This window comes from Neoarius graeffei, chromosome 14 (assembly GCF_027579695.1).
Source record: "Neoarius graeffei isolate fNeoGra1 chromosome 14, fNeoGra1.pri, whole genome shotgun sequence".
In the NCBI taxonomy this organism is placed as follows: domain Eukaryota; kingdom Metazoa; phylum Chordata; class Actinopteri; order Siluriformes; family Ariidae; genus Neoarius; species Neoarius graeffei.
Window position 1 is genome coordinate 45247200 of NC_083582.1, and position 144179 is coordinate 45391378.

At 41.6% G+C, this 144179-nt stretch overlaps 2 protein-coding genes across 3 annotated transcripts; one reads left to right on the forward strand and one right to left on the reverse strand.

Annotated features, from left to right (window-relative positions):
* Positions 1-50655: 50655 nt before the first annotated feature.
* znf281b (zinc finger protein 281b) lies at positions 50656-61053 on the reverse strand. Of its 2 annotated transcripts, XM_060939776.1 has the most exons (7): positions 60940-61053; positions 58734-59156; positions 58414-58530; positions 58155-58278; positions 57949-58032; positions 55512-55630; positions 50656-55370 (listed from the first exon to the last, which is right to left on the reverse strand). In XM_060939776.1, exons 2-7 carry the CDS (start codon positions 59103-59105, stop codon positions 53736-53738), a joined length of 2451 nt encoding a protein of 816 aa, XP_060795759.1. In that variant the 5' UTR covers positions 59106-59156; positions 60940-61053; the 3' UTR covers positions 50656-53735. The 2 variants fall into 2 exon arrangements, with proteins under 2 accessions (XP_060795759.1, XP_060795758.1); XM_060939775.1 differs by lacking the exon at positions 60940-61053 and having other exon boundaries at positions 58734-60932.
* A 14224-nt stretch (positions 61054-75277) lies between these two features.
* On the forward strand, positions 75278-111952 carry kcnj19b (potassium inwardly rectifying channel subfamily J member 19b). The gene is made up of 3 exons (XM_060939777.1): positions 75278-75943; positions 110780-110996; positions 111227-111952. Exons 1-3 carry the CDS (start codon positions 75278-75280, stop codon positions 111823-111825), a joined length of 1482 nt encoding a protein of 493 aa, XP_060795760.1. The 3' UTR covers positions 111826-111952.
* The last annotated feature ends 32227 nt before the right edge of the window (positions 111953-144179 follow it).

Here is a 144179-nt window from a genome sequence, read left to right on the forward strand (position 1 = left end):
GCATTTTTGCACTTTGCTTTTCTTTTGGATTATACTCTTTGGTTTTTTTTTGTCTTTTGTTTTGCCCTGTATATAGTGTATATAGTTTAAATAAACCTTTTGATTCTTTTTCTACTTCTGCCTCACGCCTCTGCATTTGAGTCATCCCCCTGGTGGCCTAGTGGGGGTTTGCTGGATTATCACACCAACGAACCAGGTTCGAATCCCAGCAAAACCCTAACAGTAAATGAGTGTATGATGGACTGGTGTATTCCCAACTTCAGTCTAGTGTTCCAGGAAATAGGCTCCAGGGGGACAAAAATGACATCCTACTGAAGATGAATTAATAAATAAATCATTGGGCTATTTAACAATTATTCCAGAAAATCGGGTCATACATGAGCTGATAGCTGACGAGGCGCATAGTGCCGAGTAGGCTATAAGCTATGTACAACAAGATTGAGTGGAATATCTGTTTTATTCTATTCACATTCACTGGATTTTGAGAAACAGAGCATTTTTATTTTTATTTTGTGCAAATTTGATAAATAAAAACTTTATACAAAATGTCTGACAAAATAATTTCCACTTAGAATGTAAACAAACTGGCAAAATGACTAGCAATTTGTGAAAATGCTGTAAAAATATTATTGAAAAATAAAAAAGAGAAGTTCTTACCATCAAATACTTTTATTCCATATTTTGTTGCTTTTTCATGTATTTTTTGGGGTTTTGTTTTCAAATAGAGTTTTTATTTCGTCCTCGGTTGGTTCAGCAACACACTCCACCATTTTGTCTTTCTCTACTCATGGTATATGAGCTGATAGTCTAGTAGTAGAGTAGCCAATTAGAGCGTGCAATTGCTCATATCCAGTGAATGTGGATAGAATAAAAGGTGTTAGAAGGTTATATGGCCTAATATTACTGTATGTCTTGTACACACTCTCAACTAAAACAATACATTTCAGCATAATACATTCAACTTCAATAACTGCTTTAAGTCCAGAGCCTGTCCTGGCAACACTGGGTGCAAAGCAGGAGCACACCCTGGACAGGATATCAATTCATGTAAATGTATGTCATAAAGAGATTGGGCACAATGAGATATCAGCATGTTTACACCACACAGTGACATAACCTTAACAGGTGTTGTGTACATTGCTGAGGTTTGCATACTAACTTTGTGAAGTTTTGCATGTTCTCCCTAATGTCTATGTAAGTTTCATCCAGGTTCTTTGGTTTCATACTACTGTCCACAAATATGCCAGTAAATTGGCTAATCTAAACTGGCCCTAGGTGTGTTTGCATGGCACCTTATTTCCAATCCAAGGTACAGTACCAGTCAAAAGTTTGGACACAACTTCATTCAGTGGTTGTTTTTTTGTTTTGTTTTGTTTTTTTGTCTTTGGGGACAGGCACGACCTGAAAGTTAGCAAAGCAGCCTTGGGCTCAAAGGGTCACCGGTTTGATTCCCAGGACTGGTAGGAAAAATGTGAGGGGAGTTGAGTGAATGAACAGCACTTTCCTCTCTCTCTGTATCATGGCTGAAGTGCCCTTGAGCAAGGTACCTAACCCCCAAATAGGTGCTGTAGCTTAGCTGCCCACTGCTCTGTGTGTGTGTGTGTGTGTGTGTGTGTGTGTGTGCTCATTGCTCACATGTATGTGGTCACTGCTTCAGATGGGTTAAATGCAGAGGAAAAATTTCACTGTGCATGAGTGTACATGTGACAAATAAAGGCTTCTTCTTCTTTATTTAAAAGACACTTCATGTCTTAAAGTAATGATGGCTGTCGTTTCTCTTTACTTACTTGAGCGGTTTCTTGAGATAATATGGATTACTACAGTTGTGGAATAGGGCTGTTTACTGTAGTTTTATTATTTACTGTTTACTGTTTGATCTCAAACGCATTAAAAAGGCAAGAAATTGCACTAATTTCCTTTTGACGAGGCACACCTCTTAACTGAAAAGTATCCCAGGTGACAACCTCATGAAGCTGGTTAAAATAATGCCAATAGTCTGCAAAGTGTCAAGGTAAACGGTGGCTACTTTAAAGAATCAAAAAATATGAAACATATTTTGTTTTTAACACTTATTTATTTACCACATTAATTCCACATATGTTCCATATGTTATTTCATAGTTTCGATGTCTTCAGTATTGTTCTACAATAATCAAAATACAGAAAAACCTATGAAGGAGTAGGGGTGTCCAAACTTTTGGCTGGTACTGTATATTCCAACCTTGCGACTGATGTTTCTCAGATAGGCTCTGGATCTCCCATCTCTTTTATTTGAAACATAAACCTTTGTTCATTCTTGCCACAATGTTATTTAGCATTGGGATACAGGGCACTTTTCATCAGCAGCCAACATGAGCTCAGATTTCTTTTTTTAACCTTGCCAACTTTGTTGGAGGAGGTTATGTTTTTGGCTCAGTTTGTTTGCCTGCTTGCTTGCTTGCTTTTCCCAACATAACTCAAAAAGTAGTGAAGATATTTTGATGAAATTTGGAATAAAGTTGGGCCATGGGCCAAGGAACAAGTCATTAGATTTTGATGTAAGTCCGGATATGTATGCTGATCCAGGCTTTTATTTTTTATTTTTGTCTTTTCCCAATGTAACTCAAAAAGTAGTGAATGGATTTTGATGAAATTTGGTGTACAGCTTTAGTATTATACTAGTTTCAAGTGATTTGATTTTGATGTTGATAATACGTGGCTCGTCAGGGGTATGCACTCTACCCTGCACCCTTATAGTTTTAAAAGGAAATTGAAAAAAAGGACACTGATGAAAGCACACTGTGATGGCAATAAAGTGATTGAATAAAGCATCACTGTCACATGGGATGCTTTTGATAAATGGATGAAGTTCCATTTGAGCTCACACTTTGATTAAAAGTTTCTAATAACATTACATAAACTACAGCCAGTAAAATCTCATCTCATTATCTCTATTTTATCCTGTTCTACAGGGTTGCAGGCAAGCTGGAGCCTATCCCAGCTGACTATGGGTGAAAGGCGGGGTACACCCTGGACAAGTCACCAGGTCATCACAGGGCCGACACATAGACACAGACAACCATTCACACTCACACCTACGGTCAATTTAGAGGCACCAGTTAACCTAACCTGCGTTTCGTTGGACTGTGGGGGAAACCGGAGCACCCGGAGGAAACCCACGTGGACACGGGGAGAACATGCAAACTTCGCACAGAAAGGCTCTCGCCGGCCACAGGGCTCGAACCCAGACCTTCTTGCTGTGAGGCGACAGCGCTAACCACTACACCACCGTGCCGCCCCCAGCCAGTAAAATGTGGAAAAAATATGTAAATTATTACTTTGGTCCTAGCTGCCATCCAGAGCGTGGGCAGTCTCATGATTGGAAATTAGAAAACTGGAAACATTTCAAGAGTGTAAGCCATGCATCGCCAAATGTCTCCTGGAAGTTTGGGCTGTTTATTCGTGTTTAGTGGATAATGTCAGAATGCAACTAAGACCTTGGACTAAGCCTTACCCTGACAGACTGTGTCTGATTACCTACAGAGTCACACGACTGCCCACACTCCTGCTTCTGCTTGCCTGCCGATATGTACTTTACGACATAATGCCCTTCAAAACAGCAAGGAAGAAAGTGTCCTTAAATATTGTACTGTTAAAAAAAAAAAACTATTTTAGCTTTTAGTTATTTTCACTTCCATATGACTCATCAGAAGATGTGTGAAGTGAAACAGTCAGTGTGTTGGATGAAAATGACTTCTTTTTCAACAAAGAATGATTCTATTCCATGCAAAATATCTCTACATTAATTAATTTTGTACACATGACTGGTATGAGGGAAGGATTAATATCAAAGCTCAGGCTGTCCTTTTATTTGGAAATAAAATACAGGATCATAGTCAGTCACATTTTATTTGGATCAAATTATCATCCTTCACAGTATGACTGAGGACATTAACCTAATTATACACAGATGACTAGACTGTGAAGATCCAAGAGCTAATATTTTGTACCATGCATGTATGTAAAACAGATTTGTGTATTCCATATGGGACACACTTATTTAGGATGAACAATGGCTGCATGTGGTTCAGTGATACAGCGGAGTGGACTTTTTAGCTTTTTACAGCTAAAACAACTATGTAGCTCTGAAAAACTCCAAAATTGCTGTTTCCACATCATATAAAGAACAGAATATCTAAATCCAGTGTCTCCAAACCTTTTCCAGGCATAGACCCTTTTATCTTTAAAATAAATTTCATAGACCTCCAGTGTAAACATTAAGCTACGGTATTAGGCCATACTGTAGTTATGAAACATGGCTATTAAAAGCTGAGGATGTTCAGAGACTTCATCGTAATGAAATGGCCATGATACATTGGATGTGTGGCTCCTCTTAGAAGGAGACGAAATCTTGTGATGAACTGAGGAGTCTTGTCAGCATTGAATCTATTTAAAATGAGATGCAATGCTGTCGATTACGTTGGTTTGGCCACATAGAGAGATGTGATGAAAGCAACTGGTTGAAACGTGCCCAGTGCCTGGAGGCGAATGGTTCCAAGGGTCATGGCTGCCCTCGGAAAACCTGTCATCAAGTTGTTGATCAGGATCTATGAGCCAAAGGAATATCCAGTTGCCTTGTACAAGATCAAATCGAATGGAGGAAAAGCATCAGATGACAGTTCAACCCATGCTTGCATGGAATAATAAGGGACTATAAAGATGATGATGATTAGTCAAATTACATCAACCATTATGGCCTCATCATAACAGCATGTAAGATGTAGGATCAAATCATAAAAGCTATTTTTATTGCAATAGGAACCTTTTAATAGTCCTTCAATAAACAACTGAATGAATAGAACTCATATAGAGGTTCTGTTAAATATGTTACATGAACCTAAGTCTAAAATCTTCACTATTCTACTATTTCAGTTGCTCTTAGTGTCCAATAAGCTGTAGCTGTTTGTCTATCATCAGTTATTAGATCAGCATTGCTGTGGTGCTGATTTAATCTGTCACAGACCTGCTGAGGAGCTTTTTGCAAGCATTTGGCCTTTCGTTACAGTAATTATTATATTTCAAGAACCAACCATTTTATGCTTTCAGTTCGTGGCAGAGATTTTTTTTCTGTTTGAAATCAGTATGCTCAATGTGTTTCAGTGTATTAAATGATACGCTGTCATTAAGCCTTGTATGGTTCATCCCTGCTGTTACCCACAGAACAACAGAGGCATACAGTACTTTTAATGCTGTTCTAGCCCCTCTGTACTGGCTCACTACTGCAAAAATAGAAATGGGATCAAGTGAGTAATGCAGTCACTTTTATGACAGCCTTTATTTCTCATGATGAATGGCAAGACTCTGAGTCAGGTTTGCCAGGATCCAGGAAGAGCCCAGTACACTAATGCTATGGTTCAATATGGACTTATCATCAACACTCACCAACAACTTTATTAGGAACCCCTGTACACCTGGTCATTCATGCAATCAGCCAATCAGCACTGCAGTGAATAAAAGCATAAAAAATAAAATCATGCAACAAAGCATTTCTGATAGGTTTTGATCTGTCTGTACTGAAGAAGGTTGAATCAACAAAGTATGATCTAGAAATATAGACCTCTGCCACCTACTGTAGGACATTCTACCTCATTGATCCAGGAGCAAACAGTCACTGATAGAGACACAGCTGTTCAAAGATGTTTCTCAGTTTATTGAAAGACAAACGTGAGTATATATCCACATTCAAGGGTGTGTTGTAGCTAAATGATTAGAAGATCGGATTTATGGGGCTGAGTTATCAGTGTATGACAGGATGACATCAATGGGTGATGAAGTATTACGGTACATCACTGGTCAGGATAACCTTATGGAAACAGACAGCAGATGTGCGAACAAAGATAAGTTTCAAAGATTTAACTAGAGCTAGCTAAAAACAAGTACAGTGTCTTGCAAAAATATTCATCCCCCTTGATGTTTATCCTGTTTTGTTGCATTACAAGCTGGAATTAAAATGGATTTTTGGGGGGTTAGCACCATTTGATTTACACAACATGCCCACAGCTTTAAAGGTGAAAATTGTTGTTTTATTGTGACACAAACATTAATTAAGATGAAAAAACAAAAATCTGGAGTGTGCATAGGTATTCCCCCCAAAAAAAAAGTCAATACTTTGTAGAGCCACCTTTTGCTGCAATTACAGCTGCAAGTCTCTTGGGGTATGTCTCTATTAGCTTAGCACATCTAGCCACTGGGATTTTTGCCCATTCCTCAAGACGAAACTGCTCCAACTCCTTCAAGTTAGATGGGTTGTGTTGGTGTACAGCAATCTTCAAGTTATGCCACAGATTCTCAATTGGATTGAGGTCTGGGCTTTGACTAGGCCATTCCAAGACATATAATGTTTCCCTTTAAACCATTCCACTGTAGCTTTAGTAGTATGTTTAGGGTCATTGTCCTGCTGGAATGTGAACCTTCATCCCAGTCTCAAACCTCTGGCTGACTCAAACAGGTTTTCTTCCAGAATTGCCCTGTATTTATTGTCATACATCTTTCCTTCAGTCCTGACCAGCTTTCCTGTCCCTGCAGATGAAAAATATCCCCACAGCATGATGCTGCCACCCCCATGCTTCACTGTAGGAATGATGTTCTCAGGGTGTTGGATTTGCGCCACACATGGCATTTCCTATGATGGCCAAAAAGATCAATTTTAGCCTCATCTGACCAGAGAATCTTCTTCCATGTGTTTGGGGAGTCTGCCACATGCTGTTGGGCAAACTCCAAATGTGATTTTTTTTTAAGCAATGACTTTGTTCTGGCCACTTTTCCATAAAGCCCCACTCTGTGAAGTGTATGGCTTAAAGTGGTCCTATGGACAGATACTCCCATCTCCTCTGTGGATCTTTGCAGCTCCTTCAGTGTTATCTTTGGTGTCTTTGTTGCATCTCTAATTAATGCCCTCCCTGCCTGGTCTGTGAGTTTTGGTAAGCGGCCTTCTCTTGTCAGGTTTGTAGTGGTGCCATATTCTTTCCATTTTGCTATAATGGATTTAATGGTGCTCCGTGGGATAGTCAAAGTTTGGGATATTTTTAATAACCCAACCCTGATCTATACTTCTCCACAACTTTGTCTCTGACGTGTTTGGAGGCTCCTTGGTTTTCATGTTGCTTGCTTAGTAGTGTTGCAGAGTCAGAGTCTTTTCAGAACAGGTTGATTTATACAGACATCATATGACAGATCACGTGACACTTTGATTGCACACAGGTGGATCTTAATCAACTAATTATGTGACTTATGAATTGAATTGGTTGGATCAGCTCTTACTTAGGGGTTTCATACAAAAGGGGGTGAATACCTATGCACACTCCAGACTTCTGTTTTTTCATCTTAATTATTGTTTGTGTCACAATAAAACAACAATTTCCACCTTTAAAGTTGTAGGCATGTTGTGTAAATCAGATGATGCTAACCCCCCCAAACCATTTTAATTCCAGCTTGTAATACAATAAACAGGACAAACACCAAGGGGGATGAATACTTTTGCAAGACACTGTAGCAATCAAACCACCCTGTACTAGTTGCAAGCATGCCAAACAGATATCTCTATCAATTTCCAGTCACTGAACTGCCACTCATTTGATGTTTTTTTTGTTTTCTGTACCATTTGGTATAAACTCTAGATATCATTCCATATGTAATTCCCAGGAAGTCAGCAGTTTCTGAACTATTCAAACCAGCCCTTCTGGAACTGACAACCATGACACGGTAAAAGGCACTGAGATTAACATTTTTCCTCATTCTGATGTTACACATGTTCAGTGCAGCCATGGCCTAAAGGTTAGAGAAGCAGCCCTGGGCCTAAAGGGTCACTGGTTTGATTCCCAGGAGCAGCAGGAAAATGCATGGCTGAAGTGCCCTTGAGCAAGGCATCTAATCCTTAACTGCTCCCTAGATGCCGTGTGTGTTTGCTCGTTGTATGTCACTCTGGATAAAAGCATCTGCTCAATGCCTGTAATGTAATGATCTAAACTTTAACTGAAGCTCTTGACCTGTACCTGCATGCTTTTATGCATTGCACTGCTGCCACGTGATTGGCTGACTGGACAACTGCATGAATGAATGAACAAGCGTTCCTAATAAAATGTTCAACTTATTTAAACATATCCTTGTCTCATAGAGAAAATCCTAATTTGGGTATAAATAAAATGCAGCACATCAACTAGATTGCTCATATTTATTTACAGTTCCTTTAGATTTTGCAGATATACAGTAGTACACAATTTACATCATGCTACAGTTATTTTCACTGTAAAGTCACTGAATGACCATTCATGCTTGTTTTGAAATGGCTGTACTGAAGATTGATTCTTGGCAACATTAAATCATAAAACACAAAAATGTGAACAGCATAAGAAACAATTAAAATGGTTGGTACAAACAGCAAAAGCCCTTTCGGAGTCAGTGATTTATAGAAGGAATAAACACAAACTGCAGGAAAAAGTGACATCTGCTGGATCAGAACTCTGTGAACAAGATGGAGCATTATTTTAGCTCTCAATAATTTAATCTTAGACATAAATTACTTTATTTTTAATTTTGCTATAAGTGTGATTTTTAAAGCTTTGCTAACAGCAAATCTAAAAAATATGTATATAAAAATTAGATAAAGTTAAATTAATTTGATCACATGGCACTGAGCACATCATAGATATGTACATGCGGATGCACATGCCATCTCTGTCTCGTGCTCTTTTAAACACACACACACACACACACACACACACACACACACACACACACACAAAAAAAAACTGCATTGTTCATTCATTTTTTCCCAGTATACAGTTCAGTGAAAGACTTTCTTTAATGCTTTGCTTCATATCAACTAATAATTCAAACGTTAAGGCTTAACACTTTAAAAATGTGGCCTATTTGTACGGATGTTTTCATAGCATCTTTCTATAATGTCAACCTTCTTATAAGACAAATCATTTCTACTGAAGAAATCAATAGATGGAGCCCATTGTTCTAAAATTAGTATCTGCGTGATCTGTCATCATATGCATCATAGTAGGGGTTCCTTGTGGCCTTGGAGCCGTTATTTCCTCCTGCAGCTCCATATCCTGTTCTAGAGGACATCTGGCTCTTATAGCTCCTTGTGTCATCATAGTCCCACATCTGGAACAGACCATTAAGTCATTTAAGCCTTTCACCAAATCAGAATACACGGTGTTGGATCAACAAAATGCATTTCTAATACGTCAAGTAAATCCCATTTTCGGCCTGGCTGAATGAAATGACCTGAAGACTGTTCTTACCGATGTGTTCTCTGTGCGATCTTTTGTCACCAAGGCATGCCTGCTTCCACTGTCCGTCATCTCCAGGTTGGCTGGTTGCCAGCCAGAATTAGGGTTAGCTCGTGGGATCCTGGGAAGTCCTACAGGTTTGTTGAACTCCAGCGTGCTCTTCATGGTGTTTTTTTCTGAAGATTTAGTCGTTTTCTTTGACCTTTAATAAAGACACACACACAGGAATAACATATGATTTGTCTCATATCACTTTGTCTCTAAGGTCATAGGCATAGCTAAAGGGTGGCTGAGAGCAACAGCGTAGTTATTATTATTATTATTATTATTATTATTATTATTGTTGTTGTTGTTGTTGGTTATTATCTCATTTGGCCAACAGGCGATGAGCTTATGCCATCATATGTTGTCTGTCGTCCGTCTGGCATTGCTCACATTTCCCAAAAATTGCTTCTTCTCTCTCAATTCTTCACTGATTTTTATTCTTTTTGGCAGGAAGGCAGGTCTGCCTGGGGTGCATATACAGTATGTAGCTTCTACCCAGATTTGCATAATTGCAATTAATAATGAAGATATGGAGTAATTAAGCCCTAATGAGCAGTTTCCTCACAAATTGCTTCTTCTCCATCAGTTCTTCACTGATTTTGATGCTTTCTGGCATGAAGGTAGGGATACCTAGGGTGCACATAACTTCTACCCAGATATGCTTAATTACAATTATTAATGAAGTTATGGATTAATTAAGCCTTAATGAGCAGTTCAACAAAAATTGCTTCTTCTCGGTCAATTCCTTGGCTGTTTTGGATTCTTTCTGGCAAATAGGTCGGTATTCCGGGCGGCACGGTGGTGTAGTGGTTAGCACTGTTGCCTCACAGCAAGAAGGTCTGGGTTCAAGCCCCATGGCTGGCGAGGGCCTTTCTGTGCGGAGTTTGCATGTTCTCCCTGTGTCTGCGTGGGTTTCCTCCGGGTGCTCCGGTTTCCTCCACAGTCCAAAGACATGCAGGTTAGGTTAACTGGTGACTCTAAATTGACCGTAGGTGTGAATGTGAGTGTGAATGGTTGTCTGTGTCTATGTGTCGGCCGTGATGACCTGGCGACTTGTCCAGGGTGTACCCCGCCTTTCACCCGTAGTCAGCTGGGATAGGCTCCAGCTTGCCTGCGACCCTGTAGAACAGGATAAAGCAGCTAGAGATAATGAGATGAGATGAGATGAGATGAGATGAGATGAGATGAGATGAGATGAGATGAGGTCGGTATTCCTAGGGTGTATATAGCTTGTATATAGTGTATATACAGTGCCTTGAAAAAGTATTCATACCCCTTGAACTTTTTCACATTTTTCCACCTTACAACCATGAACTTAAAAGTTTTTTATTGAGATTTTATGTGATAGACCAACACAGAGTAGCACATAATTGTGAAGTGAAACGAAAATGATAAATGGTCTTCAAAATTTTAAACAAATAAAAATCTGAAAAATGTGGTGTGCATTAGTATTCAGCCCCCTGTACTCTGATACCTCTAAATACAATCCAGTGCAATCAATTGCCTTCAGAAGTCATCTAATTAGTTAATAGAGTCCTACTGTGTGTAATTTACTCTCAGCATAAATACACTTGTTCTGTGAAGGCCTCAGTGGTTTGTTAGAGAACACTGAAAAACAAACAGCATCATGAAGACCAAAGAACTCACCAGACAGGTCAGGGATAAAGTTCTGGAGAAGTTTAAAGCAGGGTTAGGTTATAAAAAAATATCCCAAGCTCTGAGCATCTCAAGAAGCACTATTCAATCCATCATTCAAAAATGGAAAAAGTATGGCACAACTGCAAACCTACCAAGACATGGCCGTCCACCTAAACTGACAGAGGAGAGCACTGGTCAGAGAATGATCACTCTGGAGGAGCTGCAGAAATCCACAGCTCAGGTGGGAGAATCTGCGCACAGGACAACTACGGTATAAGTCGTACACTCCACAAATCTGGCCTTTTTGGAAGAGTGGTAAGAAGAAAGCCATTGTTGAAAGACAGGCATAAGAAGTCCCATTTGCAGTTTGCCAGAAGCCATGTAGGGGACACAGCAAACATGTGGAAGAAGGTGCTTTGGTCAGATGAGACCAAAGTTGAACTTTTTGGCCTAAATGCAAAGCACTATGTGTGGCGGAAAACTAACACTGCTCATCACCCTGCACACACCATCCCCACTGTGAAACATGGTGGTGGCAGCATCATGCTATGGGGATGCTTTTCTTCAGCAGGGACAGGGAAGCTGGTCAGAGTTGATGGGAAGATGGACGGAGCTAAATACAGGGCAATCCTGGAAGAAAACCTGTTGGAGGCTGCAAAAGACTTGAGACTGGAAAGGAGATTCACCTTCCAGCAAGACAATGACCCTAAACATGCAGCCAGAGCTACAATGGAATGGTTTAGATCAAAGAATATTCATGTGTTAGAATGGCCCAATCAAAGTCCAGACCTAAATCCCACTGAGCATCTGTGGCAAGACTTGAAAATTGCTTTTCCCAGATGCTCTCCATCCAATCTGGCTGAGCTTGAGCTATTTTGCAAAGAAGAATGGGTAAAAATTTCAGTCTCTAGATGTGCAAAGCACCAAAGATCATCATAAAAATGGTACCTACTACCATCTGGCAAGGCATACTGCAATACAGATGCGAGTGGGGAGTTAAACTCTCGTGGTTACCAGAGGACTAGCCCCCCACTGTAACCCTAGCTATGTAATAGGCAAGAGGCCGAGGGCTGCAGAAACGGAGATCGGCGCCGCCCGATGCGCCACATGGCACGGGAAGGACTTTAACTTTTTAAGATGTGCAAAGGTGGTAGAGACATACCACAAAAGACTTGCAGCTGTAGTTGCAGCAAAAGGTGGCTCTATAAAGTATTGACGCAGGGGGGCTGAATACTCATGCACATCACATTTTTCGGATTTTTATTTGTTTAAAATTTGAAGATCATTTTCATTTCACTTCACAATTATCTGCTACTCTGTGTTGGTCTATCACATAAAATCTCAATAAAAAACTTTTAAGTTCGTGGTTGTAAGGTGGAAAAATGTGAAAAAGTTCAAGGGGTATAAATACTTTTTCAAGGCACTGTAGCTTGCAACATTTATTGAACAAGGTGGCCCACTTTAGATCGTTCCTTCTGGATGAGACGGGGCCAGAGAGAGCTACATCATTGACAGCATTATTATTATTATTATTATTATTATTATTATTATTATTGCCAGTGCAGTTACCAATATGATACGATGTCACATGATGCTAGACAGAACAGCTTGGTAACTCTTGCTGTGAGAGGCTAGTTTGAATAATAAAGATTGCCCATTCCAACATCTCTGGGAAATCTGAAAGTTCATTTCATCATTATCCAACAAAGAATGTCAATAAATTTAATGTGGTGCAGAAACAAACAGGCTTAGCTATCTAACAAAGCAAACTATTCCCTAATCACAACAAACTAGGTGAGCAAATATTAGTCAAACATTTTTATATTAACAACAGTTACTATTTGGAGGCGTAACACTGTATTTTTCAATTCATTATTAACTACTGTTAGCTAATGCTATTGAGTTTCATATGCTAGTGTACTTCATAGGACATAGCTTATTGTTTCACTAGTTTTATTTTTTGTAGTCTGCTAGATAACAATCAAATGTTGCCATTTACCATATGTCCAAATGGGGTCCTATTCAGGCCATACACATATTGCCACATTATAATTTTTTTATGGATGACTGATTAGTAGTTTGCCCCATCATAGATTGCCACCCCAATAAAATCATAACCTGGCCACCCAACTGTAAAAAAGCTTGGCTAAGCTTCTGTCTAGGATGAATTACATCAAAAGCTAGAAGAGCACTTGGTAGAAGCATATCTCCACCAAACCACATACTCAGATTTGCATCAAAATCTAATCAATTGTTCCTTGGCCCACAGCACACCTTTCCTCAAAATTTCAACAAAATCTTTTCACTACTTTTTGAGTTACATTGGGAACAAACAAACAAACGGAGGAGAAAACATAACCTCCTCCAACAAAGTTGGCAGAGTTATCAATATAGAATACAGTGGTGCTTGAAAGTTTGTAAGCCCTTTAAAATTTTCTATATTTCTGCATAAATATGACCTAAAACATCATCAGATTTTCACAGAAGCCCTAAAAGTAGATAAAGAGAACCCAGTTAAACAAATTAGACAAAAATATTATACTTGGTCATTTATTTATTGAGGAAAATGATCCAGTATTACATATCTGTGAGTGGCAAAAGTATGTGAACCTTTGTTTTCAGTATCTGGTGTGACCCCCTTGTGCAGCAATAACTGCGACTAAACATTTCCGGTAACTATTGATCAGTCCTGCACACCGGCTTAGAGGAATTTTAGCCCATTCCTCCGTATAGAACAGCTTCAACTCTGGGATGTTGATGGGTTTCCTCACATGAACTGCTCGCTTCAGGTCCAACCACAACATTTCGATTAGATTAAGGTCAGGACTTTGACTTGGCCATTCCAAAAAATTAACTTTATTGTTCTTTCACCATTCTTTGGAATGGCTTGTGTGCTTAGGGTTGTTGTCTTGCTGCATGACCCACCTTCTCTTGAGATTCAGTTCATGGACAGATGTCCTGACATTTTCCTTTAGAATTCGCTGGTATAATTCAGAATTCATTGTTCCATCAATGATGGCAAGCTGTCCTGGCCCAGATGCAGCAAAACAGGCCCAAACCATGATACTACCACCACCATGTTTTACAGATGGGATAAGGTTCTTATGCTGGAATGCAGTGTTTTCCTTTCTCCAAGCATAACGCTTCTCATTTAAACCAAAAAGTTCTATTTTGGCCTCATTCGTCCAGAAAGCATTTTTCCAATTGCCTTCTGGCTTGTCCATGTGATCATTAGCAAACTGCAGATGAGCAGCAATGTTCTTTTAGGAGAGCAGTGGCTTTCTCTTTGCAACCCTGCCATGCACACCATTGTTGTTCAGTGTTCTCCTGATGGTGGACTCATGAACATTAACATTAGCCAATGTGAGAGAAGCCTTCAGTTGCTTAGAAGTTACCCTGGGGTCCTTTGTGACCTTGCAGACTATTACACGCCTTGCTCTTGGAGTGATCTTTGTTGGTCCACCACTCCTGGGGAGGGTAACAATGGTCTTGAATTTCCTCCATTTGTTCACAATCTGTCTGACTGTGGGTTGGTGGAGTCCAAACTCTTTAGAGATGGTTTTATAACCTTTTCCAGCCTGATGAGCATCAACAATTTTTTTTCTGAGGTCCTCAGAAATCTCCTTTGTTCATGCCATGATACACTTCCACAAACATGTGTTGCGAAGATCAGACTTTGATAGATCCCTGTTCTTTAAATAATACAGGGTGCCCACTCACACCTGATTGTCATCCCATTGATTGAAAACACCTGATTCTAATTTTACCTTCAAATTAACTGCTAATCCTAGAGGTTCACATACTTTTGCCACTCACAGATATGTAATATTGGATCATTTTCCTCAATAAATAAATGATCAAGTATAATATTTTTGTCTCATTTGTTTAACTGGGTTCTCTTTATCTACTTTTAGGACTTGTGTGAAAATCTGACGATGTTTTAGGTCATATTTATGCAGAAATATAGAAAATTCTAAAGGGCTCACAAACTTTCAAGCACCACCGTATGTAGAGTGGCTTGTGTTTTTGTATACTTAAACTATGGATCCTTACCTCAAGTGCAAGACCATAGCGCCTATGGAGGTGCCGAGAAGAAGTACACCCAAAACACAGCTGACCACAACCAGAGCTAAGAGGTACGCTGAAATGGTAGAGATTTATGATTCACATTGGGACTGTCCACACCACTCTTATTAACAATGCATATATGCAATTTTAAAACATATTCTGTATATAATATAGTCTGTTTTAGTCATTTGCCATTTTTTTATGTACAGTACCAAAAGTTTGGACACACCTACACATTCATAGATTTTTCTGTAGTTTGACTATTTTCTACATTGGAGAACAACACTGAAGACATCAAAACTATGAAATAACATATGGGACATATATGAAATTATGTGGTAAGCAAAAAGTGTTTAAACCCCCCCCCCCCATGTTTCATTTTATAGATTCTTCAAACTGTACTTTACTTCATGTGAACTTACATTCCTTACAGTTGAAACCAGATTTTCCAAAAGGACATCTGAAAAAAGTTTTATACATGTTGCATAAATTATCTTGATAATAAAAATGCTTTAGAAAATTCAAACTCTAAAGACACAATGCACAGAAAAATCTGACACTGTACAGGTGGCATTTATTAGAAATCCTGCATTTGAGTTCAGTTTATATTCCACAATTTGTACATGAAGGCCAAAACTTACTTTTTACAGCTCTCAGAATTCACTGCTTTCTCACCACTGGGACAGGCTGTGGTGAAAATGACATGTGATCAAGAGTTATGGAAATGTAATGTCCTGAATTACTTCAAGTCTGTAAAATTAGCTTGAGGCCAACATGAAATGTAACTTACCAATGCATTCCTTTTGTGTTACTGTCGACTTTATGTATCCTTCTTTGCAAACACATGTAGCTAGACCACTATCTCCTCCTTTACATGTTGTGCTTCTACTGTCACAGTATGTTGAGCATATGCTCTTTGCTGAAGAGAGGGTCAAAATTTCTGAGACTTAGAGCAAAGCTGTACTCTCACAAACAAGAGAATACATGAAATTATTTGTATTATTGGTGGTATACACAGAGAGACATACATGTGACTTCTGCTCCTTCGAAAATCCCACCTTCGTTCTTCATCGCTTTCACTAAATCCTTCTCTACTACATTGGTAGTGATGTCCAATGTGACATTGAAGAAATTCTCCACATCCGCTATCACACTGCCGTTTCTACACAATGACACACACACACACACACACACACACACACACAGTCATAAAAAATTCATTCAAATACTTTTCTTTTTTTATCATCAGTTCTGCTTGTTCTGTATAGCCAGTTTAATCTCATCATGTGTTCTGCCTTAAAGGAATATAATCACACAACACATTAAAATTTGGTATTTAAGAAGAAGGAGAATTTAATCTCTGATTAGTAATTGCAGTTATTGGTCGCAAAACATTATTTCACCTTAATCCCACTTTAGTTACACATATATGTAAAAATATACTTACCTTAGACTCAAAACTGTGGATCCAAGATAACCAGACCTTTTACTGAAAGCTTTTTTAAGCTGTGTTTGAGTTTGGAGATATGAGAGAAAGCCATGTTAACAGGTTCGTTTTACCTCTTTAATATTTTTATTAGTCGTCTTATGCAAATGTAAAGTATGAGTAAAGATTTAAATGGTCTTGTATCAATCAACACACTGAAGGAATGCCGGGTACCTACCAATGCAATAATTGTATCAGCTGTCTCTTTGAAGTTGTCTGAGTTCTTGTCTTCCATTCCTGATACAAACTCCATGGTCATTTTTATATCACTTGGGAAAGTCTTTGCTGGAATGAAATTACATGTGCAAGAATAAATATGATGCATACTGCTCTGTCTCTGCTATTAACTATGCAATGAAATCTAATGAATTAACATATTTCTGTACAGTCATTTTGTTTACTTGATGATTAGCAAAAAACAACAAACAAACAACAACAAAAAACACTTCATCACCTCTATAAAATACATGATTTTAGTCTGTAAGGCAAATATCAGGCAGACTTTAATGAAATGACAAAGATGTTCAGTTCTAACAAACCTTGACCACAGGCTGCCAGTTCTTCATAATAGAACAGTCCCGGTTGACACAGACATGTGTAAGAATTATTCAGGAGAGCTTGACAGGTGCTATCTGGAGGACAAGTGTCTGGGGCACAGGGACCTGCTAGATATATCAATAATGAGGAAAAAACTCTTCCAGTCTGAAATATGAGCTCAAAATGCCAGCAGTAATGTTCCATAGTGTTAAAGACAGTTAGATAACATCCAACTTGTGTCTCACCTGGTGCAGATGTCGTGACAGCAGATGTAGATCCACCTTCAAAGTTAACAATAAAGTTCAGTAAAAAGAACATTAAGGAAAAATAGATATGAGCAATGTCAAATAACAGTAAATGTGACATTTTATTTGTTGGTCAGGAGCTCTTGACAGGTGCTGTGTAAAAGAACAAGGGTTTGAGGCACAGGGACCTGCCAGGTAATTTAATAATGAGAAAGACATTCTTCCAGCTTGAAATATGAGTTAAAAAAAGCCAGCAATAATGTTCCATAGTGCTGAAGACAGTTACACAGTGTCCCAATTCTGCCTCACCTGTTGTAATAGTAGTGCCAGCAGTTCCATCTTCAAAGTTGACAATGAAGTTGAAAAAAAAAGAGAATAAAGAAAAATAGATATGAGAAATGCCAAATAACAGTGAATGTGACATTTTATTTGTTGGTCAGGAGCTCTTGACAGTTGCTGCATAAAGAACAAGGGTTCAAGGCACAGGGACCAGCGAGGTATATCAATACGGAGAAAAATATTCTTTGGGTTTCAAATAATTCATGTTGAACCCCCCCCAGCAATTATATACAATAGAGTTGAAGAAAGTTACATGGAGTCCTAATTCTGCCTCACCTGTTGTATCTGAAGAGGGGGGCTTGATGGCTTCACATTTGGAAGAAGTTCAGTAAAACGAGAGGAGAAAAAGAAATGGTTATGAGCAAATCAAATCAACAGCACATGCAACATTTTATTTCTTGGAAAGGAGCTCTTGACAGGTTCTGTGTAAAGAACAAGGGTTTGAGGCACATGAACTAGCCAGGTATTTCAATAATTATTAAATATACTGCGCCTAGCAATCCGCTTGGACGATGGCCTCACACTCAAACGCCGAAGAAGCTCTCGCCATCCTGCTGTCCACCTAGCTGACCTCGACTTCGCCGATGATATTGCTCTGTTAGATGACTCTGTGAGCTCTTGCAAAGATCTTCTAAACTGAGTAGAATTAGCTGCCCAATCAGTTGGCCTCCAGCTAAATGCAAGCAAAACTAAATGGATGTATTTTAATCCTTCATCAGATCAATCTCTCCACGCGTTGGATAGCTCTGAAATTGAGAAGGTAGAAGACATCCAATATCTTGGCAGTTGGACAAACACTGCACATGACATCAACACTAGAAAGGCCAAAGCTTGGGGTGCCCTTAATTCTTTAGCCATGGTTTGGGCTTCCCCTCTCTCTAGAGAAACAAAAACCAGGGTCTTTAAGTCCTCGGTTGAATCTATCCTTCTCTATGGATCTGAGTCATGATCTCTTACGAAAGCACAAGAGAAGTTTCTGGATGGCACCTACACATGTATGCTTTGCAAAGTTTTTGACATCAGTTGAAACGAACATTGGACAAACAATCGGTTGTATGGCTCCTTACCGCACCTATCATCATTAATTGCCAAGCGCCGTCTGACATTGTGTGGCCACGTACTCCGCCATGATCAACCCGCAGCTCAGGCCCTCCTATGGGAACCTGAGGCGAGGTGTAAAGTTGGCCGGCCTCATACAACTCTAGAGACAGTCCTCGAACGTTACACTGGTCTACCATCAGATCTGCTTGGGATGGCCATGTTCGACCAGCAGGCCTGGCATGGAATATCGCTTCAAGTCACTGGCTTGCCGGATGACTAATCTAATTATATATATATTCTTCTGCCCTGGGAGACCTGACATGATGATGATGATGATGATGGTTCTTCTCATCTCATCTCATTATCTCTAGCCGCTTTATCCTTCTACAGGGTCGCAGGCAAGCTGGAGCCTATCCCAGCTGACTACGGGTGAAAGGTGGGGTACACCCTGGACAAGTCGCCAGGTTGATGGTTTTTCCATTTTCAAATAATTCATAAAAAAGACAGCAGTAATGTCCATACAGTTATACATTGTCCACTTCTGCCTTACTTGTTGCAGTTGTAGTGGGAGATAAGGTGGCTTCACAGTTGGAAGAAGTTCAGCAAAAAGAGAGGAGAAAGAAAAATGGGTATGAGCAAAGTCAAATCAACAGCACATGCAACATTTTATTTCTTGGTCAGGAGCTCTTGACAGGTTCTGTGTAAAAAACAAGTGCTTGAGGCACATGAACCAGCCATGTATTTCAATAATTATAAAAAAATACATCCTTCCACTTTCAAATAATTCATAAAAAAGACAGCAGCAATATCCATAGAGTTATATACAGTTATATATTGTCCACTTCTGCCTTACTTGTTGAAGTTACGGTGGGAGGTCCGGTGGCTTCACAGTTGGAAGAAGTTCAGCAAAAAGAGAGCAGAAAGAAAAATGGATATGAGCAAAGTCAAATCAACAGCACATGCAACATTTTATTTCTTGGTCAGGAGCTCTTGACAGGTTCTATGTAAAGAAGAAGGGTTTGAGGCACATGAACCAGCCAAGTATTTCAATAATTATAAAAAAAAAAAAAAACTTCCACTTTCAAATAATTCATAAAAAAGACAGCAGTAATATCCATAGAGTTATATACAGTTATATATTGTACACTTCTGCCTTACTTGTTGCAGTTGTAGTGGGAGATCCGGTGGCTTCACAGTTGGAAGAAGTTCAGCAAAAAGAGAGGAGAAAGAAAAATGGGTATGAGCAAAGTCAAATCAACAGCACATGCAACATTTTATTTCTTGGTCAGGAGCTCTTGACAGGTTCTGTGTAAAGAAGAAGGGTTTGAGGCACATGAACCAGCCAAGTATTTCAATAATTATAAAAAAAAAAAAAAACCTTCCACTTTCAAATAATTTATAAAAAAGACAGCAGTAATATCCATAGAGTTATATACAGTTATATATTGTCCACTTCTGCCTTACTTGTTGCAGTTGTAGTGGGAGATCCGGTGGCTTCAAAGTTGGAAGAAGTTCAGCAAAAAGAGAGGAGAAAGAAAAATGGGTATGAGCAAAGTCAAATCAACAGCACATGCAACATTTTATTTCTTGGTCAGGAGCTCTTGACAGGTTCTGTGTAAAGAAGAAGGGTTTGAGGCACATGAACCAGCCAAGTATTTCAATAATTATAAAAAAAAACCTTCCACTTTTAAATAATTCATAAAAAAGACAGCAGTAATATCCATAGAGTTATATACAGTTATATATTGTCCACTTCTGCCTTACTTGTTGCAGTTGTAGTGGGAGATCCGGTGGCTTCAAAGTTGGAAGAAGTTCAGCAAAAAGAGAGGAGAAAGAAAAATGGGTATGAGCAAAGTCAAATCAACAGCACATGCAACATTTTATTTCTTGGTCAGGAGCTCTTGACAGGTTCTGTGTAAAAAACAAGTGCTTGAGGCACATGAACCAGCCATGTATTTCAATAATTATAAAAAAAAAATACAGCCTTCCACTTTCAAATAATTCATAAAAAAGACAGCAGCAATATCCATAGAGTTATATACAGTTATATATTGTCCACTTCTGCCTTACTTGTTGAAGTTACGGTGGGAGATCCGGTGGCTTCAAAGTTGGAAGAAGTTCAGCAAAAAGAGAGGAGAAAGAAAAATGGGTATGAGCAAAGTCAAATCAACAGCACATGCAACATTTTATTTCTTGATCAGGAGCTCTTGACAGGTTCTATGTAAAGAAGAAGGGTTTGAGGCACATGAACCAGCCAAGTATTTCAATAATTATTAAAAAAATAAATCGGGCGGCACTGTGGTGTAGTGGTTAGCACTGTCGCCTCACAGCAAGAAGGTCCGGGTTCGAGCCCCGTGGCCGGCGAGGGCCTTTCTGTGCGGAGTTTCCATGTTCTCCCCATGTCCGTGTGGGTTTCCTCCGGGTGCTCCGGTTTCCCCCACAGTCCAAAGACATGAAGGTTAGGTTAACTGGTGACTCTAAATTGTGTGTGAATGTGAGTGTGAATGGTTGTCTATGTGTCAGCCCTGTGATGACCTGGCGACTTGTCCAGGGTGTACCCCGCCTTTCGCCCGTAGTCAGCTGGGATAGGCTCCAGCTTGCCTGCGACCCTGTAGAACAGGATAAAGCGGCTAGAGATAATGAGATGAGATGAGATAAAAAAGAAAATCCTTCCACTTTCAAATAATTCATAAAAAAGACAGCAGTAATGTCCCCAGAGTTATATACAGTTATTGTCCACTTCTGCCTTACTTGTTGCAGTTGTAGTGGGAGATCCGGTGGCTTCAAAGTTGGAAGAAGTTCAGCAAAAAGAGAGGAGAAAGAAAAATGGGTATGAGCAAAGTCAAATCAACAGCACATGCAACATTTTATTTCTTGGTCAGGAGCTCTTGACAGGTTCTATGTAAAGAAGAAGGGTTTGAGGCACATGAACCAGCCAAGTATTTCAATAATTATTAAAAAAAATAAATCGGGCGGCACTGTGGTGTAGTGGTTAGCACTGTCGCCTCACAGCAAGAAGGTCCGGGTTCGAGCCCCGTGGCCGGCGAGGGCCTTTCTGTGCGGAGTTTGCATGTTCTCCCCATGTCCGTGTGGGTTTCCTCCGGGTGCTCCGGTTTCCCCCACAGTCCAAAGACATGCAGGTTAGGTTAACTGGTGACTCTAAATTGTGTGTGAATGTGAGTGTGAATGGTTGTCTGTGTCTATGTGTCAGCCCTGTGATAACCTGGCGACTTGTCCAGGGTGTACCCCGCCTGTCGCCCGTAGTCAGCTGGGATAGGCTCCAGCTTGCCTGCGACCCTGTAGAACAGGATAAAGCGGCTAGAGATAATGAGATGAGATGAGATAAAAAAGAAAATCCTTCCACTTTCAAATAATTCATAAAAAAGACAGCAGTAATGTCCCCAGAGTTATATACAGTTATTGTCCACTTCTGCCTTACTTGTTGCAGTTGTAGTGGGAGATCCGGTGGCTTCAAAGTTGGAAGAAGTTCAGCAAAAAGAGAGGAGAAAGAAAAATGGGTATGAACAAAGTCAAATCAACAGCACATGCAACATTTTATTTCTTAGAAAGGAGCTCTTGACAGGTTTTATGTAAAGAAGAAGGGTTTGAGGCACATGAACCAGCCAGGTATTTCAAAAATTAAAAAAAAAATTCTTCCACCTTTCAAATAATTCATAAAGACAGCAGTAATGTCCATAGAGTTATATACAGTTATATATTGTCCACTTCTGCCTTACTTGTTGCAGTTGTAGTGGGAGATCCGGTGGCTTCACAGTTGGAAGAAGTTCAGCAAAAAGAGAGGAGAAAGAAAAATGGGTATGAGCAAAGTCAAATCAACAGCACATGCAACATTTTATTTCTTGGTCAGGAGCTCTTGACAGGTTCTATGTAAAGAAGAAGGGTTTGAGGCACATGAACCAGCCAAGTAGTTCAATAATTATAAAAAAAAACCTTCCACTTTTAAATAATTCATAAAAAAGACAGCAGTAATATCCATAGAGTTATATACAGTTATATATTGTACACTTCTGCCTTACTTGTTGCAGTTGTAGTGGGAGATCCGGTGGCTTCAAAGTTGGAAGAAGTTCAGCAAAAAGAGAGGAGAAAGAAAAATGGGTATGAGCAAAGTCAAATCAACAGCACATGCAACATTTTATTTCTTGGTCAGGAGCTCTTGACAGGTTCTGTGTAAAAAACAAGGGCTTGAGGCACATGAACCAGCCATGTATTTCAATAATTATAAAAAAAAAATACAGCCTTCCACTTTCAAATAATTCATAAAAAAGACAGCAGCAATATCCATAGAGTTATATACAGTTATATATTGTCCACTTCTGCCTTACTTGTTGAAGTTACGGTGGGAGATCCGGTGGCTTCAAAGTTGGAAGAAGTTCAGCAAAAAGAGAGGAGAAAGAAAAATGGGTATGAGCAAAGTCAAATCAACAGCACATGCAACATTTTATTTCTTGATCAGGAGCTCTTGACAGGTTCTATGTAAAGAAGAAGGGTTTGAGGCACATGAACCAGCCAAGTATTTCAATAATTATTAAAAAAACAAATCGGGCGGCACTGTGGTATAGTGGTTAGCACTGTCGCCTCACAGCAAGAAGGTCTGGGTTCGAGCCCCGTTGGCCGGCGAGGGCCTTTCTTTGCGGAGTTTGCATGTTCTCCCCATATCCGCGTGGGTTTCCTCCGGGTGCTCCGGTTTCCCCCACAGTCCAAAGACATGCAGGTTAGGTTAACTGGTGACTCTAAATTGACTGTAGGTGTGAATGTGAGTGTGAATGGTTGTCTGTGTCTATGTGTCAGCCCTGTGATGACCTGGCGACTTGTCCAGGGTGTACCCCGCCTTTCGCCCGTAGTCAGCTGGGATAGGCTCCAGCTTGCCTGCGACCCTGTAGAACAGGATAAAGTGGCTAGAGATAATGAGATGAGATGAGATAAGATAAAAAAAAAATCTTTCCACTTTCAAATAATTCATAAAAAAGACAGCAGTAATGTCCACAGAGTTATATACAGTTATATATTGTCCACTTCTGCCTTACTTGTTGCAGTTGTAGTGGGAGATCCGGTGGCTTCAAAGTTGGAAGAAGTTCAGCAAAAAGAGAGGAGAAAGAAAAATGGGTATGAGCAAAGTCAAATCAACAGCACATGCAACATTTTATTTCTTGGTCAGGAGCTCTTGACAGGTTCTATGTAAAGAAGAAGGGTTTGAGGCACATGAACCAGCCAAGTATTTCAATAATTATTAAAAAAAATAAATCGGGCGGCACTGTGGTGTAGTGGTTAGCACTGTCGCCTCACAGCAAGAAGGTCCGGGTTCGAACCCCGTGGCCGGCGAGGGCCTTTCTGTGCGGAGTTTCCATGTTCTCCCCATGTCCGTGTGGGTTTCCTCCGGGTGCTCCGGTTTCCCCCACAGTCCAAAGACATGAAGGTTAGGTTAACTGGTGACTCTAAATTGTGTGTGAATGTGAGTGTGAATGGTTGTCTATGTGTCAGCCCTGTGATGACCTGGCGACTTGTCCAGGGTGTACCCCGCCTTTCGCCCGTAGTCAGCTGGGATAGGCTCCAGCTTGCCTGCGACCCTGTAGAACAGGATAAAGCGGCTAGAGATAATGAGATGAGATGAGATAAAAAAGAAAATCCTTCCACTTTCAAATAATTCATAAAAAAGACAGCAGTAATGTCCCCAGAGTTATATACAGTTATTGTCCACTTCTGCCTTACTTGTTGCAGTTGTAGTGGGAGATCCGGTGGCTTCAAAGTTGGAAGAAGTTCAGCAAAAAGAGAGGAGAAAGAAAAATGGGTATGAGCAAAGTCAAATCAACAGCACATGCAACATTTTATTTCTTGGTCAGGAGCTCTTGACAGGTTCTATGTAAAGAAGAAGGGTTTGAGGCACATGAACCAGCCAAGTATTTCAATAATTATTAAAAAAAATAAATCGGGCGGCACTGTGGTGTAGTGGTTAGCACTGTCGCCTCACAGCAAGAAGGTCCGGGTTCGAGCCCCGTGGCCGGCGAGGGCCTTTCTGTGCGGAGTTTGCATGTTCTCCCCATGTCCGTGTGGGTTTCCTCCGGGTGCTCCGGTTTCCCCCACAGTCCAAAGACATGCAGGTTAGGTTAACTGGTGACTCTAAATTGTGTGTGAATGTGAGTGTGAATGGTTGTCTGTGTCTATGTGTCAGCCCTGTGATGACCTGGCGACTTGTCCAGGGTGTACCCCGCCTTTCGCCCGTAGTCAGCTGGGATAGGCTCCAGCTTGCCTGCGACCCTGTAGAACAGGATAAAGCGGCTAGAGATAATGAGATGAGATGAGATAAAAAAGAAAATCCTTCCACTTTCAAATAATTCATAAAAAAGACAGCAGTAATGTCCCCAGAGTTATATACAGTTATTGTCCACTTCTGCCTTACTTGTTGCAGTTGTAGTGGGAGATCCGGTGGCTTCAAAGTTGGAAGAAGTTCAGCAAAAAGAGAGGAGAAAGAAAAATGGGTATGAACAAAGTCAAATCAACAGCACATGCAACATTTTATTTCTTAGAAAGGAGCTCTTGACAGGTTTTATGTAAAGAAGAAGGGTTTGAGGCACATGAACCAGCCAGGTATTTCAAAAATTAAAAAAAAAATTCTTCCACCTTTCAAATAATTCATAAAAAAGACAGCAGTAATGTCCATAGAGTTATATACAGTTATATATTGTCCACTTCTGCCTTACTTGTTCTAATTATGGTGGGAGATCCGGTGGCTTCACAGTTGGAAGAAGTTCAGCAAAAAGAGAGGAGAAAGAAAAATGGGTATGAGCAAAGTCAAATCAACAGCACATGCAACATTTTATTTCTTGGTCAGGAGCTCTTGACAGGTTCTATGTAAAGAAGAAGGGTTTGAGGCACATGAACCAGCCAAGTAGTTCAATAATTATAAAAAAAATACATCCTTCCACTTTCAAATAATTCATAAAAAAGACAGCAGTAATATCCATAGAGTTATATACAGTTATATATTGTCCACTTCTGCCTTACTTGTTGCAGTTGTAGTGGGAGTTTCGGTGGCTTCACAGTTGGAAAAAGTTCAGCAAAAAGAGAGCAGAAAGAAAAATGGGTATGAGCAAAGTCAAATCAACAGCACATGCAACATTTTATTTCTTGGAAAGGAGCTCTTGACAGGTTCTGTGTAAAAAAACAAGGGTTTGAGGCACATGAACCAGCCAGGTATTTCAGTAATGAGAAAAACATTCTTCCAGTTTCATATGCTTCATACTATAAAAAAAACACAGCTGTAATGTCCTATCGTGTTGAAGATAGTCAGATGGTGTTTTCTGCCTTACCTGTAGCATTAGCAGCAAGTTTATCTTCAAAGTTGATCATGAAGTTAAGAGAGTAGAAAGAAAAATAGATATGAGCAAAGCCATATAAACAGTGGATGTGACATTTTATTTGCAAAATTTTTTTAAAAACTAATAATAAAAAAAATCTTCGTATCAGGATCCATGCTCATCTCTCCCTTTCAGTGAAAAATATACATAACCAGCTGACTGGTTATTTCATTAGCTAAACAATGTGGATAAAATACAAACCAAATAAATAAACATATTTAAAACTTAAGCACAGTAAAACAGTTACTATTTAAAACTTTAAAACAGCTGCATTATTCAGTAGTGTTTTCGACACAGATTATAGATTATTGTTTAAAGCATCTTATTTCAATCAAATTTAGGAGTCCAAACTGGTGTATTCCCTATGTGTTGTAATTGTCATAGTATCATAGTGTTGTGACCATGCTGTAAAGAGTGTTAAACTGCATATCCCAGAATGCATCATGAACTTCAACCCCAAATCAGAAAAAGTTAGGACGTATGTTGAAATTTAAACATAAAGCTGGAAGGCCTTTCGATTTCATAAAATCAGTGAAATTTAGTTCTCTCTGAAATGTGGTCATTGTGATATGTTTATTTCTATAATATCGCACACAAAAAAAACCACCAGCCAATTCTGTGGCTGAGAAGTTATTTAATTTGAGGGGATTCCCTAGCAAATAACATGCATGAAATCGCTTGCTTCGCGCAGTCAAGCAGACAGAGGAAGTCCATGTGTGCATGCGCAGGTTTACCTTCTTCTTCTTTTGGGTTTTATGGCAGCTTTCATCCACAGTGTAGCATTACTGCCATCTACAGGTTTACCTTTGACCGTGCACTGACAGTTACATCATTCTGTCGCTAAACGAACAGCTGATCACACTGAGGTGCTCGCTGCCCACCGATATTTATTAGTTTGATCCTGCGTTTCCTTTCCTTTGCAACATAACGTCTTTTCTTCTCATTTTCCATTACTGTAGTCAGTCTTTCACATTTCATTCACACACTCACATCCTCCATTTTTCTCCATTCATTCACGTCCTCCATTCTGCCAATGCGCCGGCCTCTGGAAGGAGCTCTGGAGCGGCAGCCCCCTCCTCTGCCGCTGCCTCGGCTTCTGGAGGGAACTCTGGCATGACAGCTCCCTCCTTTGCTGCTGCCTTGGCCTCTGGAGGGAGCTCTGGAGTAACGGCTCCCTCCTCTGCTGCTGCATTGGCCTCCTGAGTCTCAGCCCCCTCCAAAAAAATTTTGTGGGGGTCCTCCTTCCTGGAGGTCTGGAACCAGGACTTGAGTTCCTCAGTGAATGCCTGGGCATTCCGAAGGCATGAGTGCTGCATCTTTACTAAGCACTCGGCCCATCAGCATGCTGTCCAGTGAGCCAATAAATCATACAGTAGACCCAAAACTTTGCTAGAGGTTTAGGTTCTACTAGGCTATCATAAGAAAAAAAAAAACTGCATTGAAGCAGAAATCCATTAAGTGGATAATCCATACCATCATAGGATGCCAGTGTGTCCAGATTTACTTGCTGTAGAAATACAACAGATGGTGAAGTATTCTGTCAGAGATCAGGTGGAGACGGGTGTATGTGCAGAAGAGTTTATTAATAGCTTGCAGGCAAACAATCCAATACGGCAAGTAGAAATCATAAATGGTAAACAGGCAAAGGGTCAGGCAAGGCACAAACAGACTATACTAGGCAAGAGACAAAGCAGAAATCAGAAATACAAAACACGAGTCAAAACCCAGGAAGACAGTATGGTAACACAGCTTGGTAATGGTGATAGTCAACGCAATACTTCACACCGTATAGGTGTTGGCAGCGTCCTTTTATGAGTGCGCTTTAATTCGGGGCAGGTGCTTGTCATTAGAAGTGCGTGCTGCTCAGAGCGTGTGTGAGTGGAAGTTCAGTGTATGCGCAAATGTGACAAACCCCCCCGAGTTCTTGGATGGTCCTGGGGATGAGGACTTGGTGCTGGACGCTGTGCCATCAGCGCTTCACTCTGGTTTGGAAGGGATGTAGCACTGGAACAAGGGTCAAGGCGGAGGCTTGGGCTTGAGTCAGGCCTTGAATGCGTGCAGAGGTGACATTCAGGTATTTCAGCTTACCAGAAAACATTGTAAGTGACCAGGGAGCTCACTTCACATCTCATGTCTGGAAGAGCTTCATGAAAAAACTGAGTGGCCATCAGCCTCACCTCTGGGTATCACCCATAAGCCAATGGTCAAGTGGAGCAAGCCATCCAAGAAGTTGGTAGATTCTTCTGGTCCATTTACTCAAACAATCAAGAGGATTGGACTCGCTTCCTCCCATGGACAAATTATATGCAGAACTCACTCAGGCACTCAGCCACCCAGCTTACCCCCTTTCAGTGCAGCCTCAGCCATCAACCTCCCTTGTTTCCATGAGATACTCAGCCCACCAACTCACCAGCAGTGGATGAATTGTTCAGGTCTGAGTGAACAAGTACGGTATAGGAAACTACACACCAGCATCCAAAGCAAGTGACATGGAACAACAAAGAGTTAGCCGAAAGACATCGGACAAACACTCCCAAGTATCCACCTGGAGATTGAGTCTGGCTCTCCATTAGGGATATCAAAGTCAATCAAGGCTTTTCCAAACTCACTAATCACTACATCAGTCCATATAAAATCTTGAAGTGTATGAAAGAAATCATGTCATGTATATGCTGGAAACATCATCAAACTCCATATCCCAGAATGCATCACAAACTACAAACTTAGGCTCCTACTGATTGATTAATTAATTAGCAGTATTTAGTATTAGTTTTGCATATGACCAGCAAACTTTACCTGAAATATTTTCAGGTAAAATGGTCTAGTTACTTTAAAAATAACACTTTTAGATCAGTAATAAAATGTACTTTTCATTATGAAAACATGATATTACTTTAATTGACCTTAATTTCTTAATTACCTTACTATTAGCAGATAAAACCTTTACTTTTTTAATATATATATTTTTTCACTTAACATTTTTAAGTATAATTTGTCAATACTTTTTCCACCCTTGATATTTAAAATAGATATCTACATTCCGTGAAAGATCATTTTCTTACATTACACTGGTTGAACGTTTTTGATTGAAGTATTTGCAAAGTGGCAAAATGCACAGACAAGCTGTTTTATTTTTCCTTTTTTTTTGTAATGTATACAATTCTGTTACTCTTGCTGTGAATCGGAATCCCTCAAGTCAATCTGCTCTCTTTCAACATCTGAACTGATCATTCGCAGGACTGTTGTTTGACTCTCAGATGTGTGTATAAGGAACATTACAGCAAGGATCCTGCTGCTGGTTGAAGATGCACTGTATGTATGAGTCAAGTACATTAGTGGAGGCATCAGTTATCTGAGTAAACACATATAAATGAGATAAATTAATAGCAGAAACAATAACATTGATGCAAGAATGTTTACTGTATTTGCCAGCGCACATTCATTCTGTTTTGCAGGCAATTGTTATTTAACAATTATTTAAATATATTTTCTAAAATGCAATTAAATAATGCTATTTTATTCATTAGAATGTAGAGTAAGATTAGTTTAAATAATTTAAGTAATTAGTTTAAATAATTAAAGGCATAGTTAGGCAAAGGAAGAGCAATCACCAGTCAAAAAATGTCAAACTTTGTCTGGTTGAGGAAAAAAAAATTGTAATAAGCTGTTTGGGAGCCAAAAGAGTTGTCTCTGAGTGGTGAACAGATCTAATGATCTGATTTACTGGGAAGATAAGGAAGTCCTGTTTTCCTCATTTGGCAATCATATGTAGATGCCAAGAATTATATATGAAATAAATAATTTGTGACTTTCCTCTCTTTGGGTCCTGTTTAATTACACAAATAAGCCATATATATGTATGTACAGGTATGTGGTGTGGTGATGATAACTCCCATCCACCGGCTCCCCAGGTTGCGGATAGGGGAATGGCCTCTAGATATAGAGGTTGGCTGCAAATAGCCTTAATAAGCAGCACCGGACAAAATCATGGACTGCCCTTTGGCAAGGCATTATATCCATTTACCCACCCACGCAGGGTTACGTAAGGACACCGGTGAGCAGGATATCGGATTGGTAGATGAAGCAATGAACAAGTGACTGTGAATTTGGTTCAATCTACTAGGTGGCAAGGCGCTTCACTTCAACACTGTTGGATGTTGCGGTAAGGCACAATCACCCTTGATAGGGTACTGCGCATGTTTGTATGGAGTAGCGACCGCAAGTGTTTATCCAGCTACCGAAAGCTAATCATGACACATACCCCTAAACGATGTTCATCCTGCATCGCTCGTTGCGCGGTTAAACAAGGAGCACATCCTGCAGTGATGTCCCAGGCTGCAGTCGAAAAATCAGCTACTGGGGACAACAACACAATACCTAAGACACCCTATGCACAACTAACGAAGGGGAAGAAGGACATCTTCGTCGGCACACTCAACGTACAGACACTTCAGAAAGTCGAGACCCCCTCAAACCACGACATTGTCTGCATACAAGAACACAGATTCATACATGAGGACCTATCAACAAAGATACACTCCTATGGAAACTGGAGATTGGTTACCTGCTCAGCTTGGAAAAACAGCGTGAATGCGACAAACGGAGGAATCGGGATGCTTGTCAGCCCTGAAGCCTTCAAAGCACTCACCAGTGTTGAAATGATAACACCAAGGATAATGATACCTTCAATGGCAATCCTCAAACCACTGTAATCTGCTGCTATAGTCCAACTAATGTGACTGATGAGTCCGAAGTGGAACGTTTTTATGAGGAACTGACATCAGTCACCAGACAAGTCCCGAAACACAACATTCTCATCATTGGTGGAGATTTCAACGACCATCTTGGATATCATGACGGCTTTAAATTTGCATACCACTCAGTGACTAACCGAAATGGCCAAATGCTTAAAGACTACCTCCATGAAAACAACCTTGTTTGCCTAAACACCATCTTCCAGAAAAGATCAGGTCAGCAATGGACATACAAAGCTCCAAATGGAAACAAAGTCCAGCTGGACTACGTCATCATGAACCGGAAGTGGAGAAACAGCGCTAAAAATTGCAGAGCTTTCAATTCCTTTGTGAGTGTCGCATCCAATCACCGCATTGTCTCGGCCAGAATTCGCCTGAGCCTGAGAGCCAACAAGAAGAAATTAAGCAGTGTTGTTCCATATGACTGGTCAACTCTAAATACGAACCCAGAGAGCCATAAGACATTTGTTATTCAGCTGAACAACAGATTTGCTGCTCTTCAAGACTCCGCACCGACTTCTTCTGTAAATACCACCTACAAAAACTTTGAAACGGCATGTAGAGAAACAGCCGAGAATACCATTCCGCTGAAACCCAAGGCAAAGAAACGAAAACCATGGGAAACTGAAAAGATATGCCAAAAACGCAAGGACCTACATATAGCTGCACAACTCAAAAACTCGATACCATCTCCTGAAAATGTTAACAAATTCGAAGATGCTCGGATGGTGCTTAAAACTTCCTACATAGCCGAGCAAACGGAATACTTTCAAAGTAAGATCAACCACATCAGAACTACTGCCAGCAATAAAAAGTCTGCTGAAGCCTGGAAAACCGTCAATGAAATCAGCAGCAGAAAAAACAGTAACCGTGGCACACTAAAAGCCTCCAGTCAGGAGGAGCGACTGCACCTATGGCAGCAATATTTTGAAGACCTGCTCGGTAAGCCACCCCAGACATCTGACGAAGTAATAACACCACTATTCACTGAGGAGTTCAATATAAAGAAAGGCCCCCTTACAATGGAAGAACTCAAGGAAGCAGTAAGCTGCATTCAAAATGGCAAAGCTTGTGGGCTCGACAAAATACCTGCAGAAGTGTGGAAGATAGATGATTTTCATCAGATCTTATTAGACATGTGCAACAGCGTCTATAACCAAGACCCTATCGAAAGATGGACCGAAGGCTGCTTACTTCCTTTCCCCAAAAAAGGCAATCTAGGGATCACGAAGAACTATCGAGGCATCACATTAACAGCAATCGCGGCGAAAATCTACAATCTGATGCTGCTAAACAGAGTACGCCCCGAGGTTGACCCATTGCTGAGGAAAAATCAGAATGGTTTCCGAACAAACAGGTCTACCTCAGGGCAGATACTGACCATCCGAAGAATCTTAGAGGGCGTGAACGCAAAAAACCTCCCAGCTACTCTTCTATTTGTTGACTTCTCCAAAGCATTTGATTCCATACATCGCGGAAAAATGGAGGAGATCCTAATTGCCTATGGAATACCGCAAGAAACAGTGAACGCCATCATGATGCTATATAAAAACACCCGGTCCATGGTATGCTCACCTGATGGAGACACTGATTTTTTTGACATCACCGCTGGAGTTCTCCAAGGAGACACTCTGGCCCCATTCCTATTTATCATCTGCCTGGACTATGTATTAAGAAAAGCCATCGACGAAAATCTGGAGCTTGGTTTTACTCTTACTGAACGTAGGAGGAGGCGACATGCAGCTCAGAAGATCACAGATGTCGACTACGCTGATGACATTGCAATACTCGCTGACCACCTGAAGGATGCAACAACTCTCCTTCATAGCATTGAAAAACTAGCTAAAGAAATCGGGCTTTATGTCAACGCAGAGAAAAGAGAGTTCATGTGCCTAAATCAAGACGCATCTACTGGTATGAAAAGCCTGAGTGGTGAGAAGATCAAGCAGGTGGACGATTTCAAGTACTTGGGTAGCTACATTGCTTCAACGGAACAGGATGTTAATATCAGACTTGGGAAAGCTTGGGGAGCACTAAATGGCATGGAGAAAATCTGGAAATCAGACCTCCCAGACGAGCTCAAGAGAAACTTCTTTAGAGTGACCGTAGAATCTGTTCTTATGTATGGCTCTATCACATGGACCCTAACATCGAAATTGGAGAAGAAGATTGGCGGGGCATATACCCGCATGCTTCGCGCCGCTCTCAACAGATCCTGGAGCGACCACCCAACCAACAAAGAACTTTACGGAAACATCCCTCCCATCAGCGACTCTATCCGACAACAGAGGCTGCTCTTCGCTGGTCACTGCTGGCGCAGCAAAGAAGAACTGGCCGGGGACACCATTCTATGGTCTCCATCACATGGAAGAAGATCTAAAGGCCACCCTAAAAGGACCTACATCGACCAACTGTGTGATGACACAGGATGTAGGCCCGAGGAACTACCAGTTCTGATGAGTGATAGGGCCGTTTGGAGGGAAAGGGTCATGCTTAGCCGAGCTAGCTCAACCCGGTAAGGTAAGGTGTGTATACAGTATATATATCGCATACAATACACATTCTCTCTCTCTCTCTCTCTCTCTCTCTCTCTCTCTCTCTAAAACACAGTATCGAGATTCTTATAGCAGGCTAGATTTAAAAAAGAAATAAATGTCACAATCATTATCCACACATTCCTACTAGTTATAATAGTCATATTGCCCTAGAGCTCGATGATAGGACACTACCACTTCTGACAAATTCTACACAATCTGAATGTAACTGGGGGAAAAAATGTTGTACCCATTTGATAATGCCACATTTATAACATATTTTGTCATTGTGATGTTTGGGACCTTTATAGATTTGCGCAAAAAGAAGGACGTGATACACTGATACCACTTAAGGACTTTGTAATGTCATAAAGTATCAGATTATATTCCTGGCACTATATAAACTCATAAACAAGAAGGGTGGCACTTGTATTGGGGGAAAGTAAACAGTCAATGGTTAACTAGTACATTTTAAAAAGTAACACATTTCTGTTTTTTTTTTATATAGTTTTAAAATTCCTCATCAAAGGATGTAACCATACTTTCTGGTCTTTTTATAGGGTTTTCTTTTTTCCCCCTGTTGTGTTATCATGTCTATATTATGTTTAAGTTTTATTGTTTGTCACTATGCAGACGTGGCATATTGTGATATAGACCTGGAAATAACCTTTAATCCAAGCCTTCTCAGCTTTTTGAAGCATGTTCATTGGCTGAATTAGATACTGAATGACACTAAATTATTTGCCACAAAAACTAGAAATAAAAACACAACTTAAAAAAAAAGAACTTGTCCTTTAAAAGAGAGGGCAACATGATAGAAATGCTACTGCTGTTATTAAAAAAAAAAATCCATGACATGCTTTTTGGTAACCGATTCTAAAAATGAGTCTACAAACATCTAAATAAGATTTAGACCAATCAGACTGAACCCATTAAAGAAAGATTAATTGACTAATTGTTCCATGCACTATACAAGTATAATACAGGTATTGAATAGTTTTATTACAGATGCTAGTATCAGTATTACGTACATTCTAACTTTCCAGACTTCCTTGCACTGTTTAAGGTTAGGATCATGGGCTATATCTGCACTGGAAGCCATATTTTTTTACTAGGATGAGCAGTAAAAATTCATGAGTAAGTGGAAAGTTCAAGTAATGAGTGTGGGTGGCTTTATCCAATCACAGAGCAACTAAATGGTTATTGCTCAATGTACAGGCATAGTCTAACAGCCCTTTAATCATCTCATCTCATTATCTCTAGCCGCTTTATCTTGTTCTACAGGGTCGCAGGCAAGCTGGAACCTATCCCAGCTGACTACGGGTGAAAGGCAGGGTACACTGTGGACAAGTCGCCAGGTCATCACAGGACTGACACATAGACACAGACAACCATTCACACTCACATTCACACCTACAGTCAATTTAGAGTCACCAGTTAACCTAACCTGCATGTCTTTGGACTGTGTGGAAACCGGAGCACCCGGAGGAAACCCACGCGGACACGGGGAGAACATGCAAACTCCGCACAGAAAGGCCCTCGCCGGCCACGGGACTCGAACCCGGACCTTCTTACTGTGAGGCGACAGTGCTAACCACTACACCACTGTGCCGCCGGATTCTAAACTCCTGCAAGTTATTAGTTATTACATTGCTACTTTAAGGAGAGTAGTTTTCTGTTTTCTGCAAAAATTAACAGTTGTCTATACTCTTAGTCAAGCAATATGTTGACTTTGTTGATAAAGGTTGAAAGGTGTGCAGGAAATAAATCCACACTACATTCTCATGCTCTGAAACACTTTATAGACTCTTAAAGATCCAATAGTTGTTTCAATAAAAATTAGACAAAACCACACTATTAGATGTATTAAAAACATTGATGTGTGTTTAAGATCGTTTACTTGAGCTTTCAGGTTAGACACTATTGAAACATAACTGCCACTGAAGAAAACTCAATGTGAGGAAGGTTAAAACTGTAGTAACTTTACTTTTCCAAGTGGTCTGAGACACGCATGACAAAAATGGGCAACTGGGTAGACCATGTATGTCATGCAGCTCATTTAGTCTTAGAGGTTGAGTTGAAGTGGATACAGACACATGATGTCTTTGGTCAGGTCATTTATGGACTCTTTTCTTTGTCACGATATTGAGTTGTTGTTGTTGTTGTTGTTGTTGTTTAATATCTGGCAATCGCTGGCATGGTGCAGCACTTTCTGCTATTAAAATAGCCAAAGATTACTGATTTTTTCTTTAACCACATCCATTTATGTTTCACTGCAACATTAAAATGGCATAATGGATATATGATGATCTGAGAGGACAAGAATGAGCAGAAAACATAAATAATAATAAATAATGACATGGTTAAATTATAATTATTTTTCATGATAAAATATTACCTATCTGCCGCACTCAGAAAGGGACAGGGTTAGGTTATTGTTTTATTTAAACTGAAGCAGGAGAAAAGAAAATTTCCCGCAATTCACATGCAAAATATAATTTAAAACACTCATTAAAATGACCAGAAAACATATTATAAAAGCTTGAGACTCAATCTAAAAGTGTTGACATGGTAAGAAAATTTAATTATCAGGTTTTATGTGAAGCAAATAAAAACTGGTGGTCAAACACAATTTGGTTTTGAGTACAATAATATTTAACAGGATTTCCCAAAATTTCCTACTTCTGTCTGCACCTGCAGATTTTAACAAGTTTAACATTTTAATTTCATTAAAGCCATAAAACTGCTTTTAATAAAGTATCACTCACCCACAAGTAGAAGCAGTAAGCATAAGCTCAAGAGTTGTTTAATTACAGCCATAATGCAAGTCCTGTGTTGAATAAGAGGAGGGAGGGTCAGTGCTCAGCATAGAGCTTCTTTAAACACTTTCCTGTGTGTAATGAGTCTGTTCTGGGTGTCCCTACAGTTTCAGTACAGAGAAAAGAGGGGTGTGGTCAGGCCATCAGGCCACTCCTGCAAACTACATCCACGTCACCACATGTTTAAGTGTAAGTGGCTGAAATTTAAAAATACTACATGAAGGTTAATTAGATAATTAAACCAGGTAATTGTGCTCTTGTACATTTTAATGAAAAAACATAGACTGGACCTCTTAAAGTGTACCTGTAGTGAATTTTAATTACTAGCTATTTCAAAAGATCACATATGATACGTGTGGTTCCGTCATGTAACGTTTGTCATAAGCTCTTGTCAAGTACACGCGAGTTTTAAGTCACTGCTCCGACAGTCAGGCATGGTCAGCGACATGTTGCCTCCTTCATGGGCTGTTCCAGCACTGGTAGTGACACACAGTCATTGGTTTGTCCGATTGTCTGGGCTACAGTGGACTGGTCACTGACCCCATGTTGCAAACACCGGTCTAAGATAACACATTATCAACCGATCTGCTCATAAGAAATAGAAGAAATATTTACACTTACTCAAGCTGATCTTTGGCTGGATCGAGTCAAAGTAAAAAAATAATAATAATAATTAAAATAAATAAATAAAAATTTTAAAAAGGCACTGTTTATCATCAGTGTCGCAGTTCTCAAGACTGAATCAAATTGCTGGCCTGAATCATAAAATGAATCATCCAAAGCGCACAAAATCTGTGTGCCATCTCGCAACAAGTTTTACCTCCAAATAGCCCAAATATATCCCTATATTCTCTAACGGGATGTCAGACAGATTTTATCCTGTTTACAGTGGGCTTTCCCACGGCGAAAGAGAAACCAATTGAAACCCATCCATCCATTATCTGTAGCTGCTTATCCTGTTCTACAGGGTTGCAGGCAAGCTGGAGCCTATCCCAGCTGACTATGGGTGAGAGGCAGGGTACACCCTGGACAAGTCGCCAGGTTATCGCAGGGCTGACACAGAGACACACAACCATTCACACTCACATTCACACCTACGGTCAATTTAGAGCCACCAATTAGCCTAACCTGCATGTCTTTGGACTGTGAGGGAAACCGAGCACCCGGAGGAAACCCACACAGACACAGGGAGAACATGCAAACTCCACACAGAAAGGCCCTCGCTGGCCGCTGGGCTCGAACCCAGGACCTTCTTGCTGTGAGGTGACAGTGCTCCAATTGAAACCGAAAGAATGAAATTGATTATCATGCCGTTACCATTCCTGTGTCCGAAATCGCTCACTTGTTCACTACTCCTTACTCCCTGTGAGTGCACTATATAGGGTGTAATAATCCTCACTATCATTTCAGACAGCACTACAAAATGGCGTCCTCACTATATAGTGCCTTATATAGTGAGTAGGGAGCGATTTCGGACACAGGGCATGTGATTAGTCTTTTATGAATGCAGAAGTGCATGCTCCAGTGTGACCGAGTAAGGTGACAAGTTTTATGTTTCATCTAATTTAGGTAATTTAAAAACTATAATATTATTTGGCAGTGGGCACATAGGAAAGTGTAAAGTATAAAGTTTCTGTCAATATGTTTATCATGCTTGTATGATAAAAAAAGACTCACGAAGATATTTATCTCAATACATGACTTACTCATTCTAAACCTGCCGAGCTTCGCCAGCGAAGCTCTTGACCCCAAAGTACAACCAAATCTACTTGCACATAATGCCATGAAATAATAGATATGTGCCATAAAGATCTATTACAAGTATTAGATCTAGATTTATTCAACGTGTTCTGAAGTTACTTGACTGGAAACTGGGAATCTCAACCCACAGAACACTGCTTGTTTACTCGCACCCGATAACAAAGAATCAATGACTATACACCACTTCCAGCCGGCAATGGCCGCTCCCCGTGGTTCTGCCTCTGTGGGTAATTCACGGAATAAAATTGTCCACAAAAGTACTTTTACAGTGTTTTTTTGACTGAATGTGCATGTCTTTTGTCTATAAGTAATACATAAAGCACGATTAATGTTGTAAGCATGACCAGTACTGGTACACTTTAAGACAAAAGCAAATACTAAATGCAGTGCCCATTAAATAAAACAGAGAGCTTGCTCCTAGACCAAAATACTTACAGAAATAATTGCTTACAATTCAACTTGCCATAAATGATTAAATACAAAACGGTTACAGTCTTTAATATAGACACTTAACACATCTTTGGTATCACTACAGATAAAAACAGACTAGACTAGATGTATGCTACAGTTGTATGCAAACATTTGAGCACCCCAGCCAAACTGAATATTTTGTTGATTTTTCAATTGAAAAGCTGTAAACATAAAATATGCCACAAACTATTTAAAAAAAACATACCCTATATGCCCAAAAGTATGTGGGCACCTGACCATCATACTCATCTCTTGTCCTTCCAACCTGTTGCCACAAAGTTTGAAGCACATACGGTAATTGTCAAGAATCTCTTTGCATGCTGTAGCATTAAGATTTCTCTTCACTAGAGCAAAGAGGCCCAAACATGCTTGAGCATGGCAATGCAGCTGTGCACAAAGTGAAGTCCATAAAGACATGGTTTGTCAAGGTTGAAATGGAAGGACTTGAGTGCTGTATACAGAACCCTGGCACAGTCAGGGGACTGTGTGGGCAATTCTGAAAGCTTTAGCTTGCTTTTCTTGATGGAGTTCATGGTGGGTTTTGAGGTGCAGTATGTTTTAGATCATTGGCCTGTTGTAGAGGTCAGTCACTTAATTTCATCTTTTAGCTTTAGTTTCTTGACTGACTGTGTCACATTTGCTTTCAGAATTTGCTGACACACACACATTCTTTCATGTACCTGTGCAATATTTCCTGTGCCTCTGGCTGTCCCACAACCTCAAAGCACTTTTGAGCCACCTTTATGCTTAATAGTTGCCAAGGTGTTATTTTCATCAAATGCTACCCATTTTCTCAGTAAACATATGGTACCTTTGGTGATTGTGGCTAAAGAGTTCCATTTTTACTTCATCAGTCCAACAGCTACAGTCCAAACTGCCTCTGGCTTATCTAGACGTTGTTTTGCATACTTCAAATCTTCTCTTTTGTGATGAGGCCACATTTAGGCTACGTTTACATTAGACCGTATCTGTCTCGTTTTCTTCGCGGATGCACTGTCCGTTTACATTAAACCACCTGGAAAAGCCAGGAAACGGGAATCCGCCAGCGTCCACGTATTCAATCTAGATCGTATCTGGTCCGGTGCTGTGTAAACATTGAGATACGCGAATACGCTGTGCTGAGCTCTAGCTGGCGTCCTCATTGGACAACGTCACTGTGACATCCACCTTCCTGATTCGCTGGCGTTGGTCATGTGCCGCGACTGCTGAAAAACGGCGCGGACTTCCGCCTTGTATCACCTTTCATTAAAGAGTATAAAAGTATGAAAATACTGCAAATACTGATGCAAATACTGCCCATTGTGTAGTTATGATTGTCTTTAGGCTTGCCATCCTTCCACTTGCAAGTAGTAAGTGATATGCACTGGGATCTCACACACAGCGGCTCAGTCCCGAATCGTGGCTTGTGCACTTCACTCGCGCGCTCTGTGAGCTGCGCAGGGCCGGAGTGTGCACCCTCCAGAGGGCACTCGCTGTTCAGGGCGGAGTGATTTGGAGCGCAGGATGCCTGCGGAGCCGAGCGTATCCGTGTATTGGTGTTGCTGTGTGCACGGCTAACGGTTTTAGTGTAAACGCGAATCGTTTTAAGAACGTTAATCTGATGATCCGCTGATTCGACGTAATGTAAACGTAGCCTTAAGGTTTCCTGCTGATGACTCTTGTAGATCATGTGAAAGCAACACTTCAGGCTAGAATGGTCCACCACCACTCCTGCATCAGCTAAAAATTCCTACAGGTCCTTTGTGTCACACAAAGCTTTTTATTAGTTAATATTCTGTGGAAGAACTTTTGATGGTGAAATCTCATATAGCAAAATGGTCAAATGGTTAGTAAAGCACAGTTAATTGGAATTTACTTATGGAATATGGGACAAAACTGATCCATGTTCATTTATGGCTGAAAGTGGCCCAGCTGTACATGTATGGTCTCACCAAGACTAACTTGTGGCTGTGTTCTAGCAGCTAGATTTGGAATTCGTTGGGCCAGTCTGGGACATCTTCTCAATATTTTCAAATATAATGTAAGGACATTATGTGAATGGGATGAATAAGGCTAGGTGACATTTAATATATGAACTCACCCAAGAAGAAAAATGGTCAAGGTAATGCCATGATCATGGATTTACTAAAGAATTTATGAGTCCACAGTGTGCAACAAATTTCAAAGTCTATTTTAGATATTAAATTTAACTGAATGTAAAATAAACTTTTTCCGTCCATGTGTGTTCAGTACAGTGGTGGGTTTCCCAAAAGCCTCTTAACGTTAAGAGCATCTTAACTAGGAGAGAGAGAGTGTTCATTGTGATGCTTGCTCTACCATTTAACAATGATCTTTGTGCTACAATGCTTTTGGGAAACCTACCCCAGAACAATTTGAATGCCTGCTTATGAACCAAAGCAAAAAATAACCCCATCTTCCTGACCACAGAAATGGTACAGTTATACCATAAACATTTCTAAAATTAAAAATACCAGATTCAAATAAAGACTTGCACATCTTCAAGACCATCTTTTCTTTCATCTTTAGATACATTTAACCGGTGATCAAATAATTCCATTATTAATGTAATTTTCCTAATTTGGAAATTACATTTGTTCATCTGGAGCTTTTATAGTCGTTTCTTCATATGGACTTCATATGACTCCTTCATAAGCAGCTAAGAAGGGGTTAAGCTGAGGTTCAAAAAGTCAGTTGTTTCCTATCATTTCTTTAATCAGCGCCATAAATATTTTATTGAACCTCTTGCATAAAGATTCTAAAGGTGTTAAAGAGTTAGTAGACACTAATGCATTAGTATTAAAGCTGTACAGTTATAGAGTTAGCAAATACTTTAAAACTCACTACAGTAAAGCATTGTGACTTTCCACTTACTAGCAACTTTGTGCACTTTTTGAAATCTTGTAGTTTTAAGTTGCGGTAAACATAAAACTGATATGCTTTCACAAAAGAATCTACTTTTTAAATGTACTTTTAAAAATAAAAGTACTATGGTGTAATCTCAAGAAATATCATTAAATGCCAATTCTTAGATCGCATTGCTGTTTAGGCCTTGTTGACTCTTAAATTATTTTTAATCAATTTTCAACATTGAATCAAATAAAACATGCATGTAAATGTTCAGATGTGTGTTAACCCATTTCAGGCAATGATATCTCTTTGCACAAGTTTATTTTTTCTCATAATGGTTGCGTTTTGCTTGTCAGCGGGTATCTGGGTTATGTTTTGTAACAGAGTATTAACTAATGCACAAAATGTATTTAAATTGCATCCATACTTATGGCATAAGGATGTTAAAAATTTCATACATCTTGGCCTTTTGTTTAACAGGGTAAGAGGATTGTGTTCTTCAAAGAAACCTTGTGAATCAATGTCTTAATATCATTGAAAATAAAGAAAAAAGGGTTTTCTTCTTCCCATTATCATCAAGAAATTTGGATGATGCAACTTCCTGTTGAACACTGCGTCATATTCCAAATACATTTCATAGCAGTGAATGTGTTCAGGTAAAAGGTTGACTGAGTGTTATGGGACACAATAAAATGTAATCCCCCCCCCCCCCCCCCCCCCCCCCCCCATGAACTATAATATATGTCTCACAGTGAAGGATATATTAAATCTGTGATGTTAAATGTAATTATGTGAATGCAATTTTTGAGAAGAAAGAAATACAATTATTGAAGCATTTTAAGGATTGTATTTGAATCTAAAACGTAGGTATAGTTGGCTGGGACACGTGAATGTTGTTTTCCAAGTGCTGTATTGCTATTTTACATGACAGATCTGCAACTTTCGTGGCAATGTCCATTGTTAAAAGTGCTATACAAATAAAAATTGAACTTACAAATAGTTGTTGTGATGTTTACTTATGTTGAAAATGTCTTTTACCTTCACTACAGCTACATATTTGTAAACGTAATATGAGTAGAATACAAAGAGAACTCTACAGTACATGAGCCTAAAACTGGAGCACAGAAATGGATTTCCATAACAATTACATAAATGCTGTTGTTTATTTTCTACAAAGAACAATGCTGCATTTTATGGTATTCTGTTTTTTATTAGTTTTTTTCGTAGGGTGGTCGGGCTCACCCTTAGAGATAGGGTGAGGAGCTCAGACTTCCAGAGGGATCTCATGTCATGCCGCTGTGCCTTCATGTCGAAAGGAGTCAGTTGAGGTGGTTCAGGCATCTGATTAGGATGCCTCCTGGGCGCCTTCCTTTGGAGGTTTTCTGGGCACGTCCAACTGAGAGGAGAATACGCTGGAGAGATTATATCTCTCATCTGGCCTGGGAGCACCTTGGGATCCCCCAGGAGGAACTGGAAAGTGTTGCTGGGGAGACAGATGCCTGGAATACCCTGCTTAGCCTGCTGCCACCGCAACCCAACTTCGGATAAGTGGAAGAAAATGGAATGGATGGATGGATGGATGTTTTTATTACTTGATTGTTTTTGCCTACACTGTATTTCGAGCTATCGGGATAAACACTAGCGTTTAAGGGGATTTTTCCACATTTTCATGGGTTCCAGTGTCATTAACTAATATTCAGTCCTAATTAGCCATTATATACAGGGTGTTTCAAAAAATGTGATATTATTTGAGATGTAAATATCCCAGAAACTACATAGTCTAGGCACATGAAACTGAACAGGTTTAATGTTAAGCATTATAATATTTATTTCTCAAAATTTGAATGAGAAATTCAAAAGGTATGTGGATTCCATGAATGATTTCACAAATGTTCAATATGTGCGCTGCCTGACACACATACAGCCTTCCTCTTTGAACTTTTTGTGCCATGTCCAAATCTGCATTGCAGCTGGTGCATTTTTAGAGAATTCTCTCATAAATGCACGCTGCACAGTCTTGTTCAACTGTGTTTGAGCGTACTCTAACACACAAAACGCCTTTTCTTTTCCAGTGAATGGCATTTCTATACCTAAAATGATAAAAACAAAAAACATGAAACATAAAATTTTGACCTGTTTCCAAACACGTTGTTAAAATTTGAGGTCAATTGAACGAGAATTGGCAAAGTTATTAGACTGTGAAATGATATCAAATTTTTTGAAACACCCTGTGTGTGTGTGTGTGTGTGTGTGTGTGTGTGTGTGTGTGTGTGTGTGTGTGTATACAGTGGGGCAAAAAAGTATTTAGTCAGTCACCAGTTGTGCAAGTTCTCCCACTTAAAAAGATGAGAGAGGCCTATAATTTTCATCATAGGTATACCTCAACTATGAGAGACAAAATGAGAAAAAAAAAATCCAGAAAATCACATTGTCTGATTTTTAAAGAATTTATTTGCAAATTATGGTGGAAAATAAGTATTTGGTCAATAACAAAAGTTCATCTCAATACTTTGTTATATACCCTTTGTTGGCAATGACAGAGGTCAAACGTTTTCTGTAAGTCTTCACAAGGTTTTCACACGCTGTTGCTGGTATTTTGGCCCATTCCTCCATGCAGATCTCCTCTAGAGCAGTGATGTTTTGGGGCTGTCGCTGGGCAACATGGACTTTCAACTCCCTCCAAAGATTTTCTGTGGGGTTGAGATCTGGAGACTGGCTATAGGCCACTCCAGGACCTTGAAATGCTTCTTACGAAGCCACTCCTTCATTGCCCAGGTGGTGTGTTTGAGATCATTGTCATGCTGAAAGACCCAGCCATGTTTCATCTTCAATGCCCTTGCTGATGGAAGGAGATTTTCACTCAGAATCTCACAATGCATGGCCCCATTCATTCTTTCTTTTACACGGATCAGTCGTCCTGGTCCCTTTGCAGAAAAACAGCCCCAAAGCATGATGTTTCCACCCTCATGCTTCACAGTAGGTATGGTGTTCTTTGGATGCAACTCAGCAGTCTTTCTCCTCCAAACACGACAAGTTGAGTTTTTACCAAAAAGTTCTATTTTGGTTTCATCTGACCATATAACATTCTCCCAATCCTCTTCTGGATCATCCAAATGCTCTCTAGCAAACTTCAGACGGGCCTGGACATGTACTGGCTTAAGCAGGGGGACATGTCTGGCACTGCAGGATTTGAGTCCCTGGCGGCGTAGTGTGTTACTGATGGTAGCCTTTGTTACTTTGGTCCCAGCTCTCTGCAGGTCATTCACTAGGTCCCCCCGTGTGGTTCTGGGATTTTTGCTCACCGTCCTTGTGATCATTTTGACCCCACGGGGTGAGATCTTGCGTGGAGCCCCAGATCGAGGGAGATTATCAGTGGTCTTGTATGTCTTCCATTTTCTAATAATTGCTCCCACAGTTGATTTCTTCACACCAAGCTGCTTACCTATTGCAGATTCAGTCTTCCCAGCCTGGTGCAGGTCTACAATTTTGTTTCTGGTGTCCTTTGACAGCTCTTTGGTCTTGGCCATAGTGGAGTTTGGAGTGTGACTGTTGTGGACAGGTGTCTTTTATACTGATAACGAGTTCAAACAGGTGCCATTAATACAGGTAATGAGTGGAGGATAGAAAAGCCTCTTAAAGAAGTTGTTACAGGTCTGTGAGAGCCAGAAATCTTGCTTGTTTGTAGGTGACCAAATACTTATTTTACCGAGGAATTTACCAATTAATTAATTAAAAATCCTACAATGTGATTTCCTGGATTCTTTCCCCCCATTCTGTCTCTCATAGTTGAAGTGTACGTATGATGAAAATTACAGGCCTCTCTCATCTTTTTAAGTGGGAGAACTTGCACAATTGGTGGCTGACTAAATACTTTTTTGCCCCACTGTATATACTGTGTATATATATATATATATATATATATATATATATATATATATATATATATATATAATATCATTATCTCTAGCCACTTTATCCTGTTCTACAGGGTCGCAGGCAAGCTGGAGCCTATCCCAGCTGACTATGGGCGAGAGGCGGGGTACACCCTGGACAAGTCGCCAGGTCATCACAGGGCTGACACATAGAGACAAACAACCATTCACACCTACGGTCAATTTAGAGCCACCAATTAGCCTAACCTGTATGCCTTTGGACTGTGGGGGAAACTGGAGCACCCGGAGGAAACCCACGCAGACATGGGGAGAGCATGCAAACTCTGCACAGAAAGGCCCTCGCCGGCCACTGGGCTCGAACCCAGGACCTTCTTGATATATATGTATATAAACCACTCATCATTTATAAAGGCACTTGTGTCCTAGGGCAGCTCTGATGAACCTGATTCCATAATCAGTACTTGTTCTATGCTCTTAGAGTTCTTACAAGTTCTTCAAATGCCCCTTTCGTAGAACCCTTAAAGGTTCTGTGTAGAACCATAGAACAGGGTGTTTCTCTGACAGAAAGTAGAATCCTTTAAGGAAGTTTAAAATACCCATAATGATCAAAATAGCCCTTAAAAAAGATGACAGAGGAGTTTTTCATTACATGAGCCTTTCTTTTGATCCAAAATTACTTGAAAAAAACTAACTATGCAGTAACTTTTGTGACAACATGAATTGAACAGACACAGTTCATGATTGACTGAGGAACTTTATGTATTGCCTCTTGCACTAAGTTTCTATTCATGTAAAACATTCTCTTCAAAGAGTGAGTCGTGCTTTATTAGCCCAGGATTTACAACACCTTTTCTAAAGGACATGTTGATCCCAGTTTGGTTTATCATTAACATCTTTTTATAGGACATAACCTGAAGACAATCAGGTGAGAACAGATATCAGGATGTATATAAGGTACAAAACACGTCACATACTGGAATAGATTTTGCATTTTATAACACCAAGACTGACTTTCAATTCAGGAGAACCGATGTTGGTGTTATTTCTGATTATCAAGTCAGCCTTGGTTTACTCTGTTTCTCAATTATTTGTTTCAGCAAAAATGGGCAGCTAAATTATAAAATTATATTAACTTGGCATTGCACTGAATGTAAGTTTAAAAGCTCATAAAAGAATCACTAGTAAGAAAAAACTATTTTTTCCTATGATCCCTGCGCTATCTTCACAAATATTGTTTCAAAAAGACACTACAGCCTGTCCATACAGAAATGATAAACTCTATAGGGATTTTAAGGGACACACAGTTTGGTCAGAGGACAGGACACAAGGAAGTATCAACAGGCGTGGCGTCTTAGTTACACAAACTAACAGTCGAACTGTCTGTCACCATGGAGCTGGGTCCAAAGTATCTCAGATTGGCGAAGCCCTTGTATACCTTGTACCTGATATTTACAGGTAACTGACCAAGAACAATTTATGACTGCACTCAGTCCTTGCTCCAATTATATGGCAGTATATTTTGGCATGCCATATAAACAGCTCTCAGCAATAACATGATGCTTCACAGCTTTTGACTGAAATCATGGGTTAATAAAAGGATTAATTTACAAAAGGGGCTCATATTCTGCTTCTCCATGGAGATTGTAATAACAAATAGACATGGATACTGGATGTGTTCTATTTGCTAAACTAATGCGTCTGACTGGTCTGGACTGGGATGTTTTTAGTGATGAGTCACATAGCCACTCCTAAGGCTACGTTTACATTACGTCGAATCAGCGGATCATCAGATTAACGTTCTTAAAACGATTCGCGTTTACACTAAAACCGTTAGCCGTGCACACAGCAACACCAATACGCGGATACGCTCGGCTCCGCAGGCATCCTGCGCTCCAAATCACTCCGCCCTGAACAGCGAGTGCCCTCTGGAGGGTGTGCACTCCGGCCCTGCGCAGCTCACAGAGCGCGCGAGTGAAGTGAACAAGCCACGATTCGGGACTGAGCCGCTGTGTGTGAGATCCCAGCGCATATCACTTATTACTTGCAAGTGGAAGGATGGCAAGCCTAAAGACAATCATAACTACACAATGGGCAGTATTTGCATCAGTATTTGCAGTATTTTCATACTTTTATACTCTTTAATGAAAGGTGATACAAGGCGGAAGTCCGCGCCGTTTTTCAGCAGTCGCGTCACATGACCAACGCCAGCGAATCAGGAAGGTGGATGTCACAGTGACGTTGTCCAATGAGACGCCAGCTAGAGCTCAGCACAGCGTATTCGCGTATTCTCAATGTTTACACAGCACCGGAGCTGATACGATCTAGATTGAATACGTGGACGCTGGCGGATTCCCGTTTCCCCGCTTTTTCAGGGGGGTTAATGTAAACGGACAGTGCATCCGCGAAGAAAACGAGACAGATACGGCCTAGTGTAAACGTAGCCTTACACTTTCCTATAAGCAAGGTCATAAAGAATGAATAGCTCATGTTACACAAGCTATAATAAAGAGAGGTCATAGTAAAAGTCGTCACAGAGAATGCTCTTAAAAACATGTTACCTTTGGAACTATATTATCTACAGTATGATGTAAAATAAACACAAGAAAATAAGCCTATCCCAAACCTGGTAATAACAGATTGAACTTTGACACACAGCAGAAGTACTTAAAGCTGCTGTAATTGAATGTATGGTTCAGGCTATTTTAAATAGATCACAAAATACAAAATATGATCGTCTTATTATAAGGTTCCATTTGAGTGAAAAGCTGTTGAGGACAGGTGGGTGTGCATAAAAGTTGTCAAGATGGTAGTGCCACCTGTTATATTTACAACTTTATGGATGTCTTGGCCAGTATTTTTTATGCAGTGTCACCTGAGGAGTCAAAGGTCATGGTTCAATGTTGGTTTTCGGCCTTGCTCCTTGTGCACAGAGATTTCTCTAGATTCTCTGAATCTTTTGATATTATGGATTGTCGATGGTGAAATCCCTAAATTCCTTGTAATTGTATGTTGAGAAACTCTCAAACTGTTGAACTATTTGCCCACATGGTTTTTCACAAAGTGGTGAACCTCAGTCCATCCTTGCTTGTGAAAGACTGAGCCTTTACAATTATCAGTTAACCTGTAGAATGCTCCAAATGTGTTTTCTGAGCATTCCACAACTTGGAGCAGCTGGTGGGCTGGTGCAGGGACAACAACCTGATCCTCACCGTGGACAAAACTAAAGAGATCATTGTTGACTTCAGGAAAAGCCAACCCAGCCACGCTCCACTTCTCATCGACAACACGGTTGTGGAGGTGCTCAATAGCACCAAGTTCCTCGGGGTGCACATCACAGACAACTTCACCTGGTCTGTGAACACTGCGTCACTGGTCAAGAAGGCACAGCAACGTCTGCACTTCTTGCGTAGGATGAGGAGAGCCCACCTGCCCCCACCCATCCTCACTACATTCTACAGAAGCACCATAGAGAGCATTCTAACCAGCTGCATCTCTGTGTGGTCTGGAGGCTGCAGTGCCTCTGACAGGAAGAATGTGAGGAGAGTGGTGAGGACAGCAGAGAAAATCATTGGGACTTCTCTTCCGTCCATTCAGGACATTGCACGTCTCGAGCCAGAAACATCATCAGTGACCCCTCACACCCTCACTATAGACTGTTCTCCCCTCTGGCCTCTGGAAAGAGGTTCCGCAGCATTAGGTGCAGGACCACCAGGTTCTATAACAGCTTTTTCCTTCAGGTCACCAGACTGCTGAACTCCAAACCCAAACTCTACACTTTTATTTATAACTTGAACATTCCTAATTCCACAGGTCACTTTATACTATTGCACTTTATAAGATTTTTGCTGCTGCATAATTTAATTTAATACACTTCATATTTATTTCTGTGCTGAGCCAAATTGCAACGAAATTTCGTTCAGTGTACACTTGTTGCATACTGAATGACAATAAAGGTTGTCCAAGTCTTTCCCAGTCTCTTATTGCCCCCAATTCATTTTTTTTTTTTGGGGGGGGGTGTTAGTATAAGTGTATATTTACAAAAAACAAAGTTTCAGTTTGAACATTATATATCTTGTCTTTATGTTGTCTTCAACTGAATAGGTTTAAAAGGATTTGAAAATCACTGCATTCTGTTTTTATTTAGTGTTTACACAGCATCCCAACATTTTTGGAATTGGGGTTGTGCATTGACTCACCAGACTTCCTGGTTAATAGCTAAAGTAGTAATGTGTGCCAGTTTTGCTTTGACCACTACATTTATTAGCTAATCATTTATAAAGCAGCAGCCAGATGCACATTTCTAAAAGATCATTTATACCACTGGCCAGGATCATTGTAATCAGGATGACTTCAAAAGAAAATTGCACTGTTTATTAATCATAAACCTTGCTTTTGTTTCAATTATCAAACCTTAGACACTTTAATAAAAGTTTACTTATGTCTGGGGGGGGGGGGTAAGTTTTCACAATATGACGAAAGAATTACTTTCTTATTGTATTACTTGACCATTTATAACCACACAAGCCAGTGGAAAAAGGGTGGGAAAAAAAAACTTTAAATATTTTTTTTTCTTAAATCCCAAAATTATTTTTTCATTCTCAGAAAGATGCAGGTATTTCAGTACAGCTTTTCCATCAAATGTCTCATGTCATCAGTATTATAAACTGAAAAGAGAGAGAATGGTTGCAAGGAAAGCTGGTGCACTGAGCCAAAAAAAAAGAAAGGGGGGTAAAAAAAAAAAAAAAAAAACACACCATCTACTAGCGTGAGAGAGTGGAGTGCTACTTAGCCAAAAATAAACAGCTGTTTCTTTTAGTCATGGTCAGCAGTGAACTTATGAACATGCTAGGAGTGGCCTAAAAGGAAGCAACTGAAATGTATTGCACACCCAAAGGCTTTGCAGTGCAGTTATGGTCCTTGTTCAGAGAAACAGAGGTTGTTGTAGTGTAACTCAGGGAAAGACCTGAATGAGGGTATTGCGATTCACCCAAAATTTTGCATTGAGACTCAAAAGGGATGCAAACCACTTAAGTAAAAGGTCTTGATCAGGTAACAAAAAATGAACAAGTCCATTGTAATAGACAGAAATGCCTTTTAACCTGTATCTTGAAAAAAGTCAGTGTTACAATATCTATCGGATCCTCTACTGACCAACCGTAACAACCATCATAATATGAACTTGATCATTTTCTGCCAAATAAGTAAACCTCAGGAATAAAGGGAATTTAACAGTAAAGCCCCACAGCCGGTTAATTCCATGGTATAATCAGTTAGGAGGCCTCACAAATCAGACCGTGTCAAAAATTTACACTGACGAGCTTTCATAACAAAAAAAGGTTTTATTGGCTTATCTAATCATATATAAAGTCATCTGACATGTTCAGCCCTGTAGAGTCACAAAAAAGCTTGAAGATGAGGACACATCTGCTTAAAAAAAAAAAAATTGGTGCAACTGTGATCAGGAAAAAAAAGCCATTAAAAAAAAAAAAAAAAAAAAAAAAAAAAAACTTATCATGCATCAGACAACAATCAAATGGGAAATAAAACACATTTTTAGTGTTTTGCACATTACTGTAAACAAAATCTTTCTAGAGATCATATTAACACACATTATGGCAAGGAACAAAAACAAGGGGAAAAACAAATTCAAAAAATCCTAAGGGGAAAGAGATCTACAAGGAAACACTGCTTGGCAAAATTGCTTAACAGACCAAAAAAAAAAAAATCCAACAGACCAACATGAACTATAATCGTAAACACAGGCAGCATTATATGATTCTACAATATGGCTGATGTACACTACAATATTACCACTATATAGGCTACATGAAACACGTCCCTGGTTTTGTCGTGTATACAGTGATATGAGGTATATTAAGGTCAATTGTGTTCTTTTTGCCACCGTTTTTTATTTTACATTTAAAAAAAAAAAATGTATGGGAGAATGCAGCATTTAGGTTTTGAGCCCCGAGACTAGTGCACAATCAGCAGTTCTCTGTGAAGGGACTGAGGCCAATAGCTGGGTCCCATTCATGCTGGATAGGAGCAGGAGACACGGAAGGAAGACACAGGAGTCTTCCTGCTCCGTTCACGGGCACAGCAAAGATTGCATTTGTGGGGGAAAACAGTAATCAGATTCACAAGTCTCTTCATGCTGTGTGATTCCTGATTTCATGGCTAACAACAAAAATTCAACAGGTCCAGGTCCAAAAAAAATTCAGATTTGCACGAGTTTAAAAGTCCACAACCTGGTTCTCCAAGCATGACCTTGAAAGGGAAGTTTGCATTTTTGTCCATTAGGCATCAAATTTGCAATTTGAGAGGTAGAATTCCAAATGCAGCTATTCACTTAAAAAAAAAAAAAAATTCAACTTAATACTTAAATACACTTTGAATACAGAGGCCCTGTACTTACACCCAAGGCTCCACAGCACAAAAATTGGTATGGCATCCATGTTGATAGCATTACTAAAACAAAATCATGCTAATACCCCTCCCATCCCACTATATATATTAAAAAATAAAAAAATGCCCCAGCAATAAACACCCATTTCCGTTATGTTAAAAAAAAAATCACAGCTTTCCTCTGAACAAAAGCATGTATGTATCTGTAATCCAACAGTTTTTGTCTTCAGTGGTAAAAGTGCTAATATGATTCCTTGAGAAATGAAAGGGATGAGAGCTGACGTCTAACAACGGGGGTATGATTTACGGCTGATTTATACTTCTGCAAAACACAGAGACAAGGAGATACAGTACATGGGTTAGTGTAGCTTGAGGGGGAACCAACAGAAACCTCATGACAATCTGTTATGCAAGACACCGATACCCCTTTTCAACCAACAGAGAGCCCGTTCTGTTCTTCAACCGTTCGGAGCATTTCAACCAAAAATAAATTGGTTCGGAACCTGAAAAGTTGGTTCCCAGTTGGAACCAAAATATAGCTGGTTTTCTCAGCATGAACCATGACATCAGTGGGCGTGTCATTAGTTTGGAGAGGAAGCGGAGCACAGCAATGGAGAAGGATGCATCTTCAGGGGAGGGACCAAAAACAAGTATCTGCAATAACAGAAAAAAGCTCAGATAATCAAATCAATGCACACCAGCACCTTGCTGCTACTGTTTACTCTGGTTGTGAAATGCCCTCCTTTCATGAAGCATCCTTGATTACAATGGTTCTACTCAAAACTGGTGAAAATGCGGGCTGGTTCACTAGCCCTGCACCAAGGTTCAAAGAATCCTGAACAGAAGCGATTCAAGAACCCATTCCCTGTTAGTCGAAAAGGGGTACGATTGGCTGAGCAGGAAAGTATCAGGTCAGAGTTGGGATGAGACCCAAACAGCTCTACACCCAGACCAGAACTAACTCATGAGCAAAATTGAGGGTCGACTTGCAGAAAAGGTAGGATATTATAAGCTCGCTACTTTACGAAATTAAGGGCAATAAACTACAGGAGCGAGAGATGTATAGCAAAAACCTGGGGAATATTTCCAGAGTTTTACTGAATGAATAATCCAAAAGCAATGCAAAACACATTTCAGCAGAATACTGCCATTAATGATCAAGTTCAACGTAAAAACTAAACTTCTTAACTGCATCCAGTACTTTCCTACTTCATCATCTCTTCTACAGTACAGCATGAGACTCTCCTCTTTGATTTGAGTTCAGAACGTTCTGGTTTGTTACATGCAACACTGCCCTCTAGTGTCGTGGCAAACACCTAAAGCGAATATTTTTACAGGAGACCCGCACGGGTTCACAGATTTGCAGAAGCATAAATCAGCCTGTGTACGACAAACCCTGAGGCCACATTTCAGTAGCTGTAAAGATGCTATTAAAAAGACTTAAATGCACACAGAATTCCATGAGCATTGTTTGGGACTGAGCGTGTGTATTTAGGTTTATGACTGTGTCTTACGTCTGTCCTTTAGTGATTAACGTATGCAAAGTGTTTTCACATTGACAAAAGTACCATAATCTCTGCACATGTACAAGTAGTGGAAAGATTCACCAGTGTGGTCAGCTGAACAGGTAGACTGAGTGTGGATTTGATTCCCCCCCCCCCCCCCCCAAGGAATTTCAGAAAACAATATTTCACTGTAGTTTTAAACTATGCTTGTTTTTATATAAAAAAAAGAAAAAAAATGAGCAGTGCTAGTTGCACCTAATTATTTTAAAAAATGTTTTTTCCTGAGTAATACTTTCAATTATTGTAACAGACAATAGGCCGACGTTTTCTTGCCACTGAATACTGGGCCACACCCTGACAATAGTTATTACTATAGATCATCTTCATCTATTTTACAATTCTATCCTGATTGCTAAAACACAGGGTTTATGAAAAGTCAAGTCAATCATCATCTACCCTCTAACCACAGAAATGACTACACTAATAAAAACGAGGAACTAAAACACATTAAAAAAAGAATATCAAAAAAATTGCATTTGAGGTCAGGTAGACCTTCCCTGGTAGAGTATTAACAATTAATGGCAGTGTAATAATTAATATTTTATTTTGCTTTAAAAAAAGAGGGAAATGGGATTAAGGGTACTGGGGAAAGTCCTTGTCCCAAACTGTCGGGTTCGGCTGGCTACCAAAACCTTTACCTGTAGCTTTGGCTCGTGGGGGTTTTGGTTCCTGAGCTAGCTGGCTCATTTACTTCAGCTAACAGACTGGTATACCCTGAGAATTCTGACATGGGAGTCCGCGATATTCGGGGGTCAACTTCGACGACAACGATCTGGGGGTCAGCACTGTATGCCAGCGGGGTTCGGCGCTCGGATTTGAACTGGGAGCCGAATGCCTGAGCGAAGTTCTCGATCTGAAACGTGGGCCGCATGTCCACCTCCTTGGATGGTTCCAGGGCTGTCAGATCAGATGGTGAAGACAGGGAGTAGACAGAAGTGGAGCCACTGCTGGTGCTGTTTGCACTGGTGGCATTGCCATTCTTCACCTGCTGCTCCTTCTGCCCGCTGCCATTAGCAAGCTCCTGGGTGTCCAACTGCTCAGTGAGCTCTTGAGACGGCGTGAGCTGCTGGTGGGCCGAGGGCTCTAGGGCACTCAGGTGAAAGGCCTGCTGGGAGGAAGTCGAGGCGTGGGACGGAGATTGGGAGCCCACTAGCATGCTGAAGTGGGACTTTGGTAGCACAGAAGCGGATGAGGGACCGTGGGGAGAGGAGACAGACTGGCTGAAGGTACACTCCAGAGGAGACGCAGCATACATGTGCTTCTCTGGGAAGAATGTAAAGACACCACTACCGCCATGGCTCGTCCTCTCCAGAGTCTGCAGCAGGAACTTGGAATACTCGTTCATCACGCCACTTTTGTCGGCTGAGCTGTTCGAGGAGGTTTCATCTGCTCCCAGCTCAGGTGTCGCTGAAGCAGTATGCAGCTCCACATGATGTGGCTCCGAGAGGTCAAAAGTCACATCACTTTTATGGGAGTAGTGATCCAGCAGACTCTGCAGTACCTCATCTGGGATGCCTGACTTGTCGTGCTTGTTGTCAACACTGACCAGAGGTGACGTGTCCAGTAACGCCAGTGTGGGTTCACCAATACCGCCTTGGATAACCGTCTGCTGAGGAGGAAGGTGGACTGAGCCGTAGTCACCACTCCCACCACCACTACTGTTCACCGCATGCAAGTACCTCCTCTTCTTCAGAAACTGCATGGCATCGTCGTAGTTGCTGCTTGTGCCACCTTGCTTTGACTCTGAGGAACTCTGGAGGAGACCTAGACCATCCATTCCTCCTGGTCCAGGCAGATCCATGGGACTAGATTTCGGAGGTAACAGTTTCTGCTCATGCAGAGCTGAGCTTGAGCCGGCCTCACCCATTGAGAGCAGGCTCTTGTCCCCACCCTTGCGTCCACCTTTCTTGAAGGCGAGCTTGGGAGTGCGAACGTGCTGGTTTGCCATGCTGGTGTCTGCCATGTTCCCCACCCCCGAAGAGGACGCTCCAGAGCCAGCGGCCATGTCTACGGTGTAGTCTTGCAGGCCGACCATTTGGCCTGCCCCTGAAGCTGCTGTTTTTTTCCTCCGCCGCTCTCCACCCTCCCCACTGTTCTTGGACTTGCCTCTCTTGCGTGGTGGTGCACTGACATTTCCCTGAGTTTGTAGGTAGCTGCCTTGTCCCAGGTCTTCATCTCCAATGTGTAGCATCCCTGGGTCCAGATCCTTCTTTATGGCTTCTCCACAGGTTCTCTTGTGCTTCAGTAAACGATCAGTACGAGAGAAATACTACAGATACATAAGGAAAGTGGAATGAGTTTAAGATTGAGCCACGAACTAAACTGCAAATTAAATGAATTGCATATTTTATGCAGCAATAATAATAACAATAATAAGCATTTTCACATGCACAAGTAAGGTCATTCTTACCTGTTGGCAAGTATCACATTTATATGGCTTTTCTCCACTGTGTGTCCTCTTGTGTCGCTCCATGTGGTATTTCTGAATGAAACGCATGTTGCACTGGTCACAGCTGAATGGCTTTTCCCCTGTTAAAAATGAAAGAGAGCTGTGTACATGCCTCATGAGCAGATTTGGGCATTTCATCAGCTTGAATGTTTGACAGAAAGTATGAATAAATACTTGAATTCCCAGGATATGAAGTGACTAATCTCACAACAACTTCATACCGCATGCTGAGTCCGTGTGCTCAGATTAACGGGGTTGCCTGATCAATTGTATTACCATTGCACAACATGCAACTATGGTAAAAAGACATTACTTCAGTCTTAACGCCGAGTCTGTGTTTCTGTTTGGTGTGTGTGTGCTGCACTGTACTAAGTGAAGAGTAATACAGCAGCTTTTTCCACTGCATAATTAGCACTTATTATACTTCAGGGTTCTCCACTTTTCAAAAATAAAAGGTGTTGGAAGGGGTCTGGGGGCCGCCTAGATCCCCCAACAGGGTCCGGGGCAGAGCCCCGGTGGGGGGCCAAGCTGATGAACTTTGGGCTTTTTTGACAGTGAAACTGGGCAATAAATGGATAGGAAATGCTAAATCATTGTTAAAATCATTTTACAAAAAAATTAACACATTCTTACTGTACATCATCTTTATGGTCAATGTGAGACTCATTTGAGACTGATGCACATCCCTGAATTAATAATTTTTTTTCTGTGTGTGAAAAATAAACGAACTTCCATGCATAAACAAAATACCCAATTACAATAAATGCATACATTTTTTTACAATATACATAACTGGGTGAAACCACTCCAATCAATGCACAAGCTGGTGTGCGTGCCCGAGACTGGCACTACAAAGCCACCCCGGCCTCTGTAGTTCGGGTCCTTTGACCCAGGAACCTGGAAGTCCTGCAGTAAATAACCACAGTAAAGCAACGGGAAAACGCAGCTCTCGCCTACACAATCACAGATACGTAAAATAAAAGACCTGAACTTAACTAAATGTGTGTGTGCTGTTACAGTATACGATTACTGTAACTGTGTATGGTCAGAAAAGATGAGAAGTGTAACCGCTGCACAATAACACTACAAACACCCGCAAATTTATTTAGCTGCTGGCTAGCTGCAGCTTGTAGCTTCCAACGTTACTATGTGGTGCGTGTAGTGTAACGCAGGAATAGACCTCAATCTGCAGAGCTCTGTATGCAGCTGCCTGGATGGTTTTCTATTGCAATCGTGTGGCCACTTCAGGTAGCCCTGCATGCGTTCGTTTAATGGTCTTGTGCGTATTAAATAGTTACAAAATTATAATAAAGTGAATACAATTTATTTGGTGTATACTGATGAAGTTACATATTTTATTTATTTTTTGGTCAAGGGAAGGGCAGTGTGCCACTTTAAAAGCGCCCGTGGAGAACACTGTATTTCCTTCAATTCTGTCAGTAATTCTATATGTAAGTGCATTTTCAGTGTAATCTAGCCAGTGGCACAGGTTTGAGCCGGAATAAGAGACTCCAGCACTCCTCCCTATGAAAATAGCATAGCGGTGTATCCTGTAAAGACCAACTTACACCTGACCCATTTCTGAATGCTCTTTTAAAAACACATAAGATGTAACAAACTTGCTTAGATTTCAGGATGACTCTAGATGTTCGATTTTTATTTTTTTTGCGTGGGTGTGTGAGCTTAAGAGATCCCACACCTCCACTTTCTAAACAACGGGAGCAATGTCACAGCTGCAGTCTATAGCTACTTAGCAGTGCTTGCACAGTAATAACACAAATAACCAGACTTGCTATTAAAAAATAAAAGCACTGGTAGTGTATACAAGCTCATGTGGAACACAGCCCCTGTCCAAAACGTGAAATGATAATGACTTACAATTTGCTATTTTTATTGCTGTAAAATGCATCTGATGAAGCTGTAAGAATAAACATTCCTAAAAATCCCTGTGGCGGCACGGTGGTGTAGTGGTTAGCGCTGTCGCCTCACAGCAAGAAGGTCCTGGGTTCGAGCCCTGGGGCCGGCGAGGGCCTTTCTGTGTGGAGTTTGCATGTTCTCCCCGTGTCCGCGTGGGTTTCCTCCGGGTGCTCCGGTTTCCCCCACAGTCCAAAGACATGCAGGTTAGGTTAACTGGTGACTCTAAATTGACTGTAGGTGTGAATGTGAGTGTGAATGGTTGTCTGTGTCTATGTGTCAGCCCTGTGATGACCTGGCGACTTGTCCAGGGTGTACCCCGCCTTTCGCCCATAGTCAGCTGGGATAGGCTCCAGCTTGCCTGCGACCCTGTAGAAGGATAAAGCGGCTAGAGATAATGAGATGAGATGAGATGAAAAATCCCTGTCTAAAAATAAATCAGTTTAAATAATCTTAAATTTAGGGACTAATAAGTGAGACTCACCACTATGGATCTTTTCATGCCGCTGCAGCAGGTACTTCTGGATGAAGCTCATGTTACACTGACTGCACCTGAAAGGCCTCTCACCTGTGCAATCCAAAACATAGGTTCAAACTTAACTGTTAATGTATCGCTCCGTTACAAATTACAGTACAAACATGTCTTCAGGAGCTGCCTGTGCATTGGGCTGGTCATGACACGTCTCTCACCTGTGTGGATGAGCACATGTCTGCGCAGGTGGTAGGAGCTGCGGAAGGCGGCGCTGCAGTGTTCACATATGTGTGGCTTGGAGCTGGGAGAAAGCGGTCCTCCCTCCCCATCCAGCATCATTGACTGAGCAAAAGAGGCAAGAGGAAACCAGTCCATTAGTGTCAGATATCATATATTCTTTCCACATTAATTTGAGGTTAAATAAGTCGGAGAGTGAAAATAAATAAATAAATAAATAAATAAATAACAAACACACACCTTTGTGGAATCCCCTCGCTTCCTTCTGCCTCTGCCCTCTGTTCCCTCCCCATTTGCCCTCCGTCCTTTTCTGTGTGTCGAGTCTTTTGGGTCTTTCCCTAATCTTCCAGGAAGTTGCTGTCAAAGCAAGAATACAACCAAGCTTGATGGAGCACAAAGAGACAAGACAAGTGCAGACAACAGAATCTTGTACGAGACTTTGAGCATGCTAGGTATGTCCAGAGATCAAATAACCATGCAGAAGAACTTACTCCACACACACAAATAAGCCAATGCTCATAAGTACAATTCTATCCCATCCTCTGCTTCTCTGAACTTACACTGCTGATGTTGACATCATGCAGAAGCATGCTCTGGTGACTTCCAAGTGAAATGTCCAGCATGTCTGAACTCTTTCCTCCTCCTGTCCCTGAGCCTGTTCCATACAGTGGGATGCGGTAGTCAAGCTCAGTGAACTTCTCCTGCTTTATGCCCATGCTGTGCAGAAAACCGCCACCATGCTCCGGAGAATCCCTCTCTTTCTTCAGGACCATCTCTTGCGGTACATCAGTCACCACCGGCTGTGAGGTGAGTCGTGTGAAGCTGGTGACTGGAGGTAAATGGCTGAACATGATCATGCTGGGGGCAAAGTTGGGGTCCATGCTGCCGTTGCGCAGAAACTCGTTGCCTAGCTTGTCCTGGATAATACTCATGGTCGGTTGCTCAAGAGGGCAACGGTCATTTAGCTCAAAAGATGAGATCCACTGCAAAGATATAAACAAACAATACGAATACGCAACCCATTTTACATCCACGAGCATGATATTCCGGGTAGAAACACATGAACAGCCCAGAAAGGCTGATCAGTAAAGTAAAAAGCACCGTAACCATATCAGACACGATGATCCTTTTTACCGCATGCATAAAACTTGAATTTTAATCAGACGCTCTTAATATTTGCTGGTCGTGACTCGGAGGAACTCTGGATGAGATCCTGGAGAGCCAGATTTTAAGGCAGCTTAAATATTTGGGTTTCACTGCTCTACACAATCACTATTGTTCATGGGAATTTGAAATTGTCTGCATTTGGCTTTTACACCCCTGTTACAAAAGGCAGGACTGTTTGTTGAAGTAATATTAATTATTTTCCAGTTTTAAAAAAAAAAGTGTAATCTGGGTGAAATGCACATATGGTGCAATATTACTGAAGAGTGAAAGAGAGAGATCATGATCATCAAATAAAAATGGCCGAGTAAATCTCTCAAAGATGAACGGATTACACGGCTGTCTTCTAACCTTAACTAAGCTTTTTCGTTTGATTCCATGAAATGATTAGTCGATTCCATCTCCCCCAAAAAAATCAGATAAACAGATAGATTTTGCGAGGATTTGGTTTGGCGATAGCAGCATCTATTGTGGTGCGGGTTGCATTAGCTAGCACACGATAGCAAGCAGCTAACGGAGCTCTGTCGAGTGAGCTAGCCCGCTATCAATGCTAATGTCCTTTACATAAATAATGGATCACACACAGGGATCACAGCCGCTCCGCTGCTTCTTCATCTTTTAAATAGAGGACGCAATTGAACCAGCACTCTTAACGGGGTTCTTAACAGCGGATCACTGTATTTAGAAACCTTTACCAAAGCTTATCTGATACAGGCGTTTATATAATCCACCTCTCAGGCTAGTCAACATATCAATCTCCGTCTAGCTCAATGATTAGCCATGTAGCTAGCAAACATTTGCTAGCAGTTCACTAGGCACCATAATTAAATGAAGGATACGTTGTGATTCTAGCATTTAATTCTATTTAAATGAAGAAGAACAAACTAGAAGGTAGGCGTTTCTACTACCCAGGTTCGATCAATCAAACACGAGATGAAATTTATCGCCATCTAGTAAATCAGCGTTAGCGTATCGAACAAAAAAAACATCCCCGTGATGGTCAACACACTGCTGCTAGCATGCACCGCGCTACTCGACTAGCTGACTAAATCACATCAAGTGCGGATAAAATAGCAAACTTACACACAATATATAACCATATATCACGATATGATAGATATTTAGAGAGGTCGTTTGATTTTCTTTCATTTAAAAAAAAAAAGTTTGCTCCCAGACAAATAACCGTGGCTTTGCTACTGCTTTAGCTATAACTGGCTAATTATAACGTGTGATGTCGAACAACTGAAGTCACAATATGAGCTTTCTTAGTTTACACAATTACACTGTGGAACAGAAAAGATTAGAGATTTAATACAGGCCAAACACAAATGGCGACATTTATCTTTTCGTTTTAGAAAAGCAGGGGGGAAAATAAAATAATTAAAAAACGAATCAGGGTACAGCTAATGAAGTGTTAGCATCAGACAGAGCTCGGTGTTAAATGGCCCATGGTGGCACTGAACACAGAAACAATGATGCTCGCCAATAAGCAACGCATCTCTCCGTCTCCACTCCGGCTTTTCACGCAGCTCACACGGATATTTCGAAATCTTTTTTTAAGATTGCGGCTTAGGAGAAATATGACGAATCAATAACACTCACCCTTGCATGTCAACGTCCGACTCTTAATGTTTAAATGAACCCCAAACACACAGTTCGTTCAGCGTTTACTGCCAAAACATTGTTCTCCTGCAGCTGTTGCCCTCTTCCATCTTGTGTCGGCGCGGGGGATTATGGGTAAAGCGGACGGGTCGGGAGAGGAGACAGCCGAGTCCCACCGGTGCGGGACAGAGTTATCTCATTTCCTGCAGCACGGATGAATATTTTGTTCTCATTGTGGGTTTATTATGTTTCTTTACTTTTATAAGCTATTACAAGACATTTATAAACCTCATAATACAACACACTTACTCAAAACTCAAGAGTTCCCTTGTTGGGAGGGCTCAAGGACATCAAATGCTTTATACATTTAACAAAAACAAAGAATTGTTAAGGGTTAGTACTGTAGCCTCACAGCAAAAAGGTTCTGGGTTCGAGCCCAGCGGCCGGTGAGGGCCTTTCTGTATGGAGTTTGCATGTTCTCCCCGTGTCCGCATGGGCTTCCTCCGGGTGCTCCGGTTTCCCTCACAGTCCAAAGACATGCAGGTTAGGTTAACTTATAGACCAGTGGCGAGGAGCTGAAAATAAAAGGCATACCCCTCCAGGCGGTAGAACAAAGCGGGACCTGTTTTATTTGAAGGGTATGGGTGTCTACTTCATAAAAAACATCTCATCTCATTCGTCTCATTATCTCTAGCCACTTTATCCTTCTACAGGGTCGCAGGCAAGCTGGAGTCTATCCCAGTTGACTACGGGCGAAAGGCGGGGTACACCCTGGACAAGTCGCCAGGTCATCACAGGGCTGACACAGACAACCATTCACACTCACATTCACACCTACGGTCAATTTAGAGTCACCAGTTAACCTAACCTGCATGTCTTTGGACTGTGGGGGAAACCGGAGCACCCGGAGGAAACCCACGCGGACACGGGGAGAACATGCAAACTCCACACAGAAAGGCCCTCGCCGGCCACGGGGCTCGAACCCGGACCTTCTTGCTGTGAGGCGACAGCGCTAACCACCGCGCCGCCCCATAAAAAACATGGTTGTACAAAATTAATATTGTAACAACATATGGATTAACCCCTTATTTGCCAGACCATCTGCAAAATTCTGTATCGCTATACCAGAGGTATTTCCTCTGCAATGAATGCACATATTGATGTGTGGGCATCAATATACTGCATCATTTAGGTTCATGATATGCTAATGCAACCTTTCTGGGCGTTTAATTTGATTTTCATCAATTTATGGGTGAATTAACCCCTTAGAATCCAAATATTTTTTAGTTTTTTTCAGGTTGTTCGTTGAATATTTCAATTATAAATGATTAATTGTCAGGAAAATAAGGGAAAACTTATATCATTCTATAGTTTTAGATGTCTTTTATTCAAAAATACCAGTTTGAATTGTTCAGAATGGGTACAACACTGCCAATTAACCCTTTGTTTGCGACTGCGCATAAACCCAGATTTAACGTTGAAATCACAATTTGAGAAAATGAAGCCGATATTTTCTCTATGGATGAGTTGTACATTACTAAGGAGAGAAATCATTATTTCAAAGATGCAAATGTAGTCTGAGACATGTTTTCAAACAATTTAACCCCTTCCTAGCTAATACAGGTTGATCGGGTCATTTGCCATACAAAACATTGCCGACATCTTTGATCGTGAAATTAGGTTTGCTAGCATAAGATATTTTTGAAAAGCACTATCTTACTAAACATCTGCTTCCTCTTCTATAAAAACCTGTTGATGTTTTTGTATTGAAACAATACACACATATTATTTGGATGGTGCGTACAACAACAACACGAAAACGAATAGAATATATTTTGTTCATTTTGTGCAGATCTGGGGATTCTTTTGTGCTGTTAACCCTGAACAGTTACTAGTAAATAATAGGCCTTCATTTCGATCAAACATGACTTTCAATAATTATAACCCTTTTTATTCTCAGGTTGAAATCTAGTTCACTCATTATGTCAAGGGGTGGTCAAGTAGAGATTCATGTAGATGCATGCTGTACCCTGTGTTCTTGGTTTCTTGGGAGGTGACTCATCGCTCAGGTCCATGCTTCACCCTGAAACAAAATGATACAGGACATGTACTATATACCTAGATGAGATTCGAAGTGAAGAACAAAAATGATGGAGCCATCATATTCTAAAACAGCATAGGCCTACTGATCTACTCAGAGGAATTTAGTTAATACCTCAAAGCTCAAATGCACTCTATCAGTTACAGAATCGATAACATTTTCACCTGGGATAGTGGCCAGACTGAGGTTTGGTGGCCACAGCAATTACATAATCCAGCGTTGGCTGCCCATAGAAACACAGAGTTCCATTCATTGTACATGAAGCCATGTGCTGCTTAGGACTGTTCAGCATGCAGCATGCAGTAATTAAGATGGCCATAGGCCTTCCTCCCACAACTCTTACCTTAGTTGGAATGAGAATTAGGTTCAAATTACAGAACACTTTGGCCATACAGAATTTTGCAGATGGCCCGGCAAATAAGGGGTTAATCCATATGTTGTTACAATATTAATTTTGTACAACCATGTTTCTCATGAGGCGGCACGGTGGTGTAGTGGTTAGCGCTGTCGCCTCACAGCAAGAAGGTCCTGGGTTCGAGCCCCGGGGCCGGCGAGGGCCCTTCTGTGTGGAGTTTGCATGTTCTCCCCGTGTCCGCGTGGGTTTCCTCCGGGTGCTCCGGTTTCCCCCACAGTCCAAAGACATGCAGGTTAGGTTAACTGGTGGCTCTAAATTGACCGTAGGTGTGAATGTGAGTGTGAATGGTTGTCTGTGTCTATGTGTCAGCCCTGTGATGACCTGGCAACTTGTCCAGGGTGTACCCCGCCTTTCGCCCGTAGTCAGCTGGGATAGGCTCCAGCTTGCCTGCGACCCTGTAGAAGGATAAAGCGGCTAGAGATAATGAGATGAGATGAGATGTTTCTCATGAAGTAGACACCCATACCCTTCAAATAAAACAGGTCCCGCTTTGTTCTACCGCCTGGAGGGGTACCACCTCTTTTGAGAGGGCTTTTCAAGGGTTGGCCGCTGCACTATTAGGGTGACCAGACGTCCCGGTTTTACCGGGACAGTCCCGATTTGGGGTTGTGTGTCCCGAGTCCCGACAAAAGTCTGTCGGGACACGGATATGTCCCGGTTTTCGCCACTCGTGACGTTTGCGACTGAGCAGCGTGGGAATCATTAGCGGAGAAATGTCTGCATTTACTATTTTGATGAATTGACAGGAATCGCAAACTTTCCTGGTTACTGCCCCCTGGCCCTGTGGCATGGGTGTTTATTTAGCCACATTATTCCAGACAACAGAACGTGTTGCCATGCAACAATAAAATAAACATTAACTGGTGCGAATGTTCTTTGTCTAGCAGCTAGCAGCAGTAATGCCGCAGCAATTATGCCGAAAAGAAAATGTACCTTTTCCAAAGATTTACAGGGCACCTGCCCCTTCCTCCGAGAGGTGCAGAACAATGCGCACAAAGTCTACTGCACACACTGTAAGTGCTTTGTTCTTGTACTGAGTTGGGTAGCCTATGTTGCAAATGATGTGCGCTCCTGTGGGGGCTTTCCTCGGGCTGTCGCCCCTCTCCTCCTTTATTGCTGTTTTGTTTGAGTGTATATTCTCAAATCACTTGTCTCTTTTTTTGTTTCTGTTTAACATACCATTCTGACAGTTTGGCCATATTGCTGTGTTGAACAGCTTGTTGCACCTTCCATTAAAGTGTTCACTTTTGTACACATCTTCCTGCTTTATTCATTCAGTTGTGGGGAATGGTTAGTAAGGTTGATTCTGACCTAGGCTATGTTGAGGTCACATATCTACTTTTTAAGTTCATGCTATAGTGCATACAATTTTAGAGATATAGCCTACATGTGCATATGCATTCTTCTTGGTGTTCTCACAAAAAGGTGAAATAAATCAGTTTAAATTTGGCCTATGGACATAGCCTGGCCTATTCTCAGCCATTACAAAATCTGTTGTCTGACCATAATTTAACTGATCTGTATACCACTATGCTACTAGATAACAAAATGCCTGTTTGTTTTATTTCATGTGAGATGTTGATAAATGTGAGCTTCAACAAAATGATAAGAGCACCTCTCTGAGTGTCACGTTTACGTAAAAAAAAAGGTGTGCGTGCACGAGCATGGTCGCGCGCAAAAGTGTCCCGGTTTCAGACTAGGGAAATCTGGTCACCCTAGGTTAACTGGTGACTCTAAATTGACCGTAGGTGTGAATGTAAGTGTGAATGGTTGTTTGTCTCTGTGTCAGCCCTGTGATGACCTGGCGACTTGTCCAGGGTGTACCCCGCCTCTCGCCCATAGTCAGCTGGGATAGGCTCCGGCTTGCCTGCGACCCTGCAGAACAGGATAAGCAGCTACAGATAATGGATGGAAGAACTGTTAATTAATTCTTTAATTAGGTTTTTGTTGTATACATGATTTTCATGTATATTGTCATATTACACTGTCAGAAACAGGGATACAATAGGAGTCCATTTCTGTTACCCAAGGTACAATGTATCCCCTAGGGCTCATTGTTGGACCTCAAGGTAACTATGTGTACCTTTTTAGGGCCAAAAAGGTACATATATATGTTCCCAAGCAGTATATAAAGTGTACATATAAGTACTTTAGTGGGTACTGCCCCAGCGACAAGCCAGTGTACAGCCTTAAAGGTACAATTATATACTTTATTTTCTGAGAGTGCATCATAGAAAAATTAGACAGACAGGACATAAGACTAAATCAGGGGTCCAGTGACATAAAATTCCCGGCTTACAGCAACATGACTGACTGGTGAAAACATTGAACAATGTTTAAGCATTAAAGACTAGTTTAAGGGTATCAATTAGACAATGCAGTTATGTTTTGTTTCATAGTGGTGCTTTAGGCCATGTTACCACTTTTCACCAGCTTCAAGGACTGTGAACTATGGAAGCCTGTTTCTGCCACTTGAAAAAAAAAAAGAAGTTATGTGGGGGTGGCACGGTGGTGTAGTGGTTAGCGCTGTCACCTCACAGCAAGAATGTCCTGGGTTCAAGCCCCGTGGCTGGCGAGGGCCTTTCTGTGTGGAGTTTGCATGTTGTCTGCGTGGGTTTCCTCTGGGTGCTCTGGTTTCCCCCAAAGACATGTAGGTTAGGTTAACTGGTGACTCTAAATTGACCGTAGGTGTGAATGTGAGTGTGAATGGTTGTCTGTGTCTATGTGTCAGCCCTGTGATGACCTGGTGACTTGTCCAAGGTGTACCCTGCTTTTCGCCCGTAGTCAGCTGGGATAGGCTCCTGCGACCCTGTAGAACAGGATAAAGCGGCTAGAGATAATGAGATGAGATGAAGTTACGTAGGATAGAAGTATGGAAGTATCATTCCTTCCATCCACTTTCTATATTTTCACTTATCCATCAGGGTTACAGGTGAGCTGAGGCCAATCCCAGCTGATGTCAGGCGAGAGGCAGGGTACACCCTGGACATTGTGCCAATCTATTGCAGGGCTAACACAGAGACGAACATAACATAACATTCATGCATACACTCACCCATATGGGCAATGGCTTTGGACTGTGGATAGAAACCGGAGCACCTGAAGGAAACCCACGCAGAAACAGGGAGAATATGCATATACTCCACACAGAAAGGCCCCTGTCGGCTACAAGGTTCGAAGCTAAAACCTTCTTGCTTGCCACCACTGCACCAACATGACATCACATTGTATGTCATAATAATGAGAATGTATCTCATAAATATGACTTTGTATCTCATAATTATAAGATACTGTGTCACAATTATTACTTATTATGTCATAATAATGACATCTCATCATCTCTAGCCACTTTATCCTGTTCTACAGGGTCGCAGGCAAGCTGGAGCCTATCCCAGCTGACTACGGGCGAAAGGCGGGGTACACCCTGGACAAGTCGCCAGGTCATCACAGGGCTGACACATAGGCACAGACAACCATTCACACTCACACTCACACCTACGGTCAATTTAGAGTCACCAGTTAACCTAACCTGTATGTCTTTGGACTGTGGGGGAAACCGGAGCACCCGGAGGAAACCCATGCAGACACGGGGAGAACATGCAAACTCCACACAGAAAGGCCCTCGCTGGCCACGGGGCTTGAACCCGGACCTTCTTGCTGTGAGGCAACAGCGCTAACCACTACACCACCGTGCCGCCATAATAATAATGACATACTATCGAATAATAATGAGAATATTTTCTAAAAGCTATGACTTACTATCTCATTATTATGAGAAATTAAGTCATAATTACAAGATACTGCATCATTATTATGATGTAGGAAGTCATTATGTGGTGCTAAGTCATTATTTGAGATAGAAAGTCATAATTATGAGAAGTAAGTCACAGATGGCCTGCTCATTATTATTGTGGCAGAAACAGGCTACCATACTGAACATCCATCCACCCGTCCATTACCTGTAGCCTCTTATCCTGTTCTACAGGGTCGCAGGCAAGCTGGAGCCTATCCCAGCTGACTATGTGCGAGAGGCGGGGTACACCCTGGACAAGTCACCAGGTCATCACAGGGCTGACACAGAGACAAACAACCATTCACACTCACACTCACACCTATGGTCAATTTAGAGCCACCAATTAACCTAACCTGCATGTCTTTGGGGGGGAAACTGGAGCACCTGGAGGAAACCCACATAGACAGAACATGCAAACTCCACACAGAAAGACCCTCACCAGCTGCTGGGCTCAAACCCAGAACCTTCTTGCTGTGAGGCGATAGTGCTAACCACCACACCACCGTGCCGCCCTCCATACTGAACAGATGAAACATATTTTAAATTTAATGTAAGGAGTATACACATACTTCTTTGTATATTTGCCTTTTGTCTGTTGTTGAGTCTCTATTAAACAAGACATATGAGCAGTTTGCTAATCATACCAGAGAGGTTTAAAAAAAAAAAAACTCTGAATGTCTCAAGCTCTGTGACTATTTTCTGGTTTGATGATCTGCCTTCAGCTAAAATGTACATAAACACGTGATTGTATAAGCTGCAGCATAGGATCTGTTTATCGGACATGTATCATTTCTGTTTCAGTTTTTTTTTCTTGTACTCGGTTTGGTCCACTAAAATATTTTACTGGGTCTACATCTGGTCTGCCACTTGAAGACCCCTGCTCTAAATCCAAATAACACCACCTGACTCTATATCACTCTACACACAGTATATTACCAACAGATCTAGCCTGGGCGGCAAGGTGGTGTAGTGGTTAGCGCTGTCACCTCACAGCAAGAAGGTCCGGGTTCGAGCCCCGTGGCCGATGATGGCCTTTCTGTGCGGAGTTTGCATGTTCTCCCCGTATCCGCGTGGGTTTCCTCCGGGTGCTCCGGTTTCCCCCACAGTCCAAAGACATGCACGTTAGGTTAACTGGTGACTCTAAATTGACCGTGAATGTGAGTGTGAATGGTTGTCTGTGTCTATGTGTCAGCCCTGTGATGACCTGGCGACTTGTCCAGGGTGTACCCCGCCTTTCGCCCGTAGTCAGCTGGGATAGGCTTCAACTTGCCTGCGACCCTGTAGAACAGGATAAAATGGCTAGAGATGATGAGATGAGATGAGATCTAGCCTGGCAACTATCTGTGATCATACAACTGCTGTTATATGTTCACAAACTGCCCAACTAATTTTATATATAATTGAACACATTATCAGGATTATATTTTTGGTTGTACAGTGCCCTCCACAATTATTGGAACCCCTTGTAAAGATTAGTTTAAAAAAAAGTGTTGGGTGGAAAAACTTTTGGTGAAGTTGCTGCATCTCATCATCTCTAGCCACTTTATCCTGTTCTACAGGGTCGCAGGCAAGCTGGAGTCTATCCCAGCTGACTACGGGCGAAAGGTGGGGTACACCCTGGACAAGTCGCCAGGTCATCAGAGGGCTGACACATAGACACAGACAACCATTCACACTCACATTCACACCTACGGTTAATTTAGAGTCACCAGTTAACCTAACCTGCATGTCTTTGGACTGTGGAGGAAACCCACGTGGACACAGGCAGAACATGCAAACTCCACACAAAAAGGCCCTCGCTGGCCACGGGGCTCGAACCCGGACCTTATTGCTGTGAGGCGACAGCGCTAACCACTACACCACCGTGCCGCCTATATAACTCCATCTCATACTGAAAAAATGAGAAAAATCTAACCTTTAATTGAAATAAATTTATTCTGAGAAAAACAAATCTCTTATCAAGAAATAATTATTTTCAACAAAAACACATATGCCACTATTATTGGCACCCCTGCATTTAATACTTTGTATAACCTTCCTTTGCCAGTAAAACAGTACTGAGTCTCTCCTATAACATTTTATAAGGTTGGAGATACAGAGCAGGGCATCTGAGACCATTCCTCTTTATACAATCTCTCCAGATCATTTAGAGTCCTCAGCCCTCTCTTGTACACTCTCCTCTTCAGCTCAGCCCACAGGTTTTCAATGGGGTTCAGGTCAGGGGACTGAGATGGCTATAGCAGAAGCTTGATTCTGTGGTCAGCGAACCATTTTTGTGTTGATTTGGACATATGCTTCAGATTGTTGTCCTGCTCGAAGATCCAGTGACGACCCAGTTTTAGTTTCCTGGCAGAAGCAGCCAGATTTTGATTTAAAATATCCTGGTAATTCATGGAGTCCATGATGCCATGTACCCTAACAAGGATTCCAGGGCCTTTGGAGGAAAACACCCCCAAAATAATCACAGAACTTCCACCATATTTTACAGTCAGGATTGGGTTCTTTTCATTATAGCCATCTTTCTATTTATATCAAACCCACCTTGAGTGTTTATTGCCAAAAAAAAACCCATTCCATTTTTGTTCCATCAGACCATAGAACACGGTTCCAGTCAAAGTTGTAGTAGTGTTTAGCAAACTTCAGCCACTTATGTTTGTGGTTAACTGACAGAAAAGGCTTTTTTTCTGGCATACCTTCTATAATCTGTTGGCATGGAAGTAGTGTCTGATGGTGGTTTTAGAGACTTGGAAACTCCCAAGATTTTACTTTTTCTTGTTTTTTTTTTGTGCCTCTCTTACTAGCCTTCTCACAGTACGGCGAGGCAAAATAAACTTGGGTCCTATTCCAGGTGAGTTTGTAACAGTTCTAGTTGCTGTCCACTTTTTTTTTAATTGCTCTAACAGTAGAAATGGACATTTTCAAGTGAGTAGCTATTTTTTATTACCATTCCCTGACTTATGAAGGTTAACACACTTCTCCCTCATTTGGTTTGTGTGTTCTCTTATCTTTCCCATATTGATGGAATTTGGCCTCTGTGTCATCTCATATTTGTACCCCAGTTAATCAAGAAGTTATGGATTACGGTTATGGATTAAGTTCCTACACACTCCAGTCAACTCAAAAAATGCCCAATTTAAATGGGAAACATGCTTCAGTTACATTGTTTTCATTCTAATTTCCAGGAATAATAATAATAATAATAATAATAATAATAATAATAATAATAATAATAATAATATGGATCTAAATTGACCGTAGGTGTGAATGTGAGTGTGAATGGTTGTTTGTCTCTGTGTCAGCCCTGCAATAACCTGGCGACTTGTCCAGGGTGTACCCCGCCTCTCGTACCCTGACTCTCATAGTCACCTGGGATAGGCTCCAGCTTGCCTGTGACCCTGTAGAACAGGATAAGCGGCTACAGATAATGGATGGATGGATGCTAATAATAATAATACGGTGGTGTAGTGGTTAGCACTGTTGCCTCACAGCAAGAAGGTCCTGGGTTCGAGCCCAGCGGCCGACAAGGGCCTTTCCGTGTGGAGTTTGCATGTTCTCCCCATGTCTGCGTGGGTTTCCTCTGGGTGCTCCGGTTTCCCCCACAGTCCAAAGACATGTAGGTTAGGCTAATTGGTGGCTCTAAATTGACCGTAGGTGTGAATGTGAGTGTGAATGGTTGTCTGTGTCTTATGTGTCAGCCCTGTGATGACCTGGTGACTTGTTCAGGGTGTACCCTGCTTCTCACCCATAGTCAGCTGGGATAGGCTCCACCTTCCCTGCAACCCTGTAGGACAGGATAAGCAGCTACAGATGATGGATGGATAATAATAATAATGGCACATTTTGTTGAAAATTATTTATTGATGAGGAATTTGTTTTTCTCTGAATAAATTTATTTCAATTAAAGCTTAGATTTTTTTTTCAGTTTGTTCAGCATGAGATGAAGCTACTTCACCAAAATATGCATTTTTTCGAGCCCTTTTTACTAATCTTTACAAGGGGTGCCAATAATTGTGGAGGGCACTGTAAATGAATATCATATTTAGCACATTTCTTTAAAAAAAATGGTATTTTCATATTCACTTGCCATCCCATGTTCATGTTCACTTTACTGTATTCTCAAGTAAAATACATTCTTTAAACAGTAGATGGCAACATATGATCTTGTATTATCAGTTGATCTGTAGACAGATGGACCCTTGTGCCTTTGGTTTTCCACACTGTATGGGTATATTTGGAAGATTTTAGAGTAACGCTGGGTGCAAGACAGAAGACTTTACCCTGGATAGAACATCAGTCCATCACAGGGCACCATGCACTCACACATTCACACCTTGGGACAATCTAGTGTAACCAGTCTGACTAGTTACATGTTTTTGGACAGTGGGAAGAAACCAGAGGTTCCAGTGTAAACCCATATGAACATGAGGACTCCTCATGTTCATATGGGTTTACACTGGAACCTCTGGTTTCTTCCCACTGTCCAAAAACATGTAACTAGTCAGACTGGCTACACTAGATTGTTTGATCATGATATCAGGGTACTGTCTATGTGGAGTTTCTCATATTCTCCACATAGACAGTACCCCGATATCATGATCAAACCAGGACCTTTGAACTGGGAGGCGGAATACTGAAGAATAATACAGTAGTTAGTCTATAGCTAGGTTATATGGCCTATGTAGCTAATCAACCTGTAAAAAAACTTTTATGCATATGTTTTGTTGTAATTTCTCCCTCAGTTCTCAATTCCTTTATCAAATAGACTCCTGCTTAATTTCACCGACCAACATCCATTCATTTTCTATACTGCTTATCCACTGTGGGACACAGGGGAAGCTGGAGCCAATCCCAGCTGACACTGGGTGAGAGCCAGGGTACACCCTGGACAAGCCAACAGTCTAGTGTGGAACTAACACAGAAAGACACACACCCATTCACACACACCTATGGGCAATTTAGAGTAGCCAGTTGACCTAATCCACATGTCTTTGGACTGCTGGATGAAACTGAAACACCCTGAGGAAACCAACATGCAAACTCCACACAGATAAGCCCCAGCTGACCAGCAGGTTCAAACCCAGATCCTGCTTGCTGTGAGGCAATAATAATAACCATTTACTGCATGAGTAGTACATTTATTAAAATGTGTTACATGACTTGCCTCACAGCAAGAAGATCCTGGGTTCGAGCCCAGAGGCTGGCAAGGGCCTTTCTGTGTGGAGTTTGCATGTGTCTGCGTGGGTTTCCACTGGGTACTCCGGTTTCCCCAAAGTCCAAAGGCATGCAGGTTAGGCTAACTGGTGGCTCTAAATTGACTGTGAATATGAGTGTGAATGGTTGTTTGTCTCTATGTGTCAGCCTTGCGATGACCTGGCAACTTGTCCAAGGTGTACCCCACCTCTCACCTATAGTCAGCTGGGATAGGCTCAAGCTTGCCTGTGACCCTGTCGGACAGGATAAGCAGCTAAAGATAATGGATGGATGGATGGATGGATGGATGGATGGATGGATGGATAACATGTGGCTTGGCGGAGGTATGTTCTCCACCAAGTGTCAAGTCAAGTTTGTTTGTATAGCGCTTTTAACCATAGACGCTGTCCCACAACAGCTCTACAGAATCTGAATGACCCAAGACATGAGCCAATTTTATCCCTAATCTATCCCCAATGAGCGCAACAGTGGCAAGGAAAAACTCCCCCAGACGACACGAGGAAGAAACCTTGAGAGGAACCAGACCCAAAAGGGAACCCATCCCCACCTGGACAACAGACAACATGACCACAACATCAACAGTTTCAACATGAAGTCAGTTTCGTCGACGCCACAACTCTTCACTAATGGAAACTTGAGTGCAAAACCGTTCACGACAACCACAGTCCCAAAGCCAGCAAACCAACCGCAGTCCTCAGCCACAAAAGCACCACTCTACAGTAGGGTGGTCCCGAAATGTATGGGAAAATTTTTTTTTACCAAAACATTCCAACCACCCTACCATTTTTTTACATAGGCTAAAAGAAGGCAACAAGCAAAATTTCAGAAAAATTGGTTAATATTTAGAGGTGCCACACGAGGTTGCAAACCAGGTTAAGCCATTAACATTAGTTGGTGCGTAGACTGTTGCAGAGAAGATCTCAAACCCCCAAAAAGTCACAGTTCTAGAGGGAATATGCCACTTCTATGAAAAAGAAGAGGCAGGAAGAGTTTATAGACTGATAGAAGGTTAACTTTCATGCACTAAGGGGTTCTTAAACAATGAGCACTGATCGTAATATGCTGATGAAGTTGTGAATGTTTTTTCTTTCTATGTTTTTCAGATGGCTAGCAACAGTAATACAAGTAGTACCGGTGGTGCAAAGCACAAAACCAGAAAGGACAATTATGTTTGGTTAATTGGTCCCACTTCCAAGGAACTGTCCGGGAGAAAGCTTCCTTCTGCTAGGGAAGTCCTTAGTGTGTTCTTTTATCTCCACAAGATACCATAATACCGAAGGGTTTAGAAAATCACAGACAAGTAATAGCTATTGTTACTTTGAACACAGGAAGTTATATTACTGTATTGTTTGTATTAATATGAAACAGTTAATAAGCCACATTATTTTATATTGTGTCTTGAGTGAAAACTTTAATGGCTTTGTGGCACCTCTAAACATTGTTCAATCTTAACCAAATTTTGCACAATAACTTCTTTTAGGCAATGTCTCATCTCATCTCATTATCTCTAGCCGCTTTATCCTTCTACAGGGTCGCAGGCAAGCTGGAGCCTATCCCAGCTGACTACGGGCGAAAGGCGGAGTACACCCTGGACAAGTCGCCAGGTCATCACAGGGCTGACACATAGACACAGACAACCATTCACACCTACGGTCAGTTAACCTAACCTGCATGTCTTTGGACTGTGGGGGAAACCGGAGCACCCGGAGGAAACCCACGAGGACACGGGGAGAACATGCAAACTTCACACAGAAAGGCCCTCGCCGGCCGCGGGGCTCGAACCCGGACCTTCTTGCTGTGAGGCGACAGCGCTAACCACTACACCACCGTGCCGCCCTTCTTTTAGGCAATGTTAAAAAAAAAAAGTAAGGTGGTCGTAACAAAATCCTAAAAAAAAAAAAATTTGGGACCACCCTACTCTACAGTAAGTGTCCAGAGTGTCTTCCAAGTGTGACTTTCAACTGTCCATATGGGGCCGTCCTCCACAGGAGCCCTTCTCATCTTTATTGTATTTTAACGAGACTTGGTGTCTCTAATGTAACACCTGGCTTGTAGAGCACAGACTAAATTTTGATTGTCAGATGTAAAAGTGCTCGTATACTATCAAGCACATTGAGATTCTTGGCTAGAAAAGCAGGTTGTTAGGTTTAAACGCATCGCAGCAAGCGATCGAGTGAGATGCCTTCACTATATGGCATTATTCCTTCTCAGGCCACGCCTCCGCTCCGCTTAACGTCCAATCACAGAGCAGAATTCAAACAAGGATGTAAATTTTGGGGCTCGCGCCACGGGTACACTGTCATCGATCGCCGCAGTGTGTGTGTGTGTGTGTGTGTGTGTGTGGGGGGGGGGGGGGGGGGGGGGTCAGTGTGATTGTACTACAGCAGTGCAGTGGAGGTTCGCAGAGGACACACACACACACACACACACCGCACCAGACTGGACCCGAGTCAAGCAAGAGACAGGACACAGCTCATTCATGCAATACAAACATAAAGAAAAGGAAAGGAAAGAAAAGTGCGTGAAATAATAATAAGAAGAAGAGAAGAAGAAAGGAGTGCTTTGATCAAGACGAGGATGCAGTGTAAAGATATGGACCGGAGATGAGCTTAAAATGTGCAGCTCCTTCAGCATTTGATTTGATCCTATCCGGGCTGGGGGTGTGAAGCAGGCTGTCTGTTCATCCAAAGTCATGAAGCAGTAGCTCCAGTGTGAGGTGCGCAAATATCCTGACAAAAACTTCAGCGCTACTTTTTAATTTTTTTTTCCAAAACAAAACAATAATAACCATAAATAAAAAGAAACACTGTCGCTCACTATGTCAGCCATCAGAAGGAAATTCGGTGAGGAATACCAGGTAGTGAACACAACCCGAGCTGCGTCTTTCCCAGCGCCGGCCAGGCGCAAGCGGCAGCGCTTCGTGGAGAAGAACGGGCGCTGTAACGTGCAGCACGGCAACCTGGGCGGCGAGACGAGCCGCTACCTCTCGGACCTGTTCACCACGCTGGTGGACCTGAAGTGGCGCTGGAACCTGCTCATCTTCCTGCTCACCTATACGGTCGCGTGGCTCGTCATGGCATCCATGTGGTGGTTGATCGCATACGCACGTGGAGACCTCGGACGCGGCCACGACCCCGAGTACACACCGTGCGTGGCCAACGTGTACAACTTCCCCTCCGCCTTCCTCTTCTTCATCGAAACCGAGGCCACTATCGGCTACGGCTATCGCTACATTACAGAGAAGTGCCCCGAGGGCATCATCCTCTTCCTGTTCCAGTCGCTGCTCGGCTCCATCGTGGACGCCTTCCTCATCGGCTGCATGTTCATCAAGATGTCGCAGCCGAAGAAGCGCGCCGAGACGCTCATGTTCAGCCAGGACGCCGTGATCTCACAGCGGGACGGCAAACTGTGCCTCATGTTCCGCGTGGGGAACCTCAGGAACAGCCACATGGTGTCGGCTCAGATCAGGTGCAAGCTCATCAAGGTAACCCAGTCTCCTGATACATGCCATATGTAGCCCATCTCTGGAAGACACTTGGAAAAAAGAAGTGACATACGGTAGTAACTGTCATAATTATGAGAATATATCTCACAGTTATAACTTTGAGATATTGTGTCATAATAATGAATTACTATTTCATAATAATAACGTTTCCTCTAGGGCAGCACAGTGGTGTAGTGGTTAGCACTGTCACCTCACAGCAAGAAGGTCCTGGGTTCGAGCCCAGCGGCCAGCGAGGGCTCTTCTGTACGGAGTTTGCATGTTCTCCCCATGTCTGCATGGGTTTCTGTCGGGTGCTCCGATTTCCCCCACAGTCCAAAGGCATGCAGGTTAGGTTAATTGGTGACTCTAAATTGACCGTAGGTGTGAATGGTTGTTTGTCTCTGTGTCAGTCCTGTGATGACCTGGCGACTTGTCCAGGGTGTACCCTGCCTCTCACCCATAGTCAGTTGGGATAGGCTCCAGCTTGCCTGCAACCCTGTAGAACAGGATAAGCGGCTACAGATAATAGATGGATGGAACACTTCCTCTAAATTAGGACTTCACACCTGTCTCATTATTGTGGTGGCAGAAACAGGCTTCCATAGGGACAACACAAGGCAAAAGTTTTGACACACTTTCTAATTCAGTGTTTATTTATTTATTTATTTATTTATTTTTATTAATTAAAAGACACTTCAGGCATGGTAGTGTAGTGAGTGGTTAGCACTGTCACCTCACAGCAAGAAGGTTCTGGGTTTGAACCCAGCAGCCGACGCTGGCCTTTCTGTGTGGAGTTTGCATGTTCTCCCCATGTCCGCGTGGGTTTCCTCCCACAGTCCAAAGATATGCAGGTTAGGTTAATTGGTGACTCTAAATTGACCGTGAATGGTTGTTTGTGTCTCTATGTGTGTGTCAGCCCTGCGATGAGCTGGCGACTTGTCCAGGGTGTACCCTGCCTCTCGCCTATGGTCAGCTGGGATAGGCTCCAGCTTGCCCCCCGCGACCCCGCACAGGATAAGCAGTTACAGATAAAACAAACAAACAAACAAAAGACACTTCATGTCTTAAAGTAATGATGGATTTAGTGAGTGTCTTTACTTAGTCGAGCTGTTTTTGAGATAATATGGATTACTACAGTTGTAGAATAGGGCTATTTACTGTATTGTTATTATTTACTATTGACTGCCAAACCCTGGTGAAAAATAAATGTGGTAAGTGTACTAAAATTTAGCATACTTTTGTGTACTTGAAGCCACATTAATCATCAATATACTTCAAGTGTGTTTATGATTAGTTAACTTGAGGCATGCTATTTTGGAACAACTAATTTTGTACTAAATATATTTTAATTGTAATTAAATTGTCGAAAAGTGCAACTTGAAGTGTATTTAGTGTACTTTTATGTGCTAAATTACACATAACTTTCACTTAAAGTATATTTTAGTATAATACATTTCTATAAAGTGTAATATAGTCTAATTATTTTAAAGTGTGTTAAAAGTGTTAGCGTGAAAGTGTGATGTTAGTATACTTTTTATATATTTACAAAAAGTACAATTTGTGTAGGCGGCACGGTGGTGTAGTGGTTAGCGCTGTTGCCTCACAGCAAGAAGGTCCTGGGTTCGAGCCCCGGGGCTGGCGAGGGCCTTTCTGTGTGGAGTTTGCATGTTCTCCCCGTGTCCGCGTGGGTTTCCTCTGGGTGCTCTGGTTTCCCCCACAGTCCAAAGACATGCAGGTTAGGTTAACTGGTGACTCTAAATTGACCGTAGGTGTGAGTGTGAATGGTTGTCTGTGTCTATGTGTCAGCCCTGTGATGACCTGGCGACTTGTCCAGGGTGTACCCCGCCTTTCGCCCGTAGTCAGCTGGGATAGGCTCCAGCTTGCCTGCGACCCTGTAGAAGGATAAAGCGGCTACAGATAATGAGATGAGATGAGACAATTTGTGTAAGTACATTTTCAATATACTATTGAAAATATGAATATACTTTAAATACAATAAAGTACATTTATTTTTCACCAGGGAATACATTAAGAAGGCGAGAAATTGCACTAATTAACTTTTGACGAGGCATAACTGTTCACTGAAAAGCATTCTGGGTGACTACCTCATGAAGCTGGTAAAGATAATGCCAGTGTGTGCAAAGTGTCATCAAGGTAAACGCTGGCTACTTTGAAGAATCAAAAATATGAAACATATTTTTTTAAACACTTTTTTTGTTTACCACATAATACCGTACATGTTCCAGATGTTATTTCAGAGTTTTGATGTCTTCAGTAGAAAATTGTCAAAATACAGAAAAATCTGTGAATGAGTAGGGGTGTCCAAACTTTGGCTAGTACTGTATTTGTCCTTATCTAACCAGACACAATGCAAAAATCCCCAAACTGCTCCAACAATTCTTTAATTATAGCTATGCCAGTGATTATGGGAAAATCACCACTGCTAAATTGGTAACTACACGTCAGACATGACTCTCCGTTACTCTCACACCTGATGTCGGCTATAAAAGTGCATGGAAAGTGAAGAAAGTAGTTGAATAAAAATCTATTACTCAGTATTATAGCTTTAAGCACTGAAGATGGTAGGTGTAACTGTTGTCACATATTGTACCTTATGTAAATCAGCATCCTCACATTTATAATAACTGTAGCATGGAGCAGTGAGGAGAGCAGCTGTATTGGTGGCTCACATCCCACATTCTGTGAGTCAGCTCCCTGTGGACACAACACAATGCCCTCTTTAATTCATTTAGGAGCTGGGAACCTGAGCAATAGTCACACAGGCATGGAATAACTTATAAAGTGTACTCATCAAGGAAAGTTTATTTATGATATATACTAATGCAACAAACACAAATCATATATCATAATATAATCAGGTTAAGTTTATTTTTATAACGCTTTTAACAATAGACATTGTTGAAAAGCAGCTTTACAGAAAATTAAAGACTTTAAACATGAGCTCATTTTATCCGTAATTTATGCTCAATTTATCGCCTGTGGCGACGGTAGCAAGGAAAAACTCCCTCAGACGACATGAGGAAGAAAGCTCGAGAGGAACCAGACTCAAAAGGGAACCGATCCTCATTTGGGTGATAACAGATAGTGTGATTATAAATAACTTACTTCTATAACAGTGTCCTATATAGTCACAAAATATAATTGTGAAACCAGGAAAATCATTATAGTTCTAACATGAAGTCTGCTTTGTTGAAGTTATAAATTGTTCACTGATTGAAACTTCAGTGCAAAACTGTTCATGACAACTGCAGTCCTAAAGTTAGCAAGTCAACTGAAGTCCTCAGACTTAAAAGCATTACTGTAAGTGTCCAGAGCCATGTGAGGAGACTCCAGCCAAACGTAGGGCATCAGGATGGATCAGGCAGGTCCGAGGAGCAGAAGAGGTCAGCATCTCAGTCTCAGGATCGACATGTAACTCAGAGGAACAGACAGAGTGAAGCGGGGAGAGAAAGAGAGAAAGCACAGGTTGCTCAATGTCACCTAATGAGTAAGAACAGTATACGTTTTGCGCTGAGTGCAAGCAGGGACTCCAGCAAACCTAACTATGACAGCATAACTAAAAGAGGAGAGCCAGAAAGTAACACAGACATGAGGGAACCCTGGGACATGAAGCAGCCAGCCACTTCACCGTCAACAAACCCGAGTGAGCGAGTGAGTGGGGGCGACAGCATCCATACATCCCAGTTTACCAAAACATTCTATGCCTGAGGACCCTCCAGATCTACTCCTTTACTTAATAAAAACGATTAACAAAAGGCTTGACTTAACAGATATAATTAAACTGCATTTGTGTACTACCTTTTGATGAGTGTCCCTTATATTTTGTGTGTGCTCAGTCAAAGACCTTACTTATTTACTTATCCACATGGATACAAGAACGTTAAGAAACATGTAATCTAGAGCATTATAATATACTGTATTATTGAGCACAATAAGTAGGATTCCTCATGGAAATGCTGAGAATAGCATAGACGTGGACAATATAAGTGTGAATTTCTAGCTCATTGAAAGCAGGAGGGGTGGGACGGTGGTGTAGTGGTTAGCACTGTTGCCTCACAGCAAGAAGGTCCTGGGTTTGAGCCCAGCGGCCGGTGAGGGCCTTTCTGTGTGGAGTTTGCATGTTCTCCCCGTGTCCGCGTGGGTTTCCTCCGGGTGCTCCGGTTACCCCCAAAGACATGCAGGTTAGGTTAATTGGTGGCTCTAAATTGACCGTAGGTGTGAATGTGAGTGTGAATGGTTGTGTGTCTCTGTGTCAGCCCTGTGATAACCTGGCAACTTGTCCAGGGTGTACCCTGCCTCTCGCCCATAGTCAGCTGGGATAGGCTCCAGCTTGGCCGCAACCCTGTAGAACAGGATAAGCGGCTACAGATAATGGATGAATGGATGAAAGCAGGAGTGTTGAAGTAATCTTTACTTCGTCACCCGTGTCCAGATGGCGCAGTAAAAACCTAAATACGACTGTTCACCCTGCTGTTCACCTAGTCAACCACATGATTTCACTAAACTTTTGACTGTGACTGACATTTATTTAACAGGGAATTTTCACTGATGTGATTAGAATAGATGAACTGGAAGGAAGCTTATTATTAGGAGGAGGTTATTTGTCAACTATATGCATCTTTGTTGATAAGAAGAGCTCATGCTTGTCTACTTGCCTATAAGTGTCAATGATCGCAGCCCAATTGGATTATACTAAACAAATGAGCTTCACAAAGAAAGTGAATTTACGTGATAATCACATATATTATACGGAAACGAGTGTTTTACTGGGAAATATATCGCTTATATTTTTCATACGTGCTACATCCAGGACATGGAGAACCAAAACCGTGACATAAATCTCTATATATCACTTTTGAGGAAATCAATTAATTGTTCTGATAAATTTGGGTACTTTTTGTTTGTGAAAGTATCTATATAATAAAAAGAAAATCACATGTTGGCTTGAAGATATGAAGTTTATCTTCTCGTCTTGAAAAACTTGCATTTTTCACACAAAATACATTGCGGATCTGAGTGACATATTTAAATAATATTGGCTGGCGTTGAGTGGTATATCAGATATATTCCATTCAGCTAGCATGATATTGAACGAGTCGAAGACGAGTTCAGTATCATACTCACTGAATGGAATATATCTGATATACCACAAAAAAACATTATTATTATTATTATTATTATTATTATTATTATTATTATTATACATTCCTTTTGGGTGTTCAACATGTCTTTCTCTTTCAAAATTCTCTCAAACTCTTCTGTATTTAATGAACCAAACCTGGTAGTCATGTTTGTTTACAAATTGTCACAGTTGCTTGCAAGCGTGGAAGTTTTACGTCTCTGACATGTGACGTCATGTTGTCTTGAAAACCATGCAATATCGTAAACCATATTCAACGCTCATTCTCCATTGGGTAGAGAGACGTACAGTAATACACGTAGGATAAGCGATATGCTAACAATATTGCATGCTATCAAACCAAATGAATGAAACCTGCTAGAAGGGAATAGAATATATGTTTTTATTCCATCGAAAAAGTGTCCTGTATGTATAATAATTTCTGATATTTCACTCTGATGGCGTCAATCCCAGTGTTTTCCTGGTGACTCGATGCATGTTATCAAAATGACGAACCGGTTCAAAATTAAAATTCTTTTGATTAACTTGCATATTTTTTGTGGATGTGTCCATATAATATAAACATTATTACATGGTGCCGCGAATATATGAAGTTTATCTTCTCATGTTGAAAATATGTTCACCACTCGAAGATAAACTTCATATCTTCGCGTAACCATGTAATATCCTCTCTATATGCTTGGTACATACATTAGTCCTTAAGGGCAAAGATAAAGTACATGGATAGACCCAAAGCAATGATACTCTAAGCATTCATTTCACCCAAAACTTTGGAGTGGGTTCCATATATCTCAGCCACATCGGCGAGTTCCTCTGTTCTTGGCAAGCTATCAAAATGCCAGAGCTCTATACTTTAAGCCAAGCATGTGGATCATTATACCTTTGAAATATAGCCTAGAGGAACAGCTTGTGTGATTGGGAGGTAAAGATGTGCTACTTCAAGCCCTCAGTAGAAGTACATCTCAAGGTAACTCATGCTCATATGAAGTGTAAATGAAATAAATGACAACAACAATGACAATAAATACAATAAACTCTATGAATAGACAGGTCATGGCATTTAATATTCAGAAGTAGTTAGAATAAGTGAATGTAATATATACATGCTGTTAGAAGAATTGCTTGCTTGGCATATCTGCCTGCGGCTTTCTTTCTGCCATGCTTTCAGATTATTTTTTCATTAGACAGAGCTAGAGTGTGAACACTCACCATTATTCAAAAAAAAAGAAAAAAAACAGACTTCTTTAAAGAAAGAACACACGACCAGTTTAAGCGAGATGGTTCTCTGTTGGAAATTCTTTCATGACATCTTAATCCAGTTTTCACTGGAAGAGGGGATTAGAAGAATAGACGAGGAAGAGAAGAAAAAAGACAAGTGCAGGCTTGAAGGACAGATCAAGCAGGAGTATAATGTTCAGAGCAGGTGCGCGTGTGTGGAGGGGTGTACTTTGGGGTCTGGGGAAAGTAGAAAGTGATTGACAGCAGTGGATGAGAGCAGGTGCATTGCAGAGAAGGCCTGCTAACTTTAGGTTCTTCTCTCTCTCTCTCTCTCTCTCTCTCTCTCTCTCTCTCTCGGCTACAATCAACAGAGAACAATAGATTAGAGGTCTGAGTACCCACAGCAGTAGCAGCACATCATTGCACTAGATTATTGTGCAGAGTAAGCAATCTGGCCTGCCTCAGAGATTTACACACTTACTATCAATGAAGGTTTTTCCATTTGCTCTAACCTCATGTGTTGGCATTTGTCATTTACACCAATGACAGAAACAAGGGAGCCAAGTGTATAATGCATGACTGAATTTAATTAATGTAACTACAAAGTAGGAAGTGCCTTCACTACATTAGAATGATTTGACTTTTGTCAGAGGAATCACATTCTGTAGAGCCAGTTGGCCTTGGAAGTACATTTCCCATTTATTTTCTTCATAGGCACTGATTTTGAAGCAAATCATACAGTTATAATAAAAATCATACCCTCATGAGACTTATCACAGAAACAACTTTGAAAAATGGGAAAATGTCAACGGTACAGTCCTGTGTAGCATTGTGAATTACATCACCGAGCCGCATTTTCTCTAATGTTAGTATGTTTTCTTATTACAGTATGCATTATAGGTTTGTATACAAGCCATAGAGAGTTTATTTTATATGGTTATGGTATTATTGTTCATCTTTCCATTGTTTTAGGTTGGCTAATTTACTATTAATCTTTGTACTGCATTGGGGGATTAGTTTTTTTGGATGTGTTTATATATAAAAGTGAATCAGTGGAGACGGGTTGATATCATAAAGAACTCCAGAGGGACGCTAAACAATGGCATATGGAAAAAAGGTCTTATTGATAGCGTAAAGCCAAATAAAGAGCAGAGTGGAGGAAATGTGCAGCCTTCTACACATCTAGACATCTGTTCATATCTGATATATGGCTTGAGTGCCTAATCTTTTGAACAATTAAAAGATTCCTAGTAACCTGAACCCCATGTACAGTTTACAAATGAATGCATAGTGGACCTATGAATCTTATTTTATTAATGTTTGCTCTACTGTGCTATTGACAGGTAGCATATAAGTATATTCAAGCACTTAATTAGCATGTATTTATGTGAGTGTAGTATTGTGTACACGTTAGTATTCTGTCCACCTGACTTTTTCCCATAAATTAAAGATTATCGTGTATTAAATATAAACTGGTGTTGTTCTTTTTTCTATTAAAAAGCATTTATAAGACCAAATATGTTGTGATTTACCTGAAGATGTCTGTAGATATTGGGGGACATGAAATTGTGGGTGGGAAGCGTTGGAGAGATTAATGCCATGAGGTGGAAAAAGTTTTGCTTTAGCTAATTAAGCATTCATATCAGCATACAAGTACATTTCTCCCATAATATCAAATGGAAGGAAATGTATGGAATATAACAGCTTTTACATATGAGGCAATACAGTATTATATTAGATATCAGATAAATATTAAAATATAATTTCATATAACACGGTCCCAGTTACGGAAATGTGATGTTCAGAATACTTGGAAAAGTTTGGGACTTCAGGACTACTCTGTACAAATTCTGTCAAAGGAAATGCACTTTGGTTGGTAGTGAATTTTTACAGAACCCTACTGATCATCAGAGCCTCTATGAAATCAGACATTCCTGTAAGATGTATTGCAGAAAATGCCAAAATTGTGTCCAGAATACTGTTCTCTTACATTACCCCTGAAACATTACTTCTCGATCCCATTGTAGATTTTTCTTAACAATAGCTGTTGTGTGCTTCTATGGCAGTTTATAACACAGCAATAGCTTCTCACCATAATGACTTGAACACTCAAAACACTCAGTTTAGATGAAAACCTATTGACAAGCTGGGATGGATATCTGACTAGGTGATTGCTTATCTGACAAAAATGGCAGCTCACCCACAAGATAGTGCATCATGACATGGCCTGGCATTCCTAAACCTAAGAACAGCCTGGTAAGCCATGTCCTGGTGTGAGGTTTCACTTCAGACTCCCTCATACCAAAATGCATCACAATGGTTGATTAACAACTTATTTTATCTTATGCGAAAAATAGTGAGTTTGATTACTGATCTGGGGAAACACAAAAGCAGTTCAGTCTCCTGAAGACATTTCATTGAATTACAGAGCAAAACAAGCACATTTCATCTCTGAGAAAAAAAGTGAGTGATGCTAACATGTATTGCCATTACTGTTTCCACTGTTACAGCATCAGTGTCTCTCACTGGTCAGTCTTGCTTTAAAAACGTACTGCACACTTAAATGTATTTGAGCTGTAACTAAATTATATGACTGTACTGTGATAAAACATCAATCCTGGTGTTAATATTGACCATTTTTATCAAAATCAGAATTTTATGGGTTGAAAAAGGCTCAAAATGCCATACATTGGTTACAATCAATCTCAATCTGAACCTTGCAAGGCCGATGCTGATGTAGAATCGACTGTTTGGTACTTCTCTATGCCATGAATTTTTATTTTACAAAGAGTGTTAACGTCCACCTCCCCTAGCCCCGGCCCTTGAGTGGTGATCTGTGAAACCCTGCTCATTTTCAAATATATACTGATTGAGACTCACTGAGCAATTCCTGCCCCACACATTCATCCCCCCCAACTCTCAGCCCCTGGCCACTTTTTATCTCATCTCATCTCATTATCTCTAGCAGCTTTATCCTTCTACAGGGTCGCAGGCAAGCTGGAGCCTATCCCAGCTGACTACGGGCGAAAGGCGGGGTACACCCTGGACAAGTCGCCAGGTCATCACAGGGCTGACACATAGACACAGACAACCATTCACACTCACATTCACACCTACGGTCAATTTAGAGTCACCAGTTAACCTAACCTGCATGTCTTTGGACTGTGGGGGAAACCAGAGCACCCGGAGGAAACCCATGCGGACACGGGGAGAACATGCAAACTCCACACAGAAAGGCCCTCGCCGGCCACGGGGCTCGAACCCGGACCTTCTTGCTGTGAGGCGACAGCGCTAACCACTACACCACCGTGCCGTCCCCCACTTTTTATCATTTTTCAAAATTATGCAGTGGGTGAAGTTAGGCTTAGAGCTGAGGGTGAAGTTACACTTAAAGGATTGTGAGTAATCTAGCGGCTAACCTGAACTAAAAAAATAAAGTTGAAACTCATTGGCCGATGGCTTCTATTGTAGTGTCAACAGTTTACAAAGTAGTCTCTCATCCGAGTCATTTTTAACAGGTTTATGTGTTATTGCAGCAAATTAAATTCACTTGCTTGGCTAGAGACTTTCAATTCCAGGTCAGTGATGAAAAATCTCCCACTGCAACGACTGTCTCAGAAGTTTCCCTTCAGAGAAAGTGAGCCTAAGAAATGACCATTTCATTAATAGCAGACTCACAGTTTAAACATGACAAACAGACCCAGTGTAAATGAGAGATTACTAAAGAGAATTTATATTCACATCATTTCAAACTATAACAAGTATACTGTCAGTAATAAACCTTGCTTTAATGGCTATTGAGAAGGTGGAGAACCAAACCATTGAACAAATTTATTATTTAGCCATTGAGGAAATCATAAAATGGTAGCAATACAGAAACATGTTAAAGAAAACAACAGAGATATACACTCACTGAACACTTTATTTGAACACTATACTAAGGTAGGGCCTCTCTTTCCTCTCAAAACTGCCTCAATTCTTTATGGTATGGGTTCCATAAGATGTTGGAAACATTCATTTGAGTTCTGGTCCATGTTTACATGGCTGCATCACACAATTCCTGCAGATTTTTCTGGTGCACTTTCCTGCTGCGAATCTCCTGTTCTACCACATCCCAAAGGTGTTCATTGGATTCAGCTCTGGTGACTGGGAAGGCCACTGAAGAACATTGAACTCATTGCCATGTTCATGAAACCAGTTTGAAACGACTTTTGCTTTGTGACAAGGTGCATTATCATACTGGAAATAGCCATTAGAAGATGGATAAATTGTGGCCATGAAGAGATACACATAATCAGCAAGAAAACTCAAATAGGCTGTGGGATTAAAGTGATGATTGATTGATATTAACAGGCTCAAATTGTGCCAAGAAAACATTCCCCACACCATTATACCACCTCCACCAGCCTGGACTGTTGACACGAGGCAGGCTGGGTCCATGGATTCATGCTGTTGGTGCCAAATTCTGACCCTACCATCTGTGTGCCTCAGCAGTTTGGGTGAGCCCGTGCCCACTGCAGCCTCAGCTTTCTGTTCTTGGCTGACAGAAGTGGAACCCAATGTGGTCTTGTGCTGTTGTTGCCCATCTGCCTCAAGGATCGATATGTTGTATGTTCTGAGATGCTTTTCTACTCAGTAAAGTTGTACAGAGTGATTATCTGAGTTACTGTAGCCTTTCTGTCAGCTCAAACCAGTCTGGCCATTCTCCATTGACCTCTCTCATCAACAAGTCGTTTCCATCTGCAGAACTGCCACTCACTGGATGCTTCTTCTTTATTCCACCAATCTGAGTAAACTCTAGAGTCTTTTGTGAGTGAAGATCCCAGGAGATAAGCAGTTATAGAAATACTCTGGCACCACCAATCATGCCACAGTCAAAATCATTTAGAGCACATTTTTCCCCATTCTGATAGTTGCTGGCTTGCATCTGCATGATTTTATGCATTTCACTGTTGCCACACGATAGGTTGATTAGATGATCGCATGAATGAGTCAGTGTACAGGTGTTCCTAGTAAAATGTTCACTGAGTGTAGCTAAATACAAAACCCTCCTGTGGTTAGTGATGCAGAATCTTGGCTACAAAAATAATTTAGGAACTGGTTATGCAAATTAGGGTTGCTATTAGGAATTAAATCATACTTGAGTAGTTTGAAAAATAACAGTAGTCCACACAGATAAAATATACAGGTTTACATAAATCTGAAACACATCAGATGAGTCCTTCACATTCAGGGTTACTGGTATTACACTTTCCTTAACCAAACCTGAATATCTCTGTTTATTTTACAGCATTCGTGACTAGCAAAAGCAAACATGACTGAGTAAAGTAATACAGGGAAATAACAGAACATCAGAGGAAGAGTGGTCAGTGATGCTGTTAGACACACACACACACACACACACAAGCCCTGCTTTGCACATTCGGACAGAGATGTAGATAATCGTTGATACCCTGATGCCTTAAAGGCCGCAAACATTAAAAGCGGCTCAATCTCATCAATATGAACACTTTGATCCCCACTCCAGTGTACTCTACATATTATAGCATGTTGGCTTATCTATCAAAGTCCTTCCTGCACCGTACATGGCACATTTGGCAGCACCAATCTTCGTTTCGTAGCTCTCGGCCTCTCACCTATATTACATAGCTATAGGGTTACAGTGGGGGGCTAGTCCAATGGTAACCGCAAGAGTTTGACTCCCCACTCGCATCTGTATTGCAGCATGCCTTAGCAGATGGCAGTAGGCACCATTTTTATGATGGTCTTTGGTATGACCCAACCATGAGTAGAACTCATGATCTCCCAATCGAGAGGCAGACACGCTAACCACTAGGCCACTCACCTATCTACGTTCTAGCTAATCTCTGTTTTTACCATTTGGGTTCTCGGCCCTGACTCTAGCAAACATTAGCTCACTACCCAATCAAATTTCCACTGGCTTAGCTGTGCACCACAAACTCCTATAAAAATCTACATAAAGAAGATGGCCCAAATCTGGCCCACTTCTTTACAGCCAAAGCAGTGCAATAACAAAACCACATCTTGACCAGGAGTCAGCTCGAATAAGGATTATTATCAATGGAATGGTCTTCCACTAGCAATGTAATCATTAGCATTACTAATGCTTAATATAAACTGGTAATGCGCAGAAATCACTGTGTTATAACAAGAGAAATCCATTATGTAGTCTCCTAATGGAGTGTAAAATTAGGTGAGGTTTTTTTTTTAATGACTTGGAGCTGATATTATGCATACATGGTTTATTTATTATGTATATGTTCAGGCAATTTGAGGAAGGAGTGTTTGGTGTACGTCTTTATATATATATATATATCAGTGGCGACTGGTGGTCATAAAAATAGGGGAGGACAGTGAATGAATAGATAGGTGGATGGTTGAGAGAGAGAGAGAGAGAGAGAGAGAGGTTGGAAGTTGTGTGGGTGTTTACAACTGTTAGGGGATTTGTATATTTTTAAAGATAAGCTCTGTTAAAAATGGGGTTTTTTGTTACTGCAAGAAATAAAAGTAAAATGTTTTTGAGGACACATCAGCATGGGAAATACCATGTAGTGTAATGCTTGTTGAATGAGCTATGTGAGGTGTGAATGGGTCAAATTTAAAACAGTAATTCATTTAAAAAAGTAGTCAAGTCTCCTGGATGTCTGGGTGGCAAATTTGTCAATGACTTGCTCATACCACTGGGGATCTTGTTGAAGAGATTTAAGCATCCTCCTTTCAATTGACATGACTGCTAAACTTTTCAACCTCTCTTGTCCCATTGTGTTTCTGGTGAAGCTTTTTATGCGCTTCAGACATGAGAAGCTCCTCTCAACTCCTGCTGAGGTGGCACCAATGGTGGCAATCAGACACATGAGTCTATACACCTGAGACATTGCCTCATCAAGCCCGTTTGACTTCATGAAGCTGATAGCCTCACACAGTTTTCGGGAAGAGTGGATCTCTGCATCACTGTAGAAATGCTGCAGTTCCACCTTCAGTTTGGCCTCATCAAAGAAATTCCCATATGTATCTGACAAGTTGGACAATGCACGAGAAGGGAATTCTGCTTTAAATGATTCAAATTTGTCAAAGTCTAACAGCTCCATGAAATGCAAACGGCCAAGCTGCTGGAAGCGCTGTGTGAGTTGGGCCTTGATGCTGTCATGCACTGAGTCATAGAGAGTTTTATAGACCTGGCGATGGTCTTGCTCACCCTGCCTTCTCTTTCTCCTGTGACCAAATTCGGGGTCTTCTGTGAGACTGGCAGCTTTGCTGTATGTTTTCTCAAAAGCCCTGTCTGACTTCAGCTCATTAAGCAACTGCATTAAGTTTTCTATGCGCTGTTTGCAGAAGGCAACATCCATGACTTTCTGTTGCAGTATGTTAAATAAAACGTCGGTCTGTGCAAACAGCTCCTCAAAAGTAAAAAGCAAGAACATGAACTCAAAGTCTTCCAATTTTGCCTTCAGGCCATCCACCAATCGAGTTGTTTCATCATCCATAGAAGGATGTTCTAGAACGCGGGTAAATGTGTTAAGCAATTTTTCATGGTTACCTGCGACGGTATTCACGACCCTGGATGAGAAATTCCAACGTGTTGGAGCGGTCTTTGGCATTCTCGCACAATCAGATTCCTCAAGTAGTGCCACCCTCTTACTTGATTTGGAAAAGAATGACGTGAACCCACCCAGGTTTGCAAAAAAGACTCGCGCTTTGGGTATGGCCTTGACACCTTGACTAAGGACGAGATTCAGGCGGTGGGCGTGACAGTGAACAAAAGTAGCGGCTGGAGCAACCTCTCTCACTTTAGCCTGCAGTCCATTGAGAGCCGAGGCCATCACCGCAGCACCATCGTAAGTTTGTGCAACCAACTTCTCAGCGAAGTTGTAAGGGGACATCTCGGACTGCACAAACTGAAACAATGACTGCGCATCCCTCCCACTAGACACGTCGAAAAAGCCCAGAAAACGTTCCTGAATAATGCCCTGACTGTCCACGAACCTCGCGATAATTGAGAGCTGGGAATGACAGCTTATATCAGTGGTTTCGTCAATCTGCCATGAAAAAAACGGAGTCACGTTTAATTCTTTCGATATTTCGTGGCTGATTGACGTGCCGATTGCACAGATCAAGTCTTTCTGGATGCCACAGGACATGCCACTAAAAACACCAGAAGACTGCAACTGCTCTGCCAGCAAATTGTCATACCGTGCAATCAGTTCCGTCAGCTCCCTATAGTTTCCCTTGTTGTCTGAATTTGGCCCTTCATCCCGCCCCCTAAATGCCAGCTCCTGCATGCCCAAATACGCCACAGCATCAATCAGACGCCTCAGTGTATCTCTGTTGCGACGCACTTTAGCATTGTGCTGTGCCACTTGTATCCGCACACCCTCGTCCACTAGCTGGTCAACTGGCACACTGCCTAGCAATTTCAGGCAAATAGCTGCACCAACGTGTTCCTTGGTCTGGTCATGGCGCTTGGTGGCCCTGTCCAAATTTTTAATGTCATTAAATCCCTGCACAGACCATGTTTGGGATTTGCTACCCATCAACAGGCAAGGCCAGCAATACAGCCGTTTGGTTGTGACACTGCCTGTTAGCCATGGGTATCTCCGATACCACGAGGTGTTGGTGTTAAACACACTTAGCTTACCATTCGGTTTCTGAATGTTAAGTTGGGGAACTGGTCTCCCTTCGGTTTTGATTCTAACCTTCTCCTCATAACCCAGTGTTTGAAATGGCGTGTTTAACATTGTGTACACAATGTCACGTTCCTCCATCGCGTTTTATTAAGTTGATAAACTACAACAAAGCAATAGCCAACAATTAGTCAAATTCTCCGCCGTCCGCACTACTCAAAACGACACTACTCTAGCTCGGCAGTGACACTGACAGTAAGTATGCTATGATTTCAACCCGCCAACTCATCCCTTCATTCTGATTGGCCGCACTGACGAATGCAGCTCTGCTGATTGGCTGCTTGATGACAGGCAAATAGACCCGCCCAAATGGAGGAATCGCCTCCCTTTCGCCCATTCACTCCCATGTTAAAAGAGGAGCCCGCGAATCGCCCATGTTCTGAGCGCATACAATGGATGTCAATGAGGAGGTTAGGGAGGACGATATTTTGGCGAGTTTTTCTTCCATTTTTAATTGATAAAATATAGTTATTTCAACTGTTTTGACATGTTTTAAACGTTTGTCTATTAATTATATGCGTTTTTTTAAACTAATGTGTCCTGGAAATTCTTTCTTTAAAATTTTAAGGGAGGATCTTCCTCCCTTTCCTCAATGGAGGAGTCGCCATTGATATATATATATATATATCTCATCTCATCTCATCTCATTATCTCTAGCCGCTTTATCCTTCTACAGGGTCGCAGGCAAGCTGGAGCCTATCCCAGCTGACTACGGGCGAAAGGCGGGGTACACCCTGGACAAGTCGCCAGGTCATCACAGGGCTGACACACAGACACAGACAACCATTCACACTCACATTCACACCTACGGTCAATTTAGAGACACCAGTTAACCTAACCTGCATGTCTTTGGACTGTGGGGGAAACCGGAGCACCCGGAGGAAACCCACGCGGACACGGGGAGAACATGCAAACTCCACACAGAAAGGCCCTCGCCGGCCACGGGGCTCGAACCCAGGACCTTCTTGCTGTGAGGCGACAGCGCTAACCACTACACCACCGTGCCGCCCATATATATATATATATATATATATATATATATATAAAACCAGACCCTGTCTCCTGTCTCAACTGAAGTATTTGCTTGTCTTTTTGTATTACAGAATAATTCCCACCACAAACCCATTAATCATTAACAATGACTGAATCAGTGATACTTAAGAAATTAAATTACTGATTCAACAGAAATACTGAGACTGCCATATGATTTCCACACTCAGATACAGGCTGGGTCTGTTTTTTCGGAGCCAGTCAAATCAAGCCCAAACATAAGCACTTTCTGTTGTGTGCCATACTTGTGTGTGCTTATCTAAGACATATACCTCAATGTCAGAAGCAATCCAAAATTTCATACAGTTACTCCAGTGTGAGTGAATCACTGTGAGAAAACAATCGTACGGTAAGCAATGATGTACACTATATGGCCAGAGGTTTGTGGACACCTGACTATCACACCCACACTGTATGTGGTTCTTCCTCAAACTGTTGTCACACAATTGTACCAGATGTCTTTGTATGATGTAACATTACAATTTCCCTTCCATACATGTCAACCTTTGGTCAATCAAACCTGTATAACCAACCTCCAAAATCCGTATTTCCCTTATAAAATCCGTATAAGATGCAAATTAAAATAATTTACCTAAAATTTGAATGATAATTAACAATGATATATCCCAGTTACTTTTTATTCAATATTAATAACGATAAACCTTCAGAATGAATACAAAGTATTTTTCCAGTCTCACCTGTGAAAGGTAATCCCATGTGATCTCGTTTGGACAGTAAACCTGTTGGTACAGTTAAACGCAGCACATGAATGAGGCATCTTTATTCTCGGCTACTGTCTAGACGCTATACCAGAGACGGCTGAAGAATCTCCACTTTGCCACATCCAATATGGCGGCGAGGATGACATATGATTCTACGCAGAAGGCGGCGTCTTTGTTTATATGTCTATGACTTCACGGTTGGCGGGATTCTCGCAATGCGGTGTGCGCATGATCAAAAGTGGAACGAAGTCTCGCTACCACAAGATAACGCGCGATTTCATAAGACTCTTTACTGGCTGTCTGTGGTGTACAGTACGTTTATCATCGTGGGAATTGATTATAGCTCTAAATAAATATTGAAGTTTTTTTAAAGAATCCGTATAACTTTATTTATACGCCCGTATACTACGTTTATTGAATCAAATCCGTATAAAATACGGACATTCCGTATAGGTTGACATGTATGCCCTTCATTGGAACTAAGAAGCCCAAACGTGTTCCAGCACACATCTGTACACAAACCAGTGTTGTCTTCAAGTCACTAAACCTCGAGTCCAAGTCCAATCTCGAGTCCCCAGTGTTCAAGTCCAAGTCATTAAAGAAAAATTTAAGTCGAGTCTGAGTTGAGTCCACTATTGATCCGAGTCGAGTCCGAGAACAAGACTCCAACCGCATCATTTGACGGTGGCTGTTTTAGTGCCATTAACATTAGTTTGTTCCTGAACATGCCGTATGAACAGGTCAATGTGCATTCTCTTTGTCAGGGAGTGCGAAGTATTCTGTCAGAGATGGTTGGGAGACAGATGTAAGTGCAGAAGATGTGTTTATTAATACAATTGAAGACAGGTAAACAATCCAGAACGCCAGGCAAAATTGTAAAACAGTGAAACAGGCAATAGGTCGAGCGAGGCACAAACAGGCTATCGCAGACTCAGCAGAATCAAAGACGAGAAACAGGAAATCAGGGATCAGGAAACCAAACAAGGAAAAAAAGGCTTGGTAACATGTCAGCAACCCAACTCAATACTTTGCAAAGTAAATGTGTTTTTATATAGGTGAGCTGATTACGCCTTAATCCTGTGCAGGTGCAAGTTGTTTACAGCACGCACACGAGAGTCTATCTGATGCACGCGCCAAGGCGCGCAGGTGCGACACTCTTGCACGAAATTAGTACAAAATTAATGTAGAACTAAATATCGTATGGCAAATTATTATGGCATGTTACAAAAAATAAAGAAAAAATCCGAGTCCTTGTTTCCAATTTACAAGTCCGAATGCAGTTAATGCATGAGTCCGAGTCCGAGTCCGAGTCATCAGTGCTCAAGTCCAAGTCAAGTCACGAGTCCTTAAAATTAGGGCACGAGTCGGACTCGAGTCCGAGTCCTGGACTCAAGTACTACAAGCCTGGCACAAAGCAAGGTCCGTGAAGATATGATTTGCAAGGTGGCTGTGACTCAAGTGACCTGCACAGTCTGAACACCTCAACCTCACTGAACACCTTTGGGATGAACTGGAGCACTGACTGTACCCAAGGCCTTCTCACCTGACGTCAGCGTCTGATCTCACTAATGCCCTTGCGGCTTAATAGGCAAATCCCTGCAGCCACACTTCAAAATCTAGAAAGCACACATGGAAAAATGGTCAGGTGTCCACAAACGTTCGGCCATATAGTTTATCTTGCTAGTTCCCACCCACTAGCTAGCTCTCCCATATCACACAGCAACTATTAACCTGGGAGGGTGAGAGCAAGTAGGTGTTTCATCCAACCCACATGAAATCAGACACCATCATGCTATGTTATAGAGCCAACACATTCAGAATGAAACACTGATTAACCATGCAGTACATGATCTCACAGACACCCACAATGGACTGATTGGCTAGTGTTGCTCTGATCAGCAGGGGACAGCACTAAGAGAGCAATGCTGTCCAGTTTTGCTGTCTAGGACTCCCTATCACAGATGGCTGGAGAATTGTCAGGGCTTGAACTTATGATAGTCTAATGACAGCGTAGGGGCTTTTCTGTTGTGCTTCTTGGGAGTCGTATCATTATTGTTTTTCTAAATGGAAATAATCTCTTTTTCTCCTGCAGCACTGACTATTGGTGTTAGTCCTAGAGAGCTAATTACAATCTGCTCAGCTCAGCAATATCTGTGTCTTTAATGTCTGTAATAAAGTTTGTGTATTACAGCATCAAACTGTAATCCTTAAAATGATCTCCAATGTAACCAAGAAAAAAAAACAACACAGTGTTTTCTGCTTTTTTTTTCTTGTTTTTTGCTATCTTAGCTTCACATTGTGTAGTTTTGGTCTTTTCTTGATCTTTATCTGTAAAAGTTTCAGCATTTTCAAGATCTTGGTTCCTATTAGTTATGGTTTTGTCTTCGGTTCAACTATAACAATCTTTACTACAACACTGGAAACTAGTTAGCGAAAAACGATTGATTTTATAAATTCTCGGGAAGCTCTGTAGTGTGTATACTGTTTGTGTACCTAGGTTTGTGAAGATGATATAGTGTGAAGATAACAGATTCAGATTTGGAACAGCAGGATTTTAATGTTGCCTCCTGGGTGCTGGAAAAGAGAAGAGAATGCCTTCTACAGCACATTATAAAATATTACCTGACACAGATGTCACACTGTGAACTGCAATCTCATACATGTACATTAGCAATGCTGCTTCCCCTCAATGCTCCTCACATTAGCTCAGCTTCCAGAAAGCTTGCCAAGAACCTTGAGGGCTAGTGAACTTCTGATTTGTAGTTTTTCTTTCAAGTAAAATGGGCCTTGGTTCATTGTCTCTTATTCCAGTGTTCCAGTGAAAGTGCAGTGCACACAAATGTTCATAATGTTTGCTGTATAAATATCAAGCGAGCAATATATTTCAGCAAGGCACCGGTTTTATGCAGAGTTAACTTTGATTAGCAGGTGTATGACCCCAGGAGGGCAATTACTTTGACAGAAATAATAACAGCTGGCATTAGACTTTTTTTTTTCAAAGTGATGGATGGCATCATCTTGTTTCTCTGTGGGTGCTGTAGTGTTAAGGAATCTTTGCCTATGCTTCAGTCATCATGTGTGTGAGTATGTGTTATATACATGTCTGCATGAGTATGTGTATCTGGTTGTATTGGAGCTGTTTCTTTTACAGCACTGAGGATAATGTGTGGGTACAGTGTCTATCCTGTGAAAAGTCTCACCCTTTGGTCTGGGTACACCATCAAGAGTGCGGCTCAGTCTGTTCACCATCTGGAGCAGCAAGCACACCCAGCCAGCTCTGTCCCACTCTCCCGCCAGTCCCTTATGTTCATATGCAAAGACACAACTCTAAAACTACGTATTGGAATGATTTAAACTAGGATTGCATCAGTAGCATTTTTTCTAACTGAGTAAAAGTATGAGAACATGTCTTTTGGTACTCATCATTGCCGAGAGCAATACTAATACAGAAATGAGTAACCTCCTTACTATTAACAATCAGGTGCATTATGGAACAGGTTTATTTATTTATTTATTTTTAAATTCTGTTCATGTTGGTTGTTCCCATGTGCTGTTTGCACACTTGTGCAGTGTTTTATAGCTAGAAAGAAGATCTATGGAAGTGCTATGTATAGTTTTGTTATTGTTATTCAATCTAACTGTTCAGTTTGGTACTGTACGTGGGCTGTATATTGTGTCCTGTGAACTAATGGAAGAACCAGTGTGTTGAGTACATTTTGAAAAAAAATAAATGCACTCTTAATACAATATGAGTATAATATACTTGAAGTTTTAGTGTAGGGCCATCCTCACTGTAGGTGCAATAGGCTTATCAAATCAGTCTCATGTAAAAAGGGATCAGTCTCATAAATTAATTAATCATTAATTCACGTGTCTAATAGTTTATAGCTAAACTATTAAAATCAATGGAATAGCTTAGTGGTGATGTTGCTATAGTTTTAGTGAGTATTGTAGCTCTAATGTAATACGTTTACTCTAGATCTATAACATTCATATAACAACCAAATGGGCGAAGGCAATTAGAATACTTGTTTGGCAGAGGTTGGCACTCAGTGAATGCTGTAGCAATAGACAGGACACAGTTGATTCCAAAGATACCATTTATTGAAATAGTTGACATGAATTAGCAAACTAATACTGATCAGATATAGCAACAATAGCAGCCAAGGAATAATTCAATATAAATGGTGATACAACGTATACAGGTAATAATCAGTATGTATATAATGATAACTAAGGCACTAATGGGGATCAGAAGTAATAAGCTATATGCAAGTGTTACAGTGTAGGGGCGAGTGGATGTTAAAATGTGAGAGGGAAATCACGTGTTTATGTGTGTCTGTGTGAGAGTGTGTGTGTGAGTATGTGTGTGTGTAAGAGTGTAGGCGTGTGTATGTGCGCGGCTGCGCACTAACGGGATGAGGAGGAGCTAGGGAGAAAGGGCGTGCGCAGGTGCACGATAAGGAGGAGGGGAGTGAGGCTGTGAATGGAATGCGCGAGCCTTTGTGCTAGGCCTCAAAGCCAAACTTCTACTCAACCTTAGCTACTCCTGAAATCCCAATGTTGAGAGGTGTGGTGCGACGGAGGAAGTTAAAAAGAGAGAGAGAGAGAGAGAGAGAGAGAGAGAATGCATGCACGATCTAACTAAATACAGATAGTAAAGTAAATCAAACAACACGCGGTCTAAGACCAACTTTCATGTGAATCAAAATGCGTACATTTAAACCATAAATGAATTCATCAGACTGTACAATTCCTCTCTGGGGGGGAGGAGGGGTAACAGGAGGACAGAGGACGGGAAGGAGCAGTAGCCTAGCCTAGCCTAACAATAAGCAATACCGGACAATGTGCAATATCATGTGCAATATAAAGTGTAATATCTTTCCTGCTCCCCCCCACACACACACACACTTACCCTAACCCCACTTCTCCCCCTTTCCCCCCTTCCTCTCTTCCCCATATCTTATTCTTTTATATTTGTATATGTAAATACTTAATTTATTTTAATTTATCTAGAAGTTTTTCTCTATTTCTTTTCTCTGTTTATCTGTAATGATGCTGCTGGAATCTTAATTTCCCTGAGGGAACCCTCCCAAAGGAATCAATAAAGTTTTATCTAATCTAATCTAGATGCCAGCCTTACTTGAGATCGCTCTTGCTTGGCGACTGAAAGTGTGCTATCTGTTATCTGAAGACAACACAGAGCACAGGTCCAGGGAGAAACAGTTCTGTTCCTTTCACTTTTACAGCTCGTCAGCTGAAGATCTTCGGTGTCCCGTCGGTCGTCCGATAATCTGGAAGGAATCTTGTTTGTAGTTCGTTAACATTGCGAAAGGGAAAAGGGATCCGGTTGCCTTTTCTCTTTAAAATACTGCGTGGGCTGCAGTAACTAACTGGTTCAGTTATTATTACAACTATGCGAAGATCAAATACATTGAACTTTGGCTAAAGGTCCGGTATCAATAGCTCGTTCTTTGTCCTTTGTTCTCCTGTAGCACAGATGCAACGGCGTCTCTTTTTCACACATGGAAACCCACCGCCAGAGAGAAAGAATTTTGATTCCGCCGTGGGTTTAAAGCACAGTCATGACGTCACTGTATTTGGTATCCGGTATTATCTCTGTATCCAATACCATTACAGGGAGTCAGAAGAATGGGCGGAGATAGAACATGGCATCAAGTACAGGGATTGGTGTGTTCAGCGCTGTACAGTGAAAGGGGGAAGTGGCGGCCTGCAATGAGGGGGTGTACCAGACACTGCAGCGCTTCCAGCTGTCAGGTACATTGACTAGGGAGTCAAGTTTGGTTTGTAGTGTTTGTATGTGTTTGTATAGCATGTACGCAATTCCTGCCATGATGACCCAGCCACTGAGGAGGAGTCCCAGGGCAACCAGACTAGCAGGGTGTCCTAGATTAGATGACTGTCTGACTAATTGGTTAGAGAATATGGTTTTTATTCCAGCTGGTTTCAGATTGAACTTTACCATTTTAGTCCCTTCAGCCAGGAGCTGCTGTTGAAGGGTGTCATCAAAGTTCAGGTCATGACCTTGGAATGCATCTATCATTTCAGTTTCGGTCTCATATCTATCAGGGTTGAGGTGATGTAACGCAATGTCATCTATATGAATGGTAGCTCCCTGTGGGACATTGAGGAACACCGTCTGGTTGGGAATTTTCATCCTAGTGACTGTGTCATGCCGGATGTAAGACATCAGGATTTCAGTGTTTGGGGTGTTAACTATCCATCAATTACCTACTCTTTCTACCCTAGTTTCAATGCTCTCATCCTTGATGGACATACTACCGATGCACTTTTGTTCAGGGGCATCGGTTCTCAGTCCACACAAATGCTCAGTTGTGTCCCTAATGAATGGGTTGCTTGGGCAGACCCAGTGTATATCTTTGGTAGAGGTGCACATGTTCAAGTTAAGGATGAGGTAGAGAGATGGCTTGTCATCGTGGTACACTAACATGGGTGGTGTTTTGATATGTATGTGGATGTTGTCTTTTTAGAAGCCTACGTTTAGGACAGATTTCAACCTATAGATGCCCTGTCTCTCAATGATGGGTAGATTAAGTATGAATCCTATTTCCAGGTCTTGCGGGTTAACAAATATGGGAATAGCACTGCCAAGACTATATGCCAGATGTACTTGTGAGGTGTATACGTTACTGGTGGTGGTAGCTTTCAGTATGTTCTCGACCATGCTAAGAGGAACTAGGTAAGGTGGGATTTTTCCACCACTTAAGTTGTTAACTGAGCTACTAACTTCTCTCAGCAAGTCCTGCATCAGATCTCTAATTACATGCACATGGGTTATATCTGACTGTACAATTCCTGACAATGTGTCTAAAGTGTGCAGGGTGTTATTTATTAATGCCGAGTGCATGTTGACTGTGAGAATGGTTCCCTGCAGGGTTCTGCCTAGGCCCTGCAGCTGGTCCTGTTGGACAAACAGTCTCTGTTGGATTTCTGGGTGAATACTTAATGGTGGTGCATGCCTATGGGGTTAGTGACGCATGCAAGGTAAAAAAAAAGAAAAGGTGGAGTGAGGCTGCTACGGGCTATCCACCCCCCTTTGGACTGGGGGAGCATTTATATAACATAGCAAGCTGCTTCTTGATGTCAGCCATGAGCTCCTTCAAGGTTTCTATTTCTGCCCTAAGTTGGCCCTTGGGTTCAGTCTCTTTGCCTTTGAACCCACGCTGGAGGCCATAACTGGACTGATCATTTGGTCTCCTATCAAAACGATTTCTCTGCGGCTCACAGAGGTAATGATCTTGTTGTCGATTACTCTGCTCCTGGTGGGTCGGTTCCCTTCGTGGCTGGCGGCCATCCGGCTTGCTCAGGTCATTGGTACCATAACCAACAGCTCTCCTGGGCTCTTCCACCCGCCTTGTTGGTGATTTTGTGGGAAGCAGTTTTGGGTGGTTGGTTTTCAGGTTGACCCTTCTGACAGTACTTCACAGCCCTCTAATTCCAACAATGCGCTACCCTGAGATTGCATGTTGAGCACCCTTACGTCCTCATCCAGTTTGTTGGTTGGGCGCACAACTGTCTCCTATGTCATCTGGGCCATCCGTCTGATTTCCAGGGCTTTGAACCGGTTCAAGGAACGAAAACGAAAACCGGGAACTTTTTCTATTTCACATGGAACAGAAACGAAACCAGAAACTTTATTATTTTTTATGTTCCGGAACAGAAACGCTTATTAAAAATAATGGTAACCGGTTAATACCGGTTTTTATTTCGTTCCTCAAAGTTTCCGTAGCCTACAAATAAAATAGCCATTCTTCTCCTGCGCAAGTTTCTATGACCCGCTGGGGTTCACTTCCTGTGTGATGTTCGCTGACTGAATGGAGAGAGCGGGAAGGTGGACTGCTATCACGTCTCCATGTGATAATAAGTGAATTACTGAGTGTCTGAGCAAAGAAGAGCCTGAACGTTGCAACCTCCCTATTGGCTGTTTGTAAAAATGTATCAGTTGTTGCCCTTCCCATGGGAATCATCGCGGGCTCGAGAGACGAGACCTGACGAGTTAGTTCGTTGGTAGCAGAACAAAATGTCTGGACACAAATCGGGTTTTCAGAAAAGGAAAGAAAATAAACGGAGGGTTGAAAATACAAAAAAGGAGGCAGAAAATGCAAAACGAGTTTTAAGGTAGGACAAATGGTTACTTTTCTGAGGCAGCCCGCCGTGGCTGCAGGCTTTCAGTTGTCACTGAATGGTTACTTTTCTGAGGCAGCCCGCCGTGGCTGCCTGCAGGTTTATTTATTATAGCCCATTTAGTTAAAATAGTTGATATAAAATGTTTATAGTTATAGTTATGTGATGGTTGTCCTGATTTAGACTGGGTTTTTTTTGGGGGGGGGTTTGCGCGATGTTGCACCCAGGTCCAGATTAGGGCAGAACCGGCCCTGGCTACATTTCAGGTGTAGTTTGTTTTATGTATGTATGTACTTGCATAGATGTGTACTTGGGCTTCCAATATGGTGCCTAACAAAATCTCGCAGCGTGGTGACGTCATGCGGTAGCCCTCTATAGGGCCTGACTAGCCTTTGGTAACACACTAAACGAATTATCTTTCATTTTTGGCACTTTTTCTGTTTGTGTAGATGGGAAGACATACTGAGAATCCAAATCGCCAACATTTGAAATAATAATTGTTTTGAATTATTTCTTGTCTTATTTAATGAAGGCTGTAATAGAATTAGCCTACATTTGGCTTAAGCTTGATGAGACAGAGACATAACTTTATAGCCATTTGTTAAACAGCTGACAGGGAACGTAATTAACCGTTCCGGGAACGAAATGTTTTTGTTCTAACCGGTTCAGGAACGTCTATTTAATGGTGGAACCCAAAACCGGAAACGTTAAAATTCTGTTTCTGTTCGGAACGAACCAATAGGAAAAAAATTCTGGTTCAAAGCCCTGCTGATTTCCCGCATTGTTTTCTCACCTTGTCAGCACCTTAGCGTGAGTGCGCACACATGGGTGAAGATTGTGCAGAAACAAGGATCTGAAACCTCAGTCTTCTTCCAGGCCTGGTGCATTTCTGCCTCGGAAGTAGGCGTTCCTCAGTCGCCTGTAGTACTCTCGCGGGGGTTCTGCTTGTTTATGTTTAATTTGAATGGTGCTGATGGTCGCCGATGTCTCATCTGTGTAAGTTGAGTACTCTTCACGCAGAATGTTGTAGAGTCTGGAGTACTTGTCGCAGATACGGGGTGGCTGGGTTTCGATGAACGCATGAATGCTTCTACTGGTTGTCTTCCAGATAAGCTTAAATTTCTCCCTTGGTGTGGCCTGGGGCAGGTCAGAGAGGCAATGTTCCACTTCTCTCAGGTAGTCTTCAATGTTGGAGTTGCAGCTGTCGGGGTCAAATCGCTCGATGTCCTTTGCAAAGGAGTCAAGCTGGTGCATACGGAGGCCAGGGGAATGGTTTCTTTGGGTCCTCCTGGACCTTTGGGGAGGTTCGCTCTCTGAGCTACTTGATGATGAGTTTGATGGAGGGGGATACCTCGCATGGTACTCATCAGAAGAGGAGAAGGAAGAGAACGAGTGTTCATAGGTGGGGTTTACTGCCGAATACTTCTTATTCTTCTCCCTTTTAATGGTCAGGAGCTTTGGGGGCCCCTTGAGTGCAGGTGGGCATGATTCCACTCCACCGGGATTGCGAGAGGGGGTAGCAACCTGGGGCTTTGGTTTGGAAAGGGGGGGCGTTTGGCGACCAACCAAGAAATCTTCGGAGTCTGTGTCAGACTCTGCCCTTCTCCCAGCTCCTGGCTCTGTTTCTGCCTTTGCCACCATGGATGGTGCATGAAGCACCGCTTGGGCCCTGGCGCACATTTTTCGACTTTCTTCCTGGGCCCAGTCATTGGCAGCTTTCCTGCTATACCGTTCAGCTAGCTGGAGTCTATGGGCACAGTCCTCTAGCGAATTGTTGGTAAGCTTGAGTTCATCGCACAGGGTCTGATTCATTCCGTCTAGCCGGTTGCGGCTAGCACTCAGCTCCTTGTTCTCCTCCCAGAGCGTTTCCAGCTCCCTGTTCTCCCCCCGGAGCGTTTCCAGCTGCAAACAGGTACGTTAGTGATGGAGCAGAAATAACCTGCCTACCACCTCTTGGATGGTGATGACACTGCGTTGGGGATTCTGCACGTATCGTGTCAAGCTGTCAATCTCTGTCTGACACTCATCCTGGGTTAATTGCCCAAGTTCTTCCCTTTCCTTAGGAGAGATTTTGAGGAGATCAGAGATGAGGTCAGAGAGGGGAATAGGTTCCAGAGGAGGAAGGATATCCTCCTCACCTCCTGACGTATGTGGGGTACTACGGCGGCTCATCCTGACTGCCTGGTTCGGGCACGGACCTACACCTGATGAGCTAGTGATGTGGGCACTATTGCTCAGTCTACCCCTTTTAATGTAAGCTAATGTCGTGGCTACGAGGCGACAACAGACAGGCTGTGCTCAAACAGCGAAAATAAGAAAATGCACAGGTGAGGCTTCTAACCTGTGGCTCTTGTTTACTATCACTCTCTCTCAAAATACGCCAACTAACTATGGCAACTGTACTTGTTTCTACCAATGGCTACTGGTGATACAGTCACTTACTAGCTGTGTTCACAGTATGACTGACACACAAGACCATTAGTTAAACAACACTATCACTACACTGCAGTTAGCCCAAAATACACTCTGGTATAGCCTTGGCAATTCCACTTGATTAGCCTATTACTGAGTAGAGGCCTGGAATGGCTCAACACTAAATTTATCTGTTATTGCTACAAAAATCACTGAAGCCAACAATACCAATCCTCACACGGGGCACCAAAATATGTAAAAGAACATGGCATTGAGTACAGGGATTGGTGTGTTCAACGCTGTACAGTGAAAGGGGGAAGATGGTTACTATGGCTACGGATTGGCAGCCCCCCCACATCACTCACCTACTGACAAGTTAAAATTCTATTCACAGCCCAGATAGTCCACATCACAAGTCAAGTTTATTTGTATAGCGCTTTTAACAGACATTGTCGCAAAACAGCTTTACAGAAAATTAAAAATTAATTAAAGACTTTAAACATGAGTGCGGCAGTTCCGTATGCGTGGGTGGACAGAGGACGGCAGGACAGAGATCAGGTTCAAAAGAGGCTTTATTGCCACACTTTTCAGTGAACAATCTGAACACCCAAACAGACACACACACACAACCGGCGTCTAGTTCAGGGATGCTCCTCTGCTCTCGCTCTCCCTACCTAAATAGGGCGTGGTCACTGGGAAGACACACACAAACACAGGTTAATTGCCGTCAGGTGTAGTGATTCTGCCACTTACCTTCCCTGACTCCACCCTCCTGTCACAGACCGGCGCTTGACCACGCCCCCGCTGCCACATACCCCCACCGCCCGACTCAGGCCGGGCGGCCGTCCGGCCTGCAGCCGACTCCGCCCCCCCCCCGACGGGAGAGGAAGTCTGCCACGACCGTCTGCGCCCCCGGCCTGTGGACCACCTTAGAATTGAAGGGTTGGAGTGCCAGATACCAACGGGTGATCCGCGCGTTGGCATCTTTCATGCGGTGGAGCCACTGGAGGGGTGCGTGGTCCGAACAGAGGGTGAAAGGGCGCCCCAGCAGGTAGTAACGGACGGTGAGGACTGCCCACTTGATCGCCAGACACTCTTTTTCTATGGTGCTGTAGCGCCCCTCACGCACCGACAGCTTCCTACTGATGTACAGGACGGGGCGGTCCTCCCCATCCACCTCCTGGGACAAAACCGCCCCCAGCCTTCTGTCCGATGCATCGGTCTGCAACACAAAGGGGAGAGAAAAGTCAGGGGAGTGTAAAAGTGGCCCCCCACACAGTGCAGCCTTTACCTCAGAAAAAGCCTGCTGGCATTGCTCCGTCCACTGGACCGGATCTGGTGCCCCCTTTTTAGTGAGATCAGTCAGCGGGCTGGTGACGTCCGAATAATTAGGTATAAACCTACGGTAATAGCCAGCCAGCCCCAGGAACTGTCTCACCCCCTTTTTGGTCTTGGGCCTCAGGCAGGCCGCAATTGCTGCCGTCTTATTAATTTGGGGACGCACCTGCCTGTTGCCCAAGTGGAAGCCCAGATACCGTACTTCCACCCGCCCAATCGCACACTTCTTTGGGTTGGCTGTGAGCCCCGCTCGCCTCAGCGACCTAAGGACGGCCCTCAGATGTTCGAGGTGCCTCGGCCAGTCATTACTATAGATGATGATATCATCTAGATAAGCGGCCGCATAAGTGGCGTGGGGGCGGAGGACTCTGTCCATCAGCCGCTGAAACGTAGCGGGCACCCCAAACAGCCCAAACAGAAGTGTGACGAATTGGTGTAAACCAAACGGTGTGGAAAAGGCCGTTTTTTTCTCGGGATAGTGGAGTCAAGGGGATCTGCCAATATCCCTTCGTCAAATCCAGTGTCGAATAAAAGCGAGCAGTGCCAAGTCGATCGAGCAACTCATCAGTACGAGGCATTGGGTACGTGTCGAATTTAGACACCGCGTTGACTTTTCTATAGTCCACACAGAACCGGACCGACTCGTCGGCCTTGGGTACCAAGACCACCGGGCTGCTCCAGTCACTGTGGGACTCCTCGACGATGCCCATTTCGAGCATGGCCTCGAGTTCTTCCCGAACCACTTTTTTTTTGTGTTCGGGTAGCCTGTAAGGGCAGCTACGCACTACCACCCCTGGGGGCGTCTCAATGTGGTGCTCTATGAGGTCGGTGCGACCGGGCAGGGGCGAGAACACGTCTGAAAACTCGGTCTGCACCTGGGCGACCTCTGTGAGTTGGGTCGGGGAGAGGTGGTCTCCACAGGGGACCGGAGAGGTACGTGATGCCAATGCCCCTTTTTGAACCGCCGACCCCAGCTCCGCCTTCTCCGTAACCACCGACACCAACACCACGGGGACCTCCTCATTCCAGAGTTTAAGCAGATTGAGGTGGTAAATCTGTAGCACCCCACCCCTGTTCGTTCGCCTCACCTCGTAGTCGACGTCCCCGACTCGCCGTGTGACCTCAAAGGGTCCTTGCCACTTGGCGAGCAATTTGGAGCTCGATGTGGGCAACAGTACGAGTACCTTATCTCCCGGTGTGAACTCCCTAAGGTGCGTACCCTTGTTGTACAGGCGGGCTTGCCATTCTTGGGCCTGCCGCAAATTCTCCTGGGTTAGGTGGGTGAGTGTGTGGAGTTTTGCACGCAGGTCCATAACGTATTGAATCTCGTTTTTACTTTGTGAAGGTCCCTCTTCCCAATTTTCCCGCAGCACGTCTAGAATGCCGCGCGGCTTACGTCCATATAATAATTCGAACGGGGAGAACCCCATGGAGGCTTGGGGGACCTCTCGCACTGAAAACAACAAGGGCTCGAGCCACTTATCCCAATTATGTGCATCCTCACTTACGAATTTTTTAATGATATTCTTGAGGGTGCGATTGAACCGTTCCACTAAACCGTCCGTTTGTGGGTGATACACGCTGGTGCGGCTCGGCTTAATCCCCAATAACCCATACAGTTCGCGCAGTGTCCATGACATAAACGTGGTGCCTTGATCAGTCAGAATCTCTTTTGGGATTCCAACTCGGGAGATAACGCGGAAGAGCGCCTCCACAATACTGTGTGCTGAGATATTGCGCAGGGGCACTGCTTCCAGGTATCGCGTTGCATAGTCCACCAGAACTAATATAAAGCGGTACCCTCGTGCTGACTGATCTAATGGCCCGACGAGATCCATCCCAATTCTTTCGAACGGGGTCTCGATTAATGGTAAAGGGCGCAAAGACGCTTTTGGAATGGCCGCTGAATTTACTAACTGGCATTCGCGGCACGCCGTACACCACCTACGAACATCGCCGTGAATCCCCGGCCAATAGAATCAGGCCATTATTCGGACTAATGTCTTATCCTGCCCTAAGTGTTCAGCCATGGGATTAAAGTGAGCCACCTGGAATACCAATTCCCAGCAGCTCTTCGGAATTAAAAGTTGCGTGACTCGCTCTTTAGTTTGAGTGTACTGTGTCACTCGGCATAACCTATCCTTCATAATCGCGAAGTAGGGGAAGGACGGGGTGGCGTTCGGCTGGAGCGTTTGACCATCGATTACTCTCACTTGGTCAAACCCATGCCTCAGAGTCTCGTCTCGCGACTGCTCTAATGGGAAATCTGCAAGGGATTCCCCAACAGAGAGAGGAGGGGCCGGCGGCTCCTCACTCTGACACGGAGATGACGTAGATGGCTCTGTGACAGCTGCTCCCGCCAAAGCGACACCGGGACCTCCCCCTGTTAAATGGCAGGACCCACTCTTTACTAAGTGTGTCATTAAATCCCGAAATCCCGGCCAATCAGTCCCCAAAATTAAAGAGTGGGTAAGGCGAGGATTAACCGCCACCTTCACTATAAATTTTTCCCCTCGGAAAAAAATGTGGACCGACACCAAAGGGTAGCTGTGAACGTCCCCGTGCACACACAACACCTTCACCCCCTGTGCTCCCCCCAATGCCTCGTTTTGCACCAGGCTTTGGTGAATTGAGGTCTGATTACAACCAGAATCCACCAACGCCTGATATGTATCCCCTTGAATACTCACCGGTATGCGATACGCTCCGGCCCGATCGAGGGCGGCTCCTGGCGCGTCGGGGATCCGAACCACCGCGCCCACCTCCATTGCCGTGCACTGCTGTTGGAGGTGGCCCGGTTACCCGCAGCGCCAGCAAACCGGCCCAGGCTTCCTCTCTGCACCGGTGTTCTGGGGCTCACTCACCTGAGGGGGGGGAGAGACAGACACAGAAGGGAGAAACGGGAGGGCACCGTGGGTGCGGCAGGCCGGCTGGGGTGGTGCCGGCCCCCGCCTCCACGGTGGGGGAATGGGGCGAGGACGGGACACAGGAGGAGGGGGAGAGAGAGAAAGAGAAGCGGAGAGAAGAGAAGAGGCTGTCTGCTGTCCTGCCGCTGGAACAGCCGCCAAATGGTCCTCCGCCAACTCGATGGCCCAATCCAGCGACGCCGGGCGGTGGCACTGGACCCACTCCGCGGTTCCTGTTGGTAGGCGCGCGATGAACTGCTCCAGCACCACCTGGTCGATGATTCCCTCGGCGTCGCAGTTGTCAGCCCTCAGCCACCGCCAGCAGGCGTCCCAGAGTTGCTGGCCAAACGCAAACGGCCGGCCGACTTCCTCCAAGAGCAAAGCGCGGAAGCGCTGGCACTGCTGCTCCGGGGTGTGCCCCACACGCTGGAGGACGTCCCGGCGGAGGTCCGCGTAGGCCAGCCGGCGGTCGGCGGGGAGCTGTAGCGCGGCCAGCTGCACCTCTGCCGTTAGCAGGGGGAGGAGGCGCGCCGCGCACTGCTCCATCGGCCACCCCGAGGCCTCTGCTACTTGCTCGAAGAGCGTGATAAATGCCTCGGGGTCATCTTGCGGACCCATCTTGGTTAGGGTGAGGGGGGACGGGCCCGCGGTGGGAGCGCTGGTGGATCCCACCGACGCGAGGAGGTGCCGGAACGCCTCTCAATCTTCTTGCTGGGCCAGCACCAGGGCCTCGAAGCGCTGCTCTTGTTCCTTTTGGAGGGTGACTAGCACCTGGTGCTGGCTTTGCTGGGCCGTGGCGAGGGCGTGGACCAGGTCGGTGAACGGGGAGGACTCCATGGGGCTGATCGGCTGCTGCGCTCCAATTTTTCCCGGGTTTCGGCACCACTGTGGCAGTTCCGTATGCGTGGGTGGAGCACAGAGGATGGCAGGACAGAGATCAGGTTCAAAAGAGGCTTTATTGCCACACTTTTCAGTGAACAATCTGAACACCCAAACAGACACACACACACACACAACCGGCTTCTAGTTCTGGGATGCTCCTCTGCTCTTGCTCTCCCTACCTAAATAGGCCGCGGTCACTGGGAAGACACACACAAACACAGGTTAATTGCCGTCAGGTGTAGTGATTCTGCCACTTACCTTCCCTGACTCCGTCCTCCTGTCACAGACCGGCGCTTGACCACGCCCCCGCTGCCACATAGAGCTAATTTTATCCCTAATTTTCTCCAATGAGCAAGCCTGAGTTGACGGTGACAAGGAAAATTCCCTCAGATGACATGAGGAAGAAAGCTTGAGAGGAACCAGACTCAAAAGGGAACCCATCCTCATTTGGGTGATAACAGAGAGTGTGATTATAAATAACTCACTTCTATAACTGTGTTCTATATGGTCAAAAAGTATAACTGTGTAACCAGGAAATTCATTATAGTTTTAGCATGAAGTCTATTTTGTTGAAGTTATTAACTGTTCATTGATGGAAACTTGAATGTAAAACTGTTCATGAGAATTACAGTCCTACAGTTATCATGTCAGTTATAGTCCTCAGCCATAGATGCATTACTGTAAGTGTCCAGAGCCATCTTCCAAGTGCAACTTTCAACTGTCCCTATGGGGCCATTCTTCACAGGAGCGATGTGATGAGACTCCAGCCAGACGTAGGGCATCAGGATGGATCAGGCAGGTCCGAGGAGCAGAAGAGGTCAGCATCATTGGTGTCTCAGTATTGACACTCAACTCGACAGAGAGGGACAGACAAAAGGAAGAGACGAGAGAGAGAGAGAGAGAGAGAGAGAGAGAGAGGAAGGGGGGTTGTTAGGTATGCCCAATGTCACTTAATGAGTAAGAACAGTTTTGCACTGAGTGCAAGCAGGGACTCTGGCAAAACTAACTATGACAGCATAACTAAAAGGAAGAGCCAGAAGGTAAAACAGACATGAGGGAACCCTGGGACATAAAGCAGCCAGCCACTCCACCGTCAACAAACGCAAGTGAGTGAGTGAGTGTGGGGGGGAGACAGGATCCATACATCCCAGTTTACCAGAAAACTCTATGCCTGAGGACCCTCCAGATCGACTCCTTTAGCTAATAAAAACTATTAACAAAAGACTTCACTAAAAATATATGTTTTCAGCCTAGGCTTAAACACTGAGACTGTGTCTGAGTCCCGAACACTACTTGGAAGGCTATTCCATAACTGGGGAGCTTTATAAGAAAAGGCTCTGCCCCCTGATGTAGCCTTCACTATGTGAGGTGCCAACAGATAGCCTGCACCTTTTGATCCAAGTAGGCATGGTGGGTCATAAAGGACCAGAAGTCCTTTACACAAACAAATAAATGAAAGAAAGAAAGAAACTAGAAGGGCAGTTGGTAGAGTCCATACCTCCACCAAGCCACATATTAACACATTCAAATATTTATTTTGTTTACATATATATCCATATTTGCATCAAAATCTAATGAACTGTTCCTTGGCCCATGGCCCACCTTTCCTCAAAATTTCATCAAAATCTGTTCACTACTTTTTGAGTTACGGTAGGAACAGCCAAAAAAAGGAGGCGAAAACAAAGTTGGTGGAGGTCATCAGCATATACATGCATGCATACTCTAAGTTAATTAAAATATTTATATCATATAAAAATTAAGATGCTCTGATTTGTCATGAATTAGTAGAAAATGGTTCATTTAAAAATTCCATCAGCACGTCTTCACTGAGGATTGAGCTTGGCAAGAATGCAGATGGTAAAAACAGGGTGTTGCTTATGTTGATTTATGACCTTAAATCTAAATTACAGATTTTCAGTATCTTACATGGGATCTTCAAGATTAATTGGTAAAATCAGATACACTTGCTAAAGGTAGTATTTTGCTTCTGTTCAGCTCCCTGACGGTTTTACTCTCCTTTCCTGTCTTCACATTGGAGTTAATGTATTACTCTGAAATAGCACATTAAGCTCTCCATTGACTTCATTCACACTTTAATCTAAGTGATTGTTCTGTGCATTCCAAGCCCTGTGCTCTTAGATGAGAATGAAAAGAGAATTTGTCACATGGCACCCGTGTTCATGAAGAAAATCTGGCACTCATCCAGATACCAGGGGAAAAGCACTTTTGAAAAGGGCACTACCTGAGCAGCATTTTTTATTCTGTCACCTCTACTGCAGTCTCGTCAGACACCTGAGGGGGAGTTTCTGCCCTTGGACCAAAGAGAGCTGGACGTTGGGTTTGGAACGGGCGCTGACCAACTCTTCCTGGTCTCTCCTCTCACCATCTGCCATGAGATTAATCCCAAGAGCCCGTTCTTCGACCTCTCACAGCGCTCACTCATGAGTGAGCAGTTTGAGATTGTTGTTATCCTTGAAGGGATAGTGGAAACCACAGGTTAGCATCATACTGAGATCAGTAGACAAACAAAATAGATTGGGACCTAAATGATTCATGTCAAGCCATTATGTGTTCAGAGAAAAGCATGATAAATATAGATGCACTCAAAGGTAAAAGCAGTGCTTCACTGCTTGTCTGTGTGGTGCTATCTTTTTCCATGCTGGATTGATTGCCTTCTCTCTCTCTCTCTCTCTCTCTCTCTCTCTCTCTCTCTCTCTCTCTCTCAGGTATGACGTGCCAGGCTCGGACATCTTACACAGAGGATGAGGTGTTGTGGGGGCACCGCTTCCTTCCTGTCATGTCTTTGGAGGAAGGTTTTTTCCGAGTGGACTATTCGCAGTTCCACAGCACCTTTGAAGTGCCCACACCTCCCTACAGTGTAAAGGAACAGGAAGAATCATCTTGCCTGCCTTCTCCTGCACCCCCTCTCACCCCAACACCAGGAGATCCACGAAGCCGCAGAGAGCGCATCTTCTCCCTTGATGGTGCCTCCCACACTGAAGGAACGGCTTCTAGATTGCCCAGCAAGCTCCAGCGTATGAGCTCCAGAAATGGTAAAGAGGCCGGGAAAGCCAGCAGTACACAAGCAGCTGAAAAATTATCCAACACCGGCGACTCCCTGCGCTCGTCAGCTAGGCTGGAGGAGTCCAACAACCAGATGAAGGCAGAGCCACACGTCCTGTCAGCAGGAGAGCTGGAGCATCACAGACTGCCTCTAATACCTACTCCAGTGCCAGGGTCCAACCTCAACCAGTTGCCAGTGGTTGGCGGCCGGCCCGAGGACAACCTGCCTGAGAAGCTACGCAGGATGAATGTGGACCGCTGAGCCCTGAGCCACAACTCAGACCCAGACTGGTGAATAGAAAGGCTTTGGGAAGGCAAAGCTAATTCTGAAACACAGATTCAATACAGACTTTAGCTGGACTATACTGTGATTCTTTTAAATTATTACACAAAGGAAACAGCCATGTCTGTCATTGTCAAATTGATTACATCTTCATCTGCCAGCATTTAATATATTTTCACAATTGAGATTAAATTAACACTTTCGTTTTTGTGTAAACTATTCATATGTATCATGCTACTCTATTTATTAATGTATGCTTGACTGATCAAACTAAATCATGCTCTTGTTTTAGTTCTGATTAGGCATGTGCCGATAATCAGTTATACAATAAGGCAATGAATATGTATATTTGACATTCACAATCTTGTTAGGTAGGTAGAAAACATCTGTCTCATTTGAAAGGCAGCATAAGATAGGCAAGATATATTGCACAATTTTGAAGGCAGCATTGCATGTGTATTTCTTAGCAGAGGTAATTTGTTAACAAAAAAAAAGAGAACGAGCTGACTAGTCATCTCACTTTTCAAGCTATAGTCCTATTTAAAACTCCAAGTTGTGTTTTTATCCAAGCTGAACTAAAACGCAGTGCAACAAAAGTCACATGCACAGCTTGCTTGAGGTGACGTATATAATGGCGCTGAGCTGATTCAATGCCTACTGAGGTTTTGTTTAAAATGCTGCCAGCAAAACAGGTGCCAGTAAATATGTAGTTATTTACTGAAATACAATATAGTGATAATATTATAGACGATGATAAAAGCTTAAGCAATTAATGTGATATGAAAATTTCATATCTGCACATATCTATTTCGGATAAATCTATATTTTCAATAAGCTGGTTAGAAATGCTTTATTTAAGATGATGCGTTATTGGTATGTAAAGGTTTTATAATGTGAAAAGCTATTGTTCCAGTTAATTGTCTTTCAGTAAGTGGTTACTTCAACTACTAATTTTCTCCTGAGATAAACAGACTGAATATGTGAATTACACCCAGTAGACCCCATAAGGCATACAGAGTGACTTTAAAATGCATCTTCTGTCATTACTATATCCATATGGGTGACAAATTAAAGGAAACTTAATGGCTCTGTTATTTTGTAGGAGTAATTTATTTTTCTGCCATGGTCTGAGTCCAATTGTCTCCTTATATGGGAAAATCACTACAAATCAATACATGGTTCTTTTGCCTGATCACCTTTATCCTGTAATGAAACATTTCTGTCCTGATAGAACCGGTCTCTTCCTGGATGACAGTGCTCTGTCCACATGGCATGAGGACTCAGTGAGGATGGAAATTATTAAATTATATGCTTTGGCCTTCACAGTCACCACATCTCAACTCAATTAAAGATACGAGAGATTTTTGACCCTGTGCACATTTCCACCATCATCAAACTATAAATCAAGGGAATATGTTTTGGAAGAATGGTGTTCATCTTTCTATTACAGTTCTTGAGACTATGCCAGTTTACATAAAAGCCTAACGCCTTAGCTTTAGTTTGGGTTTTCTTTTAATTTGTCACCCACTTGCAATACAGAATGCAGGGTGTGTTGATAACGTGTACTTATCAAAGTATATGTCTTTATTTCTCCATGCATATCATTAAATCATATTTTCATCTATTCAAATGTTACAATAAATGATTTAAGTGCTCGTTTTATGTTATAACAATTGACATCTACAATCTATTATACAGTGCATGTCGACACTTAGTGCAAAGAATACAGTTCCCAGGGAGAATTGATTTTGCGCAATGCTACATACATGACACCTGACACAGCATCGTTGCAGTGACTGTCAAACACGCATGTATCATTTACATTAAAGTGCCATTCCACCATTGGATGTATTCTTTGGCATAAAATACAATATATTTTATGACAACATGACTAGACAGAGAAATCTTTTAGCTTCAAAATGATATATCAAACATAATTTTTTGACAACGACAAGTATATTAATTTTGCGACCAAAGTCACCTACCCTTTTAATTTCTGCGCGGTAGTGAAACGTGATGTCATCGGCAGGTTCCCCTTCTTGTGTACCACGTGTCGGTCTATTTTTAGACCAGGAAACCCCCAAAGTGAGAGAGTCATTTCTGCTCGTATATGGGGGCCAAAAAAATTGCGAAAAATTTTGAGTTAATCTTTCAGTTAGCTAGATTTATTGGTATTAGCTAGATTTATTGGTATTATTTTTATCGCGTTCTATCCGCCATTGCTGATAATATGTGCCACGTCACACGTCACGTGGTACACAAGAAGGGGAACCTGCCGATGACATCACGCGCGGAAATTAAAAGGGTAGGTGACTTTGGTCGCAAAATTAATATACTTGTCGTTGTCAAAAAATTATGTTTGATATATCATTTTGAAGCTAAAATATTTCTCTATCTAGTGATACCATTTATATATGTTGTCAAAATATATTGTATTTTATGCCAAAGAATACATCCAATGGTGGAATGGCACTTTAAGATCCATTAGCGTACAAGGAAATGAGACACTGGGGTATCAGAGAGATATTTGTAATTACCATTTCTACAGCAACCTTCCAGCTCTCACCTTAGGCTGCGGGCAGAAGTGAAAGAAATTCAGTTAGTCCTCAGCAGGGCATCGATCACAGATATTTGCCATGCATTATGCACCCACCACAACGTCATTACTCTTACCCGTAAAGAAGGAATTTCCAGTGCATCCTTCATTACCAAAGCCACTCAATCCTTCTGGAGCAGAGAGGATATGTTTCACAGAGGGACAGCCTGTCCTGCAGTCTAAGCATGGGGCAGCGTACTTCATATCCTCAAATATATACAGAGGACATCAGCCCTTGATTCAAGTATAGGAGGAAAGGTACAGTCAGTGCTGAAGCTGTCCTTATCAAAACTGTGCATTTCTGTCATTGTTTGGTTGTTTCAAAAGTTTACAAGATTGTACCACAATTTAGAAAATGGAAATTGCACCGCAAGCAACCATAAATCATGAGCACAGTGACCTGCACTCTACAGAGCTGCAGATGAATTACAGAGTACATTTATACTGGGGGTGTAGCTAACCCTGACATGGAGGACAAGGTTATTTCTCTGCATTCAAAGACCCTTCTGAGACACTGTATCGATTGCTCAGTGTCGCCATATGAGTCTGGACAAATGTTACATCTGAATAATCATGGATTCTCTGCTGCATTGCTGTAGCAGAGCACCAGCAGGGTATTGTGCTCAGAGACGTGCGCACAGGAGGAAATGTGAATCATGGACAAACATAAAAAAAAAGGAGAAAATGAAAGCACTGAGTGCTCATTTGGTGAAAGTAAAAAATCTATCTGTTTCAGAAGACAACAATGACTGTCACTGATTTGTGTAATGGAAACCTTCTGGGTTAAGTACATGAGTTTACACAAGATGACACTGTCTGCACCAAAAGGCTGTACACAAAGCCAAAATGTTCACAGTCACACTCACCATGTTGCCCAGATGCTCATAAATATCTAATGAACCCCAAATAAAGAGGATCAAATACACTGGCATGTATGTGCCCAATCTCTGCCCAGTGTTCCTGGACAAGCAGGGGATAGTGAGCTGAGACTGGGAATATACAATGCAGCAAAAAACTTGGTTCACCTGCACACTTCACTTTCACTCCAGGCACCACAGATGTTAAGGGAAAATGTGCCACAGACTGTATGGTTGTATCCCTCATAGGGGCAAAAACATCAGGAAGGATACAGAAACAGTTCTTTGTTTACAAAAATAGTGACAGAAATGGCATTTCTTTAAAAGTTTTCAGTCCGTAGACAATCATTACACTGTGGTCAAACTGTAAGTAATAATCAGTGGAGTGGAGAGTGGTTTGAAATTACATTTAAATAATTTTTTTACACCAGGAAAAAGCACTCTGTTTCTGTTAATAACTGTTAAAGGGGACATGCACAGAAAAATAAACAGGCTAGAATTATTACACATTTTGTACAAATGCATTTCCCTTGTATTGTCATACTGGGTCACATAAAGCAGGGCTTTAAAATTCTTTTAATTTCCCGTTCACTTCAAGGCACCACCAAATTGGCATTTTGTGGGTGGTGTCAAAGGTCAGCATTACGTTGAATTATTGATAGGTTTCCTGTATTTTGATTGGCTCACTGCTCCTGACACCGCGATATAGCTGGATGTACAAAACATTGTTGAAACATGGTGGAGTTCAAAGCCTATGGTTGTAAAAACTAATAAACACGATAATAAGGGAAAGCATATTTTTTTCTGTGTTCCACTGCTGCATGGCTATACAACTCGGGAACAGGTCACACTTTAGAAGCACTCTCTTTTGGTAGAAATTCTGCTGTTTGTGAGGATCATTTTGAGCCCGATTGTTTTGAAAGGAATCTCCAAGCTCAATGCTGTGCCAACAATATTCCAACACCATCCACAGAAAAGGGATTCAGGCCATGCAAGCTGATTAACTAGTTCACATGTGATATAATTCAGAGAGACTGTTAGATCTAGATCTAGGTCTAGGTCAAAAAAGCTGCCTTGCTTCCATCCATCCATCCATTATCTGTAGCCGCTTATCCTGTTCTACAGGGTCGCAGGCAAGCTGGAGCCTATCCCAGCTGACTATGGGTGAGAGGCAGGGTACACCCTGGACAAGTCGCCAGGTCATCACAGGGCTGACACATAGACACAGACAACCATTCACACTCACATTCACACCTACGGTCAATTTAGAGTCACCAGTTAACCTAACCTGCATGTCTTTGGACTGTGGGGGAAACCGGAGCACCCGGAGGAAACCCACACAGACATGGGGAGAAAATGCAAACTCCATACAGAAAGGCCCTAGCCGGCCACTGGGCTCGAACCCAGGACCTTTTTGCTGTGAGGCGACAGTGCTAACCACTACATCGCCTTGCTTTAAAAAAAAATTAAAATTAAAATTAAAAAAGTGTTGCTTCGCTGTCAAATTTTCAATGTCAAGTTAATACAAACCCCATTTCCAGAAAAGTTGGAATATTTTCCAAAATGCAATACAAACAAAAATCTGTGATTTATTAATTCATGTGAACCTTTATTTCACTGACAAAAGTACAGAGAAAAGATTTTCAATAGTTTTACTGACCAACTTAATTGTATTTTGTAAATATAAATGAAGAAAGAATTTGATGCCTGGAGCACACTAAAAAAAAGTTGGGACAGAGTCATTATTACCATTGTATTACAGCACCTTTCCTTTAATAACACTTTTCAATCATATGGGATCTGAGGATGCTAATTGTTGCAGTTTTGCAGTTGGACATTATTTTATCTATTCTTGCTTGACACTTCAGCTGCTCAACAGTCCGTGGTTGCCATTGTCTGATTCTCCACTTCATAATGCATTAACTAAATTCATTCACCTTCAGTTATCACTTTATCCTGATAATGGTTGCACTGCATCCAGAGCCTGTTTTTGGACAGTAGAAGGAAACTGGAGAACCCAGAGGAAACCCATGTGAACACAGGGAGAACATGCAAAACTTCATATAGCCCAAGCTCAGGACTGACCTGGAGACTCTGAGTATATGAATAATATTATTAACTCAAATGGTATGGGAATTTGTTTTGGTTTTACATGGGAATGATTTTTGTGGGGGTGAGCGATTTTTATTCCAAGAACATTTTATATTCACATATGTGGCCTTGTTCATTTCACATTCTGGCAGCTGCTGATAAAATGCTGCATATATCTGCTCAAAGAAGGCTTTTTTTTCTTTTCTGTGCCCCATGTTCTGTACACAGGAGAATAAATGATATGAATTACCAACATCCAAACAATCAGGAGGTGACCAAGAAGGTGTGTCCATATGCCTGTGTATTCATAAAGCTTCCCTTCTTGGACTGTCATTCAGTGTAGAGTGTTTGAGAGGCTAATGTCTGACAAAAAATGCTGGATATACTTTGATGGATGTTCCTTGATTTAGATGGATTGTGACTCTCTACATCCTGAAACTGTTGAAAAAAAAAGTGTATGATCAGCTTTGGTCCTGCATAGCAATAAAGTTGTGAGTTGTCCCTGTATACAGTGGTGCTTGAAAGTTTGTGAACCCTTTAGAATTTTCTATATTTCTGCATAAATATGACCTAAAACATCATCAGATTTTCACACAAGTCCTAAAAGTAGATAAAGAGAACCCAGTTAAACAAATGAGACAAAAATATTGTACTTGGTCATTTATTCATTGAGGAAAATGATCCAATATTACATATCTGTGAGTGGCAAAAGTATGTGAACCTCTAGGATTAGTGGTTAATTTGAAGGTGAAATTAAAGTCAGGTGTTTTCAATCAATGGGATGACAATCAGGTATGAGTGGGCACCCTGTTTTATTTAAAGAACAGGGATCTATCAAAGTATGATCTTCACAACACATGTTTCTGGAAGTGTATCATGGCATGAACAAAAGAGATTTCTGAGGACCTCAGAAAAAGCGTTGTTGATGGTCATCAGGTTGGAAAAGGTTACAAAACCATCTCTAAAGAGTTTGGACTCTACCAATCCACAGTCAGACAGATTGTGTGCAAATGGAGGAAATTCAAGACCATTGTTACCCTCCCCAGGAGTGGTCGACCAACAAAGATCACTCCAAGAGCAAGGCGTGTAATAGTCGGCGAGGTCACAAAGGACCCCAGGGTAACTTCTAAGCAACTGAAGGCCTCTCTCACATTGGCTAATGTTAATGTTCATGAGTCCACCATCAGGAGAACACTGAACAACAATGGTGTGCATGGCAGGGTTGCAAGGAGAAAGCCACTGCTCTCCAAAAAGAACATTGCTGCTCGTCTGCAGTTTGCTAAAGATCATGTGGACAAGCCAGAAGACTATTGGAAAAATGTTTTGTGGATGGATGAGAGCAGAATAGAAATTTTTGGTTTAAATGAGAAGCGTTATGTTTAGAGAAAGGAAAACACTGCATTCCATCATAAGAACCTTATCCCATCTGTGAAACATGGTGGTGGTAGTATCATGGTTTGGGCCTGTTTTGCTGCATCTGGGCCAAGACGGCTTGCCATCACTGATGGAACAATGAATTCTGAATTATATCAGCGGATTCTAAAGGAAAATGTCAGGACATCTGTCCATGAACTGAATCTCAAGAGAAGGTGGGCCATGCAGCAAGACAACGACCCTAAGCACACAAGTCATTCTACCAAAGAAGGGTTAAAGAAGAATAAAGTTAATGTTTTGGAATGACCAAGTCAAAGTCCTGACCTTAATCCAATCGAAATGTTGTGGAAGGACCTGAAGCGAGCAGTTCATGTGAGGAAACCCACCAACATCCCAGAGTTGAAGCTGTTCTGTACAAAGGAATGGGCTAAAATTCCTCCAAGCCGGTGTGCAGGACTGATCAACAGTTACCGCAAATTTTTAGTTGCAGTTATTGCTGCACAAGGGGGTCACACCAGATACTGAAAGCAAAGGTTCACTTACTTTTGCCACTCACAGATATGTAATATTGGATCATTTTCCTCAATAAATAAACGACCAAGTATAATATTTTTGTCTCATTTGTTTACCTGGGTTCTCTTTATCTACTTTTAGGACTTGTGTGAAAATCTGATGATGTTTTAGGTCATATTTATGCAGAAATATGGAAATTCTAAAGGGTTCACAAACTTTCAAGCACCACTGTAGCTGTATAAACTTTATACAAGTGAATAAATGAGATGGTGTGCATACTGCAAATATTACAATTTGCATAATTTTTGGCAGAGGTATGTACTATCTTTAAATGGAAATTATTTAAAGCAATAGGGAAAGAGCTACTGTCCTGAGAATAATTATTATATTTATTTTGAATGATATAATTATTAATGCATCTTTTCTTGTCAAAATAAATGATGCACCCTGCCAATGTGCAGCATAATTCAAGTATCAATTTTATAGATAAAGTCTTTTCAAAGAGCAACACAGCCTCACTGTGTCAGCACAGATCCATCAGCATGTACTAATCTTATTTCAGTGTATCTTCAAAAGGAAGTTTGTAAATCATTACATTCAGCCGATCCTCTATGCCAGGGACCAGGCCGACAGACAAACCTAATTAGACAGACTTCTACTATTACTTAATGAATACTCATTGTCATGTCCACTCGATAAAATCAAAGCTAACATAAAGCAAGAGAAAAAAAAAACTCAGCTATCACAGTCCGAATCCAATTTTAAAGCTGTTATAAAGCACACACAGTCCCCTCTGAAAGTATTGGAAAAGCCTTTTTTCTGCTATACACTGAAGACATGTGGGTCTCAAAAAATCAAGGCTAACATGAAGCAAGAGGGAAAAGATCAGCCATCACAGGCGAAATCAAATTTCAAAACCATTATAAAAGCACACACCGTCCTCTCTGAAAGTATTGTAAAGGTACTTTAAAAAAAAAAAAAAGGTTGGTTTTATTTTTTGCTATACACTGAAGACATTTTGAGAAAGATATATATGAGATGATAGATCAGAGTTTCATCTTTCATTTCCTCATATTTACACCTAGATGTATTAAACAACTTAGAACATGACACCTTTTGTTGTACACACCCATTTTTCAAGTAATTAAAAAAATGTAGAAATTTGTGACTGACAGTTATCTTGCTGCCCAGGTGTGTCCTGTTAGATTGACTATTTAAGCAATAAATAGCTCTGCATGTCTACTTTTGGTTTGAGCCCTAGGTTTAACCTGGGAGACTCAATTTGTTGTTAAAAAGGATAAACCAATATGAAGACTAGAGAGCTGTCTATGGGAGAAAAGTAAGCCACTCTGAAGCTGAAAAAAAGAGGAGAAAATCAATCTGAGCTATTGCACAAGCATTGGGCATAGCCAATACAACCATTTGGAATGTCCGGGGGGGGGGGGGCTACTGGTCTAATCACAACCAGATATCAAACAGGTCAGCCAAGGAAAACAACAACAGTTGATGAGAGACACATTGTGAGAACTGTGTAGAAAAACCGAAAAATAACAGTCATTGGCATCACCAACAACCTCCACAGGGCAGGGGTGAAGGTAGAACAACCCAACATTCAAAGAAGATTTGGGGAGCAGAAATATAGAGGCCATCCCATAAGATGAAAGCCACTCATCAGCAGTAAGAATCAGAAGGCCAGATTGCATTTTATAAAGAAATACAGCTATGAGAACCAAAAGATCTGGAACCAAGATTAACCTTTACCAAAGTGATGAAGAGGTCAAAGTGTGGAGAAAGGAATAATCTGCTCATGATCCAAAACATACGAGTCCATCAGACAAGCATGGTGAAGAGTAGCATCATGGCTTGGGTTTGCGTGGATGTTTGTGGAACAGGCTCTCTAATCTTTATTGATGATGTAACTCATGATGGTAGCAGCAGAATGAACTCAGAAGTCTACAGAAATATTGTTTAAAGAAAAATGCATCCAATCTGATTGGGAGGAACTTCATCATGCAGCAAGACAATGACCCAAAACACACTGACAACAAAACCAAAGACTTCATTTGGGGAAAGGGTGAAAAATGTGGCAAAGGGTTGGTTTTTATTTGCTTTTTTCCCTGAATGATGGCAATTCTGAAAATTTGTATAATCATTTTACAAATCTGTTGTCTACATATCTGACAATTAACATTCTTCACTGTTAATGCTGCTGCTGCTCAAAGTGACTGAGCTCATCTGGGTGCTGACTTGTGTAGGAAAGAAAAAAGCAGTATATTTAATCACTTTCTAATTGTCATTTTCATTAATTTTTTTTTGTAAAGTGTTAGATCTGCCTTCACTGTTGGCCTATTCAGAGGTCTTTTTGTACGTTTTTCTCTTTGAGCCTAACTGAAAACACCAACTAACTTGAACGGAAAATGCCAGTTTTGCTCATTTTCTGAGTGCGGCATGCCTAATAAATATAGTTTATTAACCTGACATTAACTATATACTTGTGTAATGTTAGCTATCAAACATACATTGATCAATTTTATTTAAGATTAATGAACTCAAAACATTCTCCTTTTAGGTGTTTACTCCATTTACATTTGGCAAATATTGATTGTTATTCCATTGGTTTTTCAGTCTGTCCAGGTGATGGACTCATATCATGTGACCATGTGCATGAGAAGGAACAGTGCTGAAGTGTGACTACAGCAGTGCAGCATGGGTAAGCTGAGCCAAAATCTCCCTCACTGACAGGTCCAGTGGGGGTTCCCTGGAGAATGGCAGAAAAACAAAGCAGCTCATGTGCCAAAAACTATAGCAGCCCACTCAATCAGCCAAGAACTGGAGCCGATTACTCTGGTTTGGAACTGGCAGTATTAATAGTCGCTCACTGCAAGGGCTCCCAAAAAATCACACATTACAACCAGCAATGTTCCACATTCTTAACGACAAGAGATATGTTGAAGAATATGTGCAAGTCATTTATAACTGCCATGACACAAAGGAAAAAATACAAACAATAATGTTTGTAACTGAAAATAGAGGAGAGTTGAGTCAGTTGTACCAGGGGTCAAGTGTAACATTATCAGCAACAGTGGTGACACTGACTCTGCTCATGCTCAGTAGCATCCTCAGCCTGCTTACAACAACTTAATCATTGTATTTTGAGGTGTGAATTCTGAGGTATTGTCCTCAATGTGTTGAATTAATGTGTTCATTTTGTATCAGTCTGATTCTAATAAGATTTCAGATATTAAGATGGCTGTCAGTATGGGGTCAGCTGTAACAGTATGGGGTCAGTTATTTAACAGAACAAAAAAGATATTCCTCTTACTTGAAAAATGTTTTCCTTCACAGAAAACTTTGTAGTGCAAGGATGAAACTCAAAGACCTGAGCATATCTGGTGTTATTCATTCATACGTATAGACTTACATATTTATGTGTCAGGTGTAAGATGACATTGAAAAACATTTCTTTGGCCTTTCCCAATATTCACTTGTCTAGTTTTGATGTCACTGTAGCCTCAGATTCCTGTTCTTGGCTAAAAGAAGTGAAACCTGATGTGCTTTTGTCACCCAGCTGCCTCAGGGTTTTGTGTGTTGTGCATTCTGAGGTGTTTTTCTACTCACTATGAATGTAAAGAGTGCTTATTTGAGTTACGGTATCCTTCCTGTCATCAACAAAGCATTTCTGCCTTAAACATATCAGCAATTGCCATCTGGGACAAAAGTATTTGCCTGAACACTAAGGTGATATTTCTTTCTTATGTTCAACCTTCCACTTTCAGCAGTGCACCTAATCCATAATTAATCAATTTAAGGGCATGTGCTCTGTGGTTTGCTTGTAAAATAATGCAAATAATGCAGCTGTATAATAATTCATAGCCTTCCTTGTACACTCTTTGATTATCGCTTTTCGTAACGTGTTTTTTGTAAATAGCTTGTATACTGTAAGCAGTGTTGTCAACCCTTTTCAAAGGAAAGTAACTAATGCTTGTTCAAAAAGTTGCTAAAGGTTGCCAGATTATGGCATACTAGTTTGTGTATTAGCTGAATCATGATCTTATATAACTAACTAACTAACTAACTAACTAACTAACTAACTAACTAACTAACTAACTAACTAACTATTTATGTTTTTAGAAGATAATATATGGTACTTTCTATGATGAACACAATCAAAAAGAAGCAGTGGTAGCAAGAAATTTGAAAATAGACATGAAGGAAACAGTTTATGGGGGAACAGCACGGTGGTGTAGTGGTTAGCACTGTCACCTCACAGCAAGAAGGTCCTGGGTTCGAGCCCAGTGGCTGATGGGGGCCTTTCTGTGTGGAGTTTGCATGTTCTCCCCGTGTTTGTGTGGGTTTCCTCCAGGTTCTTCAGTTTCCCCCACAGTCCAAAGACATACAGGTTAGGCTAACTGGTAGCTCTAAATTGACTGTAGGTGTGAGTGTGAATGGTTGTTTGTCTCTGTGTCAGCCCTGTGATGATCTGGTGACTTGTCCAGGGTGTACCCCGCCTCCTGCCCATAGTCAGCTGGGATAGGCTCCAGCTTGCCTGTGACCCTGTACAGGATAAGTGGCTACAGATAATGGATGGATGGATGGATGGATGGATGGATGGATGGAAACAGTTTACAATGGATTAATTTGCGATTGCCAAGAGAGTTAAAAAAAAGTGAGACAAACATGAGTTGGGAAAATGAGAGCATGGAACAGTGATTGGTTATTGGGAATCAGCTGTAATCAGTGATTGGTCACTGGAAATCAGCTGTAATCAGTGATTGGTCATTGGGAAACAGCAGTGGTCAGGAGCATAGGCTCGCCCAACCACTACTCAGTCAGACTTTATACACTGGTAGTGAGTCAAGTGAACCTGTTTCTCAACTTGTGTGAATGTACATGTGTGGTGCCCTGTGGTGAATTGGTGTCCTATTCAGGTTGCATTCCTGCCTCATGCTCAGTGTTCCTGGAAAAGGCTCTGGATCCTGAATGGGATGTGACTGAAGAAAGAATGAATAGATAATCTCATTATAGTTTCCATTTTTTCATAAAAGTAAAAAATATCTATCTGTTATCTGTAGCCGCTTATCCTGTGTAGGGTCACGGGCAAGCTGGAGCCTATCCCAGCTGACTATGGGCAAAAGGCGGGGTACACCCTGGACAAGTTGTCAGGTCATCATAGGGCTGACACATAGAGACAAACAACCATTCACACTCACACCTACGGTCAACTTAGGCTACATCCACACGACAACGGCAACGAGATTTTTTTTTAAAATACCGCGTCCACATGGGCAACGGATCACTAAAATATCAGGTTCATATGGCAACGCAACGCTTCCTGAAAACGATGCAATACACATGCCACACCTCTATGTGCGCTGTAAGACGGTCCCATCGGAGACACCAAAACAATAGAAGAAGTAGACGCATGCGCATAAACCCCTTCTTCTGTAGCATTAGCCACATAAAGTTTTGATTATTAATCAGTAGCGTAAAATGAAAGAAGCAGAAAGAGGAATGAATGGGGGTAGATGGAAGCCGGTACGCCAACATTCTGATATCCTCCAGAATTCTTTAATGGTCCGGAATAAATTGAATGCTACATGTTGATGGATTACTTTGTTCTTCTACGCCCTTTTTGAGGAATGTTTTGTCAGACTTAAACCAACATCTGAAGAGGTGAGAGCGCTCCTTTTTATTCCCTATTTTTGCTGGCGGGATTGTTTTTGTTTTTGGAAAGCAGTGAAAATATTTTGTAAGCGCGTTTCATGAACCAAGTTATAGGATTTGTTGACAACTCGCATCGAGTTCGTTACACTTCTACCCGGCATGAAGCACTGACAGTCATGTGGTTGTCACGTCATCGTAAACAAATCCGTTCTACTCATCCAGACGACTTTGCAACGGTGCCGTTGCCAGATTTTTCCACTCTGGAACCCGTTCTCAAAAGATTTCGTTTTGGGGCACCCAAAACACCGGTGCCGTGTGGACGCCAGGCCGAAACGATAAACAATTTTATCAGATTCACTTGAATCCGTTGCTGTGTGGACAGGGCCTTAGAGCCTCCAATTAGCCTATCCTGCATGTCTTTGGACTGTGGGGGATACCAGAGCACCCAGAGGAAACCCACACAGACATGGGGAGAGCATGCAAACTTCACACAGAAAGGCCCTTGTCGGCTGCTGGGCTCGAACCCAGAACCTGCTTGCTGTGAGGCAACAGTGCTAACCACTAAACCACCATGCTGCCCCAGGTATACATATGCACATATGTATTAGAGAAATTACAGAAGGACAGCAGAACAAAATGAAATGTTCACAGGTTGCTAACAATAACCAAACAATCAACAATAACCACAAACCCTGTAAAATTCTAAGAAACCTTAAGCACTGTGTGCTTCAAGTAAGTATTCCCCAAGCTTTTGATATGCAAAACCTGTTTCAACATGTGAGGATGCTGATTTTCTAAACAACACCTTTGGAGCTTTAATCTTCAGCTTCCTCCATTAGGATGCATTGGTTTAGTGAAGTGTGCTTGAGTGGCAGTGTATAAGAGCAAGCTTGCCCACAGAGGAACGTATTGTCTCTGTGAAAATTCTCAAGAGGAGCAAATATGTAAGAGGCACAAGTGTGAACCTGGACTCAATGCAAAATGTCCATTTTATTCCCGTGCAAACAAACAGGAGCTGTGGATGGATCTGCACCTCTACTGCCATGTTTTTGAACACCTTATATTTTAACATTTTTGTTTGAACGGCAGTGTTACAAAGCAGAGACAGTCAGATATAAGTGGAAGCTTTTTATCCAAACCAAATTGGCAGACAAAATCAAGCAGGAAGAAAGCAGATGTCAGCTGATCAGAGAATCAGAAAAATACAGGACAATCAAATTCAACAAAAAAGGATACAGCCCCATTTCCAGAAAAGCTGGGATATTTTACAAAACGCAAAATAAATAAATAAATAAATAAATAAAATATGTGGTTTGTTAATTTGTGTGAATCTTTATTTAACTGAAAAAGTACAAGGAAAAGATTTTCAATAGTTTTACTGACCAACTTAATTGCATTTTTTAAATATAAACAATGTTAGAATTTGATGCCTGCAACACACTCAAAAAAGTTGGGACAGAGGCAAAATAAGACTGAAAAGTTCATAAGATATTCAAGTAACACCATTTTGGAAGATTCCACAATAGGCAGGCTAATTAGTATCATGACCGGGTATAAAAGGCTCAGCACCAAAGGCTCAGACTTTCCAAGCAAAGATGGGTTATGGCTCATTCCTTTGTACCAAAATTAGTGAGCGAATTGTTAGTCAATTCAAAACCAACATTTCTCAATGCAAGATTTTAGGTCTTTCAAAATCTACAGTACAAAGTATTGTGAAAAGATTCAGAGAATTCGGAAACATCTCAGTGCGTAAAGGGCAAGGTCAGAAACCAGTTCCTTTGAGCCCTCAGGTGGCACTGCCTGAGAAACTGTCATGCTAATGTGACAAATATAGCCACATGGGCTCAGGAGCACTTCGGAAAACTGTTGTCACTTAGCACAATCCACCACTGCATCCAGAAATGCAACCTGAAACTGTATTACGCAAGAAGGAAGCCATTCATCAGTTCTATGCAGAAACAATGCTGATTTCTCCAGGTCCGATCTCATCTCAGATGGAATGAAAGACAGTGGAAACGTGCTGTGGTCAGACAAGTCCACATTTCAGCTTGTCTCCTGGAAAACCAGATGTTGAGTTCTCAGTGCCAAAGATGAACACGACCATCCAGTTCGTTATCAGAGAAAGGTGCAAAAGCCAACATCTGTGATGGTATGGGGGGCATCAGTGTCCACAGCTTGGATGAGTTGCATGTGTGTGAAGGTACCATTGATATATTGGGGCATATATTGGGATTTTAGAGAGACATATTCATCAAGGCAACGTCTCTTCCCGGGAAGTTCATGTTTATTTGAGCAGGACAATGCCAGGCCTCATTCTGCATGGGATACAACAGTGTGGCTTTATAGACACAGAGTGCATGTGCTTGACTGGCCTGCTGCTAGTCCAGCTCTGTCTCCTATTGAGAATGTATGGCGCATCATGAAGAGGAGAGTCAGTCAGCGGTGACCACGGACTGTCCAGCAACTGAAGTCTTGTATCAAGCAAGAATGGATAAAAATTCCAATTGCAAAACTGCAGCAATTAGTATCATCAGATCCCATATGATTAAATTGTTATTAAAAGGAAGGGTGATGTAACACAATGGTAATAATGCCTCTGTCCCAACTTTTTTGAGTGTGTTGCAGGCATCAAATTCTAACTTCGTTTATATTTACAAAATACAATTAAGTCGATCAGTAAAACTATTGAAAATATTTTTGTCAGTTAAATAAAGGTTCACATGAATTAACAAATCACATAATTTTGTTTTTATTGCATTTTGGAAAATATCCCAACTTTTCTGGAAATGCAGTTGTAGAAGCAGACAGGAAACCAAAGTTATAGCACTCAAAAATGAATGTGGAATATGTCAAAACCTCACAGACAAGAGTCACTTGAACTGTTTAAATACACTGAAACTGAATGAGGGCTTAGAGGTAATGGGGCAGTCAGTGATAAGGTGAGGGTGAGCAATATAATATCCAGGCCAGATTTGGATGTGGAGTGGTAGTGGCTCATGGATCTGTGGTGGATTCAGATATAACAGACATCATCCTTAATATTTTAAAATATCAGAATCAACCCATGGAACAGGTATAAGTAAATCAATAAATGTTTATTATCAAGTAATTATTGAATTGAGAAGTTTTATTAGACAATTAGGCCAGAAAGGGTGTGTGTGTGTGTGTGTGTGTGTGTGTGTGCGCGCGCGCGCGCAGGTTTTCATTCCAACCAAACAGAAGCCATGCCTGATAGTCTACTGAAAGTCAAGATCAACTAATTAAACAGGCAGAATAACATGTGGCTCCTGCTTGATTGGAATGAAAATCATTCCTTTTGTGGATACGTTTGGGCACCCTTGAATTAGTTATTTGTAGCACACCACTTTTTAATGGTTTACAGTGGATCGTAGTGCTGCCTGCAAGTCTTTTATCTATAAGCTTAAGAGGTTAACCTTCTGAGTTTGTCTGACTTTAACAAAGTACTTATTTTAAGAAATGAGAGCACCCAGTTTTACAAAGATTTAAGTGTGCTTATTTACAGTAAATGCTATTCTGATGATATTCAGTGATTTTCATTTTGTGTGCTCAGTGGTGATAATAGTGACTAAATTGTTAGGAAAACAACCTTCAAGTGTTCAAAAACCTTTGACTGGCATATGTTTGAGTGAAATGACATGTAATCAACACAAATGTGCACGTCAACTCTGGAGTCATGCTTATGGTGCACATACTTAATGGAAAGATTTGGATAATAATAACTAAAATCAGTATGGTGTCCAAGCTGGACCAATATGGCTGTTTGTTTCTCTGTGCCAATTTTCCTTGGTAGAACAGCTTGGCCTTGGGATTCCTGCTGGTTACAAGGATGGCAGTGTGATGTAGAAGGCACCAAGTGGAGACTCGGGAAGATTTCTACCTCCCTCCCTTACTGCCCCTTTAAAACCCAGCCAGCCAATCAGAAATGAGTGCAGCACATGCCAGTCCAAAGAGTTAACGTGAAGTACGGTACTCCAAAACATGACCTGACACCAAAATAATGTTTCAGAAAGTTCTTACTGTTTATGTAAAGCTAAAATTTGAGTAAGGTTCTTCTACTCAGTTACTTTGTTTCATGTTTTATATGAAAAAAGAGAAAGAGATTTCCTGGTTTATAACTGAATCTAAGGTGGATCTCACAAGCATTTCTCTTCATAATAAAGAGCCATTATCAGCCAAGCTGTCACTAATTCAGTGGCTGTCAAAGCACCATCTAAAACCCTCATGATGGAATCATGAGTCACCCTGTATCCCACTTGCTCAGTGATTCTGTTCCCGTTTTACTGCCTGTTCCATTTGCATTTGATTAGATTAGACCTCCCTCTCTGTCCGTGTCTGTGTGAGCTGTGGACATGCCCTTCAAAGGAACCGGAGCTGTGGTCACGAATGGAAAACCTGCAGTGTGTGAGAGGTGCAAGACAGCTCCAGGAACAGAGAGCCAGGGTCGCATTAGTCCTGGCAGTCAGACTTGGCCACTGAATCCAATCTGTAGCCAGGAAACAGAGAGCTGCTGCAAGCTATCAGCATGTTACCGGAGGGAGAAGGTGAGCAAGAGAGGATAGAAGATATGCCACTGAGTAAATCTGCAGAAAATCCAAAGAAAGATTTTGAAAGCTTTTGTTGCTTCTGTCAAGAGCTAATAAACATTCATAGAACACAAATGAAAATGTATTTGAATGCAGTGTGATGTTAGATGTGCAGATTTTTTTTTTTACTCTTGCTTCTCCAGTTCGACACAAAGATATCCTGCATGCACAGCAAATAGTACAAAGGTACAGAGAAAGAAAAGGAACACAAACAAGGTCTCTGTAAAGCTTTGAGGAATATGTAGAACAATTGAAAGTGCCAGAAGTATTAGTTTTTCCCGGGTTATGTCCCATTTCTGAAATCAGTGCACCCCAGTTCATTTGTAAAACCTAATTAGGTCACATATCATAATTTGTTAAATAGCTTCAAGCACTGTCCCCCATCCAAATAAAATAAAACAAAAGTTTCTGTTATTGAGGACAAATTAGACGACTTTCCCTTTATAGTGTGTTTAATAATAAAAAAAAAAGTTCAAGCCTTGATTAGACAGCTCATAGTTTCAAACAGAGAATTAAATAAATAATTCATAGTTCCATTAGAGCAGCCTCAAATCTGACAAGGTCTGCAAAGTCCATCACTACAGAAGTGAGAGATATCTTACAGCAGTTTGAATGAGAGGACCACTGTGATAGTGACACTAAAAAAGGATCTAATTATGTAAGTAACTAAAATTAGGGCCATGCATGTCCACAAATGCATGAATCAAGTCTTGGCAATGCTATATTTAATGTCACTCACTCATGTATTATAAGCCATGGTTATAAATCGGACAGCAATCTCAATGCATACGTAAAACACCTTTTTTTTTTTACAATTTTGAATAGACTGGGAAACTTGATTGATTTGAGGATGCTGAATGTAAAATAGAATACACTAAATTTAATAAATGGTGTGTGTGTGTGTGTGTGTGTGTGTGTGTGTGTGTGTGTGTGTGTGTGTGTGTGTGTGTGTGTGTGAGAGAGAGAATGTGGGTGTGTGGGTGTGTGCATATGATTTAGTGAGTTGTCAGGCTATTGATCACCGGAGAGGATGAAGCAGATGGGTTGGCATTATTTCATTCACTCTGAAGGTTACTGAAGCCCCCCTACACCCCACCAACTGACACACACATTCACACACACACACACACACACACACACACACACACACACACACACACACACACACACACACACACACACACAGTCAGCCTACACCAAAAGCTATGTTCACACTCCCCCTTACCAGGCTTGTGAAACCTCTTGAAATACTACATAGCCTCACTTTCGCAGCTTTCACATGCAGCACTCTTGCCAAGAGGAAGCATTTGATCATTTGGAGACAGATAGTAAGGAGAAATAAAAAATGAAAACACTGCAGTAAAGTTTTAAAAAATATTAATTGACGATGTTATCCAGTGACTTTCTCGTTTCTAAAATTTCGATGAAGACTGAAAAGTGCAAACATACCCTGGATGGTATTTTCAGTAGGAACATATGTGTATAGGTTATGGTTCTAAAGGAGCTTTTGGTTATGAGAACGTTCAGTGTTTTGATGGTTCTGAGCAAATGTTTAAGTGGCATTTATAACACTGTGTAATTGCAACATTTTTCATAGAAAGTAGGGACTTTAATGGGAAGGTTGTTTAATGCTTTAAGCATATTGAGAACAAAAATATTAAATTATCAAATCACAGAACATTATTGTTTGCAACAGCTTGACCTACTTAGAACATGTTGAATATGTTACTGTAAGTTCTAATAGCATTTGTCAGCTTGCTTTGATACAAATTGAATCAGTCTGTGTCAGTAAGCACTTTATTGGAGCATCTCGGTGGAATCGGGACACACACACACACACACACACACACACACACACACACCTAGGAGCAATTCAGAGTCACCAGTCCACCTACTGGCACGTATTTGGGAGGTGAAGAAGAACACATAAAACCAACCCAAGATATCTGCTGCACCACTGCATGCATAAACATGTAAAACCCACCCTCTAATAAATGCTTGGTCATTAATTTACATCACTATTAGCTAAATAACTTTGGGATCCAGAGCCTGATGATTGAGCTTCTCTATAATTTATAATGTTAATGTTATTTGCCAAAAGTTTAATCCAGCTCTTGCAGTCTTACAAAAATCACCCATGGATGTCAAAATCATTAATCATAAAAGCAGGATAGAAGATATGATTATGAATCATTTCATACCAAGAGAGAAAGAGATAGAAACATAGTCCTCAGAAATAATCAAATAACTTCTTGGGAAAACAAACAAAGAAGTATTTTAAAGCCAGGATATGCCATGAGCACTGCCTGCTCCCATATTTACTTTAACTGAATTTATTATTCTGTTTGTATGATAATCATCTGTTTCAAATTTAAAGCTGTTCAGCTACTGCAGATAAACTACCTCGCCATGAAATGAAAACTCAGCATGCATCATTGTATTTTTAATGACCCAACCTTCATTAAAGACATATTGTGGAGATTTGGAGCATATCAATCTTTAGTAGTGAAATAGGGGATCTTGTTCTTTAGTGAATGGATCATGCAGCAAACAACAACACAGACAAACACCATCTGCTCAGGAGCAGCTGCAATGAATAAAGAACGCTGCACTGCTCTAAACCTCAGCGTCTAAAGGTCAGGAGAGAAGCACAACAGGGTGGCATGCTGAAACCAGGTGGTACTCTTGCTTTTTTCTCTTGTTTTAATAGTCAATCATCAGATACCAGCTTACAAAAATGGACCAAAACCATTTTTACCTTCTTTTATTCTTCTATTACTATTTGGAGAATATTAAAAAGAAAGATTTTTTTCATGGAATGTGCACGTTTTATGGAATCATATGGTTAAAAAAATGAAACACTTAAATCTGTAGTTAAAAGGAGAGAATAGAGATAGACTGAATAGAAATGATCTCTGCTATCTAAAATGTGACATCTTTGAGTTTATGGCAGGTTTTTCCTTTTTTTTACTTAATAATACATGAACTAACAAAGGATTCACTAGGATTATATATATATATATATATATATATATATATATATATATATATATATATACTGTATATATATTGTGTATACACACACATACACACACACACACACACATACATATATATATATATATATATATATATATATATATATATATATATATATATATATATATATATATATATATATATATATATATATATATATATATATATAACACATATAATGTCATCTTGGATATGAATGTCATGGCAATATTTGGGCTTTCAGTAATTTCTTTGAACTGTTCTTTTTCTGTGGCAGAATCTACAGCATACATAGTTAATTTAAAAAATACACTAGAATTTGGTGTACAAGTTTTAATTTTCTTTGGTTTTCTGAAATCAACACAGGGTCAAAAATATACATACAACACACCTAATATTCGGGTAAAATATCTCTTCACAAGATTCACCTTGATCAAACATTTTTGTTTATCATGAACAAGCTTCTGGCAGAATTCTAGTTGGATATTTCATGACTCTTCATGGTAGAATTGGCAGAACTCAATTTTTTTTTCTTGGCATGGACTCAACTTATTCAACGGTTCATATATTTTCAATAGCGTTGAAATCAGGACTTGTTTTAAGCTTAATGTTAGCCTGCTTTATCCTCCACAACCAGCTCTGATGCATGTTTGGGTTCATTGTCCTTTTGTAACTCCCAAGTCCCAAGTCATGTTCATGTTTCTGATGGTTTATGCTGAAGAATTCTGAGGTAGCCCTCCTTCATTATTCCAGCCACTTTGTGCAATGAACCAGTTCCACTAGCAGCAAAACAGCCCCAGAGCATGATGATCCTACCACCACCACCAGCTGGTAGTGTCCCTCTGTACATGGTGGTCATTGTGGCCAAACAACTCAATCTTTGTCTCATCTGACCATACAGCTTTCCTCCAGAAGGCTTTTTCTTTGTCCCTGTGGTCAGCTTCAAACTCTAGTTAAGCTTGAAGGTGTCAATTTTGGAGCAGGGGGTTATTTCTTGGATAGCAGCCTCTTAGTCCATGGTGATCTGAAATGTAGACAGTGATTCATCAGCTTCCAGTTCATGGCAGGGCTGTGCCATGGTGGTTCCCAGGTTGTTCCTGACCATCCAAACCAATTTTCTTTCAGCTGAGGGTAACAGTTTGGGTTTTCTTGAAGCAAAGTGGCTTGGAAAAGTGACTACACCTCACAATAACTTGGATATAATTGTTTGAACCGATCTTGGAATTTGCAGTTGTTTATAAATGGCTCCAAGAGACATTCCGTAGTTGTGTATATCTGTGATCCTCTTTCTCAGATCTGCACTGAGCTCCTTGGACTTTCCCATTTTACTGTGTGTTGGTCAATCCAATGAGTGCTGTAAACAAACCCTTTTTATGAAGGCACAGAGAAGCTACCAGCTGTAGTCAATCATGATCACCAACAGGAAGTTAAGAGACCTCGGCCTTGGCAAGATAAGAGACATTTTGGAAGTTTCAACACCTCTGAATTAATAATCTAAGTGAGCGTATGTAAATTTTTTGACCCTGTATGTATAATTTTGAACCTGTGTTGATTTCAGAAAACCCAAAGAAAATTAAAACTTGTGCATCAAATTCTAGTGTTTTTTTAATTAATGATATATGCTGTACAATCATTCTGCCACAGAAAAAGAACAGTTCGCCCGTAGTCATCTGGGATAGGCTCCAGCTTGCCTGCGACCCTGTAGAACAGGATAAAGCGGCTAGAGATAATGAGATTAGATAGATAGATAGATAGATAGATAGATAGATAGATAGATAGATAGATAGATAGATAGATAGATATGGTACTGTTTGTATTTTATTTTCATACAAACTTTATCGATTTCTATTTTATGAATTCTACATTATTGAGTCAGTACAAAAACATGTTAGAGTTCCAAATGTTCATTTTCCAGCACAAAATTAAATGTTACAGAGAAAATAATGTTTGCATTTGAGAAGCATGTTACACAAGAGACCACTTTTCAGATTAAAAAAGAAAACATAATGAAGGCTGCTGGGTTTTGCTGCAAAATTAAGAAGCAAGTGTGACTGTCAAAGTGTCCAGAAGAACTGTGGCTGCTTCTGCAAGATGCTCAGTAAAACCTCCAGCTCACATCCTTATAAAACTGCACTCACTGTATCTGAGACTACTTTTTTTAAAGTAGTCTCTGCAAAATTAAGAAGCAAGTGTGACTGTCAAAGTGTCCAGAAGAACTGTGGCTGCTTCTACAAGATGCTCAGTAAAACCTCCAGCTCACATCCTTATAAAACTGCACTCACTGTATCTGAGACTACTTTTTTTTAAAGCAAAGAGACAAATATTGACTTTGTTTTGTTTATTATGGCTTACTGCTGTTTATAGCATTTTTTTTTAACGTTGAAACATTTCATTTCATTCTTTTTTTTAAGCCATTTTTGGTCTCCAGCATTTCTTTACATGTGCCTAAGACTTTTGCACAGTACCGTATATATCAACAAAAAGTACAAATAAACAAAACTACAGTAAAATTAATTGCATAAAACGTAATTAAATTAATGATGCACTGAAAAATATGACATCTGAACAAGTAAAAACATCTTGAACATTGTAACTCATCTAGTAACTTTTAACTTGTAACTTTTCCGATGAGAAGATTACAATGAACCAAATATATTATTATTAAACCCTTTTTATTTCTCAGTTCAACCTTGAAACAGTCTTGTTCTATTGGCAGATGATTTTATGCATTCATTTCTAGAAGAAAAAACAAAAAAGTTCTGGCAGTAGAATCAGAAATTTAAAGCTGAAAATGAATATAGGCATTGAAGAACAGGCTGAATGATCTTATCCCATACATTTGCCCATCTTCAAGATATTTTCACTTTTTTTGCAGTGCGGAATATTTCAAATAGAAGAAATCCACTGCTAGATAAAACACTCCTTAAAATTATATATCTATATTTTTAAACACCATGACTATGGTTTTTTATAAGAGTCACCAAAAACAGTGTTCATAATGAGTACTAAATCTGTTTCAAGGAAGAGCTGCTCAATTCCACTCGAACTATGACAGGTAAGCAGAAGAATTAAAAACTTGTACTCTGTATTACTTCCATCCATCCATCCATCCATATAGCCGCTTATCCTGTTCTACAGGGTCTCAGGCAAGCTGGAGCCTATCCCAGCTGACTATGGGCGAGAGGTGGGGTACACCCTGGACAAGTCGCCAGGTCATCGCAGGTATCTTAAACTTCTCAGCTGATAACTAGGAAAGAAAGAATAGGCTAAGTTCTCTGGAAAGTAAAAATAGGTTGAGGATGGGATGTTCCCTGACAGCAACCGATTTTGAAATCACTTCTGTGGAGGTGAAAGAAATGTGAGTCCCTGGTTTGTGTCTCATTCCACCAGGGGGAAGCACTCGGTTTACACTGAGCCCATCTCTGTGGGTCTGATGAGCTCAGTGGAACACTCATATGCCAAGTTCTTCTGGTTTGATTTTGAATAATTTTACCACTTATAACTTTCTTGAGCTACAGAAATGAAGGTAGACCCAGAAACCTATCTCCTGCTTCTACACTGTAAGTGAAACACGCTCTAATATCTATAAATGGCTCAGCAATGAAACTAGTTAGTGTTGAACTATGTGTCATCTCATCTCATTATCTCTAGCTGCTTTATCCTTCTACAGGGTCGCAGGCAAGCTAGAGCCTATCCCAGCTGACTACGGGCGAAAGGCGGGGTACACCCTGGACAAGTCGCCAGGTCATCACAGGGCTGACACATAGACACAGACAACCATTCACACTCACATTCACACCTACGGTCAATTTAGAGTCACCAGTTAACCTAACCTGCATGTCTTTGGACTGTGGGGGAAACCGGAGCACCCGGAGGAAACCCACGCGGACACGGGGAGAACATGCAAACTCCACACAGAAAGGCCCTCGCCGGCCCCGGGGCTCGAACCCAGGACCTTCTTGCTGTGAGGTGGCAGCACTAACCACTACACCACCGTGCCGCCCCACTATGTGTCATTTCAGGATTAATAAGAATGATGTGGGGAAAACTATTACACGCATACACTTTAAGGCACCGACATTTTTTTTATTTCAGATTTACGTCTCTCATGCTATACTGAGTTCATGTCATTTTTTTTTCTGAATACAAAACACAAAAATCCTAGCCTGGCAAGCCAGACTAAATGTGAATATTTAGTCTGGCCTCGCTCGTAGACATTTCCGAAGGGTGGGGGTGGAACAACCCGCTGTCTTTCAAACTGTCTCTGTGCGTATAGGCCAACGCTCTGACCAATCAGCGCAACAGTGACTGTGACGTAGTCAGAGCGACAGAAAGCAGTGGGGGAGGCCTTGAAATAAATAATTTTTCAAAATGCATATTAATTAATAAACAGGTTCTAGAAATTAAGAAGTTTGGAGATAATGACCACAAGTTTGGAGTCTGTACCACATACTTAACATACACTCTTATTTTTTTCAAGTGTTTTTCAAGGGTTTGCTTAAACTGTTTTTGAGAGTTTTTGTTTTTATTTAGTGGTGTTTGGTGAAATAATTTCCCTTAAATTTAAAATAACGGGAAAATAAGAAAAAATCAAAAAGTAATGTTTCAAAGCTGTTTATTAATTCTTCGTACTGCACAAACTAGCCCCATCCTTTTGGCTACGAGCGGAGCCAGCTGGTAGATCAGACTTTTGCCATAGCCGGTCGGCAAAACAGCGAAAACGTCCTTCTTGAAAAGGAATGAGCGGAGAGCCTCTTCCTGCTCATGTTTCAACGAAAACTCCAAGTCTAATTCTTCTAAAACTGATTCCAAAGCGGAGTCAAACTAGCGCTGTTCACTAGCCGTAGCCATCTTTCCTGTTGTGCTTTCTCCAGCGTCGTGCAGCTTTGTCATCACTCCTGCAAAAGCCTGCCCAAAGAATCCAAACAAAAACCTTGCGTTGTGATTGGCGGGCACGATTTGATGCCCGGGGTGTTTTGTTGATATGGTGCAAGGCTAGACCCACTCGCAGGCAAAAAATATTTTTGGCCGCTAGGCGGGTGGGTCTAGTTTACTAGGCTACAAAAATCCACTAAATTACGATTCTATCATCTGTTCTTTTGTGTAATTGGATAATGTGTCCTTTCTCTACAGCCTGCTTACACTCAAAAAAATAAAACATTGGATTTACTTAACCGAGTTATGGCAACCGGTCCAACGAAACTGTGTTAATTTAGATGTATTGAATACAGTTATGTGTTGAAAAACTCAACATAACTGTATTCAATACATCTAAATTAACACAGTTTCGTGGGACCGGTTGCCATAACTCGGTTAAGTAAATCCAATGGGGGTTTTTTTGAGTGTAGGTTCAAAGGCATTTTCGGGGGGGGGGAATATAGAGTAAGCTAAAGAATCCACCTTATTCATGTTCCTTACACTTGTGACTATATATCACATGCTCCTTCCACTCCTGATGATGTATTAGGGTGACATTAGCTGAAAAATATCAGCCCAAATAGATATCAAATCTAGGGAGAATTTCAAGCTGTGTAATCAACTGTCATGACTATTGCAAATAGACTGTCTGACTCTACAGTCTGGGCTAGAAATAAATCCAATAAAGCATTGCTTCTTCATACCAGTCTGTGAATTTTACACCACTGATGGTGCTGGTGCACTTGGTTCCACAAAAGTCTGAAGTAATCCTCCTTTTGTTAACATTAAATGGTCCGAAGCAAATTGATATCTTTTTTTTAACGTTTTAAAGACAGAGGGGCTTAGCCCTGCTTGCCCATTTGTGCCAGATGCCTGAGCATAGATCTACACAGACATGCTTGAAATAATTAAGTACACATTTTGTTGTGTTTAGGTCCAACAGAAAGGAGCTAAAAATTAAACACTAGTCAGAACTTGCAAAAATAATTTACAAGATTGAACCAGACCCTTTTGATTATATGTAAATTATTTAACAGGACATGATGAATAGATGCTCAATCCCTGCTCTGTTGCACAGTGACATGAGAACTAACACTTTTTGTTTTAACATTCTCTCAGTATCAGCATGCAAAAGGATTAATACTCAAGAAAAAAAAAAGCCACAGATAAGACTAGCAAAGTCCCAAAGCAATTCAAAGCATGGATGCTGATGCAGGGCTGAATCAGTCACCCTTTCCACTTGGAGCTACTCTCAATTGCTTCCTTTCCCTTCTGCTGGTCTCTTGATAAAAAGGCACCGTAGACTTCATATAATCTATGCAGTAAGCTGTAATGGCCTGGTCTGCCTATGTGTTGGGCAGATCAAGGTTTGCATGCCTAAAATGAGATGGAACATTAGCTTATTACATTATCTTGGAAGGATCTGACCTTTACTATAAATGTTTGTCTGCTACTGAATGTGAATTGGATGAATAATATCTTAGTTGTTTGCCATGCACTATTATGCAAGCTTGAAAAGGGTAGCTTAACTTGATAAAAGATTTTTATTCCCGATTCTAAAATGCTTCATATTTTGTCTGCGTCTTATTCCCTTAAACACCGAAATTGAATTGATCTATTGGTCAAGTATCTTGGATTGTGGCACTGGACATAGTTCATTATTTGACTGTTCTTCCAAGATCTGTTTCTCTTAGTTTTTTTTTCTCTGACAGGACTATCTGAAGGAAAGTCAGCAGTGTTACAACATCACACAACGTAGGTGCCTTATCTAGGCCAAGTTTACATTAGACCGTATCTGTCTCGTTTTCTTCGCGGATGCACTGTCTGTTTACATTAAACCGCCTGGAAACGCCGGGAAACGGGAATACGCCAGGGTCCACGTATTCAATCCAGATCGTGTCAGCTCCGGTGCTGTGTAAACATTGAGAATACGCGGATACGCGGATACGCTGTGCTGAGCTCTAGCTGGCGTCGTCATTGGACAATGTCACTGTGACATCCACCTTCCTGATTCGCTGGCGTTGGTCATGTGACGCGACTGCTGAAAAACGGCGCGGACTTCCGCCTTGTATCACCTTTCATTAAAGAGTATAAAAGTATGAAAATACTGCAAATACTGATGCAAATACTGCCCATTGTGTAGTTATGATTGTCTTTAGGCTTGCCATCCTTCCACTTGCAAGTGGTAAGTGATATGCGCTGGGATCACACACACAGCGGCTCAGTCCCGAATCACTGCTTGTGCACTATACTCGCACGCTCTGTGAGCTGCGCAAGGCCGGAGTGCGCACCCTCCAGAGGGCACTCGCTGTTCAGGGCGGAATGATTTGGAGCGCAGGATGTCTGCGGAGCCGAGCGTATCCGTGTATTGGTGTTGCTGTGTGCACGCAAATCGTGTATTGGTGTTGCTGTGTGCACACTAATCATTTTAAAAACGTTAATCTGATGATCCGCTGATACGGTCTAATGTAAACCCCACCTTAGATATTCTATCATGCCTGTAAGTCAAACTTCACATCTTCTTCTTGATTCCCACAAGCCATATCAACTAACAATATGCCATAACTTTAAAGTATTTTATTCTCATGCAGTATTTATTCAGTGGAAGTCTAAATAACTAAAGCAGAGACTAAAACACTTTATTGGGATTCCATGCTCTTGTAGCCATGACTTCCTCTAACTCACTGGGGAAACCAACATAATTGTGAAAGGTTGTTTGGAGTAACACATACAGTCAGTGCTCAGTTCCACAGCATGCACTGATGCAAGTTTATTGACTCACCCAGACTCTCACTGGGCAGAATGAACATATGAACATCTGCTTTTGTCTTCAGGAAAGAAAGTATAGTGAATACTTGCTGTATATCAGCATTTGAGTGCAGAATCACTGGAAACATTATGATGAGTTGCATATTGAGCAAGAACCTCCTGCTGCACCTTGAAAAAAACAGAAAGAATTAATGATGTACACACACACACACACACACACACACACACACACACACACATATTCTACCGTACAACAGAATCCCGCTGTGACTATTAGTATTATGCAAGGACTTAGAAACATACACGCAATCATTAGTGGAGAAAATGTAAAAGAGGAAAAGTTCACACTCAGAAACCATTTTCTAATTCTTTGGCACTACAGCAGTTCTGACTTATAGTATGAGTATAAAATGAGTATTGGATCCTGGATTAACAGTTCTGAACATGACTCTGAAGTCTGGAAAACCAAGGCCTGGCAGGCGTGCCATCAGATGAAAAAGATATGGAAGTCATCAATGACAAGTGAGTTAAAGAGCAGACTTTTCCAGGTCACAGTAGAATCCATTCTCCTGTATGGGTTGGAAACATGGACCATACCTAAAGCACTCACTAAGTGCATTGACGGCTGTTATACAAACATGCTATGAATGGCGCTCAACATCAGCTGGTTTGACAAGATCAACAACAAAATTGTCTATGGAAACCCACCCAGAGCTCCCACCAAAATCGAAGAGAAGAGAATGAAGCTCGCAGGCCACATAAAATGACATGATTACCTACTGGCGCACAAGCTGCTGTTCTGGGACCTGAAGCATGGAGAGTGAGGATGCAGACCTCTCCACCTTACATTCCTTGACATGCTTTACAGGGACATTGAACTTGACAGTGTTGCTGAGATAGAGAGCCTGAAGCTAGACAGACATGTGTGGCGGTGTACATAGCATCTCGGACGATGAAGCCGCCCTAAGTAAGTAAGTAGAAAAGGTTGCATCACACATGGCAGTTTGAAATTAACCAAAAAAAAAAAGAAGTCAGTGTTGCCATGACCCTTTCAGGTCTCTAGTCCTGATTTGACGATGACAGGGTATGAACTCTGGTAGAGTTTAATAGATAGCTCAAGATGGGCTATCCAATCTTCAGCTATCCAGTTTCAATCAGTCTGTACCCACTGTAGTCTCAGATTCCTGTTCTTGGCTAACAAGACTGGAATTCAATGTGGTCTGTTGCTGGTGTAGCAGATCCACCTCAAGGTTTGATATGTTGTGTGTTCTGAGATGTATTTTGTGTGTTTTCTGCTTACAGTGGTTTTACAGAGTGGTTATTTGAGTTACCCTAACTTTCCTGTCAGCTCAAACCAGTCTGTCCATTCTCCTCTGATCTGTCTCAACAATAAGACATTTCTGCCCACAGAATTACAGCTCATTAGAGGATTGTTTGCTTGTTTCTTTCTTTGTTTGTTTTTTGCACCATTCTGTGTCATCCCACTTGCATGAAAATCTCAGGAGATCAACAGTTTCTGAAATACTCAAACCAGTCCGTCTGGCACCAACAACCATGCCAAGTCACTGAGATCACATTTTTCCCCATTTTGATGTTTGCTATGAACATTAAGCATTACTCTGCTTCCATCTTCTGATCAGCTGATTGGACACTTGCATGATTGGACTCTGTGAGGACATATACAGCTGTTGAAGTTGTAAAATTATGACTGAAAAAGCAATAGCACTTTGAGAGGTATATGCAGAGCATTTTTTAAGGATTTTCCACTAGGAGACCAACTGGTCTGGGCAATACAATCACAGGCCCCAGAGTCCATGTGGCTGCACCGCTGCGGCATATTCTGTGATGCAAAATGGTTCACCAATCACCATACAGACAAACACACTACAGTGACTACACAGCTATCAAGAGCAATTACCAAGCATAAATGTTATGTCAAAGACACTCAAAGTTACACAGTAATGACATCGGATTCTGACATCAGCCATCTCAGTAACCAAATTTTAGTTTTGTTTTTCTTAACCAACATGATCTTGTGTGTATATCTTATAACATAGATCTTCGTTTTCCTTGTTAAATGTATACTTACATGGTACTTGGTTAATTAATTGCAACTGATTGAACCAAATGATAAGACATAACTTGGTTTAAAATTTGGTCTCCCAGTGAAGCTGGTTTGGCATTGACTAGGAGACCAAATCTGGCCACTGGGAGACCATTTGGTCTCCCAGTAACTATGTTAAAAAATGCTCTGGGTATATGGCCCATTATACAAGAACAGATTAAATATGGTCCTCCACATTTCATTAACACTTGATAAATATTACAGATACATAGTACCTGCATGTGAATAAAGCAAGAGACAGAATAATGTTGTACTGAAGAATACGTCAGTCTTTTAAAAACTATACATGCCTTTGGATTAAATTTATTCCAAGTAATTATTAATAGATTAGTGTTAGAGAGAGTTAGTTATTAAATAAGCTAGGAATAATAATAATAATAATCTCATCTCATCTCATTATCTCTAGCCGCTTTATCCTGTTCTACAGGGTCACAGGCAAGCTGGAGCCTATCCCAGCTGACTACGGGCGAAAGGCGGGGTACACCCTGGACAAGTCGCCAGGTCATCACAGGGCTGAATAATAATAATAATAATAATAATAATAATAATGTTCATGGTGTGAATGTGAGTGTGAATGGTTGTCTGTGTCTGTGTGTCAGCCCTGTGATGACCTGGCGACTTATCCAGGGTGTACCCCGCCTTTCGCCCATAGTCAGCTGGGATAGGCTCCAGCTTGCCTGCGACCCTGTAGAACAGGGTAAAGCGGCTAGAGATAATGAGATGAGATGAATAATAATAATGTTCATCATGAGTCTATAAGCCCTGTGATGACCTGGCAACTTGTTCAGGGTGTACTCCGCCTCTTGCCCATAGTCAGCTGCGATAGGTTCCAGCTTGCCCACAATCCTGCACAGGATAAGCGGTTATGGATAATGGATGGATGGATGGATGTGAGTCTATACTGACTTCAGTTCACATAACACACTTCTAAGCTTTTGTGATTTCAGGCAGGTTGCTGGGTTTCACTTGACATCACATCCGCCTCATTAGTTATCCAAAACTTTAGCTGGTGAGCTACCAAAGCTCAGTTGACAAAGCGTTTGTACGGAGAAGGTGCATTGCTTGCATGAAAAATGCCTTACGCTTGCGTTGTTTTAGGTTGTTCGAATCGATCAAACCCATCAAACTGATAAAAGTTTTTTCAGCGTTCCCCGTGAACTAATAAAAAAGGGTGAACGAACACAGGATTTCACAAAAAGATGTCGAGAACAGTGGCTTTTGAACCTCTCACTGAAATCGAAGAGAGCCGAGTCGAAGCATGCTCAAGTTTGCAGTGATCACTTGGTGAAAGGTTTGTATATTCCTTTCAGCTATGTCGTTAGTGTTTTCCAAGTACTTTTCTTGCTATGTTTTGTTATTTTACAGTACTTTTTCTAGTCATGAAGCGCTAAAGTCCCCAGCTGTTTCTTTGTTTACTCCTCACAAAGTCTATATGCATGAAGGTCGTGACAAAATTCTTACCCAGCCATACAGTTACAATGTGCCGTGATCACTTCTCCATCATGTTTGACTAAGATCCAGGTCTTTAAAGGGGTTTCTGATGATCTTTGTGAATGATCTTCCTGAGAGAAGAGCCAACACAAGTGAGAATCAAGCGAACTGTTGTTTGTTTACATTTCAACTTGCAGCACTTCGTTGTAGACATGAATGAAAAGCTTTTAAAAAACCATACTTACACGGACAAAAACAATACAGGATTCATTTGGCAGCGACTTGATAGCGAGGTCCTTTACCCAGCCACATACAAAAGAGTTGTAAACCTCCATATTCTTCCACACTTTCATCTGTTTTGTGGTGTAGAAGGA

Coding starts and splice junctions, on each gene's coding strand:
- znf281b (XM_060939775.1), bottom strand. CDS start 59,213: ATGCTCGTGGATGTAAAATGGGTTGCGTATTCGTATTGTTTGTTTATA. Junction 58,033..58,154: donor ACATGTGCTCATCCACACAG/GTGAGAGACGTG, acceptor TGGATTGCACAG/GTGAGAGGCCTTTCAGGTGC. Junction 55,371..55,511: donor AATGTGATACTTGCCAACAG/GTAAGAATGACC, acceptor ATGTATCTGTAG/TATTTCTCTCGTACTGATCG.
- kcnj19b (XM_060939777.1), top strand. CDS start 75,278: ATGTCAGCCATCAGAAGGAAATTCGGTGAGGAATACCAGGTAGTGAAC. Junction 75,944..110,779: donor TCAGGTGCAAGCTCATCAAG/GTAACCCAGTCT, acceptor CCTCTACTGCAG/TCTCGTCAGACACCTGAGGG. Junction 110,997..111,226: donor AGGGATAGTGGAAACCACAG/GTTAGCATCATA, acceptor TCTCTCTCTCAG/GTATGACGTGCCAGGCTCGG.